This window comes from Xenopus tropicalis, chromosome 4 (genome assembly GCF_000004195.4).
Source record: "Xenopus tropicalis strain Nigerian chromosome 4, UCB_Xtro_10.0, whole genome shotgun sequence".
NCBI classification, from domain to species: Eukaryota; Metazoa; Chordata; class Amphibia; order Anura; family Pipidae; genus Xenopus; species Xenopus tropicalis.
In genome coordinates, this window is record NC_030680.2 from 103,820,509 (window position 1) to 103,964,687 (window position 144,179).

The 144,179-nt window shown below is 40.1% G+C and overlaps 3 protein-coding genes, 1 long non-coding RNA gene and 1 other non-coding gene across 5 annotated transcripts in view; 2 read left to right on the forward strand and 3 right to left on the reverse strand.

The window, feature by feature from the left end:
- Positions 1 to 371: 371 nt before the first annotated feature.
- Positions 372 to 16,305, reverse strand: gclm (glutamate-cysteine ligase, modifier subunit). The gene is made up of 7 exons (NM_001016536.2): positions 16,049 to 16,305; positions 13,108 to 13,173; positions 9,856 to 9,940; positions 8,455 to 8,511; positions 4,669 to 4,871; positions 2,131 to 2,245; positions 372 to 967 (listed from the first exon to the last, which is right to left on the reverse strand). Exons 1-7 carry the CDS (start codon positions 16,172 to 16,174, stop codon positions 795 to 797), a joined length of 825 nt encoding a protein of 274 aa, NP_001016536.1. The 5' UTR covers positions 16,175 to 16,305; the 3' UTR covers positions 372 to 794.
- Positions 16,306 to 16,385: 80 nt separating this feature from the next.
- On the forward strand, positions 16,386 to 81,171 carry LOC100489839 (putative ferric-chelate reductase 1). The gene is made up of 17 exons (XM_018093617.2): positions 16,386 to 16,447; positions 49,961 to 50,060; positions 56,813 to 57,008; positions 57,272 to 57,408; positions 60,382 to 60,473; positions 63,553 to 63,616; positions 66,401 to 66,592; positions 67,600 to 67,701; positions 70,206 to 70,353; positions 71,340 to 71,456; positions 73,394 to 73,506; positions 74,551 to 74,637; positions 75,369 to 75,466; positions 75,646 to 75,704; positions 75,900 to 76,037; positions 78,445 to 78,470; positions 80,739 to 81,171. Exons 3-17 carry the CDS (start codon positions 56,819 to 56,821, stop codon positions 80,826 to 80,828), a joined length of 1,653 nt encoding a protein of 550 aa, XP_017949106.2. The 5' UTR covers positions 16,386 to 16,447; positions 49,961 to 50,060; positions 56,813 to 56,818; the 3' UTR covers positions 80,829 to 81,171.
- On the reverse strand, positions 16,940 to 17,024 carry trnar-ucu. Its single transcript is given in 2 exon segments — positions 16,940 to 16,975; positions 16,988 to 17,024. It is a non-coding gene; the product is annotated as a tRNA-Arg (tRNA).
- Positions 81,172 to 92,717: 11,546 nt separating the features above from the next.
- Positions 92,718 to 120,840, reverse strand: LOC116410431. Its single transcript, XR_004222403.1, has 2 exons — positions 120,519 to 120,840; positions 92,718 to 93,262 (listed from the first exon to the last, which is right to left on the reverse strand). It is a non-coding gene; the product is annotated as an uncharacterized LOC116410431 (long non-coding RNA).
- Positions 120,841 to 121,248: 408 nt separating this feature from the next.
- bcar3 (BCAR3, NSP family adaptor protein) overlaps positions 121,249 to 144,179 on the forward strand; it is a 74,345-nt gene continuing 51,414 nt past the window's right edge. Inside the window, 2 exon segments of the mRNA NM_001097265.1 lie at positions 121,249 to 121,405; positions 134,051 to 134,379. Coding sequence (NP_001090734.1) covers positions 134,063 to 134,379 — 317 coding nt within the window. The 5' untranslated portion in view covers positions 121,249 to 121,405; positions 134,051 to 134,062.

Here is a 144,179-nt window from a genome sequence, read left to right on the forward strand (position 1 = left end):
ATATTTGATTAGGTGAGCCAAAAGTGTGGCGTTTTTACTAAACAATAGGAGGACTATTGGGCAGTATGCTTTTTAAATTTTGACTTGCATTCTCCTTTAAGTGCAGACTCAAGTTCTGCAACCCAGGTCCAGAATGTCCACATATCCTTACTCTAGCTTTGACTACTGAAAGCAAGCCCAATTCATTTGTCTATTTAGCAGGTATCAGAAAGCACTGGCAATGGGAATGTAGCCAGGATTCCATCAATAGTAAATGTGCAACAAGTTTGCAAACTATGTTAATAATATGTTTGTATATCTCATGGCTACAGTTTTGCAACAGATTATGTGCCACAAAGATGCAAATGTTTCTAAGCAAACACATTATACAATTTAGATATCCACAAGGTTATGACCTGGTTTTAGTGTGTTAATTAATCTCCAAAGTTACAAAATGACCTATAAAACAATTTACTGATTACCAGATATATGTGACTCAAAACATCATTCTGTGTTAGGAAAACAAAATGTCTATAGCATATTTTCAGTAGCCTCCAACATAAAACAGCAATTTTATAGACTAGATGTTGGCCCAGTGTAGTACATGTTAAAACAATACACACTTCCTACAATAGCAGAGCATGCTCTCCATACTACAGATTGCAGTTTTGTCATAAATTAGCTCATTTTGTAAACAAATCTCTGTATATATAGATAATACAATTGAACTGACAAACTTGGTCTTGTAAATAAATGCCTCCATTTACGTAAAATAGCTGTGCGTCTGAGAACCAGGTCAGTGTGCTTTATTGGGGCTAAAGGGAACCTTTCCTTTGAGCCTGCAAAATGTATCCTTTTAATTTAATAATTCCTCGTGTTTTCACTATGACAGAGTATCTTAAAATCCAGATAGGTGACCAGGCACTGGAATGACATTCTTGTGCAGATTCTTTCAGGGCTTCTTGAAAGGCTTCTTCAGAAAGGAGCTCTACAACAACAAGAAAACTTATTCTTGAGAAATTAAGAATTTTGTGACATTGTTTGCAGTAGAATTCAGAACATTTTTACCAATGTCCATGCTCATGGATAAATTAGCAAAAGTTTTCTACAGAATAAGCCACACAACCTAAAGGTGGCCATACATTATAAGATTAGCTGGTTTGGTGAAATCATCAAACGAGCAGATTTGATTGGAGCAGTTAGAGCGAGGACCGCATGATTAAGCCGATGCTGACCCTGATGTAACTCAAAAACAAACGTGCCCGATTGACACCTGCCCAATTTTCGGCCACATACTAGTCTGGTATATCCCTTGGGGGTCCCCATACACAGACAGATAAGTTGCTGAATCTGTCTAAAGGACTAGAATCAGCAGCTTAAACCTACCCATGTATGGACACCTTAACTGTAGCAAAAAATAGGTTTAAATGTTTTGGAAACAGACAGACCTGAATGGTGAAATGTATTTGTGCCATAGGGGACACAACTAGGGATGCACACAATTTGGTTCAGGATTCGGCCGAGATTCAAACTGAATCCTTATAATCACGCAACTTTTTGTCATAAACACAGAAGTTGAAATTTTTTCACCGTGTGTTAACCCTTCCACAACCATATTGGCATATGCAAATTAGGATACCGCATTTGCCCAAATCTTTCATGAAGGATTGGGGGTTCGGTGAGATACAAAATAGTGGATTTGGTGCATTCCTAGACACTACAAAAATTGTAGACAGTATGAAAATCAGCCCCCTGCCACCACCAACAGTTACTTTCAAAAGTGCCCATCTCTGTACCGGATATAAATATGCAGAGTGGTGTAGTGGGGTTGGCAGGCACAATCTTGCTTCACTTCAACTGTGAATGGTCCTGCTGTTAAAGGCACTTTTGAAAGTTACACACGATGCATGGAAAAAGTAGGGAGCAGGTCTGGGGTTGGGCTAGGGTTTAATCCATGATAAAATTCTCCACCGCAGTGGTGGAAAAGATGGTCTAATTTACAACAGCATTAGCTCAACAAAAATGTAATGTTTAATGTAAAGTTTAATGAAATGTAGCTTGGATTTGTGGAAAAGGTTCTACCCTTTGTTTGTACCAAATTATTTCTGTATTCCCCATCTTAACTATTACAGTGTTTTTTTATATGCTTACCTTTGGGGTCATTGTGTGTTAGCAGCTGGATGTCAAACTGTTTTGCAAACTCTGTAAGATCAGGTGGCATTATACAGCATGATGCAAGGTTCACTTGATTACTGGCTGGCTTTACCTGCATGAGCATTAAAAAAAAAAAAAAAATATATAAGGTTATCTATTATGAGAAATGTGTACCTTCAGATTTTAATTGGGTATTAATATAATACAGTTACAAGATTACTGCTTTGTGTCTTGGCTGAGCATGGCTTGCATGCAACTTTGTGATAAAAATCTCCTACTAGAGACCCCAAAAGGTTCAGCTGTGAAACTCACTATGTGTATAATGCACCATTTATGATTAATGATTATTACCCATATTACTAGACAGAAAAGGCAAAAGATACTGAACAAAAGACACAATAAGGTTTGATATTATCAAGGCTGGCCCTACAATAGCAAAATACTTCAGTGGCTGTTTAGATAATCTGTCTACAGCTGCTTTCCCTTCAGTGTATACTGAAAAGCTAATATTAGATTTTTGAAGTCTTAAGATTGAAGGACAAAGCCTACTTGGCACCCCACTTGCTTATGCACAACCACACAGTTTGAATACTGCAAAGGCCAAGACACTATTTGTGCAGCTATAAAATGTAGTGGATGCCTGAGGTATACATTCTGGTTGTAGGTATGCTCCTCAATGAAGCTGTATTTGCATAGTACCCTGCTGTAATATGTTTCAAGAACAGCAGGCACATACCTTTGTTAAAGTGGAGAGGATTATGGGGTGAGAATGCGGAGGTATGATTCAAGGTTGTAGGTTTGCACCCCCTAAATTGGGGTTATTTATTAATGAGGGATAAAGAACCAAAATAAAATAAGTGATAGTGGGCATGTCTTCAAATCGCACCACTTACAAGACAAGGTTGCTGATGGTATGCTTAGTTACTCCTTCAAGAATTTGTAATAAAAGCAACTAGAAATAGAATAATTGGCAGTAGGCAAACGCTTGAATCCCATCGCTCAGGTGATTAGGCACCAAACCTATTTAAACCGCCTCCAACAGGTCACACTGAACCCTATATCTCTTGTCACAGTTTAATGCTAGATAAACCCTCAATCCAGGTTCCAAATATTGTACTAACTAATACTGGGCTTCCTGCCAGATACATACTAGCTCTCTCAACACTGTGAATATTGGGAGCAGTAGTTTATGGTACCTAGTATCTAATAAAAGTTAAGCTTTATTTATGAGTGCCCCTTTGCAACAATGTGTCCAAATCCTCCAATGCCTAACTTAATAACTCACACGTGGTGCACCCTAATGGCTAGTTGCCTAGATACTCCCTTTAAAAGGTGTAAAACACAGGCACTTAGCCAGACACAAGTGTCACCTTTATGAGCAAAATTATGCAACCCCCTTAATACTTTTACACTTACATCCAGACCAATAATAAATGAGCCCTTGCATATTTGCAAATATAAACTCAATAATATAAGCGAGAACGGACTTATGGCTTGCCTTAACAGCAACATTCTATAAAAGAACACCACCTAGTGGCTGCTGCATTATAGTGGGGCCTATGTAAAAGGAACATTCATTGTACAGCCTCCATACATTTCTGCCTATTTGGCAATAAATAAATATATGCAAACCCCTATATTATTTTACAGAGCAAATTTACTTCCTTTTATATGAGTTGATGTTAAGCTATGATTATTTATTGAACAGAGGACATTACAAAATACAATTTCATATTTCAGCTGCTGGTGTTTTAGCTTTTAAAGTCCAGCAAACGGATGCACTTTAAACAAATGCTTTCCAGCATAATACTGTCTGGCTGGCTATGACAAGTAAGATAGGCGGCCAGTTGTCTTTAAAGAACCTTGCTTCTTGTGGCATGCTCCTTTAATGCTTTGCCACTCGAGTGTAACTCCTGTCAGATGAAATCTTTCTAAAATGAATGCGAGATGTCAGTGTGATCAAAGTTATCGATCAGACCAAGTTATTTGACCATCTTTGTGTGACCTTACATGATCATACTGCCATAATCAACTTAGATGCGTCTGAATTTCCCTGCATGTACAGGCCAGTTTCACCAGGAAAATTTAATTAATACCGATTTAAAACACACTACCCATTGTAAGCAATGAACTAATGACAAACTAATAATAATAGTGTCCAGTCTTATTGATACCTTTTCTTTCTTTACGAAATCATTTTTTTGGGTGGCTGACTCCTTTAAATCTCTTGTATCACCTTTTTATGAAAATTTGATTAGCTGTGGATGCCTCTCTCCCATATTAAGATGTTAACTAATTTATGCTCTTTTTCTTTGTGTTTTTCTATTTAAACCCTATTTTTAACAAATTATTTTCAATAACTTTTAAACAAGTTAAATAAATCAACGCCCCTTCACTTTTATCAGCTGGAACAGTTTTGTTTAAAAAGGAGAAAAATCATACAATCTAAATATCTACTTGCTTTTTTGTGTATTATTTATAATAATAACTGTATGGTGACTGGTAATTAGTGTTGCAACACAATAAGTGCCTCACCTGGGACCAGAGGTAAAGCTGTTCCAAAAGTGCTTTATCCAAGTCTGATGTCCCTATGGAAACCACTTTTCCATTTCGAACAAGACTTTCAAGCTCTTCCCAGTAAGGCTGTAAATTCTCCAAAGAAAAACTTCTTCCATCTTCCAAAGGAGGTGGAGCAATGATCATTGAATCTATCTGGGCAACTCCAAGGGTTGAACACGCTAAGCAAAAAAATGAAAGGCGTGAAATTATCACATGACTTTAAAATATCTTATACTCATACTTTAAACATATCATTAGTTTTGTTTGTATTACATGTAAAATCTAAAAACACTGATGTAATTGACTAAAATATCCATGTAGCCATGTATCATGAAAGGAAAAGGTAATTTACTTACTCTTGTATGTATGTCAATAGCACACAATGTGATCTGACCACCAAAATGCTCGTAGGAAGGAAGGAAGGAGATAATCTATACTTCGTAACTCGCAAGTTATCGCTTGCCATTAATAAAAAACAAAAACAAAAAAACCCCCAAAAATAGGAATGCCCCAGTGCTTTTTTTTGGCACCCTGCTCTTCTAACATGCCTGCACCTTACTCGCTTTAATTAGAAAGCCATTAGGACTGTGCAGTTTATTTGCAAAAGTGCAAAGTCCTATAGGCTTCTTCTATTACAGTAAGTGTGGTAAGGAAACAAATAGGTTTGCCTTTTTTTTTTCTCCACAAGAACACTAACTTGACAAGCACCCTGCTATTGGCAGATACAAAAATAAGTGTTTCCAAGTATCTACTGTAGTCAGAGCTTTTCCAAATATTATAAATGGTAACCAATAAAAGGTGAAGGCTGGGAGGCTAAAGGACTGTGGCAGACAAAATGCCAGGTGTGCCAAAGACCATAGAAAACATTTTTTGAAAATTGGCAGTCCTGTACTAAACACCTGCCAGGTTGTACGTAACAGGTTCCTTTTGCATGCTACACCTTAATGTTGTGCAAGATGAATTACATGCCAACTGAAGATAATGTATGAACATGTCCATATCCAACCCACATGCTGTCTCTTCCTTTGCATGCAAAGGCTGCGCCCACATACATGCTTTATTTATCAGCGTGGCTGATACTGAGCCACTCAAAGGGTAAATATGAAAATATAACATATGCTTAATCTTTTGGCAACATCAGCAATTTACTGAAGTGCAAGTAGGGCAAGCGTATTAACATCTGATAGTCAGACATTTGTGTCTTTTTATTTTAGGGGAGCAGTCCTGATTCTGTTGCAACTAAAATTCACATAGTATTCTCAAGAGTAATATTAACATTATTGGTACTTAATACAGGAAACCTTGAGGAACAATGTCGCCCTTTTGTGGCAGGATATGGAAATTTGTGCTTTGGTCCTGTAGTAACATTCATTTAATACTCTTTTGTTTACTTAGAGACCATGATTGTTGAAGCCAGCCACTTAATCCACAAAATGACAGTTTATTTCCTACTCAGGCAGTACCATCACTGCCAGCTCTTTTTATATCACTGACTTTTTATAGCAGCTTGTATAAGGACAAATGAGGTCAGGCTAAATAAGATTTCAGATCTAATTTATGCTGTACACTATGAAGTGAAATAACTACATATAATACACAAGAACCATGAATATCATGTAAATTATATCATAATCTGTGCTTACTGATGTACTTTTGTCCCCTGATGTAAAATATGAGGCTACTGCATCCACCTTTAGCACTGTAACTTGAAATGATCATGGAATACCTTGGCGATTTATATTATTCTTATGTTTTTCAACCAGGGGTACATTATTCACTACAAACTGTACAGCATATAACTAAACAAATTATAAGTCTGTATTAATTACAGTGTGTATTTGAAGAATGCCACAACATCTCTTTAAAGAGCAAGTAAAACTAGGTGGTTATATTATGTTGTATTACAGGTAAGCAGGAGAACAGCAATCTAATGATTTGAGAATTGCTGACCCCCATGCTGTTCCCTTACCAGTATTTGACTGTGTTTATGCACAGAACCTGGTCTGAACAAAAGTACAATCATACAGTGGCTTGCAAAAGTATTCGGCCCCCTTGAACTTTTCCACATTTTATCACATTACAGCCACAAACATGAATCAATTTTATTGGAATTCCACGTGAAAGACCAATACAAAGTGGTGTACACGTGAGAAGTGGAACGAAAATCATACATGATTCCAAACATTTTTTACAAATAAATAACTGCAAAGTGGGGTGTGTGTAATTATTCAGCCCCCTTTGGTCTGAGTGCAGTCAGTTGCCCATAGACATTGCCTGATGAGTGCTAATGACTAAATAGAGTGCGCCTGTGTGTAATCTAATGTCAGTACAAATACAGCTGCTCTGTGACGGCCTCAGAGGTTGTCTAAGAGAATATTGGTGAGCAACAACACCATGAAGTCCAAAGAACACACCAGACAGGTCAGGGATAAAGTTATTGAGAAATTTAAAGCAGGAGCACTGTTCAAGCAATCATTCAGAAATGGAAGGAGTATGGCACAACTGTAAACCTACCAAGACAAGGCCGTCCACCTAAACCTCACAGGCCGAACAAGGAGAGCGCTGATCAGAAATGCAGCCAAAAGGCCCATGGTGACTCTGGACGAGCTGCAGAGATCTACAGCTCAGGTGGGGGAATCTGTCCATAGGACAACTATTAGTCGTGCACTGCACAAAGTTGGCCTTTATAAAAGGGTGGCAAGAAGAAAGCCATTCTTAACAGAAAACCATAAGAAGTCCCATTTGCAGTTTGCCACAAGCCATGTGGGGAACACAGCAAACATGTGGAAGAAGGTGCTCTGGTCAGATGAGGCCAAAATGCAAAACGCTATGTCAGAGTTGATGGGAAGATGGATGGAGCCAAATACAGGGCAATCTTGGAAGAAAACCTCTTGGAGTCTGCAAAAGACTTGAGACTGGGGCGGAGGTTCACCTTCCAGCAGGACAACAACCCTAAACATAAAGCCAGGGCAACAATGGAATGGTTTAAAACAAAACATATCCATTTGTTAGAATGGCCCAGTCAAAGTCCAGATCTAAATCCAATCGAGAATCTGTGGCAAGATCTGAAAACTGCTGTTCACAAACGCTGTCCATCTAATCTGACTGAGCTGGAGCTGTTTTGCAAAGAAGAATGGGCAAGGATTTCAGTCTCTATATGTGCAAAGCTGGTAGAGACATACCCTAAAAGCCTGGCAGCTGTAATTGCAGCAAAAGGTGGTTCTACAAAGTATTGACTCAGGGGGCTGAATAATTACGCACACCCCACTTTGCAGTTATTTGTAAAAAATGTTTGGAATCATGTATGATTTTCGATCCACTTCTCATGTGTACACCACTTTGTATTGGTCTTTTACGTGGAATTCCAATAAAATTGATTCATGTTTGTGGCTGTAATGTGACAAAATGTGGAAAAGTTCAAGGGGGCCGAATACTTTTGCAAGCCACTGTATATATCGAAGGGGGTGGACTTAAATATGCATCTCTTAAATAAAAGACTCAGTCCCCTTTAAATTGGACACTTACACTAACCCCTTCTTTAGTAATCAATTCACAGGCATGTAAATCCATATTTTTAAGTAACACAAATTATATAGTATTTTTTATTTTGCTCAAATGTGAATTTGCAAATGATGATTCAGATTTGGTCTGGTATCTGGACCATCAGTGCAACCTGTTCAACTTAGGAAAATGACAGCAAAGACCTGATTGGTTGCTATTTGCAACTGCACTTGTGCAATAAAGTACTGTAAATTAACTTACCCATATCTATGGCCTGCGTGACTGATGAATGACTGGGACTCACAATGAACAGTTTCACTGTTTAAGGAAAACAAACAAAAAGAACTGCTAGCTTGCACATAAGCAGGTATAATACTGTTATCATCACAGTGTCTCTCACAAGCTCAACACAAAGATTAAGCGATACTGACACAAAAAAATGACTTTTCAAAATAATAATGTGCATCAAAAGTTAGCTATAGGTCATGCTGACCATTTTTTGTTTAAACTTTTGCTTTTGCCAGTACCTTGAAGATTGATCCCGACTGTTTTACAGCCCGACTGCCACTTCTTTCCCTGTCTGTTATCTATCTCTTCACTGACATCACATGACATAGGCAGGACCTGCTTTTTTTTCCCCTTACTTCTAGGCAGTCCGTGCATTACCTAAAAAAGTGACCGGTTTCTCCTCACATCTGAACTGTGAGTTTGCGGTCTATTAATCATGCTGTTTATTATCTGCTCGTGCCTGTGCGACCTGTGTTGTCTCCCCGCTCCCACATACTTTAATGCCGGACACAGCCCAGAACAACGTCCTGCACGCTGCTCTGAGAAACCACAGCCTTTAACTCTTTGCTGTAAGAGGTCAATTTTGCGACCTGCTGTAGATATTTGACAGAAAAAAGTCTTGCTTTAAACACCAACCGACTTTTGCAGCACAAACATGGCGGCGCCCTCAGGCAGTTAAATAGGAGATAGTACAGGAAATATAAGTGTAATAGCCAAGTAGTTTTACACTGAAATGAGAAAGCTAATACAATAATATAGCAATGAGAGGTTTAAAAAGCATTATGATTTTTGGTGTCATTATCCCTTTATATACATATAGCTGGCCATACATGTTCAGATTTTACTCTTCTTCTGACTAATGTTTGGATATCGATCATATATTTATACACAACAAGCCAAAATGAGCATTCAGATTATAATTGCAGGATAAAATACTAAAGATAACAAATTTTTCTTCAGGATTTTCTTAACATAAAAAAATTGTCAGACAACAATCATACGAAAATGACCACCCAGAAATGCATTGTAGGTCACCCAAGCTTATGGTCAGATACATAATACATGCATAGACTTAATAATAATAAACTATATAGTTATCTGAATGAAATTTAAGGTTATTGTCTCACAGAGCAAGTTAATCATCCACAATATTTCTCTGCTACAGTGGGTGACTAACCGATTCAAAATGCCTTTCCACCGGCGTCTCCTTTTGTTGCTGTAAAGGCATTTCGGAGTGGTAAGTCGCCCGCGGTTGCAGGAATCTATTGCGGATTACTAACTTGCTCTATGGGACATTAGCCTAAACTACATTTCGTACAACTAAATTGGTGCGTGTATGGCCAGCTTATTAATATAAATACGTATTTTATGTACCTGATACTTTCATTTCTTCTCTTTCATCAAGATTTATGGTTTCCATTGCCTGGGGAACTGTACATTCAAGAGTCTGAGGGATTTCCTAGGAGAATGAGCAAGCAATTTAGGAGAACAATATTGTTTTTCCACGAACAATAGCTGCTTGAGTAAATGGATGGGACAAGAAGGTAACAGCAATGCATATGCAAAAATGCAATTTCAATAACATAAAAATATTTGTTATGAGAAACAAAAAAAACAGCACTAATCTTAGTAATGGTAGGAAAAAAAGGTATACACACAAACACAAGAAATTTGGAGGGTGCAGGGGAACCAATTTAGTCTTCATAATCTACAAATCTTAAAGATAATTAAGCCCTAGGGAAAAAGTGATTTTTGTAGCTGGTGGGGCAGTGCCCAAATACTGGGGGGAAGGTATCAAGTTCTTTCTACAAATTTGAATACAAAATACTGTTGGTCCCAAAATAAATATGTGATGGTTAAGCCTGTTGCTAATGGTTCCTAAGGCTCTGGCTCAAAATTGCCAAACATTTATAAATAAGGCCCAGGCAGACAAACAGCAGTATTATTAATGCTACCAGTGCATTACAACAAAATTCCATAAAACATACATTCCCATAAACCAAATCTAAGGGAAATTCTTTTTCCAAACATGCACTGAGGCATTAAACATGTTTTCCTTACTGTGTAAATGATAGAACATGGTTCAATAATGGTACCAAATTCCCTGTTTGTTTAACCGAAAGAAGCAAGAATGTGTCTGTTCAAACAACTGTCTGGTCTAAGACAAAAGCCCGGTTAAATATGAATTACAATGATGACACTTCGCAATGACAAGCACTGATTTTTTTGGTGTATACACCAAGGACCTTTCATGTTTTTCTCAATTGCAAGAAACAAGCAGCATATATGAGGTAATATGCCTCTAACTAAATATGAGGATATTAGAAGTCACCAGGAATAAAAGCAATAGGGGTACATTGATAAGACTCTGTGGTATAGGGTATGTCAGGGAAAATGGCTAGGGGGACTAAAAGTGCAGGAGCCACGGGGCTGTCCGTACCACAATATCTGCTTAACAAAAAACCCACCAACAACCTTGACAATGCAAACTGATCATAGGATGAAAAACTTACATGATCAAAGGTTACCTTCAGTAAATACCAGACACCACTGGCAAATCCTGGTGTTTTCTTGCAAAATTATACTTTGCCATGCCCATAATGCAATTGATGACCACAAGAGCCAACAAAGAGGCTTGTTTATCAATATATAAAAATATGGCAAGTTTGCTTATACAAATGTATGTCTTATACAGGTCCTTTTCAAAAAATTAGCATATTGTGATAAAGTTCATTATTTTCTGTAATGTACTGATAAACATTAGACTTTCATATATTTTAGATTCATTACACACAACTGAAGTAGTTCAAGCCTTTTCTTGTTTTAATATTGATGATTGTGGCATACAGCTCATGAAAACCCAAAATTCCTATCTCAAAAAATTAGCATATCATGAAAAGGTTCTCTAAATGAGCTATTAACCTAATCATCTGAATCAACAAATTAACTCTAAAAACCTGCAAAAGATTCCTGAGGCTTTTAAAAACTCCCAGCCTGGTTCATTACTCAAAACCGCAATCATGGGTAAGACTGCCGACCTGACTGCTGTCCAGAAGGCCATCATTGACACCCTCAAGCAAGAGGGTAAGACACAGAAAGAAATTTCTGAACAAATAGGCTGTTCCCAGAGTGCTGTATCAAGGCACCTCAGTGGGAAGTCTGTGGGAAGGAAAAAGTGTGGCAGAAAATGCTGCACAACGAGAAGAGGTGACTGGGCCCTGAGGAAGATTGTGGAGAAGGACCGATTCCTGACCTTGGGGGACCTGCGGAAGCAGTGGACTGAGTCTGGAGTAGAAACATCCAGAGCCACCGTGTACAGGCGCGTGCAGGAAATGGGCTACAGGTGCCGCATTCCCCAGGTTAAGCCACTTTTGAACCAGAAACAGCGGCAGAAGCGCCTGACCTGGGCTACAGAGAAGCAGCACTGGACTGTTGCTCAGTGGTCCAAAGTATGCCATTCGGAAATCAAGGTGCCAGAGTCTGGAGGAAGACTGGGGAGAGGGAAATGCCAAAATGCCTGAAGTCCAGTGTCAAGTACCCACAGTCAGTGATGGTCTGGGGTGCCATGTCAGCTGCTGGTGTTGGTCCACTGTGTTTTATCAAGGGCAGGGTCAATGCAGCTAGCTATCAGGAGATTTTGGAGCACTTCATGCTTCCATCTGCTGAAAAGCTTTATGGAGATGAAGATTTCATTTTTCAGCACGACCTGGCACCTGCTCACAGTGCCAAAACCACTGGTAAATGGTTTACTGACCATGGTATTACTGTGCTCAATTGGCCTGCCAACTCTCCTGACCTGAACCCCATAGAGAATCTGTGGGATATTGTGAAGAGAAAGTTGAGAGACACAAGAGCCAACACTCTGGATGAGCTTAAGGCCGCTATTGAAGCATCCTGGGCCTCCATAACACCTGAGCAGTGCCACAGGCTGATTGCCTCCATGCCACGCCGCATTGAAGCAGTCATTTCTGCAAAAGGATTCCCGACCAAGTATTGAGTGCATAACTGAACATAATTATTTGAAGGTTGACTTTTTTTGTATTAAAAACACTTTTTTTTTATTGGGCGGATGAAATATGCTAATTTTTTGAGATAGGAATTTTGGGTTTTCATGAGCTGTATGCCACAATCATCAATATTAAAACAAGAAAAGGCTTGAACTACTTCAGTTGTGTGTAATGAATCTAAAATATATGAAAGTCTAATGTTTATCAGTACATTACAGAAAATAATGAACTTTATCACAATATGCTAATTTTTTTAAAAGGACCTGTATATGCCAAAGCTCTGTGTAATATGTTGGCTCTAAGTGGTTGTTAACATTACACAAGGTATTTGTTTTTAGAACAGAATTGCTAAATTAGCTGTTCTTAGTTCCATATTTTTGTTATTATTACTTTCATTGTATCTGTTTTTGAAGGCTCCCAGTATACAGATAATTTTGATAGCAACAAATCTATTACATCTGATACAGGCACAAGTATTTTTTTATTTATATAACATGCATATAGCACTGTACAGTAAGTTTAATTATTAAAGATAAAAAAAGATTTCAGCTTATTAAAAGTATTACCATTGCAAAACACAAATTAGCAGTTTAAAGAAGGTGCATATTGCAGCGAATACCTTTACAAGTTCTGGACTGAATTTTTGGCTCCATTCATTTAATGTTGTTCTGATGCAATCTTGTAGCTGCAAAACAAAGGCATCTTTTCAAAAAGTTTCAGAGCTCAAGTTAAAATAATACATGATACATATACTCTATTTTTTTCAGTTCGCAACAATATAATCAGTACTCGGATAGATCAATTCACATTCATGCAAAAAGGAAAACTGTTCCACAAACCACTTCTTAATTATCAATGAAAAATGTAATTCCTGCAGACGGGCATACATAAACCAACCAGTAACATACTGGCATGCAGGGCCAGATTTAAAACTTGTGCACCCCTTGGTCCCCCCCTGCTTAATCCCAACTTCTCCCTATTAAAACCCCACACGGATTGTACCTCACACTAACCCCTGGTGGCTTTCATCTATTTCCAGCTGTTTGCAACACAGCAGTCCAGATTTACTGAGTTGTATGAGCCTCATCTACATTAACTTTCCAACAGTGGAATGATTGGTTATTTAGTCCCCACAGCAACATCATTGGGCCCCTATGCTTACACATGTTACTTAACTTATGCAAAAAATACTTTCAAAGAAACCTACGTACAAACTCCACTGGCCCCCAATTAAAAGACTGACTTTTTTTTATGAATTATTACTGACTAGTTACTAGGCCCCTAAACTTAGGCAGTTATGTAAACTTACCCAACTTCTATCTCAAGCAATGACAGTGGAAAGGAGGGCAGGAAGGCATGTAGGGTTTAAACTTAGGACAAACTCCACTGACCCCCAACTGACCGTTAATTAGTACATTAATTAATGGAACTCTTTATGTGAACTACTTACTATAGAGTAGCAACCAAGGGGCATGGCCAGAATGTTGGTATTGTGCATCGTGTTCATGGGGGCGACCAACATAAATAACTTGCACAAGGCCCCAAACTTTCTGATGGCGGACCCGCTATCTGTTGTACTAACTGGACCCATATTGATTTGAGTGCTTGCAACAGCACAAACGGGTATGAACATGTTATACATGACTACTAACTGCATGAATGAGTTAGAACTGAGCTGCCACCAAAGTGCAAGTCTGTGGATGCAAGTGCCATGTAACTCTGCAACAACTTGCATGTGCTTTTTACGTGGCCAGTTAGAAACACCCTTAGCAGCATTGCTATAGCAATAGCTATGGCTAACTATACTTATAGGGGTATATAGGGGTAGTTAATCTTTAAGATACCTTTTAGTATGTTATAGAATGGCCAATTCTAAACAACTTTCCAACTTTCCAATTAGTCTACATTTTTTCTTTTGCCTTCTGCCTCATTCGAGCCTTCATTTGGGGGTCACTAAACCCATACCTCCCAACATTTGAAAAATGAAAAGAGGGACAAAGACTTGACGCATGCAGGACGGCAAATTTCTTTGATAACGCCCATTTATGTGGCCACGCCCCAATTACCACACCCCATTTTTTTTAAAAATACTCCTTTTTGTAGATGAAATGGCGGGATCAGATGCAAATGTGCTGTAACCTCATACTGTACTACCTAAGGAAAACAATATAGAAACTCCTACATATAAATACAAATATAGAGAGAAGGCAGTCAGTTATAAGTGAGTTATAACTATGTATCAGATGTGCCCCCCCATACACATGTGCCCCCCCACACACAGTAGCCCCCAATACACAGTACCCGCCATGCACAGTATCCCCCCCAATACACAGAGCCTCCATACATGCTGCTGCTGCAGCGGCGGCTCCTCTCTATATGCGGCTCCTTGTTCGGCGGAGCCAGGCCCTTTTATAAGGTTGCGCCCGTGTGACGTCAATACGCACGGGCGCAACCTTATAAAAGGGCCTGGCTCCGCCGAACAAGGAGCCGCATATAGAGAGGAGACGCTGCAGAAGAGGAACGCCTGACTACAGCCAGCGCATCCCGCTGTCAGGGATAGTTCCATGAATGTTCCGCATTACGGAAATGCGGGACATTCATGGAACTATCCGGGACAGCGGGATGCGCTACCAAAACCGGGACTGTCCCGCGGAAAGCGGGACAGTTGGGCGGTATGGTACCACTAGAATTTCTTGCCATATTAACAAGGCCTATGGTTCCCAGACTTAAAAGGGCCCCTTTAAAATGTCTGCTATATTTTATGAATGAGCGATACCTCTCCCCCTGCATGCTGTGCTCCCCCTGCATGAGATTCCCAGGAGTGAGAGATATATGTTAGGGGTGGGAAGGTGAAACTGCCCAGCACACAAATAAAGGCAGCAGCCTCTTCTGCCTGATAAAAGACAGAGCCCCCTCAGCCCCTGACCCACTGAGCAGGAGAGGAATGCAGCCAATGCCAATAGTTAACCCTTGCCTGTCACAAATGCTCCTCCCAGGACAATTAAACATCAAGGTAAGGATGTGAGCTTGGGGTAGCAGAGCAGGCACAGCAATCAATTAAATGGCAAAGCTGAAAAGCGGGACATCTAACAGAGAATCCAGGACAGCGGGAAGTGTCATAAATATCGGGAAGTGTCATAAATATCGAGACGGTTGGGAGGTATGCTAAACCCAGCAGCCAAAAACAGTCGCTATGTGAGGCTACAGTTTTATTTTACTTTTTATTACTTATCTTTACATTCAGCCCCCCTCCTATACATATTCCAGTCTCTCATTCAAATCAATGCCTTGTTTCTAGGGTAATTTGGACCCTAGCGACCAGATTGTTGCTGAAATTCCAAACTGGAGAGCTGTAACTTTAATATCTAAATAATTCAGGGGGAACAACTCCTTTAATAACACGGGGCAGTACATGGCACAAAACAGTGGCAGGGCAAGAGATCAAGTACAGGGATTTAGACGCTAAGAAGAGCGCTAACAGCGTCTCAGAGAGAGAAAAGAAAAGCACAGTTTAAACGCACACACAGCCCGAACCCCGTATCAGCCCTGGGCGAGCTCACCTCTTCGCTGGGGGTGCTCGGGCATTTCTTCTTCAGGCATCCCCAGTTTAGCAGGTTACCAGTCTGTATAACGAGTTTGTCCGCCTTGTCCAGCAAGGTGCGAGCAGCAGTGCTGTCTGTCCCCATGTCGCAGTTAAAGTGCGTCCAATGCCGTTTCCTCTCTGAATGTGAAGGCCAGGCGGTCTTATTTGCACAGGACGGTGACTTAGCAGAAATTCGGCCCCGTTATAAAAGTGCTGTGTAACCGTGACTTACGGAAACCTGCGCACACTCCTGCTGCTTGCCTGCTACCGGTGGATAGAGAACCATGTGCAGCTCTCGCAAACATTAAGGTACGCACTATAAAAGGGCCAGAGTAAGGAGAGCGCCATCTAGCGGCCGGAAGTTCTGCGTCTTCAGGTTGTATCATATGATCTGCGTGTGTGTATGTGTGGGTGTGTGCTACTGGGCAATAATAACAATGATGCTGTCCTTTCCCCAAGGTATTTAGAAAATACCCCCAGTTTATTGCTGCTCTCTTGCTGAGGCTACTCATTGCAAATTTACTGTCAAGTATAAAAGCCTGTAAATGTGTAATACCTGCCATGGCCTTGGCTGGTAATGCCAGCCAGGCGGCAACCCTAGCTGTAACATAGATAAACGAGAGCTCATGTGCCGTTCCATTCAGCCAGTCACCTTCCTCTTTCAGTGAAATCCCGCAGGGATGTTTTCATTTACGTCTAGTATGAAATTGCAGACGTGATACCCCATTTGCGCTCATTATAACCTCAGATTAAAGACAGAAGTAATAGGGCTTTTAATATGCCAGGTCAGCATGTTATACGCATGACATTCGATACAGTTAACCGAGATATCCGTACAGCTTGATCTAAAATACGGTATTAAAACAAGCGACTCCGCCGGGACTCGAACCCGGAACCTTTGAATGCCTTCCTCCGCTAGAAGTCCAATGCGCTATCCATTGCGCCACGGAGCCGACACCTGTTGGATTTGAAGCAAAATGCTAACATTACTATTTCATATTACACGTTTAACGTGTAACCATATTAAATAAATGTTGTCTACTGAAGATCGACACTGGACAAAGAAACTTCAGCGTAAGCAGCGAAAATATCTTTCCCATTACTCGTCTCACAGCGTAAAATCTGTTGCGCAATTCACTTGCGCATGCGCCATAAAATCCTCCACCATTCTTCCGCCAAGCCGAATCGAACCGCGCAGGCGCAGTGCCTGAAGGTTTCAGACGTACGTTCTTTGTTACGTCAGACGTTACGCATGCGCTGTACAGTCAGTAAACTAATGGTGTAGGCACGGCTGGAGAGACTGTGGTGAGGCGCGCATGCTCGTGAAGTCATTTGTACGTGAGTTGTTGGTTAAGGTAACTGCCGCTTGGTGGCATTGTGTTGTCATAAAGAAGAGCTGAGTAGTTCGTGATGCGAAATTGAGCAATAACTGAACTAAAGACGTTACAGTATTACAGTATTCATTTGCACGTGTGTTGTATTGGTCTTAGTATTGCAACTCATGCGAATTTTGCTGTGTAATGTTTCAGTTGACTGTTGATGTGATATAAATGGTCGCAAAGGGAGAGAAAAAGCCTAAACAATTTGGGAAATGCTCAATGAAGCAAAACCCACACCAATGTATTTGTATGTACATGAAAATATTAGCGCTGTTATCACAGGGTTAAAGTTTAAGAAGGCGAAGCCTGTGTAGTGATGGGCTTACAGAAGAACCCATGCTCCGAAGAGTTTAGCCAGTTGTTTTTCTCTACTTAGAGGCAGTATACCCCCTAGTTCATACCTCCCAACATTTGATAAATGGAAAGAGGAACAAAAAGAAAGAATCTGGGACTGTGGACCAAGCTGTTAAAAGAGGGACTGTCCTGTGGCTTGGGAGCTTGGGAGCAACCAGTTTCTAGTAGAATTAAGTCTAAAACAACTGGACTTTTCTGAGTTTTTTCTTGAAAATGTTTCACCACTCATCTGAGTGGCTTCTTCAGTTCAAATGACTGGTAGGGAATCCCCCGGTATTTAAACTTTTGATGGTAGTACAGTCACAGACATCAAATCACAATGGTTCCATTGAACTTGTCCAGTTAGTGTTCGCTGAAACTGACAGGTATAAGAAGGTATGATCCAGTCACAATGGTACCATGATTCTCATTGATGAAGGTGTTAATCCTTCAAAGTACATGACTGGACGTGTGAATTGTGAAACTGCCGGGGTAAGGATGTCAAAGCGGCATTGTATGTTGGTGACAAGCGGTGTCTCAGGCCCCCTCCTCTGTTCAGGGATGGTTTTTCCAGGCTGGTTTTAAAAACACAGGAATGCAATGTTTGTTGAAAATTCTCCTAAGTTTTTCTCATGTTCCAGCAACATATGGGTTGTTTCGCCTGCTATGTTCCTCCCTTCTGTTTGTTGGTCTGGTCTTTCTGCTGGTCTTTGATTTGGTTTTGATGAAGGCCCAGTCTGGGTACCCACAAGTTTTCAGAGCTCCTTTTAGATGTTTATATTCCTTCTCCTTAGCCTCTGTATTAGATGCCACAGTTTCAGCCCGATGATGTAGAGTCCTAATGACACCCAGTTTATGTTCCAAAGGGTGGTGGGAATCAAACAGCAAGTACTGGTCTGTGTGGGTGGGTTTCCTGTATACTTCAATAACCAGGTCCCTCCCCTTTTTGATAACTATAGCACAGTCCAAAAAGCCAGTTTGCTGTCTTTCACATCTTCCCTTGTGAACGTGATGTTTTTGTCCACCAAGTTTATGTGTTTGGTGAAGGCTGGAACCTCGCATGCTTTAATTTTGACCCAGGTGTCATCCACATATCTTAACCAATGACTTGGTGTTGTTCCCTTGAAGGTGTCCAGGGCTTTCTTTTCCACTTCTTCCATGTAAAGGTTCGCTAAAATTGGAGACACAGGCGAACCCATGGCACAGCCATGTTTTTGTCTATAGAAAACTTCCTTGTGCTTGAAGTACGTGGTATTGAGACATAGGTCTAGTAAGGAACAAACTTGTTCTGGGGTCAGCTTTGTTCTGCTGCTGAGGGTGGTGTCTTGCTTCAGCTGTTTCCTCACTGTTTCAATTGCCTCGGTAGTGGGTATGCATGTGAACAAAGATGTTACGTCATAGGACACCATTGTATCATCGATCTCCAGCTTTAACTCTGAATGTTCTGAATGTGGTGTACTGTGTTTCCAACTAAGGGGGCTAAGATGTTGGCCACGTATTTAGCAATGTTATAAGTCACAGAGTTAATGCTGCTGACAATTGGCCTCAAAGGGGCTCCTTCTTTGTGTATTTTTGGGAGTCCATATAGGCATGGAGTGGCTTCACCTGGGTAAAGGCGACAGTACAAAGCTGGACTGATGACCTTTTCCTTCTCAAGGTGCTGCAAGCAGTCTATAACCACCCTTTGGAACATAAACTGGGTGTCATTAGGACTATACATCATCGGGCTGAAACTGTGGCATCCAATGCAGAGGCTAAGGAGAAGGAATATAAACATCTAAAAGGAGCTCTGAAAACTTGTGGGTACCCAGACTGGGCCTTCATCAAAACCAAATCAAAGACCAGCAGAAAGACCAGAAGGGGAGAACACAGCAGGCGAAACAATATAGTCATCCCATATGTTGCTGGAACATCAGAAAAACTTGGAATTTTCAACAAACATTGCATTCCTGTGTTTTTCAAACCCAGCAACACTCTGAGACAAAAGCTGGTGCACCCTAAATACCCTACACCAAAGCACATGAAAAGTAATGTGGTCTATGCTGTCCAGTGTAGTGAAGAGTGCTCTGACTTATTGGGGAGACAAAACTACCTCTCTGTAAGAGAATGGCCCAACATAGGCGGGCAAACTCCTCAGGACAAGACTCAGCAGTCTATCTACACCTCAAAGAAAAAGGTCACTCTTTTGAGGACAGTAACGTGCATATCGTGGACCGAGAGGACAGATGGTTCGAAAGAGGTGTGAAAGAGGCCATTTATGCCATCCTGGAAAAAAACCATCCCTGAACAGAGGAGGGAGCCTGCTACACCGCTTGCCACCAACATACAATGCCGCTTTGATGCCGCAGTCATTTGCTCTTTGCTGAAAAACACACTGGGCTGGGGTACTTTTCATACTTTTCTTAAAACAAAAACTATAGTACCGTGTTAGCCAGTGTCAAAAATAAAAAAAAAACACAAATACAAGAGTATTGTAGAAATATTGGCTAACAATAAAAATACATTGCAAGCTTTCGGAGCTCTAAGGTCCCTTCACACTTTTCTTGAGAGACACATTTATTTTTAAAGATTTCCCAGGTAACACATTTGTCAGTCCAGCACCGTTCATTTGCACTGCATATGTTTACCAGAATTGTCGGTACAAACAGTAACGGAACATCAGAAATGTTTAGTTGGTGCGCATGTAGGCAGTTCTGAACTGCCATGAGGGATTTTTAGAGGCGGGGCCTAGAGGTGCTTATTTGTTTGTAAGTTTTTTATTCACAAAATTCAAAAGCAAATTAGCAATTTTTTAAATGCAGCTGTACTTTACCAAATGTTTTTTTTCTTAAAGGAACAGTAACACTAAAAAATGAAAGAGCTTTAAAGTAATAAAAATATAATGCACTGTTGCCCTGCACTGGTAAAACTGGTGTGTTTGCTACAGTAACACTACTATAATTTATATAATAAGCTGCTGTGTAGCCCCGGGGGCAGCCATTCAAGCTGGAAAAAAGGAGAAAAGGCACAGGTTACATAGCAGATAAGGGATAAGCTCTGCAGAATACAATAGTGTTTTATCTGTTATCTGCTATGTGCCTGTGCCTTTTCTCCTTTGAATGGCTGCCTCCATGGCTACATAGCAGCTTATTTATATAAATAAATTATAGTAGGCTTTCTGAAGTAAACACACAACTTTTACCAGTGCCAGGCAGCAGCACATTATATTTTAGTTACTTTTATACACTTTCATTTTTTGGTGTTACTGTTCCTTTAAAAGAGCTGAGAGGTGGTTGCTCAGACATAAAAAATGATCCTAACTTACAGTACAAGCCCATAGCACCTGAGTACATGGCTTTGGCAGTAGTAGTGATTAAAGTGATACTGACTCCAAAAAACTACTCTTCAAAATATTAAGGTACATTAAAATTACCTGTAGGTCATGTTTATTGTTTTTTCTGATAGGGCTAATATTTTAAATAATTGTTACTTGAACTTCCCTTACCTGACTGTTTTGCTAACCTGACTGTCCTTTCTCAAACTGTCAGTTATAGCTTCTAATGCTAATGGACTACTGCTGCCACATATATGGCAGTTTCCTCATATTGGAACATAGGAATCAAATAGGTAATGTAAAAGTACCTGGCAAATACTTTTATGCGAAAATTATAAATAGCAAGGCAATGTAATCATAGATGTAAAAAAAATGTTTTATTTTTGTTGCCAGTGTTCCCACGCGACAGGTTGAGACGTAAGCACAGAGAACAAAAGCCGATTCTTTAGATTGTGCAGTATGACTTATAATTTATTGTATGCTGAGAACATTACTCTTCTGTTTATTTGTACTTATACAAATGTGTAAAAGCTTTGATATATAGCTTGCACATGACTTTGCAACATAATATGTATTAATATTGGCATGCATTGCCATATCTTCTCTTACACATTACAGTTTTGTACTTGTTCGTACACAGCATTCCTCTTCTTTATGTTTGTATTCATATAAATGGGTGGGAGTTTCGCATTACTTTGTAATATAAAGGCTTTTTTTTTTGTACACAGACTAAATGGATAATTGTAATTATGAATATTGGTGTGCATTTTTATATATCTTCCCTTACATATTTAAATTGTATGTTATTGTGTATACACAGCATTCAGCAATCCATAGTCCAGTTTGGTCACAGACAGATTTAGGGTCCAATGATAATTAACCCAGAATAAAAAATAAATGGCATATATATTGCGGAGTACCTTAAAGAGTTCGGCGGAGAGTACCGTCATCTACTAAAAATGCTGATCATATCAGACAGGTAACTAATACAGACAGGTTATTTATGTCCATCATTTCATCCATTGGTTTCACCAAAGTAACCAATGATCTTCTCCTGGCTAAACCTAAGGGCTTTTACACAGGGAAAGATTAGTCACGCTGCGACTAATCTCCCCGAAATGCCATCCCAATGGCTAGAATGTAAATCACTGGTGTGATGGCATACGTGATTTGCCGAAGTCACTGGAGTTGCCTTGAGAGGAAACTTATTCAGTCATTTGGACTACAATACCACCTTTATGACATCCAACTCTGCCTGCCTACTCCTAACCTCTCTCCTTCTGTCCTTTCCCAAGTTACAGACTGCCTGTCTGGTATCTCCTCCTGGATGTCACAGTGCCATCTGAAACTGAATCTTTCTAAAACAGAATTCATTATATTTCCTCTAACATCCTCCCCTGTCCCTTAGGTTTCACTTACAGTCACTGTAAGGGTACCTGGTGGTCTAGTGGGGCGGCGGGGACGCCCGCCGCCTCCTTCGTTGTGGGGACGCCCGCCGGCTCTGCCTAGGGGTGCGCGCGCTCGGCGCAAAGCCCTTTAAACACTGGCACCTATACGCGCGTCCGGCGCATGCGCGTTCTCTTCCTGGTTGTGCACGCATGCGCACTTGCGTCAATCAGCCGGCGCTGCGTGTGATGTCACTATGGCGCCAAATTTGAATATTTAAAGCGTTTTCTGTAGCATAATCGTTGCCCAACGTAGGTCTATCTCCTGTTAGTTCCTGGGTGTGTTATTCTTGTGCTTCTGATCTGTTTTGACCCTTGCCTGTCCTTGACCTGTCCTGTACTGCCGCCTGAACCGACCTTTGCCTGAATTTTGACTACTCTTCTGGATTCTGTTTGGTACTGCGCTGCCTGATTGTTGTTGACCCCGGCTTGACCTCTGACTACTCTTTTGGACTCCGATTTGGTACTGTATTCTCTGAACGTTGCTGACCTCGGCCTGACCTCTGACTGTGTATTCTTGTACCCCTTCTCCCTGCAACACGGTTCTGGTTCCCTTGCCTGCTCAGAACTCTCTCCTTGGGTCTCTCACTGTAAGACCTGGCGGCATCCGAGTAGCGAAGGGCTCCTCCCGACGTGAAAGGCGGCGGTTATAGGCGGAAGCGTGAGCCGAGACCGGGCCCGTGGAGACTGTTCTGAGTTTAGGGATACCAACCGTGACAGTCACCTTTCAATCAAGCACTTAGGCATGCTGCCTAGGAATTATCCTAGACTTCCACCTGTCTTTTACACCACACATCGAATCACTTGCCAAATCTTGTCATATTCACCTGCGCAACATTGCCTGAATAACTTACTCCTTTCAGGCATCCTAACAGATCGTATTTTAAAACTCCAGTCTGTTCTAAACACTGCCTTTCCTTGTCCTTTAATGAGTCCGGCACAGCGAAGTCACTTGGGGGTGCCAAAATGTTAGGCACCCCCAAGTGACTTAAATCGCTTACCTTTTACCCTGGGCTGGTGCCCCTGTTAGGAGAGAACAGCACCAGCCCGGGGTACCTGCAGCGCTTCCTCCTTGCTGCTTCGCTCGCTCACGCATGCGCAGTAGAGTGAAAAGCCGAACTTTAACAGAGAAGTCGGCTTTTCACTCCCGGCAAAATGAAGCAGGAAGGAGGAAGTGCTCGCTGCAGGTACCCCAGGCTGGTGCTGTTTTCTCCTAACAGGGGCACCAGCCCGGGGTACAAGGTAAGCGATTAAAGTCACTTGGGGGTGCCTAACATTTTGGCACCCTCAAGTGACTTAGCCTTTCCTTGTCCTTTAATCTATCTCATTGTTACACATCTGTTGCTCCCCTATGCATATCTCTTCATTGGCTCCAAATCTTCTCTCGAATCGAATTTAAATTACTAGCACTTACATATAAGGCATATATATATATATATATTGAAGCCCCTCCCTACATGTCAGCTCTCAGCTCAAAATACACTCCTTCACGCAACCTACGTTCTGCCTCTGACCTTCACCTTTCTTATCTTGTCATCACTTCTTCCCATTCATGACTGCAAGACTTCTCCGGGCTTCTGCCTGTCTCTGGAACTCTCTGCCTCGACCCATCAGACACTCCACTTCCTTCCAAACTTTCAAACGCTAACTAAAGACCCATCTGTTTAGGAAAGCATACTCATTTTATCTAAACTGATCATACATTTAAATACGTATCAAAAATCAGTATCCACATTCCTTTTGTTTCAATGTACCTCTAACCCCTGTAGATTGTAAGCCCTTGCGAGCAGGGCCCTCCTATTTTTACTCTGTATACTTTCTACTGCAGTTTGCTACAATTTTAGTGCTTTTGGTGCAATGATTCCTATGCACTCCTCTGCGGTTCCTTGCTGTGATCTCTGTACATTAGTGCAGTGGCCATACACGTTTCAACGAGCCGATGCAGCCCCCAATCCGACTAAATCTTTTAACCTGCCCGATCGATATGTGGCCAATTTCAGGCCAGATATCGGTCAGGCGGGCCAGACATTCCTGCCCCTACACGGGCCGTTAAGCTGCTGGATCGATCCAAGGGACCAATAACGGCAGCTACAATTGGCCCAAGTATGGCCACCTTAACTGCGCTAGTATAGGATACAAATAGTATACATCTTAGCAGTGGTCCTGTGCTCAAACAAGGACAGCAAAGCAAACTGGAAACACATGCAATGCAGTCTATTGCCAAATAATTTATTAGATATAAGCCCACTTAAAATTTACATTGTCCACTGTGTTCTTTGAGAGGTCTCACTTCCTCTGAGAAGTCTCCTATATTCTTTTAGGGATCATACCACCTTAATGAAAAAGTTACCATTTAGCATAGGAATTAAATGCTTTTGTAGTCAGGCCCGGATTTGTGGAGAGGCCACAAAGGCCCGGGCCTGGGGCGGCATGCCGCCCCGCCACAAGAAAATTTTTAAATTTGGCTCCCATACGGAGCAGTCGGGACCTCTCCCCACTGCTCTGTATGGGAGTTTAAAGGAGTGCATGCGCACTCGCGGCTGCTGGGTGGGGGTGTGTGGTTGTCACGCGTTCGCACATGCGCACGGGGGGGGGGACTAACAGGGGCGGGCTCGGGGTATGAAATGAGCTTGTACAGCATTGTTGCGGAGAATCTCACCATAACCATTGGATGTGCCAGAAACAAGGAATCTCACTGCTCTGAAGGTGGCCGTTATAGAAAAACTATACCCCCAGAATGAATATTTAACCAACAGATAGTATATATTATGTTAAGTGGCCTATTAAAGAATCTCGCCAAACTGGAATATATATATCATTACATATTGCCCTTTTATATCCTTTCCCTTGATCCACCATTTAGTGATGGGCTGTGTGCTCCCTCAGAGATCCCATGACCAGAAATAATGCAGCTCTAACTGTAACAGGAATTAGTGTGGAAGCAAAAGGCAGAACTCTGTCCATTAATTGGCTGATGGGGCCAAGCATGTATGTGTGCCTTGGCTTGTTTGTGTGCATTGTAAATTCTATGATCCCTGGAGGAGGCCCTTAATTCTTAATTCTATTTAGCAGTATCCAATAGCACATACTACTAATAAAGTATATTTTTATGAAAATGGTTTATTTAGATGAAGCAGGGTTTTACATATGAGCTTGTTTATCAAATACATTTTTGTAGAGACCTACATTGTTTGGGGGGTATAGCTTTCCTTTAAAGCAAGGCCAATGGAATCTTACCATATTATTATTCTTTATTTATGTAGCGCCAACATATTTCACTGCTTTTTTCTGTTGCCTCAGTGTTCTATTTTGACGTGTTTACTTTATGAATGTTCTTTCCCTGCTTCAGGCAGAGTGAACTATATAACCTTCCTTGATTTTTTTTTCTTCACTTTGTGTATAGTACCTGTTCCTTTCCCTCAGTCATGTCCTTAAAAATCATTTAAAAATCCTTATTGTTATATTAAATTTATCTGAACATATACAGTGGTGTGAAAAACTATTTGCCCCCTTCCTGATTTCTTATTCTTTTGCATGTTTGTCACACTTAAATGTTTCTGCTCATCAAAAACCATTAACTATTAGTCAAAGATAACATAATTGAACACAAAATGCAGTTTTTAAATGAAGGTTTACGTTATTAAGGGAGAAAAAAAACTCCAAATCTACATGGCCCTGTGTGAAAAAGTGATTGCCCCCCTTGTTAAAAAATAACTTAACTGTGGTTTATCACACCTGAGTTCAATTTCTGTAGTCACCCCCAGGCCTGATTACTGGCACACCTGTTTCAATCAAGAAATCACTTAAATAGGAGCTACCTGACACAGAGAAGTAGACCAAAAGCACCTCAAAAGCTAGACATCATGCCAAGATCCAAAGAAATTCAGGAACAAATGAGAACAAAAGTAATTGAGATCTATCAGTCTGGTAAAGGTTATAAAGCCATTTCTAAAGCTTTGGGACTCCAGCGAACCACAGTGAGAGCCATTATCCACAAATGGCAAAAACATGGAACAGTGGTGAACCTTCCCAGGAGTGGCCGGCCGACCAAAATTACCCCAAGAGTGCAGAGACAACTCTTTCGAGAAGCCACAAAAGACCCCAGGACAACATCTAAAGAACTGCAGGCCTCACTTGCCTCAATTAAGGTCAGTGTTCACGACTCCACCATAAGAAAGAGACTGGGCAAAAACGGCCTGCATGGCAGATTTCCAAGGCGCAAACCACTTTTAAGCAAAAAGAACATTATGGCTCGTCTCAATTTTGCTAAAAAACATCTCAATGATTGCCAAGACTTTTGGGAAAATACCTTGTGGACCGACGAGACAAAAGTTGAACTTTTGGAAGGTGCGTGTCCCCATTACATCTGGCGTAAAAGTAACACAGCATTTCAGAAAAAGAACATCATACCAACAGTAAAATATGGTGGTGGTAGTGTGATGGTCTGGGGTTGTTTTGCTGCTTCAGGACCTGGAAGGCTTGCTGTGATAGATGGAACCATGAATTCTACTGTCTACCAAAAAATCCTGAAGGAGAATGTCCGGCCATCTGTTCGTCAACTCAAGCTGAAGCAATCTTGGGTGCTGCAGCAGGACAATGACCCAAAACACACCAGCAAATCCACCTCTGAATGGCTGAAGAAAAACAAAATGAAGACTTTGGAGTGGCCTAGTCAAAGTCCTGACCTGAATCCTATTGAGATGTTGGGGCATGACCTTAAAAAGGCGGTTCATGCTAGAAAACCCTCAAATAAAGCTGAATTACAACAATTCTGCAAAGATGAGTGGGCCAAAATTCCTCCAGAGCGCTGTAAAAGACTTGTTGCAAGTTATCGCAAACGCTTGATTGCTATCACGACTAAGCAGGAAACGTCACTGGAAGAAGTCGTTGAGGAAGGACCTCTCCTACACCTCCCACTAAGGAACACAGCCGCTGGGGATGAAACAGGACTGGAGCCAAGTGAAGGAGTGGCAGGAGTGCCGAACCAGGCGTCTAGGCAAAAACGGAAGGCAATCGGATGGTCAGGCAGGCAATAGGTCGGTACAGGCAGCAGGATTCAGAATCGGAAGTCAGGCCGGGTCAAAATAACAAATATCAATCAGGAAACAATGCTTGGCGTCTTTCACAAGGAAAATGATCACTTCGCAGTGATCCTAGGCCTCTGGCGTCTTTTTAAGCGCAAGGCGCATGCGTGGGCGTCAAGACGCACGCCGGCGTCAGAGCGTGCGCGTGCGTCAGAGCGTGCGCCGGCGTCAAGGCGCGCGCCGGCGTCAAGACGCGCGCTGGCGTCAAGACGCACGCCGGCGTCATAGCGTGCGCCAGCGTCAGAGCGCGCCCCCTTGCGACCAGGTGGACGGCCACGACGAGCAGGTACCTTACATTGCCCCCTCCCAAGGCACGGCCTCCGGACGTGCACCGGAGCGGGCTTTCCAGGACATCTCCTATGGAAAGATCGAATCAGCCGAGGAGCATGGACATTTCTTACGGACTCCCAGGAATTATTCTCCGGCGAGTAACCCTTCCATTGGACCAAGTACTGCAAATGCCCTCTATGGAATCTGGAATCAAGGATAGCCTGGACCTCGAATTCCTCCACACCCTGCACAGTTACCGGCTCCGGAGGCATCTCCACACGACCAGGGAATGGATTTCCTACCACCTTCTTTAGTAGCGAGACGTGAAAGACAGGGTGAACCCGAAGATTAGCAGGTAATCTTAATTTGAAGGTAACAGGATTGATCTGTTCAACAATCGAGAAGGGTCCCATGAACTTTTGGCCCAACTTCTTGGTAGGACACGAGAGCTTAAGGTTGCAAGTGGATAACCAGACAAGGTCACCAACCTTAAATTCGGGATTTGGCTTCCGTCTTTTATCAGCATGTCTCTTATAGCTAAGTTGTGCTTCTCGTACAGCTTGTTGAAGAAAGTCAAAATTGTGGTTTAAAAATAAAAGTCTGTCTTGAGCTGCAGGAACCGACACTTCAGATAGACCTGGCAGAGAAGTGAGGTGAAAGCCATAATTGGAGAAAAAGGGAGTCTGTTTGGACGAGGTATGTATAGCATTATTATACGAAAACTCCGCTAGGGGCAAGAGCGTAGACCAATCTTCTTGAGAATAAGAGGAAAAACACCTTAAGTATTGCTCCAAGGTTTGGTTGGTGCGTTCAGTCTGCCCATTCATTTGAGGGTGGAATGCGGAAGACAGAGCGAGGCGAATATGAAGCCCTTGGCACAAAGATCTCCAAAACCGAGAGGTGAACTGTGACCCCCTGTCCGAAACTACCACCTTGGGTAGGCCGTGGAGCCGGAAGATCTCTCTAATGAAAACCTCCGCCGTTGTAGCAGCCGATGGTAAGCCAGACAAGGGTATAAAATGAGCCATCTTAGTCAGCCCGTCAACCACTACCATAATCGTGTTAAACCCAGCAGACTTGGGAAGATCCACAATAAAGTCCATAGAGATCCTTTCCCAAGGTCTTTCAGGAACAGGGAGGGGCTGAAGTAGACCCATTGGGCGTGAATGTGAATTCTTGAACCGGGCACACGTTTGACAGGAAGTAACATACTTAGCACAGTCTCTCATCATCCCAGGCCAAAAAAAATGTCTCTTGGCAAGTTCCTGTGTCTTGTAAACACCCAGATGACCAGACACCGGGTGGTCATGAATAAACTTAAGTACCTCAAGGCGTAAGTCTTCAGGGACAAAAATCTTATTATTTGCTATGAGGTACTTCTCTTGGCGGACAACATCCCCCGGGGGGTTGACGACAGACTCAGAAGCATACTGGATCTTTTGTAGTAGTTCCGCCTGAAGTAGGAGAAAGTTGGAGGCGTGTAGAATCGTGCTGGAAGACGAATTGTTTTCAGGAGCAGGGAACAGGTGAGATAAAGCGTCCGCTTTCCCATTCTTGGAACCAGGTCTGAAGGTTACATGGAAATTAAATCTGGAAAAGAAGAGCGCCCATCTGGCCTGACGAGGCCGAAGTCTCTTTGCAGATCGTAGGTATTCTAAATTCTTATGGTCAGAGAATACTAGGATGGGGTGAGCAGCCCCCTCCAACAGATGGCGCCATTCTTGGAACGCCGATTTAATGGCGAGTAACTCTCTGTCTCCCACATCATAGTTCTGCTCAGAAGAGGATAGTTTCTTGGAGAAAAATGCAATAGGGTGAAGCAGACTCTGTACGTCATTTCTTTGTGACAACACTGCTCCAATGGCATACTCCGAGGCGTCTACCTCTAGAACAAATGGACGAGTGGGGTCAGGATGCTTCAGAATGGGTGCCGAAGTAAAGCGACTCTTGAGATCAGAGAAGGCTTGCTGGGCCTCAGGCGTCCAACAGAATTTCTTTAGCGAGCTGGTAAGGGCGGTAATAGGAGAAATAATCTTAGAAAAGTTCTTGATGAATTTTCGATAAAAATTGGCAAAACCAACAAACCTCTGCACAGCCTTGCGGCTATTTGGTGTGGGCCAATCTAGAACCGCTGAGACCTTACGAGAGTCCATCGACATTCCCTCAGGGGAGATGATAAAACCCAGGAATTCTATAGTTAATCTCTCGAATTCACATTTCTCCAGTTTCGCGAACAGTTTATGGGCTCGCAAACGAGAGAAAACTTGTTTGACATGGCGTCGATGTTCTTCCAAGGAGGACGAAAAGATCAAAATGTCATCTAAGCAGACGATAACAAAAAGATCCAAGAAGTCCCTAAAAATATCATTCACGAAGTGTTGGAACGTTGCTGGAGCGTTACATAGGCCAAAAGGCATAACCAGATATTCAAAGTGTCCGTAACGTGTGCGAAAGGCCGTCTTCCATTCGTCCCCCTGTCGAATACGGACCAGATTATACGCCCCTCGAAGGTCCAGTTTAGTAAATACTCGGGCGGAGCGTAGTCTCAGGAACAATTCCGGTATGAGCGGCAAAGGGTATCGATTCTTAATGGTAATTTTGTTCAAATCTCGATAATCAATACAGGGGCGTAAGGAGTGATCCTTCTTTTCAACAAAGAATATACCTGCTCCGGCAGGTGAGGTGGATGGACGAATGAACCCCTTTTTGAGATTTTCCTCAATATAGTCCTTAAGAACGGTAAGTTCAGGTTCTGATAAAGGGTAGATTCGCCCAAAAGGAATAGCTGCGCCAGGAAGAAGGTCCACAGGGCAGTCGTAAATCCGGTGCGGTGGTAGTACATCCGCTCCTCTCTCATCAAAGACGTCTAGGAACTCGTGATAGGATTCCGGAATGAGCTTAAGCCGAGGATCGGAAGACAGGACCGACAACTCCTTCGAGGCCCAGTCATGACGGGAGCATTGGCCGGAAGGAAATGTTATTTGATTAGAGTCCCAATTGATGAGAGGATTATGTGCCTTCAGCCACGGGAACCCCAAGATGAGGGGACACAATGGGGAGGAAACTACATCAAACGAAAGAGTCTCACTGTGCTTCTGAATCTTAATTAACAAAGGAAAAGTCTCAATCAAAACTGGACCAGAAGAAATATCAGATCCATCTGCCAATTTCACCATCAATGGGCTGGATCTGGGTTTCAAAGGAATACAATGCAATCGGGCGAACTCCCGATCAATAAAGCAACCGCAGGCCCCGGAGTCAATCAGTGCTGGAACCTGGAGCGTCTTTCCGGACCACTGTAAAACAGCAACAACAGACATAAGTGAAAGTCCATTGACCCCTTCTGCACTGAGAAGAACTGGTGCTGAATTCTTACTATTAGGTCGCACAGGACAACTGCGAAGGAGGTGGCCCGAAGCACCACAATAGAGGCATAAGTTCATACGTCGTCTGCGTAGTCTCTCCTCAGGTGTTAATGGAGAGCGGATGAGGCCGATCTGCATGGGTTCAGGCTCCTCAGACAACGAAGAAGCGGCCATGGGAGGTGTTGAGGTAGATTTGGGGAACAGGGGTGCTTTGGGGAGCAACCAGCTTGGTTGCGAGACCCCGGATTTCTCCAGTCTCCTCTCCCTCAAACGCCGATCAATTTGGATCACTGTCCCAACAAGCGATTCTAGTTCGTCAGGAACTCCAACACGAGCTAGCTCATCCTTCAGAACTTCCGACAAGCCAATTCTAAACTGGTGTTTCAGAGCCGCTTGGTTCCATTGGGTGTCTGCAGCGTAGTTGCGGAAATCTGTGATATACTCCTCAACCGGGCGTCTACCCTGGAAGAGGGATCTGAGCGCAGCTTCAGCTGAAGCCTCTCTTTGGGGGTCGTCATACAGTACAGCCATCGCCTGAAAGAAAGCAGTAGAGTCACTGAACAACGGGCTGTCTTGTTCCAGAAGACGGTGGGCCCATGTCTGAGGCTCCCCGGATAGAAGCGAAATGGCAAACCCCACCTTAGACTGTTCAGTCGTATAAGTATAGGGGTTCAAAGTAAATTCCAGCTTGCAGCTATTCATAAAGGCCCGAAACTTCTTGCGGTTCCCAGAAAAGCGCTCTGGCAGAGAAAGCTTGAGCTTGGGCGTCGCTGGCTGAATAGCCCCGGGTGAGGGAGCAGCGGGGATATCAGCGGGATCTCCAGGCAAAGGCTGTAATTGAGCCTGGACAGAATGCAGCCCGGCTTGGAGTTCTTGTACCGCTTAAGTGAGGGCGGTCATTTGCTGAGTCAGCAGTTGCATGGCCGGGATTTCCTCAGCTCCTTCCATACTGGCGAAGTGATACTATCACGACTAAGCAGGAAACGTCACTGGAAGAAGTCGTTGAGGAAGGACCTCTCCTACACCTCCCACTAAGGAACACAGCCGCTGGGGATGAAACAGGACTGGAGCCAAGTGAAGGAGTGGCAGGAGTGCCGAACCAGGCGTCTAGGCAAAAACGGAAGGCAATCGGATGGTCAGGCAGGCAATAGGTCGGTACAGGCAGCAGGATTCAGAATCGGAAGTCAGGCCGGGTCAAAATAACAAATATCAATCAGGAAACAATGCTTGGCGTCTTTCACAAGGAAAATGATCACTTCGCAGTGATCCTAGGCCTCTGGCGTCTTTTTAAGCGCAAGGCGCATGCGTGGGCGTCAAGACGCACGCCGGCGTCAGAGCGTGCGCGTGCGTCAAGGCGCGCGCCGGCGTCAGAGCGTGCGCGTGCGTGGGCGTCAAGACGCACGCCGGCATCAGAGCGTGCGCGTGCGTCAGAGCGTGCGCGTGCGTCAAGGCGCGCGCCGGCGTCAAGACGTGCGCTGGCGTCAAGACGCACGCCGGCGTCATAGCGTGCGTCAGCATCAGAGCGCGCCCCCTTGCGACCAGGTGGACGGCCACGACGAGCAGGTACCTTACAATTGCAGTTATTGCTGTTAAGGGTGGCCCAACCAGTTATTAGGTTCAGGGGGCAATTACTTTTTCACACAGGGCCATGTAGGTTTGGATTTTTTTTCTCCCTAAATAATAAAAAAAAAACTGCATTTTGTGTTTGCTTGTGTTATCTTTGACTAATAGTTAAATGTGTTTGATGATTAGAAACATTTTGTGTGACAAACATGCAAAAGAATAAGAAATCAGGAAGGGGGCAAATAGTTTTTCACACCACTGTAGAGACATTGCTTTGGTCATATGTTACTAAAATCCCCTCATCCCTGAGTGATATTATAGTTACAAAACCGTTTTTGAAAAAGTGTAAAAACGATTTTAATACAGGGTCAAAAGTAAATAAAAAAAACACAAATACAAAAGTATTGTAGAAATTATACCTATATTGGCTAACAATAAAAATACATTGCAAGCTTTCAGAGCTCTAAGGCCACTTCACAAGTTATCTCTATCTATCTATCTGTAACTTCCTAATTTATTGCTTGTGAACACTTCTCTCTGATCTAACAGTATAAATGTTGTGCCATTCCAGTTCTCATTTGTATTTAGCCTGATGAAGGGGCCTTAGAGCTCCGAAAGCTTGCAATGTATTTTTATTGTTAGCCCATATAGGTATCATTTCTACAATACTCTTGTATTTGTGTATTTTTGACACTGGCTAACACGGTACTACAGTTTTTGTTTTGTGATTACAGGGTCATATATTGTAAATTACTCTGCAATAATTAAACATAAACTAGGTTTTGAAGCAGAGATATTAGGGATGCGCCGAATCCAGGTCCTGGTTTCAGTGCATCCCTAATATCTCTGCTTCAAAACTTAAAAATCATGGGACTTTTTGTCAAATAAATACAGAAGTTGAAAACTTTTCACAAGGGGGCTTTTTAGGCATAAGTGTGTTTCCCTTATTGAAGGGAACACTGGAGCTACCACCTGGTTAATAGGCACAGCAGCACTCTGTTCGGAATGGGAGGCAGGAACAGGACAGGACTGAGAGGCACCGAGCATAACGATGCGGAATTGGAAAAAGTGCACTTTGACACAAGTACCTTTACATGCAACTAACTGAAGGGAGAGTGTGGGGACCAAACTGCACTTTCAGTCGTACATAAGCCCTTAAGAGTACTATACTTTTACATCCTTATACAGGAAAGAAATGTACACTGAGCTTTATATACACTTGTGCCAGTTTATACGCAGTATAGTTAATTATATGTCCATTGGGACTATAGAATATGCAACTTTCTGTGATTTTACATTGTTCCACTTTACTATTCCTATCATAATAGCCTAAAAATAAAAGTGTGCCATTACTGCACACCACACAGTAGACTTTGGGAACTAGTACATGGCTTTTGGGTGGAACCCAGGGGTGGTAATTCCTTTGTAATGGGTTTAAAATATCAATATTTGTGTAAATACTACGGTCAAAAAACATCACTCGCCAATGTGATATTTTAAGTATATTTAAGTATATTTAATGTGTGGAAATAAGTTACAGAAAATACATGCAAATGACCAGATATTTAGCCAGTAAAAAACATCTTTGGCAGCTACCAATAAAGGTATATGTAAGCGTTTAATGTATTTAAAGTGTATGCATGTGTGTATCGGGCAGGCCCGGATTTGTGGAGAGGCCACAAATGAAATGTAGGGGCGGCATGCTGCCCCGCCGCAACAGAATTTTTAAATTTTGTTTCCATAAGGAGCAATGGGGACCTCTCCCCACTGCTCCGTATGGGACTTTAAATGTACACGCATGCACGCTCATGGACGCGCACGATGGGCAGGGGTGGCGAGCGGTTGTTTGCTCGTTCGCGCATGTGTGCTGGGGGATGGGATCAACGGGGGCGGCCTAGGGGTGTCCAGAAAACAAATCCAGTACTGGATTAAAGCATGGAATTTCTTGGTGACTTATAATATCCTTATATTTTACAACTGGGTATATATTATTCGCTATACAGTATATATTAACAATATGTATTGTTTTAATGCTAGTATAGGCTTGGAACTTTCTGTAATTTGGATCTTCATACTTTAAAGGACAATGAAAGGTTAATATAAATTAAAAGTAAGTCTAAAGGCTTTTTTTAAGTACTTACTGCATATCTAAATTCCCAGATCCCTGCTTGCTTCTCTGAGATATGGTGTTGGCAGCCTACAGCAGTGTGTCACTGAAATCTCTCTGTCCTTCCTGAAGGCTGCCAGCGGCAGCCTTCCAATTCCTATTCTCTGAGCATGTGTGTAACTTGATCCTGTCTCCTGTTCTGAGTTCTGAGTCTTAGTAAGAATGGGGAAAGCAGTACATAGGAGGTAGAGAAGTAATGGTAGCATGGGTGACCAGCAGTTGTTATACGTATTTTTCTTATTTGTGGCAAATTTTTATACAGGATCACGATGCAACATTTGATAAATATATGTGTTATATGTGAAGATCGAATCAGGTTTTGAGAATTTTGCTGCATACAGAGTTTTTAGAGAGTTGTCTTTTGTAAATTAGTAATTTCATATTTTACAAGTTTTTTTTAGCGTATTTTATTGCATATGTTTAACTTGCATATTAATAAATGTCACCCACAGTTACTTGTATATATAGCAATAGCCCCAGTGGCAGGAGGTATAGTATTCTAAAGCTGGGCCTGGCAGACTTGTACTCTAGTACTACTCTACTCTGCCTCCAGTTCTTTTAACAAAAATTAGTAAAGTCTGGTAAAATCAAAGCTTACTCAGCAAAAAACAATTTTCAGAGAATAATTTCAGAAGTAATACAGAAAATATGTCACCTAAAGGATGCTTCTTCTATGTAACAACCCCCATCTAACCACTTGCTTAACATTTTTTCAATCAAAGAGAACAAACGAATATGAAATTTTCCATCCTATACTGTAAGCACAGGCCAGTTAGAAACCAGTGATACTCAGTCAGGAGTTGGCTAGCATTTAAACAAGTAGCCACAAAGTAATTTATCACATACTGGCTCTCTATAAAAGTGGTTCAGGGCTACAATTAGGGTCCAGTATAAGGATCCATCACTCATGTACAGTTTGGGAGTCCCACAGTTTCATATATATTAAGTTATGTAGCAACAGAAATACTTTGTGAATACTGGACAGTAAGCTCAAATTATGCATTATTAAAGTCAAAAGCACCATTGGGGAACGAAGGCAGTGTCAGACTTGGAACCTGACCTCCAAGGCCCCACTGTCACCAACCACTTCTTCCTACTGAGCCCAACATTCCCACTCACCACTGATGTTGCTCACTCTACAAACACACAGCCCACTGGTATTTCTCTTGGTACCATCGTCAACCAGTCCAATCCCCATCACACCCAAAGTGTATTTATACAGTTATCTACACTGTGGGGCCTATTTATTTTGCTGTGTAAAAAACAAAAAAAAAAACAGTGTTTAGACAGCAAAAGTCAGCATTTATTTTACACAGCTTTTTTACACTGTTTTTTTGGTAAATTTTGTTTTACACAGCATAAAAAATAGGTCCCTGTGTATAGAGTGTCCTGTGTGCAGCTTAAATAAGAGGTAGCTCCTCCTTATATAGAGCGGGAGCTTAAATATGAGGTTTCTACACCTTATATAAAGAGCCAAAGTCTGCTCATAGAAAAATGCTAAGTGGACACCTGAGCCGTACATCACTGTGGGATTTAAAAGGAAGAAGATAATACATGTGTAATGAGTGGAATGCCTTTATAATCACCAGATTACCACAATAATTACCTGATACCAAGCCCAGATTCCACAATCAATGGGAAATACCCAACACAATGTAGATAAACAAGCACTTGGAATGCCCAGAGCACAATGCAAATAAAGACATTAACATTCATGGATAATGCCAAGATTTATTGTACAATGGGATAAGAAAGAAACTTTTATTTCTTTGAAAATAATCATCAGCTCATCCCCAGTACCATTGGGTTATAGGTAAAAACACAGCAGTCATATCCTCCCAGATAAGTGGTCATGAAAGCTGTTGCTAGGTACCCAGGGCACCCAATCATGTACACCTGGGGATACGCAACACCTTTGCTTCTGATGTTATAGAACTTTCAACATTAAGGGGGCCATTTACTACATTTTTGTTTTCTCTTTATCATTCTGATTTCTTATAGTGCTAAAAGTCACAAGATTTACTATGCAACAAACCCGCAACAATTTTTAATCTGGAAATACTCCATCTAAAACTTGTAGAGATCATATAGTAGTCAATGGCAGATGTCCCTTTCCTTGCCTGGAAGAACTTTCTTTGCTTTAGAGGTTTTCAAATTTTTAATGCTTGCATTTGTGTGACAATACGAAAAAGCTGCAGTTATCGCGTGACAAGACAAAAAAGTTGCAGGTTTTGTGACTTTTCTGCATCTTTTTCCCACATGTGCCCTTTCAGTTAAGATTTTTTAATAAATGTCTGGCATTCGTGGGAATGAGTTTATTTGAAGTTTAAAAAAATTAAAAGTGAGAAAAATTTGAGTTATAATAAATCTGCCTCTATGTTTATGAATGCACCAAATCCATCATTTTTTAACTTGTCCAAATACTGGATGCTCAACACATGATGTTGCCATATACAAAACAAAAGCCAAACCCTAATCTACTAATTATGAGCAGAACACATTGCACATAGTGCTGCAGTCACATATAAATGTGCCAATTCTTCCTAAAGAATAACTGCAGTAAGAATAATTTTGTCTTGGAGTGCTCCCACAATCCTCTTTATTATGTATTTCTGTACGGCAAACATCCATGTGATTGTAGCACCCCCACTCTCATCCCTTTAATGGTGGTCTTATTCCTTTAAAATTAATGATGGTCTGGCTATCCTCTCTCCTATAAAAGCTGTAAAAATTTTGGCCAGAGGTAAATAGTTAGGAGCACCATATGAGGTTTACCTTGATGTGGTATGATGGCTTGCCAATTCTGTGATCATAACTTTGTAACTACAAACCCTTATTTTTATAGATATGTGCATATGCATAGATACTAAATTACTAATTAAACAGGGGACAACCGAATGTGCATTGATGATCCAACCAATTTTTTTGTATGTTGTAGTTCATTTCGCCAGATCAGATGCACTGCCATTGTACTTATATTTTGCCTGGGAGTGCTTTTGTGTAATTCTTTTCTCTCTAAAAGGTTTCTACTTCTCCCTCTGTCTCTGTCACTTATGTGGTTCTATTTCCATGGTAAAACCTTCATCTACTGGTAAAAACCTACAAAAAAAAAAATGAAAAGCCTGTAAAGGTAAGAATTCTGACCACTATTACTTACACTGAATAGAGCAAAGCTATATATGCCAGATAAATAAATGGCGGCCAGTTCTTAACAGAGATAAAGGTGTCTGACAGGTGAAAAAAGAAGTAAAGAAACCACCTTCATTACAGAATCATATGGTACATAGTGTGTACATTTAACTGAAGAATAAGAACTGGCAACACCCACAGAGACAAAATAGTGTCCAACTACCCACATGGGCAGAGAGGCATAACATTATAAGGAAATGCAAAACATATTTAGACATTGCCACTGGGTGTGAAATATTTTTACACACTATATGCAATACTAAAGGACTGGTTAATTCTGGGTGTGGTTTGAAATATGTTGGCAAGACTCTAAGAAGATTAGGAGCATGTAGTTTTAGCATCCAGGTGATATTTTGAGAAAATCTGCAAAACCCTCTGGCTCTAATGAATGTGGTTATCCCATTTTCAGTGTTGGGGATTTCAGCAGGTTAATTAACCTAAGAGTCTTAAAGAGGAGGTCCTCTTGACAAAGTATTATTACAAATGATATAGGCCCAATACATTATCCCAGGAAAAAAACACACTGAAAAAATTGGAAATAAAAATTATGAGAAAATAATTTAATAAAATAATAGTTTTTACAAAAGCTGACAGGACTGTGTGCTTACGCAAATACATATCTACTGGCTTCTATATGAGAATGTTTCTTCAGCACGCATTGTGGGGATAACTGCCAGCAGCAGAGCCAGGCCAACAAGGAAGGGCAGCCAAGGCAAGCCCCCCAGCATAATTCAACACACCCATGCCAACATTCTTCTCAATGGTGCTGGATCTGTTGGTTATTCTGGGTTAGAATTTATTCTGATACTTTTAAATGTGAACAGTACTTCTGCCTACTGGAGGCTTGTGCAGCCCTGGCTGTCAGGTCCTGCAGTACAAGGAAGGAGGGTCAGAAAAAAACAAGTATCCCTTGACTGGGGGTTGTGTTAAGGTATATTAAGGGTTATGTAATAAAAGGCACTAAGTTTGCCCAGGGGCAGTAACCCATAGAAACCAATCAGCAGGAAGCATTTACTGGTCACCTGTTTGAAAGAAATCATCTTATTGGTTGCTATATTGTTACTGCTACTGGGCAAACTTAGTGCCTTTTATTACATATAGGGGTAAGTGTTTGTAAAAAGAAATAAAGTTGTGTGGGTTTTTTCATGAAATGTTTCTGACACAATTTCTCTAACTTTAAGGTAGTCTGATAACTACTACATCATACCCCCCAACTGTCCCGCTTTTCGCGGGACAGTCCCGCTTTTCATGGCGCATCGCGCTGTCCCGGATAGTTCCATGAATGTCCCACATTGCGGGACATTCATTGAACTATCCAGCACAGCAGGATGCGCTGGCTGGAGCCAGACGTTCAGACTTCCCCGGTGCTTTGCTCATAATGCGGCTCCTTATACAGTGCAACAGGCCCTTTTATAAGGTTGCGCCTGTGGGTACGTGTGATGTCATTACGCACGGGCACAACCTTATAAAAGGGCCTGTCGCCGCCGCCGCATAAGGAGAGGAGCCGCAGACGAAGGGGGAGCTCCTGTGGGGGGTAATGTGTATGGGGGGCTACTGTGTATGGGGGGCTACTGTGTATAGGGGGCACTGTGTATGGGGGGATACTGTGTATAGGGGGTACTGTGTATAGGGGGCACTGTGTATGGGGGGGCTACTGTGTATGGGGGGGTACTGTGTATGGGGGGGCACTGTGTATGGGGGGGCTACTGTGTATAGGGGGCACTGTGTATGGGGGGCTACTGTGTATAGGGGGTACTGTGTATGGGGGGGCTACTGTGTATAGGGGGTACTGTGTATGGGGGGGCTACTGTGTATAGGGGGTACTGTGCATGGGGGGGCTACTGTGTATAGGGGGCACTGTGTATGGAGGGGCTACTGTGTATAGGGGGTACTGTGTATGGGGGGGCTACTGTGCATAGGGGGTACTGTGTATGGGGGGCTACTGTGTATAGGGGGTACTGTGTATGGGGGGGCTACTGTGTATAGGGGGTACTGTGTATGGGGGGGCTACTGTGTATGGGGGGGCTACTGTGCATAGGGGGTACTGTGTATGGGGGGTACTGTGTATGGGGGGGTACTGTGTATGGGGGGGTACTGTGTATGGGGGGCTACTGTGCATAGGGGGTACTGTGTATGGGGGGGTACTGTGTATGGGGGGCTACTGTGCATAGGGGGTACTGTGTATGGGGGGTACTGTGTATGGGGGGGGCTACTGTGCAAAGGGGGTACTGTGTATAGGGGCACTGTGTATGGGGGGCTACTGTGTATAGGGGCACTGTGTATGGGGGGGCTACTGTGTATAGGGGGTACTGTGTATGGAGGGGCTACTGTGTATAGGGGGCACTGTGTATGGGGGGGCTACTGTGTATAGGGGCACTGTGTATGGGGGGGCTACTGTGTATGGGGGGGCTACTGTGTATAGGGGGTACTTTGTATGGGGGGGCTACTGTGTATAGGGGGCACTGTGTATGGGGTGCAAAACTGGTACATAGTTATAACTCACTTATAACTGACTGCCTTCTCTCTATATTTGTATTTTAATGTAGGAGTTGCTATATTGTTTTCCTTAGGTAGTACAGTATGAGGGTATAGCACATTTGCGTCTGATCCTGCCATTTCATCTATATAAAAGGAGTATTTTAAAAAAAAAATGGGGTGTGGTAATTGGGTGTGGCCACAAAAGTGGGCATGGTCAAAAAATTTGCCGTGCTGCGCGCGCCAAAACTTTTTGTCCCTCTTTTCATTTTTCAAATGTTGGTAGGTATGCTACATTACTGTACATGTCTGGAAAAGCTGAGGATCTTCACATAACATTCTTTGACTGGACTTAAAATGTTGTTGGTACATCACAATATTTATATGTAGATGCCAAATTACCTCTACTTAGCTTCATCTAAGGGCTAAACTCAATGGGAGCTTTTGTCAGATGGTGTCGGATCGGAAAAACGTATCCAACAAGTCAGATGTAGTTGCATGGATCAAAATATAATGGGACTTATAGAAAAATATGATGCGTAAACTACATGAAAGGATTGCAATCCAACACAACACACCTGTTGGAAGAAAACACTGCATGCTGCGTCTTCATCTGACAATAAAATCTGATTGTGCCTGACTTTTTTTCTTATTGAAACACTGTTGGATGTTTATCTGATTTCAACCTATGGAGATAACATTTTGTAGCATCCTACATTTCATGCTGTTGTGTGGTGTTGTGTGCTTTTGCATGACAAGATCTGATAAAATCTGACCCACAAAATCTGATCAAAATCTCTGGCCATAAGATCTACTCACTTGGCGAGGTCGGCAAATGAGCAGATCTTTTTGCCTGATATGCTCCACTAAGGACAGATAACAGAAATACAGGATCAACAGATTCAGTACACAATCCGACGGGAAAAACCTGCCCGATCAACATCTTCCCAATTTTCAGCCAGATATCAGTGGGTTAGGCCTGTGAGAGGGCCACGTAAACAGGCAGATCAGCTCCTGAACTGGTCTGAAGGGGCTAAATTGCCAGCTATTGTTACAGTATACAGTCGCTGGTTCAGAATTTTGAAGTGTCTATATTTAAGGAAGACTATCATCCCAAAATTTTCCTTCTTTCCTAATGACTACTAACTGCACTGCTGGCTAAATATTACACTGTTTTCAGGCACATATACAAACTGTATATTTTGATGACAGTGTCACTTTAAGCATATACGTCTAAGTGGCTCAGTGCTGGGTCATGAGAGAACTTGCAATGTGTACGTCATGGAACCTGTTTGCAGATGCTCTATAGAGGCTGATTTTACCCACAGGCACTGGTTCTTTTTTTTTTTTTTTTTGCTGAGTCACTGTGACCAGCGATTATCTGCTGACGGCACTGTGCAGCAAACATACATACCTTTTGTATCACTGTGCAACTTGGATTTGTATCAGTCTAGCTCAGTGCTGCCTAACATAATATAAGCAATTGTTTGAGGGCTGTATTATAATAAATAATTCATATTGTTATTTATAACGAGTCTATAACGCCCAGTGACAGGTTGGGAACCACAAAAATGCCTGTGGGGATCATACCTAACCCAAAAGGCAACAGTTGCACAGTCTGGAACTAATTATTTCATTACTATATAAAAACAGCAGCCTTAATTTTATTCTTACATGTGTTTTATTATTAAAGATAAATTATGTGTCTTTAGAGCTGTCAGAATTAAAGCACATTTTGCCTACAAACCCCTTGTAGATCCTAGTTCTTTTATATGGGAAACTATGTTCAGTTGTATCTTTAAACATATTTGTTCCTACCTTGTATCTAGATGTGGAAACTTCATTCATTTGGATTCTAGTGATATCAAATCCATCATCCAGCAACCATCAGTATTGCCTAGACATAGCTTTCAAAGTCTATTCAAGAGTAAAATGCTATTCCAAAAGTTATTTGCAACTATACATGCTCCTTTGGACGTTGCAGTTAGTGCCCATGCACCCCTGTTGCATGCATCAATACATGGGATTCCTTGCAGGTTCCTTAGTGGGTTGTATCAATAGCCCTTGCTTTTTCAACAGGTTATCTGCTATGGATGTTTTTGGAGATGATGTATGGGTAATCACATGGCCATCTTGAATACCCATTAAGCACTGTATATACCCATCATTGTATTATTCAGTTGTTCGGAAATTACTTCAAATTTGTACTCAACATTTGTTACTGTGATGACATTACAATTATGGGGGGCCCTATTTATGTTTGTTAAAGCAGCTTTTAAGTGCCCAACTTTTTATTTTTTACAAAAGCCTGCCCAGGGGAAAAAAACCCAAACATGATGACATAATTGGGCCTGAAACTCACTTGAAGTTTCAATAATGAAATGAGCCCAAAGGCTTGAGCAGTCATTAATAGGGTGTGTGTGTTCACTTTGTGGTGAGGTGACTTTGGGTATTTGAGGTCCTTTGCAACTGGACAAAAATCTTAATATGGGTATTAGATTGACATTATATACACATTTAAGTGATATCAATAATTTGGATGTTAAGGTCACAAAGGAGGGTGCCAATATTGTCACTGATCTTTACACCAAAGCAAAAGATCATAATAATTTGTTAAATTATGAAGTACCTCTCCTATTAAAGGAGAAGGAAAGGTTCAATCACTGGGTGGTGCCAAAATATTAGACACCAACCAGTAATTGTTATCACTTACCTAGTGTCGGACTGGGACCCCAGGGGCCCACGAGAAAACCTTGGACCCTAGGCCCACTTTCCAAACTATTTTTCCTCCTTTCCTTGCCCAACCTGTTTATTCACCTAATCTCTTTTATTTACATGCTAGCATCTATTCTTCCATATATTTCTCCTCTTTGTTCCCATTCAGAAATAGGGAATGACCATGAAACAGGCCAAATGGTCCAGAGCAGAAGGGCCCACTGGCACCTGGGCCCACCGGGAGTTTTCCTGGTATCCTGGTGGGCCAGTCCGACACTGCACTTACCCGATACCACAGGCTGGTGCTCCTGTTAGGAGAAAATTGCACCTGCCCGGGTTACCTGTGAGTGAGCGATCCTTTTCCTCAGTCTTGATCAGGCATTACAGCACATATTTATGGAACACTTATGTGAGAGGTAGACATGGGCTATACTTATATGTAATATGTTAGGTTCTTGATGCCAGCATAGGTGGGGCAGTAAGAAAAGAAGGTTAAAAGTAGTTTATGTATATCTTAAAAGGGTAGTTCACCTTGCAAACACTTTGGGGAAAATGGATCACAAACACAGGAACCCAAAAGGATTCTGAGCAGTTCAATCTATTTTGTAAATTATTATAATTTTTTTAATATTACATTTTTCCTGAAAATTAGGAACATTTCTTGACAGTAAAGATCATTTTTAAAAATTGACACAAATTCGGTACCAGAATGTAGTATAGGAAGATAGCACACATGCATTATAGAAGCACTCATTCAAAACCTGACTGCTTTTCATATGCAAAGAGAAATAATTTGGACCATTATTTTCCCCACTGGATTTATTCATTCTAGTGTAGGAAAGACATAGCACACTATCATTAACTTTGTGATAATTGGCACGTAGAGTAACTGCTCATAAAGAATTAACAACAATTAATAAATCGGCCCCTTTGTTCTCTTAAGTTGTCTTCATATCTTAAACCATGTATAATGTCTTTTTACTTCCATTTTTTATCCTCTCTCTGTTTTAAAAATGAATTGCTTCCTGTTGTTTGCTAAATTGGTTAATATATTTCTGAGCAGCATCAGGACAATATCAGCAACTAATGTATTAATGAACCAGTAAAACTCAGGGAACATGCTCAGTGGTAGAGGAAGTTTTTCTAGTTTGGAGATTCCATGGGTTCCCTTTACTTTAAAATGTAATTTTAAACTTGAATCTTAAAAAAATATTGAAAATGAAAAATAGAGCAACTAACAAAAAGGTTATAATATTAGTTTGGAAAGTAAAGTAGCTCTTTAAAGGGTACCTTTCCCTGCCAAAAATATTTAAACAGGATCTGAGGGCTGACCCAGCATGGGGTGCAGACTAAACGCTCTATGTATATTTCCTATGCTGAGTGGAAATCTGTGAAAGGCACATATTCATACTTGCTACGTGTCAGAGCTGAAAAAAAAACCATAATATGTAAATAAAGCCAAACCCCATGAGAATACATATAAATTAATAATGTGTCTTAAAATGACTGGGAATATAGATTCTGGTTTGACTGGTTTAATGTGTACAGATGAGCCCATAGTTATTTTTGTTTAGAATAAGTAGTTAACATTGTGAAATCATATACTTTTAACATAGAGGTAAAAAGGCTGAAGCAACAAAATTCATATATATTTATAGAGATATCTTTATAAATCACAATACCTTATATTCTTATAATACACAAGAGCCAAGAATATCCTGTAAACTATATTCTTATAAATGGTGCTTAGTGATGTCATCAGTTATAACACACTGAAACTTTTGTAGTATAATAAGTAAAGTACCCCCTGGTAAAATATGAGGATATTAGAGCATGTGCAGTGAATCAGCAGAAAAGAAGGGGAATTACTGGGGGAATCTTTGGAGGCACAGTTCTTCCCTATGGTAACTTTGGCCTGGTACAGAAGCCCAAAACATTTTGTGTAACATAAAGGTAGCCATACACAGGCAGATTTGATCTGTGAAATGATATATTGTCTATATACTGTTTATTATAAGCTTGTATAACTGACAGAAGCACAGAGCATGGGCAGTGAATCGGCAGAAAAGAAGATGGGGCACTACTGGGGCATCTTTGGAGGCACAGACCTTCCCTTCTAATGGGCAGAGGTGACCTTGGACTGGTACAGAAACCTAAAACATTTGGTGTAACATGTTAAAGTGGCTATACACATGCAGATTTGTACTGTAAAACCACAGATTTTAGTACAATCCAGTAAAACCATCTGCTTATTGATATATTGATAAGGTGCGACCGATTGCAAAATTTACCATTGTTCTGACTACATCATCTCAACAGTCAATTGGGCAGGTTTAAATATTTTAGTCAGAAAATGATAAAATCTGTCAGTGGATGGGACGGACATATCATCATCGTTAAATGGCCAGTTGCAGCATTAAACCAACAGACATTCCACCCACAGACTCCCCCGACTCGGGTGGATTCTGTTCTCAAGCTAGCCTTAGTTATGCCAACTATCAGGGCCGCCACAAGGGGGGACTGTTGTCCAGGGCCCGGATGATTGTTGCTTTAAAGGGGGCCCGGCCGTGATACAGCTTTTAAGCATGGGCCCCCTTTAAAGAATTACGGGCCCTTGGGTCATTGGTGGTCAGCGGGTAATTCAATTGGCTGCGCCCTGTGTGTATGCGTGACGTCAGTATACATGGGGCGCAACCTTATAAAAACTGGATGCAGCAGCGAGCTGGTGAGCATAAGAAGAGGATGTAGCCAGAGGAAGCGGACGTAGCAGGCGGGTGCTGGGGGGAGCAGGAAGAGCCACAGGAAGCGCCACAGGAAGCACGGGGAAGATGGAGGATGGTAGGGGGTGCTGGAAGATGGTGGGGAGGACGCTGGGGGAAGCTGGATGATGGTAGGTGGGGCTGGACGATGATGGGGAGGACGCTGGGGGAGGATGGTAGGTGGGGCTGGACGATGCTGGGGAGGACGCTGGGGGAGGATGGTAGGTGGGGCTGGAGCATGCTGGGGAGGACGCTGGGGGAGGATGGTAGGTGAGGCTGGAGCATGCTGGGGAGGACGCTGGGGGAAGCTGGAGAATGGTAGGGGGGGCTGGAGGATGCTGGGGAGGGAGCTGGAGGATGTTGGGGAGGATGCTGGGGGAAGCTGGAGGATGGTAAGGGGGGCTGGAGGATGCTGAGGAGGACGCTGGGGGAAGCTGGAGGATGCTGGGGAGGATGCTGGGGGAAGCTTGAGGATGCTGGGAGGGAGCTGGAGGATGTTGGGGAGGATGCTGGGGGAAGCTGGAGGATGTTGGGGAGGATTCTGGGGGAAGCTGGAGGATGGTAAGGGGGGGGCTGGAGGATGCTGAGGAGGACGCTGGGGGAAGCTTTAGGATGCTGGGAGGGAGCTGGAGGATGTTGGGGAGGATGCTGCGGGGAAGCTTGAGGATGCTGGGAGGGAGCTGGAGGATGTTGGGGAGGATGCTGGGGGAAGCTGGAGGATGTTGGGGAGGATTCTGGGGGAAGCTGGAGGATGGTAAGGGGGGGGCTGGAGGATGCTGAGGAGGACGCTGGGGTAAGCTTTAGGATGCTGGGAGGCAGCTGGAGGATGTTGGGGAGGATGCTGCGGGGAAGGTGGAGGATGCTAGGGGGGAGCTGGAGGATGTTGGGGAGGATGCTGCAGCGGGGAGTGGACCATAGTATGAGGACACTGGGGGAGGACCAGCAATGTTTTAGGGGGTCCTGGGCTGGCTAGCAATGTTTTAGGGGGTCCTGGGCTGGCTAGCAATGTTTTAGGGGGTCTCTGCCCTGGCACCAATGCAAAACGTTACCCTGGCTACCAATGTTTTAGGGGGGCCCTGGCTACCAGTGTTTTAGGGTCCCTGGCTACCAATGTCTGTGTCCTTTGTACTGATGGGAGGGGCCATTGGGGAGGGGAGCGGGGTGTGGGAGGCGGGGGGCCCAGAAAATGGGAGGAGGGGGGCCCAGAAAATTCTGTTCTGAGGAGCCCTGTGATTTCTGATGGCGGCCCTGCCAACTATAGTCTTGAAGACAGAATGACCTATTTCAAGTTTCAAGTTTTATTGTCATATACAAATAACTATGAAGCATCATTACTGTATATTTCAATGTGCGTACACTGGTAACGCCTATGCTCACATGTTTCTTATGACAATTGCTTCTGTCACAAAGTCCCTGTGCTGTCTTTGTTCTGTTGTTCTGACTATCTTTTGCTCAGAACCCACGTATGTTTCTAATAAACCTTACATAATTAACTCAAACGACTTTCAGTATCTGAAATTTCCATAACAATACTGTATACCTTGTGGCCATAAAAAATATTAAAATAAATAAATTCATCAGACATTGTCTGCCCTCAAAATGTTACTGTTTGATGAAAATAAACATAGAGGGGATCTCCCCACTTCACTTGCCATGGCGTGCAGGTTTCTTTTGTAACTAGTTTGGAAATGTTGCTAACCTCTGTAACAAGCAGGGGGTTGATTTATTAATGTTTGCACAACAGGACTGGCAAAATCATTTAAAAACAACACAATTGTGTTCCTTATCACAATCGCATGTTTGTAAATTAAGTGCATTTTTCACCATTATTTTTTTATGAAAGTTTTTCAAAAAAAATAAATAGCTGGTCACCTAAAACCTGGTGGGCCTTTTAATTTTGGAAAAACACAGTTAACAAAAGAAAAAAAGATTGTGGGAAAAAAATGTGCTCAATTAAAAAAAAAATGAAAAAAAACAGTCAAGTCTAGATAAGTAGATAGAATTAGATGTTCAGTTTCGCTCCCAGCCATCCTTCCAGATTCACAAGCTCAGCTGCAAGGGCCAGAAGGAATGTAGTTATTACTAGATGTTCCTCATGGTTAGACAAGTTGCTTCACAGACTGAGTAATATCACATGCTATTTTCAGTAAGGATGATGTGGCTAAACTGTGTGACTAATGCTTTTATCGAGAGATTCAATCTAGAGCACCTCTGTTTTATGAGAAAATATATATGTTAGCCATTGTGTAAATGGGTAGGAAACAAGATACTGGTCTGACCAGTTTTTCTGGATTTTTCCTTACTGACCCTAATTTAGTATAAGCATAGCTAATAGAGAATACTGATGTCACATTCCTGCAAAGAATAGGTCAGGGAGTTTAATATTACAAAACCTTTGGCATATTAATACAGGGCGGCACACTTTATTCTTTGTTCACATGCACTACATTTTTCAGCTGTTACTTTGGGAGTATACACCATGATAACTTTTTTAATTTATGGTTAGGTCTTGGGGCAGCAATGTCCACCTTGCAAATCTCACCATCCCCTGTCCTCTACTTTAGGGACAGCTAATGGCACACAGGACATTCTACTGCTGTCCTAAAGCTGCCGTCCTTGGCACTGTCCCACAGGTGCCTATAGGATAGGTGCAGCCCTGCCCGTATTGATTAAGGGTATTAAGACTTTTTGCTCTTGTTCAAGGAGTTTAGTTTGAAGCCCACTAGCAGTTGCTGAATTACACTGCTAAATATACCTGGTCTATGGCATAATGCTGAAAAGAAACTATTGTGGTGTTTACACCCAAAGTGACAGCTGAAAAGGGCTGAATATATATATACAGTAGTATATGTCATCACTCTATACAATAAGAACTGCTCATACTGGAACAGAAGAAAAAAATATGTCCTAAGGCAACTGTTCAAGTGCACATACACATTGCTTGCATACAGAGCACTGGGAATAGGACATGCATCGCGTCCTGTCCCCAGTGCTCAACACACATTCACGATCCGGAGGGGGGAGGGTAATGAGGGTGGCCTTTCACTTCAAATCCAGCGCTGAATGTTGCCCACCCAAGGTGGGCATATCGGAGGAAAGATCCACTCACCTGGTAACCCCATGTCTTTTGGCTGATAACAATCCACTCCTGGATTTCTTAAAAGCGAACTTATCTTTGCTCTGTATGATAAAATTAAATACGGTCTAAAAATAGCTGGAGTACATCATTATCACCCTAATGACATTGGATTACCTCAGTGATCCCCAACCAGTACCTTGTGAGCAACATGTTGCTCCCCAACCCCTTGGATGTTGCTCCCAGTGGCCTCAAAGCAGGTGCTTATTTTTGAATTAAAAATTACTGAATTACTGGCTTGGAGGCAAGTTTTAGTTGCATCAAAACCAGATGTAATGCCAACCAGAGCCTCCTATAGGCTATTAGTCCACATAGGGGCTACCAGTATTCAACCACAGCCCATATTTTGCACCCCTATAAACCTTTTGCATGCTTGTTTTGCTTACCATCTCTTTACATTTGAATGTGGCTCATAAGTAAAAAAGGTTGGGGACCCCTGGAACAACTGATGTCTCTGTATTAACTTACTGCAATCAGCTCTGCATAAATAGCACTATATATAAATAAAGATACACACACACACACACACACATATATACATATATACTCTAGCCATTCCTGCATTCACGATGTATGCACACCTAGAGGATGGAAGGGGAAACTCCCATTGTCATGCACCACGCCCCCCATTCTGAAAAAGGTAAAGAAATTAAGTGCACCGCCCACCACAAAAAGTGCCGCTGTTTGTATTTACAGAGAGCATTATTCTCTCAGCTGTTACTGGATCCATCCTCACCGTGTCTCTCTGGGATTCTTAGAACTGCACATCTCTCTGAAGAACAGGGCAGCAAACCAGGTATGCCATGATATTTTCCTTTCTAACCTAACAGCAAATTCAGTGTAGGAACCGAGGTATATAATGTGTGGGTGCTGCATGCTGGTGGTACTACATACGGTGTGAAATGATACATTTAAGGTTGTTATGCTAGCCAGTTAGTCGCTTTTGTAATAATGGAAAATTTCCTATAACAAGGAACTTTTATTCCTAATCTGTTTCACTGTCACTGTCTGTTAATAAACATGCATCCTGGCAGTAGTGGCTAAACAGGAGCTACAGCTAAACAGGGAGCTACTGCAGGGCTTCAAGTGTTCCTTGCTTTATACGTGGAATGCCTTTTGCCTTTCACAGTGCAAACCACTTTTATTTATACTATAGCTACCATAATATCAAAAGCCATGTTGTATGAGAATGTTTTGAATTTCTTTGTTTTCTTGTGTAATGTGTTTGTCCTCAACATTACATTTTATATATATTTGTGTGTTTTTGTGTGTGTATATATATATATATATATATATATATATACACACTTATTCACTGAGCAGCTCTGGAAAAACTCTGTAATGTTGAGGACAAACACATTATTATATATTTGTGTGTTTTTGTGTGTGTATATATATATATATATTAGTGTGACTCACTTCTAATAAATGGTTAATGGCCCTGGTGCATCCTAGAAAGAATAGGAATCTATATAGCGAGGAGCACTCACAGACCACAAAACCACAAAATGTCTTACAAAATGTTCTTTTGGTAAGAACAGAAATGTTGACTTCTTAATAAACATTTTTTTGTATTTGTATGAATTCCCATGAGTTCTCCTCTCCATACAGGTAGGGGATCCATTATCTGGAAACCTGTTTCTCAGAAATTACAGGAAGGACATCTCCCATAGAGTCCATTTAAAGCAAATCATTTTTGAAAATGATTACTAATAAAACAGTACTTTGTACTTCATCCTAACAGATATAATTAATCCTTACTTGATTTAAAACAATCCAATTGGGTTTATTTAATCTTTAAATGTTTTTTGTAGACCTTAAGTATGGTGATCCAAATTACAGAAAGACCCCTTATGCAGAAAATGCCAGGTCTCAAGCATTCTGGATAGCAGGTCCTATACCAGTATACATATAGATGTTACACAAGAGAGTGTAGATGAGTGCAGTTATAGAAATCTTGTGTGCCACCAGGTACTTTTTATTGCAGCTGGGAGATATTTCTGCAGGTTCAGTTTTTTTTCATGAAATGTATATTATAGAAAGGTTGGTGCACAATAAGCACCCAAGAGGAGTTTAGAAGTAATTTTATTATACATGATACTAAACTATATTTTATCTCTTTATTATCTTTTCTCTTACTACTTGCTACCAGTAAAAGGTTTTCATTAAATTTAGATTAAATAAATATTTGATTGATACCCACAGGCAATTTCACTTGAGGTTGCCATGGGTTACATGCGACCCCTGGCCATAGCATTGCAATGCAAATGTTAACCGATTTCATTCACCTTTTGTATTTGTATCCATGGGAGTGACCCATCAGAGAAAAAAATATAATTTTGTGGTCTCATCCCATGGGTACAGAACCCCAGAACATACTAATATTATCATCCATTTTTTATATAGACTGATATTATCATTCATTTTCTATATAGTGCCAATATATTTTGCAGCACTTTAAAGGGATTATACATTATTTACGTAAGTTCCTGCCCTAGCAAAGCTTATGGTTTAAGGTCCCTATCAAGTTCAGCCACTATGGATGATTTCATCCCATTCTGTCTGCGGGAGGCAACACTCACACAATGGGGAGAACTAACACATTCCTTGCATATAGTGCCCTGCCTGGAATTAATCATTGGACCACAGTAGTGCAATTCTACAGATGTACCACTGTGCTGCTGATTAATAAACACTTATGCTGCCATGCAGTGGAATGCATGTAAATGCACCACATATCAAACTCAGTATTTAGAAAAATAGCATTTCTGTGGCCAGCTGCAGCCTCTTTGCTTTAGGCACATACAACCAGTATGGCCAGTTTCTTTTTCCATGAACTGCCCAGATTGGTTCATACGAGGAACACTTTTTTTTATTGTAGATATGCAATGAAAAGTGTTTCAAGATTAAGAAGTCATCTAAAGTAATTTCTGGTATGGGTTAATTAGATTAATATTCTGTTTTTTAAAGTTTTTAATGATTTAATTTTTTTATCAGCTTTCCAGTTTGGAATTTTAGCAGCTTTCTCATAGCCAGGGTCCATTGTACCCTAGCAACCAGGCAGTGGTTTTAACAACAGACTGGATAATGAACAGAAGAGTGTCTGAATGATAAAGTGGAATTGTTACCTCACATAGAAATAAAATTTTAGTTGCAGTGAGAACCAGACAGCAGTTTTAATGCTTTGCCAAGTCATTGCTTAAAATTTTGATACCTATAAATTATGCTGGCTGCATCAACCATTTTGCTGAGCATACACAGTAATTACCTTCTTGCCAGTGGGATGGCATTTCGGGGAGATTAGTCACCCCCAATAGCAAAGTTATATGATGGGCGACTAATCTCCCCGTGTACCACTGCCCTAAAAATGCATTAAAGCAGTAATCTTGTTAGCTTAAAGTATGAAGTTGCGGGTAACGTTTTAAAACATTTTGCAGTCTGCCTATCAGCCAAACAAGCTGGCAGGCTGGGCTTTGGCCAAACGATCAAACCAGTAACGACACGGACACTCAGAGAGTGGTAAAAGATTTAACATCCCTGGGTTTAATTTTTCCCACAGCAGCTACAGGGGTGAGTACTGAAAGCAGATCCACTTTCCCTTGTCTGCGTACAAAATGCAGGTGGAAGAAAGTGGACAATCCATTATGTGAGTCTTTGTCCTTAATGGTTACTACTAATAATGAAATTCACTTACTTCCCTTTAGCTGGATAACCACAACTGAAATTAGCCCTTCAGCATTGCAGGTCTGTGATTTAAAAAAAAAAAAAAAATATGTCAGATTTTGCAATCCAGATAACCAGGCATGCACACATTTGGTACACACATTTAATCCTTAATTTTTAAAAAAATGATTAGCATAATTCAGGGGGAAAATTGTATGTAATCACTTCTATTAATGACATTCTCAGGCGCACTATCCATTTATTCATTACATCTATAATAGTAAAAGTTACTAAATGTACTTTAACAATAGGATTGGGGCTAGTAATGACAAGTGTTTTCTTCTGCATTCCCCTGTGGTGGCATTCTCCTGCATTCAACCGCAGGTGTGTGCAGTAAGAAACGCACCCCATTCTTCCTGATTGAGCTGTACATACACAGGTGCATTTAAGTGCTGAACGCAGATGGAACACAGCATGTTGCATTTCACCTGCATTTGGCACTTACATGCGTGCATCAATACAGTGCAGTCCCATCAGAACGGATGGGGTGCGCCCTTGCGTTGGAACACAGGAGAAAGTCACTGCTGGGGAGTGCAGGAAATAATGCTCAATAGTATGAGCCCTAAACTATATCCTGTGTGCTTGATAGCGACTGGTTTAAATTGATTCAAGACATTTCACAAGAGCATCTTTTGGCTTTGCTTTGGCAACTGTCGAGGATTGTCTCTGTCATTAAATTTTCTTAACATAGACATCTTAATCAGCTGGCTAGCACCTAAAATCATTTTAAATGAGAACCCCTGTGCAGTGTGGCTTTGGGGAGGGAGGCTGGGAAAGCATTCTGCCCCTGGTAACATTCACAGTGCTATGTATTACAAGTTTAGACAGGCAGAAGGCTGTAATGTACACCATTGTTTGTATCTGTTGCTTATGATGCCTAAATTTAAAATCTTATGTATTATGATCATATAGTTGACGATTAAAAACTTCAGGTCACGCAATATTGGAATGAGGAAAAAATCAGTGTAAATTGATATCACAAAGTCTCTCAGCTGTACACAATGACTTGTAATTCTCACAACACACGAGGCTCACAAATGGAAAGAAAGATGAAGGTTCTATAGATTTCCAGTTTCCCCCACTGGGGCTGCTCCTTTCAGTGCAAATGGTGGTTTTTACCAGGCTGTTCTATACTATAAACAACAAAAAATAAAAGGGGGCACCTTCTCATAGTACAGGGTACATTTGCACCTACTGTTTTGTGGTTGATTATGTGTATATACAGGATATACAGTGGTGTGAAAAACTATTTGCCCCCTTCCTGATTTCTTATTCTTTTGCATGTTTGTCACACTTAAATGTTTCTGCTCATCAAAAACCGTTAACTATTAGTCAAAGATAACATAATTGAACACAAAATGCAGTTTTTTAAATGAAGGTTTACGTTATTAAGGGAGAAAAAAAACTCCAAATCTACATGGCCCTGTGTGAAAAAGTGATTGCCCCCCTTGTTAAAAAATAACTTAACTGTGGTTTATCACACCTGAGTTCAATTCCTGTAGTCACCCCCAGGCCTGATTACTGCCACACCTGTTTCAATCAAGAAATCACTTAAATAGGAGCTACCTGACACAGAGAAGTAGACCAAAAGCACCTCAAAAGCTAGACATCATGCCAAGATCCAAAGAAATTCAGGAACAAATGAGAACAAAAGTAATTGAGATCTATCAGTCTGGTAAAGGTTATAAAGCCATTTCTAAAGCTTTGGGACTCCAGCGAACCACAGTGAGAGCCATTATCCACAAATGGCAAAAACATGGAACAGTGGTGAACCTTCCCAGGAGTGGCCGGCCGACCAAAATTACCCCAAGAGCGCAGAGACAACTCATCCGAGAGGCCACAAAAGACCCCAGGACAACATCTCAAGAACTGCAGGCCTCACTTGCCTCAATTAAGGTCAGTGTTCACGACTCCACCATAAGAAAGAGACTGGGCAAAAATGGCCTGCATGGCAGATTTCCAAGGCGCAAACCACTTTTAAGCAAAAAGAACATTATGGCTTGTCTCAATTTTGCTAAAAAACATCTCAATGATTGCCAAGACTTTTGGGAAAATACCTTGTGGACCGACGAGACAAAAGTTGAACTTTTTGGAAAGTGCGTGTCCTGTTACATCTGGCGTAAAAGTAACACAGCATTTCAGAAAAAGAACATCATACCAACAGTAAAATATGGTGGTGGTAGTGTGATGGTCTGGGGTTGTTTTGCTGCTTCAGGACCTGGAAGGCTTGCTGTGATAGATGGAACCATGAATTCTACTGTCTACCAAAAAATCCTGAAGGAGAATGTCCGGCCATCTGTTCGTCAACTCAAGCTGAAGCTATCTTGGGTGCTGCAGCAGGACAATGACCCAAAACACACCAGCAAATCAACCTCTGAATGGCTGAAGAAAAACAAAATGAAGACTTTGGAGTGGCCTACTCAAAGTCCTGACCTGAATCCTATTGAGATGTTGTGGCATGACCTTAAAAAGGCGGTTCATGCTAGAAAACCCTCAAATAAAGCTGAATTACAACAATTCTGCAAAGATGAGTGGGCCAAAATTCCTCCAGAGCGCTGTAAAAGACTCGTTGCAAGTTATCGCAAATGCTTGATTGCAGTTATTGCTGCTAAGGGTGGCCCAACCAGTTATTAGGTTCAGGGGGCAATTACTTTTTCACACAGGGCCATGTAGGTTTGGATTTTTTTTCTCCCTAAATAATAAAAACCCTCATTTAAAAACTGCATTTTTTGTTTACTTGTGTTATCTTTGACTAATAGTTAAATGTGTTTGATGATCAGAAACATTTTGTGTGACAAACATGCAAAAGAATAAGAAATCAGGAAGGGGGCAAATAGTTTTTCACACCACTGTATGCTCATCACATGGGGAGAAACCTGATCTGGAGTTTTCTGGAACTGTAGCAAAAATGGGTAAATTGTGCACACAACTAAATTTATAAACCATTGGGTGGGGATGCAATTAGGTTGTGGCTACAAAATTCATATAGACAGCAACAAGAGGTCCTCTGCACTCACCCATTTCCAATAAATATTGGACATTAAGACATTAAGTGCAGAGGACCTCTCTTTCTCTCCATACTGTATGTTTTCTGGAACTGACAGTCCATTGAGGTTTACCCACAAATAAGTATTTAAGTCCACTATGTTATTAAGTGCAAAGACTAAGTAGTAGTAAGCGTGTATCATTTATAAAATATTGATATAAAACTCTGAATGCTTTTCTTGAGTCTTGTGTACCCACTTATTCAGGGAAAGTTATATTGATATATTTATATACTTTTACTACTGATAAGTCTTTGCACTTCATATCAGACCTGATTTACATATGTATCCACAACAGTTCCAGAACACTCTAGCTGCAGTTTCTCCCCATGTAAGAAGCATATATGTGTCCACAAAGTTGTAAAATCACTTTTATCTATAATAATAAGCATACAGACATACTATGCTATGAGTACACTCCCACTCTCCAGATATCTGGTTGCTATGGTTCAGTTTACCTTAGAAAACAGGCAGTATTTTGAATGAGAGATTGTAAGGAGAGGGTCTGAAGAGAAAGATAAGTAATTCAAAGAACAAAAGTGTTGTTTCTCTGAGCAATATATTTTTGGCTGCCTGGGTCAGTGACCCCAGTTTGAAATCTGAAAAGTGACAGAAGAAGAAGGCAAAATATTAATAAACGGAAAAGCTGCTAAGAATAGCACTCTGATAGGCCTGCCCAACACTGCTTCCTGTTCCTGTGCATTGAGAGACATGTATAAAGTTGTCCTTGATTATTGACATTCTCCTCTATTTGTTTGTTTGTTTGTTTCTTTCTTTCTAGGTGGAAATGGAAGCACGACTTCTGGTTCTTTTCTCTGGGTATTTTGCATCTGTGTTTAGTTTCCCCTCAGGACAAATAAGTGCCTCCTGCGATACAATGCTTCCACAGCACAGGGGTAGCACCCCCCAGACAACAGCGTCACCCTACTTCATCACAGTGTCTAACACTACATTTAAAAGTGGGGATAGCATAACAGGTACAGTATATATCTGGTGTATGTTTAAAGCATCCTGACTTTGCAATCAGGAATATTAGGATGATTGTTTTAAAGCAATATAATGGGTGCAATAACATTTTATTTATGTTTTTACCCCAAAAGGCCCCTCTGATGCTAGGGGCCCAGGACAAACGCTCTTTCTGTTGTAATGTAAAACCAGCACTGTGTCCATACCCCTGTCTGCGTGAAGCACTGCTTATTAGAACTGATCATTATTAATGATGTGTTTCTGTCTCTTTCAGTTACAATACAGTCCAATTCAGGCAACACTTTTAAAGGATTCCTACTAGAGGCTTTGTCTGTAGGAGGGGATACAGCAACGGGAACTTTCACCATCACAAATGGAGACACTCAGGGACTATCCTGTAGTGCAGGACCAGTAAGTTTCTAATAAGAAGACTATAAAATTTATTTAGACCCAATAAGGAGCAAATGACAGTGATATAATTAATATTAATATTTTGTGTATATTGTGAGAACAAATTACTTGAATGTAGCAAATTCTGTATATGGTACTGTTACTTGATCCTCCACTATATGTTTGTTAATAAATAAAGCAATCTTTTATTTACTGAATAACTGTTTAGTTTTCAGCACACTAAACTCAATAGTTTATTTACATTAACAGTTTATTTTTGACACATAGTTATTGCACTTTGTTTAGCTGTAAATATTTTCTTTCTACTTAGCACCAGGCCTAGGTTTTCTGGTGCCCAAGGACATTTTTAAAGATTAGGGGTATAGGGATTTTTAGGATTTAATGTATAAGACTTATGTGAGAAGTTTTTTTTTAGGGCAACCATTTTACCCTTTAATCTCACAATTACTTAATCTTCCATTATTTCTTCTACAGCTCCTTTTTTTGTCATATCCCAATATTTTCTTTACCTTCTCTTAGTCTGTTCGTATGTATCTAACTCTTTCCAGTAACTTTTTTTGCACCTGTATTTATAAGTAAATACCATACCCTCATTCTTTCCAATGGTCAATTTTCTCCTCCTTTGACCCTATCCACACTTTACATCTTCTTCTCTCTCCTACCCTTTCATGAGCCATTCTCATCTCTGTCCTCCCTGTCTCCATGGGCAGTTCCTTGTGTAGTCCATGTTCTACTTTTCCCTTCCTAACCAGTGTGTAGCACATTCTCTGTGTTGTTTTCCCCTAAAGAGAGCTTTATTCCTTAGGACGGGTTACATACATGGATTAGGCATCTGATTCAAAATCCAAGTTTCCAGTTTCTACAAAGTCTTTAAAGTTGTTTCTGACATAGGAGATCCCAGATGTTCCTTTAACTTAGCGTGGAAAATGATGTTAGCAGTTCCCGTGAGATTCATCCACGTGAGATCTGTCCTATCTTGGGACAGCCGGTTTATATACCTTTATCTGTCCATTACAATCTATTGGAACTATATTTACCCCAAATTACGTATATTTCCCCGCCCTGTCTCGCCAATCATGCTTGATTTACCCTTAGGGCTCTGGCACACGGGGAGATTAGTCGCCCGCGGCAAAACTCCCTGTTCGCGGGCGACTAATCTCCCCGAGTTGCCTACCCCTGCCATATCAGCGGCGAACATGTAAGTCGCCGGCGGGATGGCAGACGCGGCGGCGCGATTTTGCGCAAATCGCCGAAAAAGACTCGCGAGTCTTTTTCGCCGATTTCCTGAAATCGCGCCGCCGCGTCTGCCATCCTGCCGGCGACTTACATGTTCGCCGGTGGGATGGCAGGGGTAGGCAACTCGGGGAGATTAGTCGCCTGCGAACAGGGAGTTTTGCCGCGGGCGACTAATCTCCCCGTGTGCCAGAGCCCTTATAAAGCATTACATTACATCATTCTGTCATGTATGATGTCGCCCGAGACCGTGAAATGGATTTCCTCATAGGCAATACATATACATTACGTTAACATAAGCGTTTCGTTACTCCTGGATATTAAATATATAACTTAAATATAAATTCACAGCACACATAAACGTAAGCTTAATCTAATATAATATATCACAGAGAGAGAGAGATTTCTTGTATTTCAGGTGGATTTTACCTTGAAGGTTTACATTAATTTTATGAAGAACTATAAATCTGTTTTTCTGTGCATCTGTTCCTGTCACTCACACATACATGCTAGCTAGGCAGGTACATGAGATTGAGCTTCTCAAAGGTCATGTTTAAATTCCAATTAAATGTCAGATCTAAATACGACACAGATATGCTCATTTTCCTATATGATCAAGTTCTGATTAACTCTCTATCTGCCTGAAGTTACTTTGATTCAGAGGATTTTACAAAAACCCACTGAGCAGGAAGTTGCTACTATTTCCCACTGCACTGAATGTAATTTCTAATTGTGGGCGGGGAATATGACACCTGGATTTGTGGGAAATAGAATCACTCTGTTGTGAAAATCTCTAGTAATCGCTTTTTAGGAAAAGACAAGCCACTTGTCGCTGGAACTCGCTTTTTAAAAATCACAGTTACTAAATCTCTCCATGGGACATTAGCCTAAGAAGCCAGAGCGATTGTTTCATTTAGACCTAAGGTGGAAATAAGTAAGGACTGATGGAAATTGTCATTGGCCAGGGCCCAACTGGAGATCCTCTGATAGTCTGGCAGGCCAAAACAACCCTGGGCACAGGCACACACTAGTAGCTAAACTGCCTTAATGATCAGATCAGTCACCAAATAGATAAACCAGTTTATACAAATGGAATATGCACAAATTTCATGTTAATTACCATTGGCGTTTGCATGACCAGTAGATACAAGCAGGTGTTAGCCAGTCTGGTTTAACATTGGCCAGTTTGGCTGAAGATGTCTTCTTGTGTGTACGTCATTACGCTGTAGCCATAGCAGGATCCCATAGAACAGTGCCTTTGATGTTGCTTCTAGTGGCCTTAATGCAGGTGCTTTGAATTTTTGACTTTTAGGCAAGTTTTGGAGGCATAAAGACCATGTATACTTCCAAACATGTAGTCTGGCAGTCCATATGAGGCTACCAAATAACCAATAACAGCCCATACTGGGCACACTCTAGGAACTTTTTTTGTTCTTGTGCTGCTCCCCAAATGTTTTAATTTTTTAAGGTAGCTCACAGGTAAAAAAAGGTTGGAGACCTCTGCCATTAGGCAATTTTGTTTGTGTAAGTATCCCAAGTGTTTCATTCTGGCACCATCATAAACCTTTGCTGTGTAGAATAATAAAAGCAAACTTTTATAATTCTACACAGTTGTATGCTAATAGAATGTTTTAATTATAATCCTCAAACTAATCTATTTCAATGCTTTAGACAGAGTCCTCTGCTACCACCCCAGAGTGCGTTTAGTGATTAACCCACTACTGTTCTCTTTATGTGCAGAACTCAGCAGTCAGTCACACAAGTGACAGTTCAAAATCATCTGTTACCACTTCTTGGACTGCCCCTTCTGGAGCAGGACCTGTGCGGTTCAGGTAAGTCTTTGATTTTCTTTCCTGGATTATGGGGCAAAAAACTCACAGGGGATCATTTATAAACACTGGGCAAATCTGCACCTGGGCAGTAACCCCTAGCAACCAATAAGTGGTTAGATTTTTCCAGCCAGCTGCAAGTTGAACACCGAAAGCAATCATCTGATGGTTGTCATAAGTTACTGCCCAGGTGCCAATTTGCCCAGTGTTTATAATAACCCCCACGAGTTACTTAAGCAACAGCCATTTATTTCCATTGGATATGGCAAATAAACCTGATGATACTGACCCATTATGGACTGGAAAAATGTATTGCTTCTTAAGACAAACAGTGGAACATCCCATTTGGAGGTGCCCTATTTAACAACTTTAAGGCCTTTGCAAAAACAGCAACAATCCGGCAGACCTAAACCGGCAATCTGTAGATTCTGACAAATGCTAGATGTCAGATGCCATAGCTAACCACTATTTATTAGCCTGTGGGGGTTGTTTGAATCAATGTGTACTGGAAAATGCCATTTCCTATTTTGAATTTCAATCCGGACGTGCAATCCACTATAATTATTTCAAAGTGGATGGAGGAGCGGGTGTGCTAATAAATATAAGGGTTTCTGTGTAGAATAAACCCATTTTTGAATAGTTTTATTAAAAAAAAAAAAAATTTTGAGCATATGCAAGTATGAGGGCCCCAACACATGAAAGGAACAATTTTTAAAGTCTTTAAAAATGAAGAAAAGACTAAAGCAGAATAGTAGTTTGCAGCGTAATTTATTGCCACAACATGTCTCAAGCTGAACGCTGTCAATGTAATACATACAGTGCACAATTAAGGATTTAAGGATATATAAGGAAGTGAAGTAACAACTTCCCCACCCCCTAGGTAGGATATTGTGGTTGCCATAGTGAGTCCTCGGTTACTATTGAAATAGCAAACCAATAATAAATCCTCTCAATAAGTCCATGGTGAACAAAAATGTCCTTTACATGTCCATTTAATGAATGGCAAGTCTCAAATTGCAAGAACCTGCCTCCAGAATAAATAAAGCCTATGTAAACAAAACTTGTCAAAAGAAACAGGGTTCCGTTACATTTACTCTATATGCAGCTAGTGATAAAGAAAGGAGGCAAGAAAAATAAGTATTTAGGATTTATAGATATGAAATATATACTAGTTTTTTTTAAAAAGAAATGCTTTGACGTAAAGAACATTCCATGCTGTTCTCTCACCAAGGTAAAGTTTACTTAAAGCAGTTATTCACCTTGAAATTAACTTTTAGTGTGATGAAAAGAGAGCTATTCTAAGACAGTTTGGAGTTTTAGCAGCTAGGGTCCAAATTACCCTAGCAACCAGGCAGTGGTTTGAATGAGAAACTAGAATTTAAATAGGAGAGGATCTAAATTGAAAGATAAGTAATAAAAAGTAACAATAACAATTAAATTGTAGCCTCACAGAGCAATAGTTTTTTGGCTGCCAGTGTCAGTGACCTCCAGTTGAAAGCTAGAAATAATTCAAAAATTATAAAAAATGAAGTCCAATTGAAAACTTGCTAAGAATAGGTCATTCTATAACATATTAACCTGTATGTGAACCACCCCTTTATGTGTGAAGACAGACAGGCGATTAGTCTACACGATTTTAAAAATCTAGTCATGGCTAGATTAGTTTTTTTAAAATCGCATCAGCTAATTGTCCATCTGTCAAAATGTTTTGCAGGGTGCTTTGCAGGGCTACAAAAGCATCAAATATCACTTCTAATTCTATAGAGAATTAAACATTAACTATTGGGGTGAGGCAGCGAATAGCCTAAAGATTAGCTAAAGAGTAAAGGTGGCCATACACCCACTGATATTAATGTGCAACACTTAAGTTTGTACGATAATCGATACGTGTATGGTGGGAGGTGAGGCGACCGATATCAGCAAAGGCCTTGGATCTGACCGGATGGAAAATTTTGGTTGTGTGCCTTTGAAGGTGCTCATCTGTGACCAATTTGGTTGACGAAAATTTGGATAACCATAATATCTTTGCATTTATTGCCTATCTGACGATATTCTTCTTTTCCTGATGTGCTGCTGCCAATACTATTGCAAGTGCTATAATTGTTGTCTGTCAATTAATGGCCAGAATATCACCTGATATGTTATTTTTTCGACTTTAATCCTACAATTTAATGCTGAGTGTTAGTTTTGAACATGTATGGCCAGCTTTACAAGCAGCCTTTCACAGTGACCATTCCTGTGATGCAGTCTGCTGCAGCTGTTTCGCAATGTTATGAGCCATAAGCTTCATGTATCCCTTTGATAACAGTGAGAAGTGATCAGCCTTGTATGCTTGCATGTATATGTTTATTTATATAGTGCTATGTAGCATTGTACAGCAGAACAATAAATTAATAGAACAAACAGGCATCATTACAATATTAAATACAAATAAATACAAAGAGCAGTTATATTAAAGATATGTGCTGTTAAAAAGAGAAGATGAAGCAGATTCCTGCCCCATGGAGATTACAATCTAAGCAGTATTTTTCATTGCTTAAAGGAGAAGGAAAGGCTAATAAACAGTTAATCTCAAGCTGCAGGCATACCTTCAGTTGTCTCAATAGTGCCCATTTGTTTTAAAAGTCTCCCCATATTTCTCCTGTTCAGATGATCAGAAGCCTCATAGGAAAAAAAAACAAAGAGCTCTGTAAAGAAATCCCCCATATGCCTTGCTTCTGCACCAAGACCAAGACCGGTGTAAAGACTATGAGGAAGCTTCCTGCTGATTGGCTCAGATCCGCATTCCTGGGGGGGGGAGGGAGTTCTTAGCATTCTTGAGGGAGGGGGGAGCTGTGTGTCACTGGCACAGGAAAATGAAGAGACAACAAATCCTGTTTCTTTTGACAGAGGACTCAGTGCAGCATTACTGTGAATGCTTATGGCTATATTTACATAGACCTTTCTGATAAAGCTTACTTAGTTTTTACCTTTCCTAATAATATCTATGAATCCTCCTGAGTAATGTGGACTGAACACTGATTCTGGCCTAAAACTAAGTATAAAATAGCTCAATTAACACCAGGACTCCCTCTTTTTTCAGAGCAACTGTTCTACAGGGTTTTAGCACTTTCTGGAGCGGAGTGGAGAGTCAAACACTTATGGCAGTAAGTCTGTATCTGTATTATATATCTTCTACCACTGCACATAGCATGGTTATCTAGCAGTCCTGTGCAATTAATTAACTGAGGTGATTAGATACACTTTTTTTTAGAAACTATCATTCTGCTGTAAGTGATTTCACAGAGGTTTATAGGATTTCTTTGTTCTAGCCCCCCTTTGCTGTCATTAAGTGATCTCCTTAGCTCAAAATGAGGTTAGTCAGTCTCCTATATTTACAGGGATATCTAAAAGACTATAAACAATCATTTACTCAGATTTTATTTTCCTAGTATTTGAAAGTACTTACACAGGTAAAGGTGGCCATACACGGGCCGACTATAGCTGCCGATATCGGTCCCTTGGACCGATTCGGCAGCTAATCGGCCCGTGTATGGGGAGAGCAGATCGGCCTGGCCGACCGATATCTGGCCTGAAATTGGCCAGATCTCGATCGGCCAGGTTAGAAAATCTGGTCGGATCGGGGACCGCATCGGCTCGTTGATGCGGTCCCCGATCCGACTGCCCCATTGCCGCCCACATAATCCGATCGTCTGGCCCCAGGGCCAAACGATCGGATTATTATTTTTTTTACCTAAATGGTCCCCGATATCGCCCACCCGTAGGTGGGGATATCGGGGGAAGATCCGCTCGCTTGGCGACATCGCCAAGCGAGCGGATCTGCTCGTGTATGGCCACCTTAAGTCTTTTGTTATACATTATGTATGTAGGACTGCTGGTCAATGTGATCAGTTTAAAGTCTTTCATTAATAGAAGTATGTATCCAGATCTATATGTATCCAGAAGTAAGATAAACAGGTGTAGGTTTTGTTATCTGAAATGCGTGGGACCTGGGGTTTTTGAAAAAAGGGATAATTTGATCTCGATGTCTTAAATCTTTTAAACATTAAATTAACTCAAACATAGAATTGCCTGGCATAAACTAACCCTTCCTACTAAGGATGGGGGACTAGGGCTACCAGATTTATACCTCTACTATTTGGCTAGTCAGCTGATCTACGTTAAATGGTGGTTCAACCCTGATCCCTTTAACCCGAACATGACTCCCCAGGCACTAGCAGTAGAGTCATTGGAGGGCCTTAGACATCTCCTATAAAGAACAGTTACAGGCTATAAAAAAACTCCCTCTGGTAATAACAACTCAGAGCAAAGCCTGGAACTTAGAACTCAAGGTGAACCCATATTCCCCAATTTTATCACCTAACATACCCCTATGGGCAAATTCTTGCCTCCCCCTCTTTTTAATATTGCCCATGCAAGCAGGTTAGGTGTCTGTAGGTTGCACTTGATGGTTCCACACTGGGTACATACGAGTTCTTTAAAGAGAGACTTACAGAACCCTCTCTTTCCCAATTCCAATATTTCCAATTTAGGCAGATATTTCAAGCACAATTTGGCGGAGTTGATATACAAATTTCCCAACCACAATTTGAAATTGCACTTTGGTCTCCCACTTTAACTAAACCTACATCAGTGCTGTATAAAATTCTATTGCAAACAACAACTTCTCCTTTTCAAACGGCCTATCGTAAGTGGTTGTCTAGTATCCCAGACCTTACGGAAGAAGACTGGGAAAAGGCAACAGATAGAGGTTACTACTATTTATACTCAATACAGGATAAACTTCTTCAATTTAAATGGCTGCACCATTTTTACCTCACACCTATACGGTTGAGATCCATGGGGTGAAACCCTGAAGCAAGATGCATTAGATGTAGAACAGAGGAAGAACTTTTTACATATGGCCTGGTCTTGTCCACATGTAGCTAAATTTTGGACTTAGGTTATGAATCTCCTAGCAAACAAACTCAACTTTCCTAGATTATTAACACCCCAGTTGTGTATATTGGCAGTTTTGGATGAACTAATAAATGCCAATTATGCCAGAACTAGATATAGAACACTCCTATATTATAATCCATATTATTTGGTAAATCAAACCTTACCCCTTATCAAACTTACACTGCTAGCCAGAGGTTCCTAAAAGAAAAAATTGGAACCCATGGTGGGCAACAGGCGTAGGTGGACAAGGCTCCTTGACATAAAATGTTATACCCCACAACACACATACTGAAGATTTAAATCTCCTAATTAGACTTTTGATGTAGTGAACACTAATTCCTAATATATATGTACTACGTAAAAGATAGATTTACTATAATTAAACAGATGCTAGTTAAATGACCATGATGGCTGATATACCAACCAAGATATTGTTTTAAACCTATTGTCATTGACCTGTACTTTGTTTTTCTTTTTTTTTTTTATTTCCTTTTTTTTGTTGTTGTTATAAAATAATAAAACATTACCTATAAAAAAAAATTAAATAAACTTTATAGGATTTTTTTGCCACCAATATGGATTTATACAGCTTAGTTTGGATCAAGTACAAGGTAGTGTTTCATTATTATAGAGAAAAAGGAAATGAGTTTTAAAAATTAGAATTATTTGCTTAATGGGGTCTGTGGGAGACGGTCTTCCCATAATTTGGATTTTTCTGGATAACCAGTTTTTGGAAAAGGGATTGCATGCCTGTATCCAGATAAACTGGATGATGATTAAATAGAAATTGCCACCCAGCAAAGCAGCACCCTAAGCAACTACCTTAATTTGCCCATAGCTTGCCTAGCGAGGTTCAATAAATATATATCTAGCATAAGTACTCCTCACTACTAAACAATACTAAAAAGACAGGCTTTAGTATTACATTAATATGACTCTCTTTGTGTTTGTGAACACAAAGCTATAGTTATTAACTATTTTCTTTTTAGTCGCAGATTTCTAATATCACTTGTGGTACTGGCAAGTTCTGCTTCAGTGACCCAGCAAACTGCAACCCTGACAGCAGTGGCTGTCTGTTCATGTCCGTGGTACCGTCCAGTAATGGATATGTGTTTGAAATGAGTGGCCCAGTCTCCACTTTAGAGTATATAGCCGTTGGGTTCTCTGATGATCAGAAAATGGTGAGTTGAAGATAAATATTTTCAAGTGCATAGTTTTACATATACTGTATGGTGGTGCAGCTCACAATAAGCCATACAGTTCTATAGAAATCCGTGTTTCTGGTATGGTTAAATGACTGAAAGGAAAATTTTAAAAACTGGTGTAATTTATCTTCGGAATAGTAACCAATATCAACCAATATGCTTTTAGCTTCTGTTCAACTGCAGCAGGACTAACAAAAGTAAGATTAAAATTTGTGTGCAATTGGTTACATATCCAGGGGGATTTTAGGGCTTTGGTGGGCACTTGGGCAAAGGTCCAATCAGTGGCCTCCCCTCACCCCCACCTCCACTATAATTTGCAGTTATAAATAAAAAGATATTATAAAGAAAGAAAAAACAAAATAAGTTGCAAAAAAATAATTTGACAAATACACTAACATACTTCTGGATAAATGGTTGACTGACAGCTGCAGGCACTGAGAAGTCAGTAAAGACAAACACGGTAAGGGACTGACACCTTCAAATCTCACAATTTTGCTTTGGACTGATGGCTGTTTTGGAGAGTGCTGTTAACAAAAAATTCAGGGAAGCAGATCCATCCCACAACCCCCTGGCCCCCACACAGGACAAAGAGGGTGCACTAGCCTAATTTAGAATACTGAGAGACTGGGAAGGCAAGCATGACTGGTGAGCAAGGCAAGTCAGGTGACAGACTGGGGAAAGCTACAAATTTAATACAACCACGGTGGGCCCTGGGCAAATGCCCCTTTTGTCTATTTATTAAAGCGTATGTGTCCAGACTAAAATTTACACCAGTTATATGGATGTATGTTTTAACTTATGTGACTCAACAAGCAGCTGCTGCTCACTGATATATTCCAAACAATGGCCTGAATTTTTGTATAACAATGCAAGATTTCAAGCGTGCTCTTTAATAGGAGGCAATAATTACTTCTCATCGTTTCACTAACATTTTCACAATAATACATACCATGATGCATAATTAAAAACATTTTGTTTTCCAGGGAAATGATGATGATTACATTTGTGCCACAAATTTATCTGGAAATGTCCAGATTCAAAGAGTTTTCTTAACTGGGAATAACTCTCCTCAATCTAAGAACTTAGTAAGTACCTTGTAATCCATGAGGGATGGTTTAAAATAATAACTGTGGCATGTCATGTCTTACCTCACCTGTGTCAATCTGCCCTAACTAGGTTCAGAGCCCTCCCCCTCTAGGCTCATGCTTCTCCTTCTCACTATGGTCCTCTTGTACTCAGGCTCAAAAGAAACCCCTGTAGCAGATCAACTCTTGGGCCCACATATAAAAAAAAACAATGTCCATTTTTTAGTGCAGGGTACAAAATCATGACATGATCATGGAAAGGGATCAGGGATATCAGGAAAAAAGACCTTGGGTGGAGAGCGATGGGTAATTGCAATAAATCTTTAATGGGTCTATAATTGCTGTTGTAAGATGCTATAGACAGTGACTAGTTATTGTGCCCTTGTGGAGTTGTTGGGGCCTCTATTTCTTGAAAGGGCAAAACCTATTTTCATACCTCCCAACATTTTGACCAGCAAATCTTTTGACCACGCCCATTTTTGCAACCACACCCCCTAAATACAACTCCAATTTGACTAAATTTGGCAGGTTATTAAAAGTGTGAACACATTTCTGGGGGTTTTGGGGTCATGTTTTATATAGTTTGGTTAAAAAAGCTGAAATTGCCCTTTAAGATGCAAATCTCAGTTCCCCCATGAGACCTGTTTAGCGTATTAGTTACAATTGTATCTCAGTGCAGGGGAGGCTTTTTAACTTTCTGGGCTCTCTGCCAAAAGCCCACTTATTTAATTAAATGTGACAAACAATGTATCTAAGTGCAGGTGACGCTCGTTAAGATTTCTGGGCTCTCTGCCAAAAGCTACTTTTTAATTAAATGTGTATGTTTTTTAGCTTCAGTGCAGGAGATCAAAGGAAATGAGGGACTTTTCAGTAAGAATCCAGGACTGCAGGTTGTGCTGTCAAAAGAGAGACTGTCCCACGAAAATCAGGACAGTTGGGAGCTATGTATTTTGAATCTCAGTCCTGACCTGAGTCCTGAAAAAAATGCACTGTGTGAAGAGGAGAGGTTGCAGTTGAATAAAAACATGAATACACACACAGGTGGTGTTCGTAGTGGTAAAAGCACTTAGTCAGGGATAGAGATAAAGGTTGTTGAAATATGTAAGAGTGAGATATGGTAAATATACAGGGCTATCATATATTCCACTGTATTTTAATACTGTATGTGCCCTACCTGCATCTGTGCCTTGATTGGTCAATTTTACTGTCTGTCAAAAAAGCTGTGCTCTGATTGGAGAATCCACAAGAAGAAAGATCCAATCAGAGCACAGCTGATTACAGCAGAACCGGAGCTTGCAGGAACACAATAAGATTTTCTGATGTTAAAGGAAAAGTAACGCTAAAAATTTTTAACTAAAAAATCTATTCTACCCTCCCCCAATAATTGCCCTATGCTGAAAACTATTTGTTATTTTGAATGCTTTAGAAGAAAATACCTGTAAAAAACTTGGCTTCCAGTCATTTGAACAAAGGCAATATGGCGATGCCGGGAAAGTTTCAGGGTAAGCGTTCACTATGCGGCGATCGACTGATCGAGCCTAGCTTTCCTTCTGTATAGGAAGGAGTCAGGCTAGGCTCGATCAATCGATCACCGCATAGTTGATGCTTCACCCGATACTTTCTCCTGCATGGCCATATCAACATTGTTCAAATGACAGGAAGCCAAGTATAACAGGTATTTTCTTCTAAAGCATTCAAAATAACAAATAGTTTCCAGGATAGGGCAATTATTGAGGGAAGGGTAGAATAGATTTTTTAGCTAAAATTTTTTAGCGTTACTGTTCCTTTAAGAGTTTCAGGACAGTGCAGAAATGGGGTGAGTTTTTTTTGGTTTTTTTTAAGGTGCCAAACAGGTTTGGAGTGGCTTAGCCTCCCCCAGCTTTATTGAAAATCCGCCTATGTACTTCACCCCCACTTTTCTGCACCCACTGCTTTTTTTGGCAGCGTTCCAAATCCTTATTAATATATGCTAATTAGGATTTGGAAGGGTTAAATGTCCCTGTGAACACAGAAGTGAAAAAAATTTTGAAAAAAATTAGGATTGGATTCAGTTTGGTATTCAGCCGAATCCCGTGGGATACATTCGGGGGTTCGGCTTAACCCAAAAAATTGGGTTTGGTGCATCCCTAATTTTGTATCACTTCTTTACACACCTGACTTTTCCATCTCTAGTTTATATGTTGTGGCATTCCCAGTCTGAGATTAGAGACTAAATCCTGAGTGACGCCCTTAACCCCTTCCCCCATCTCAATAACAACCTTCTGCCCTCAGATCATAGCTGTATTGGGCATCATATTCTTGCAGCCCCTAGGAGAGTGTTGCCTGAGGCTGTGACACCTATGTATTTTCACGCTGATTCATTAGAAACATTTCAGCACTATAAGACATTTAGCTTATTCATTTTTATAGCAAAAATTTCAAAAAGTATATAAAATTCTATAAGAGAAAATCTGCCATGGGTGTTGGTAACTCTGAGAGATCTTTATATATTTTCTTCTTTCTAGATCTTCTCAGGATCCCCAGTCTGGAATTACGGTAATGGAATTATGAAATGCTGCTTCATTGCCCAGGCCAGTATCTCCACACTGAGTCGAGCCAGTGCATCTTCCACTTACTACATTTTCCTTGCCACTGGCCCCACTGAGGCAAATGGTAGGTGAAGCCTTACAGGCCACAAGTAAGGATCTTCCTTGTCGCCAACCATATGTACTGTGTAAAAGGTTACTTTACAGCCACCGTTATTTAAAGCCCCCAGGCGCATTATATTCTTGTTTCTATTTCACAATGCTAAATAGTTAGAAAATATATATATATATTTAAAATATAGCAAATGGTCATGTTTCATGAGAGTCTATGACTGAGAATTTGTACAAATGTAAAGTGTTCTCTATGGTAGTGAAGACTCTCATAAATGAAAAACATAAAGCTTATATTTATGAAAGAATAAAGTTGATCTAAATTCTACTTGCAAACAGGGAATGCTTCCTGTTAATGGTAGTGGTAGCAACAGCATCTCATCCTGCAATTGACTGTGTTTTCTGTGAAAAATAAAAATTAACCCACATATAATTTATATCCTAGTAAGTCGACATTAGAAAATGTAAATATACATATTAATAAATATATAACTTTACATACATTACCTTGAGCCAACATTTTGTTGGGTTCTGCAAGAAGGTTACAAGAAGTGTAAGAGTAAAAGATGTACATCTCTGCCCTCGGTTTGTGTGTGCCAGCATGGCAGCCTGAGAGGTAGGGGCTTGAGTATGGCACGGTTGTTGTTTTTTTTATTATATGCAAAGCTTTAGGTTTATTCTTAAAAATGAATAATAGATACTTATGTTATCTATATATTTGCAAGTAATATGTCAATTGTCAGTAATATGTCAGGCATAAGATATACTGTAAAGAGAACAGTACATATCTAAATATTTTAATTATAATCTGATGTCAGTTAAAAAGTGCCCCCAGCAGCCGTATTGATACAAATAGCAGAAGTCTTTTAGACTAGGGTGTTAACCCTATTTGTCATTATAATGTGCTCAACTACTTCTGTGTTACTGTTCATTTTTTGAAGTTCTGTTTCATTGCTGTAATGCACATCTAAATTGTGGAGACTAATAATAGCCTTTTAACAGGTCAGATTAAGCAGCACACAAAGATACCACTAATAACAGCTGCCAAAATTGATCTCTCAGCGTTTTCTGGAAACAACAAGGCAGCCAGTGGGGAGAGCACTCTTGTTCTTGGCCATGGTGAGTAAAGGCATTAAGCAATATCCGCATAAATCAAACACACACAGTTTTAGGGCAAGGCACCATGAGGCGGATTGTCAGCCTGCATATAAGCAAAGAGGGAACCCACCTGTATGCTTGAAAAATCACAGCCGATATCCGCCAGCACATGTAGAGTCTCAGGTGGATTCAGTGCTTCTGGATGAAGGCACAGTAAAAAGATTTTTCAAGCATATGAGCAGATTGTCAGCCTGCACTTTAATTCTCTGGTGCACTGGAGTTATTAAAGGCCCATTTATCAAAATACGAATGTGGAATTTTAGATTTTTTTTCTACCATGACTAAATTAATTTTTTTTTTACAAAATGCAAAGACCTTGAATCATGAACTTTACATCACTTAAATAGCACAAATAGCGCCCCAAAAAATATGAAAAAAACCCAATACCTCAAAGTGAAAGGAGTGCAAAAAAATTTCCTAGGACAGCTCCCATTGACTTCTATATGACCTCGACAGCTTTTAGATTTATCAATCACCAAGGAGTTACATGCTATTATACAGGATTTGTAACTCCTAGGTGACTTCCAATATCTAATATGAGGGGTGCATTGTTCATTATTATATACAGTGTAGAATATTTCATATGATAATCGGTGCGTGTATAGTTGGAGACGAGGCAACCAATATCAGTAAAAGCCTTGTATATCGGTTGTCTCGCCAATCTGGCAGGACTGGAAATTTTAATCGGGCGCATTTGAAGGTTCCTGAACATCGTAATGTTAATGGTGAATTGTCAGGGGTAAAGAATTCCTTTGTTTTTACCCTCATATCTGACAATTCAGCTTTAAACCTTAGTAAAGTAGACAGAGCAGAACTGTGGAGAGGGACATAGGAAGGGAGACCAGAGACAGATGGCTGGAATGTGAGTGCGGCAGAGGGAGCAAGACCAGAGAGGGACAGAGGGTGCGTTTGTTGTAACATCGGGTGCAAGCTGCCAATCCCATTGCTGAGGGTCAACTATAACTCACTGATAAACACGCTGCAACCCTCCAATTGCGTGTAGAAAGTGTTTATTGTGCCAATAAACCAGCCTGGTTTGTTGGCACAATAAACACTTTTTACACGGAATCATTGTTGAGAATGATTGAGCACTTTTATTTTGTAGGCTGAGACTAAAAGAGCAGGGTTTTTGGAGCAAAGCAGCAAGCATATAGTGCAAGAGATAAGAGGCACACGTTAAAATAAAGTACTTGTATTTCAGTGCTTTTTTCCTCATCATCATGTATTTTTTTAATTTATACCATGTCGAGTTTATACGACTTTCAATGCCAGAGAAAAACTAGTTTTAGTAAATCAGCACCTGAAAAAATGGCAAGCCATTGCATTATCTTTAACCCAATCATGGATTAAAAAATCACCTCTGCTTCTCAGCAAATCTAGTGCTGACACTATGGGTGACTACAGGAGCCATTGGGCATTTTTAAGCACGAGGAAATGCCCAATATCCCCAATTGTGTAATACTTCCTAATCAGTTGAGTTTAAATGGAGCATTGTTTATGTGTATTCCCACTAAACTACTACATTAATTGTAGGAAGCAGTGGGAATCATTTGTTGCCACCTCTGTTTCCAGTGAAAGTAGGGGCAGCATGTTCCCCTCCTAACATCTTTACTGGGAATAAATTGGAATTCCTTCACTGATATGGAAAATATATGTGGAGAACTTAGGGGTGAACAGAGATCATTGCACATTTTAATATATAAATAACCAAACAATAATCTTTTATAAATTATAGGACACCATTGACACATGATGAATACAGCTGAATATATGTGTTTATTGCCCCTTATGGGAAAATATACGATGAAGGTTCCTTAATTTTGTGAAATAATTTTTTCCACATCTCTTAATGCATCCTTGTCTGATTGGTTTGTTCCTTTGGACTCATCTGTTTACAGGTGCACTAATGCTCATTGCCTGGATGACTACTGGAACTATAGGAATGCTTATGGCTCGCTATATGAAAAATGCAGCTAAAGAGCAATACTTTGGAAAAGGCCTTTGGTTTCTGGTGAGCCTTATTCAACACTATGGGGCTGATTTACTTACCCACGAACGGGTCGATTGGAGTCCGATTGCGTTTTTTTCGTAATGATCGGTACTTTGCGATTTTTTCGTATGTTTTGCGATTTTTTCGGATTCTTTACGAATTTTTCGGATCCAATACGATTTTTGCGTAAAAACGCGAGTTTTCCTATCCATTACGAAAGTTGCGTAAAAAGTTGCGCATTTTGCGTAGCGTTAAAACTTACGCGAAAAATGCGCAACTTTTCGCGTAAGTTTTAACGCTACGAAAAATGCGCAACTTTTTACGCAAATTTCGTACAGAATCCGAAAAAATCGCAAAACATACGAAAAAATCGCAAAGTAATCGCAAAATGTTCGTTTTCAAGTCGGAACTTTTCCAATTCGGGTCGGATTCGTGGGTTAGTAAATCAGCCCCAATAAGTGTATACCTATATTTCAGATATTTCCTTTCTGTTCTTCAAAATCCCTGTTTTCTAACTTTCTCCCTGACCTGCCATGTACAACCTGCCTACACATTTCTGCCCTGGAAAATTTCTGAATATAATATTCTAGATTAGAAATTTTAATCACATGGAATTTACATGAATTATTTTTTCTCTAGATTGTTGTTTCAATTTCATCATATTAGCAGCTTAAAAAATCTGCTGATATTTAGAATGAAACATAGAAGAGCAATTACACATTCATTTATTTTCAGTGTTTTTGTTTCCTTTAAATCTGTGGAATGTTTACTGATAATGACCTACAAGTAACAGCAGCTGACAGTTATGAAATGCAACAAGCGTTGGAGGCCCCAGACTGAGCCTCCTGTTCCAAGGCATGTTCATGGGCCTGTCTGTAATCAGGCAGAATGTTACATTAGAAAAGTAGATTTATGAGGTGTATTCTTGTATATTTATATGTCACACTGAGATGACAGGTTTAGCTTCAACTCCAATACCAAACATATGTAATTTAGACTTTTAAAAATGCTTCTAGGGTTTCATTTCTTAGTGCAACAACTTTGTAATTAAAATGTTTTTTTTAGATGCATGTTTTCCTAATGAGCCTGACTGTGATTCTGACAAGTATTGCATTCATCATGATTTTTGCGGAGGTTTCCGGCTGGAGCTCTGTGAGTATTTTCTCTTTATAGATATGCTTATGCTAATGCAGTTATTGCGTTTAGCATCCATGTTCTTTTTGTTGATGTTAAGCTAAAATAATGACCAATACATTTATATACTGTAGTTTCTGCCAGGTGACTCGGCATGATGCAGAAAGGTCAGCCATGTTTGTGTTGCTAGGCAGATTATGATCCGAGGGCCACTCCTGCCATGAAGCAAGATGTGAACCTTTTTGCCTCAAGCAGCAAGGAGTACCCAGTTACCAGGGGCAGCAAATAGCCATTGCTGGGAAATTTGACTCTGCTAGTAATGCAGCCCCCCCTTTACATTTTTCAATGCTAAAGTTCTAAGTGGGGAGGGGGGGGGGGGGGCAAGATTGGCCAGCAGCAGCACATTATGATCCAGTCCTGGAAATTTTTAAAACATTATTTCAATTAAGGGAGTCCTCCATGCAAAAACATTATTATACATAGTGAAATAAATTGTAATTCTAACCAAGTTTCCAGTTTACATTAATTACACATTTTCTGTTGATTTAATGTAATATGTAAATGTAATTCCTATTAACCTTATCTGTCTGGCTATTTACACTTTCTGTACTCCTGGCTCTGATTACTGAAGCAATATTGCAAGCCAGACAGTTTTAGGGCAGCTTTAGAGCTGGCCATGCATGCTCAGGCAGTTAGGCCAACTTTTAATTTATCTGGATCTGTAACATAGTTTTGTTCTCTTTCCTCAGGATACTGGTGCCCATCCTGTTCTTGGATGTATCGTAATGATTCTCTCATTTCTACAACCATTTGGTGCTATGCTACGTCCAGCTCCCACTCATAAAAGGTACAGGGATCCAGTAAGCTGCGTTGTGCCAATGGGATTTTCTTGGGGGACTTAACAACTGGCTTGGTATAGGAATTCTGATTTGGCTAATGTTAAAGGGATTATTGGGCTGATTACTTGGGGTGTGAGATTTCTGAATCTCTTTCCTGTATAATTTATAGACTGTTGTGAATTTACAGGCGTTTCATCTTCAATTGGGCACATGGTCTGAATGCACTGGTTATCAAGGTGCTGGCAGGTAAGCAGCAGAAAGTCTGTGTTTCTTAATCAGTAGGTTATGCAATGTACATACTGTACATATGAGGTGACATGTAAAAGCTACTAATTTTGTATTTTGCTCATTGTATTTTATTAGCTCATAACAGTTTGGGTTAATGTGAATATTTTAATGAATAGTTGTTTGCAGTTGAAATCCTTTCACTTGTTTCTTTAGTGGCTACCTTATTCCTTGGGCTTCAACTTGTGGACACTTCCACTAACCAGTGGATGCCAAAGGTGATGGGTGGCTTTTATGGCTGGGAAGTTTTATTCTACATCATTCTTGAAGTCAACACACGTTACAATGAAAAAGGTAAGCATTTCTCTAGCTAGATTCTCTAACTATCTAACAAGCTATAAAACCCTATCAGTATTTTTCAGATGTGTCTGACTATATTTGAGAGAAATTTGGGTAGAAATGGGAGACTTCATGGGAGCAATGTAACTTTAGTTACTGGCTTCACTACAGAAGATTTCCTGGTATTTGCAGAGCAAATTACCCTTCTTTCAAAACTTTGTGGTTCTTTGAACTCTAGCGGCTGTACATTGACCAGTCTTTAGGTGTATGGCCATTAAAACTTGGAAGGACAGACTGTTGCTTATAAAACATTCCATGATTGGGAAGTGTCATTAATTAATTAACATGCACCCATATTGTAGTGAATGCTTTTTCACAAATATGTTGTTTTATTCTTTTAAGATATAAATAGTTTATTAATGTTATTCCCTGTATATGATGGAAATAGGTAGTTAACCATTAAAGGACATGTAAGCCCTAAATTTTCCTATCATGTTTATAAGTTGGGCACATCTCCCCCACCCAAACGGCACCATTTGTACTGCAAATATCCCCTCCGTTTGCCAGCACCATCACATTTTCCTAAAGCAAATAGCAGCTTTCACCTGGAAATCATTTTCCCTCTGACAACATCATCAGTGATATTTACATCTGCAAACAGTACGTGTGCACAGTAAAGTTCATGCCATGAAGAATGCAGGTTTACATAGGCAGAACTCACTTTGATACAAAGTCCTGCTTGGACTGAGCACTGTAATGGTTAAGCTGAGCTCAGGGGAGGAAGTTAAGAGAAAAATAGGAGCAGACAGCTAGAGCTGAGTTTCTATTCATTGGCTGCTAGACTGTGTTACTGTGTTGTAACTTGAGTTAATAAGAACTGAGCATGCTCAGTAGCCAACAGCCAAACGTAAATTCCTGAGGCAAGGGGCCGTGTAGGTTAGAAGAAGAGAAGTGATTAAGGGAATGCTGCAGCCTTACTAGAACAACCAGAGTGGCAGGTATTTTAAAGAGGCTGTTCACTGATTAAATGTATTTGTGGGGAGTTTACATGTCTTTTAATTAAACTTTTACTATGTTATAGAATGGTCTAATCTTAGTAACTTTTCAATTTGTCTACATTTGTTATTGTTGTTAATTTGCCTGTCTCTTTTGCCCTTTTCCACCTTACAAAAGGGGATCACTGACCCTGGCAGCCAAAGCTATTGCTCTGTGATTCTATTATTATTATTGATCTCTCTATTCAGCCCCTCTCCTCACCATATTTCAGTCTGTCATTCAAACTAATGCCTGGTTGCAAGGGTAAACAGAACCCTTCCAACCAGATAGCTGCTCAAGAGGGCTACTGAACCCAAAGTTTAGCAATTGAAAAACCACAAAAAATGTAAAAAAAAAAAACCACCAAATGCGAATTGTCTCAGAATATCACTGTCTACATCATACTAATTTTAAGGTGAACTACCCCTTGAATCAACCTAAAAAGAATACAGCAGAAAGTATTTTTTTTATAAAAATTGCTGTTTTTTTCCTTGGGTAAATAACTTGGCCTAAATACTACTTTACCACATACAGGTCACACATAATTATCTGGGCTGTTGTCCCCAGGCTACATTTGTTTCATTGTTGTTAACTTACCTTTATCATTGTAATTCTAGCAATTTATATATTATATGCTTTACATGTCAAATTGTCCACTCCTCTTTACACTATCTTCATTTACTCTCACAAATTGTGACACTGCTGCCATAAAATGCTATGATGTTCTCTTCACTAGTGATGCGGCGCCCCCACCCCTCGACTCCCTACAATTCCTAAAAAGAACAGGGGGACAAGAGGGGGCAGCACTCAGGATGGAACTGAGTGCCAAATCCTTGCTCAGAAATGCTGTACTCACCTTCACAGTCTTACCGTGCCGCATCCACTTCACAGAACAAGCCTAAGGCTAATGTCCCACAGGGAGAAATTACATTCAGTGCAATGGGGAAATCGCAGCTTTTCATCAATTCCAATAGTTTTGAATGACAATGCTTACTGGCGATTTATATTCTTCTTTATGTAGAGACAAAATGAGCGACTTGTCGCTGGAACTCGCTTTTCAAAAATCGCAGCGACAAAATCTCCCTGTGGGACATTAGCCTTACCATGGCCAGGATAAGACACACAGCTCTTCTCCCCACCCATGCTACTTGCATAGGGGATGTGGAGTGGTTCAACAGGATCTGTGATAGGTGCCTGTTTCTGCCTTCTGCTTTATCTTAAATTACTTCTTAAATGGAAAATCCCTTTGTTCCTTTCTTTGCTGAACCTGACAGCTGGCTATACACATTAATATGATTTCTTCATTTTCCCATCCATTGCTTTCCCTACTTGGGACAGCACTTAAAATGTATTAAAATTACAATATCTGCCTTTTTGTGTCTTTCAGAACTGTATGAAGAAGTGAATAATACGGTAAAATATTTTTTTCTACAGTCTGCTATTTTACAATTACTATTTTGTATACTGTGAGGTTGAAATGCACCAAATTATTTAACCTTTATGAAACCATTTAAAGTAAGATTGAAATGCATAAGTGCAAATTGGTGGCATAAATCAAAAGGATATGAGCAACTATAATAATCTAATAGTTGGTCCTACGGATTAGGAATGCCCTCAGAAATGCTGTCATGTAAATATCCACTTGGCATGGCTGCAGTTAACTGATACCAGTGGCACCCATGCCTACATACAGCTGGTTTGGTGCCAGGCAACAAACATGCTAAGAGCCCAAGTATGACAGCAGTGCCTGTGTTGTTGGCTAGACAGTGGTACTGTAGAAATTACACTTTATTTTATTAAGGTAAAATATTTTGATTGATAGAATAAAAGTTCATTTTTTCCCCCTCAGTGAGGAAGATGGCTCAAGGGGTAATACCTCTTCAATAAGAAACCTCACGCAATGTACCCAATACAGTACCAGGGCAGAGGGCTGGGAGTAAAGGCTCCCTATACTGGTGGCTTCTAACTGAGGAGAGTTCCTGCATAGAGAATTAAAGCAGTAATTCATATGTTCAGAAGTTGACTTTTAGTATGTTATAGAATATAATTTTCTTAGCACCTTTTTAACTGGCCTTCATTTTTTTTTTTTTTTATAGTTTTTTTTTTTTTTAATTATTTGCCTTCCTCTTCTGCCTCTTTCCAGGTACCAAGTGGGGGTCACTGACCCCAGCAGCCAAAAAATTGTTCTGTGAAGCTACAATTTTACTGCTTTTTATTAATGATCCTTCTGTTCACACCTTCCCCTATTCATCTCCCAGTCTCTCATTCAAACCACTGCCTGGTTGCTATAGTAAATCGGACCATAGCAACCAGATAGTTGTTGAAATTCTAAAAAGTTAAAAAAAAAGTTAAATAATATAAAAACCTGTAAAAGTATCAAGTTGTCTCAGAATATCACTGTTTGTATCATAAAGTTAATTTATAGGTGAACTACGACTACTCTAACTTTAATTCCTAGATCACTAGACCATCAGTGATCTGGGGTTACCTGCAGGGCCAGGCAGAGAAAATAAAGGCTCTTGAAGCTTTTCTTTTTTCAAGAATGGCTCATTTACATAGATAGGAAAATAGCAGAAGTGATCTGTGCTTTTATTTTAGCATTTAGGGCTCTGGCACACGGGGGAGATTAGTCGCCCGCGATTAACTCCCTGTTCGCGGGCGACTAATCTCCCCGAGTTGCCTACCCCTGCCATCCCACCGGCGAACGTGTAAGTCGCCGGCGGGATGGCAGACGCGGCGGCGCGGTTTCGCGCAAATCGCCCCGCCACGTCTGCCATCCCGCCGGCGACTTACATGTTCGCCGGTGGGATGGCAGGGGTAGGCAACTCGGGGAGATTAGTCACCCGCGAACAGGGAGTTAATCGCGGGCGACTAATCTCCCCCGTGTGCCAGAGCCCTTAGGGTGACGATACGGGGCTACTAGTAGCAGCTACGTGTCACAGCACCGTGTGTCTTCACCCTAAGGGGCACATTTACTAACCCACGAACGGGTCGAAATGAGTCCGATTGCGTTTTTTTCGTAATGATCGGTATTTTGCGATTTTTTCGTATTTTTGCGATTTTTTCGGCGTCTTTACGAATTTTTCGTTACCAATACGATTTTTGCGTAAAAACGCGAGTTTTTCGTAGCCATTACGAAAGTTGCGTAAAATCGCCCGAAAAGACGCCGAAAAAATCGCAAAAAATACGAAAAAGTCGCAAATTGTTCGTTTTCAAGTCGGAACTTTTCCAATTCGGGTCGGATTCGTGGGTTAGTAAATCAGCCCCTAAGTGTTATGACACACAAGTAATATTATGTACCATCAGTCAGAATGGTTGCCCTAATTTTTGTTGTTGTTCAATAAGTATAACTAGAACTATAGTCTTGCAAAATGTTTGGGAACTAGTACTACGGGATGTTTATTTGTTGTGTTTCAAAACAAACCGCACTGCATTCCATTTTAATAGGGCTCAGATATATTCTATAAAACCAGTTACACCAGAATAGCCCTGCATTTACCATAATTTTAAACAGTTTGTGCTGAATAATATTGATTCTGTTCTTGGACACAAATGCACCAGTGCCACCTTGTATGTGTGCAACTTGGCTGACTGTACATCATTATGTATACAGAGATGCTGCATTCTGGTTCTACAGTACTGAAGAAATGACTGGATTTTTTTTTTTAAATTCTATTTCAGATGAAGCGTGAGTCAATTATACTAATAACCTTTGTCTGCGGAAATCTGGCTTTTCTAATATCGCTGTTGGTAGGCATCGGGCAATCCTGATCTCCCATGAAACACGGAATGCTTTCACTCTGACAGCAGTGCAAGATGAGCAGTTTTGTATGTTGGTGCTGCACAGAGAGAGAGAGAGATCTGCTGCAGTGCAGTTAGTTCCGCTGATAGATATGTGGCCCTGAGAATAAACAGAAGATTGGATCAATGCTTGTGTTCTAAAACACATAAGGTGCATCTTCTCTTGGGTTCTTTTTTCTGCAAAGAGAGTTGTAGATTAATTTCTATGTATTTAACCTGTCGATTGTTAAGAACAAATAAATAAATATTTTATAACGCTGTTTTTATTATTGTTAAGCAAGATTCAGTTTCTAATAAAATTAAATTTTTACTTTTGTCTCTCTTGTACTTACTGCCTTGTCTCCCTGTATGGTTTTGTTCCCAGTCCACGACACATTTGGTTCCACAATGATCCTGCTGCCTCCTAGAAGACGTTTATTAACCTCCAGTCCATAGGGTAATGTAATGCCATTATTCCACTTCTGCACACCATCCCCACACACCCTTCACACAGTACATTCATACAACACAAGTATATACCAACTACTAGCATTTATATTGCAGTGTCATCACTGTAACCTGCAGCACTTAATATCCTTCTATTTGTGTCTGCAAGATACCCTTCAATTTAGATTGTAAGCTCTAAGGGGAAGGAATCTCTAGCCTCTTGTCTCTCTGGGGGCTGAGCTGTGGTTCTATAAGAAGGCTTTATTTGGCTTACTGGCTGCCTCCACCCACCATTGGATGTCATCACTTCTGGGTGTTATAACTCTATGATGGCTGTCAGATTGCAGATAAAGCAGTGCTTGGCCAGATCAGGTTGCAGGTTCACACAGGTAAAAATACAGGTTGTGGGTCTAAGTGAGTTAATCTGAGGTTTCTACACTTGCATTTCTCTTAGGCTAATGGCACATAGGCTTGGCTTTCCTCCAGCTGGGTTTGCTACACAGAGGGGGAGAAAAGCAGATGTGCTCCCACCTGCTCCTTACCATATCTGCAAGTATAGGCATGGAGCCGGCCTGTATGCAGAAACACAGTGCAAATTTTAGCACAAAACCATCACTTTTATGTTTCTGCACTGAAATCTACTCCGTGAGGGGCGGGGGGGGAATTCAAAAAAGTGGAGGAAACATTTTTTGGAGTACAAGTAGTGTTAAAACTGGTGTTCTTAACACTTTTACACTTTACACTTTATCAAAGTCCCCAATGCTAAAGACCACATTGATCTCTAAAGCAGGCAGGTAATCTCTTCTCTGAGCGGAAGAATCATTACTACAAGGCATGAGTACAGCGGAGACTCTCCTGATAGCATACTGACGGGATTGGGAAGCGCTAAAGACTAGTGATGAGCGAATCTGTTCCATTTCGCTTCACCGAAAAATTTGCGAATCTTTAAAAAGATCCGCGAAACGGCAAAAAATTCGCAAAACGGCGAAAATGTCGTGCGACCAAAAAAATTTGTCGCCCGCGGCTATTATTTTGTCGCGCAGCTATTGTTTCGTCGCCCGCAGCTATTATTTTGTTGCGTGGCTATTGTTTCATCGCCCGCGGCTATTATTTTGTCGTGCGGCTATTGTTTCGTTGCACGCGGCTATTATTTTGTCGCCCGCGGCTGTTATTTCGTCGCACGGCTATTATTTTGTCGCGCGGCTATTCTTTTGACGCCCGCGACAATTCTTTTTTGACGCCGGCGACAATTTTTGGACGTGCTGCGAATTTTTCCGCGGCAAATTTTTTCATCCGTTTCTGGAAACAATCTGCCAATGGCGAAATGCGGAAATTCGCCGCGAATCCATGCCTGGCCAAACATTTTGCCCATCACTACTAAAGACAAATTAAAAAAATGTGTTGTTAAAATGTCATTGAAAATGTCCTGTGACAGACAAAATCTGAGTGGAGATTGAGGTTTGTGAATATGGCAGGAAATCTGACAACTGTCTTCACTTTTATTTTGTCTTAATATCAACACTTTTGTGAATAACCCCCCCCCCCCCTAACTTTCTGCCCACAGGCCAATGCTGTGCTTACCAGTGTTGATATGGAAGGAGCTTTTCTCTGACTTTGTAGTTAGCCTTTCTGCGCTTGAGTGCTGATAAAGGGGCAAGCAGAGGCCAACAGATCAGCTGATAAACTGAGAATCATCCCTGTGTGGCAATAGCCTAAACCTGTGTCATTCAACCTACAGGCTGAAAACCTTATATAACAGACTGCTGCTGCCAGGAATGATTTTATGTGCAATGCTAGACAAACAGATATAACAAGTATAAATAAAACATTTTTTGTGTCATAGCATTACTGGCTCAAGTGCTTTTTTTTCAACAGGGAGAGGTGTAGAGTTGTGGAATTCTCTCCCTGAGGCAGTTGTACCGGTAGATACATTACTTCAAGGGAGTTAACAGCAATGCTCTTGGTAAATATGTCAGGCAACATCTAAATAAGAATTGCAGGTGGAAATTTTAAAGGTGTAAGACGAACATCAAATGCATTCTCACTGAGAAGGTTAACAAACTCCACACATAACCCCTGTGGGCCCCACCAATAAAAGAAAATCTCATCTATTTAGCGAAGCCACAGTAGAACATGCAAGTAGTGTGCGGTTAAGATGTTTCCAAAAACCATTCCCCTCTCCCATCATCCCAAGAACAACTTGGCATATGAAGGCACACCATGGGGCGTCTCTTTGTTCTGTCTGTGCAGGGGATGTGAATGCTTTACTTATTGCAGTACAAGTGCATTGTACATGTGGAATCTGTGCTTGGGCTAGTATTGTGTACACATTGCTATAGTGGATTTCTCCCTGTAAAAAATACCTACTTAAAGACACTTTAAGCATTTTCTTCATATTGACTATACTGGGAGTAGGTCAAGTAAGTGTGTGTTTCTGAAATGGCTGTGGATGCCTAGCTTTTTAACTGCCTTGCTTCTACCCTTTTGGTATTTGTTTATGTATTTTTGTAGTTGTAAATATATATATAGAATAAACAGGATATAGTGCATAGATTGGAGTGTGCATATATGTTTCCAGAACTTTATACTTTCTTTAATTACACAGGACATTGGTCTATAGAAGTCAGACAGCAGTGTGCGATCCCTGAGAAATCAACTGCTCCTGCACACCAACCATCGCATGGGTAACAAAACCGCTTCTATCCACCAGGGGTCACCAAAGGCTTGCCAAAGTGTCATCTAAGCACCACAAGATGCAGAAATACACATAATGGCTATGTTATTAGGGATGCACCGGATCCAGGATTCTGCCTTTTTCAGCAGGATTCAACTGAATCCAAGTGTCTGGCGAACCGAATCCTTAAAATCATGCAACTTTTGGCTACATGAAAACAGAAGTTAAAAAAATTTAAGCGTGAGCGAAACACAAATTAGGATTCAGATTAACTTCTGTATTTGGCCAAACCCAAAAATAATGGGTTCTGTGCATTCCTATATATTACACTGGGAATAACGCTCCCCACCTTGACCGGGTTAGGAAGTGGGGAGGACATGGAGTGAAGCTGGGCGGTAAAAGGGGTAGCGAGATAGGAATCTCTTGGGAGTGGAGATAAAGGGGTGCAGGGAGTTCTGCTTCCTCCTGCATATTCAGCAGCACAAGACCTTGCTTAAAGGGGAACTATCACCCAGACTGCATTCCCACAGCAGTTATTATTGTTTACTTTATCCTGAAAGCTTTGCCTAACAGCTCTAGATTTTGGCAAAAACTGGTGTGTGAAAAAATATGCACTTTCTTTGACCCTTCTTGCCTGAAGATTTCATGTCCCACCTCATTAACAAACACCCCACGACATTATGAATGATATGCTGGTATGGAATAAAGTGATAGGGAATAGAGAGCTGGCAACCAAAGCACGCCTGGAATGTTGTCTCTTCATTAGAGGAAGAAAGTTTTCTTTTGCAAAAGAAATGTTGCAGAAACAGCACAGCATGACTGTGACTAGCAGTCAATATACATTATATATTTTATGTATATATCTTATATGATCAGACCTTCCTGTCTTAATCTTCACCGTTCTATAAGGGTTTGTTGCACACCAAGCATTTTCATGCTGCTTCTGGATCACAAGTAGCCAAGATCAAAAAAATATTATTGCCATAGTCTACAGAATCATATTATCCAACTGCTTTTGAAACCACACAGTGGGTCACAAAAATACTCACATGCTGACTGAGAAGATGATTTAGTGGCCTGTGGAAGACACATGTTAATGTGGAAAGGGAAATAAAGGAGCCAATAGGCTGCAGGCCACACTGAACTGGCTGGATGTTATAAAATACATATATGTTTTTACAACATATGTAATATATATATATTTACACACACAAAATACATTTTTTTAAGAATCCGCCTTGCATTTGTTGGCAGATATCAGCTACATGTGCCTGCACCCGGGTGGATTCAATACTTTTGGAAGCAGGCACAATTAGAAGATTATGTACAAGCCTGTGCTTATTCGCAGACAATCTGCCCTGTGGGCCTTACACTAAAGACACATATGATAAAATCAGCCCTCCAGTGTGACATTATTGCTTATGGCAAACTTATTATTGGGCTCATTTACATGCACAAGCCATTTTCCCTGGAGTCGGTTGCACATAAAACTACTTTCATTACAGGTACTTGTGTCAAAATGCACTTCTTGCACTTCCATATAGTTGCGCTCAGTGCCGTTCAGTTCTTCCTGCCATCTATTGCAAATCAAATGCTGCTGCTCCTATTAACACAGGGGAACCCTGGAGCTACTGCCACCTCCTGACCAGGTGCTAGCTCCAGGATTCTGTTTGTGCCCAGTGTCAATAGGCGCAGGACACTTGCACCTAAAGATTCCGGCACAGTTGTCACTCACATACTGAACAGCGGAAATGACACCAGGCAGACTTCTGTTCAATTACATTCATTTTGCGATGAACCGCACAAGCAAGTGTGATAATTTTGCAGAATTGGATGCAATTGCAGTAGGCACAGCACAACTGGGCCAAACTGGAATTCAGGGGGGAAAAACGCTGCATTGTGGGAAAAAACCATGGTAATTGCACTTGAAATTGCACTTTGCTCTCTGCACTTGTGGATGTACATGTGCCCTTTTATCTGACAGCTTGAGAGCTGACTTGTCAGCATTTAATCAGCCCCTAACAATGTAGTGTGTGGGCACACATTTGTTGCACTGGATTTACAGCATCAGGGTGTTGCGCATGAGGGTCTGTGTTCACCAGCTGTGCTATATTTTTCCCTATCGCCCTCACTACACTGGGACTGGGAATTGCTAAAGAAGGGCAGATAAATAAAGTTTAGCAAGCTGTCAGCCTGTTGTTATTTGTCTGTACCTAGAACTTATTCAGTAGAAGATAGATGTCTTTTTAGCAGATAAAGATTAATTTGCCTGAATTTAGGCCACGGCGACGGACCAGAAAAGCGTGATCATGGGAACATTTCTAATTAATCTTCCTTTTCTCATCAGCTAATTTAAATTGAACTTTTTTAAAAGATCTATTTTTATGCACTGGCAGAGATAATTGTAGCTTGTATTTTGAAGTTATTACTAAGATAAATGCAGCTGAGGGTTAGACTCATGGCACATGGGGAACTTTGTTGCCCATGGTTAAATATCTCCTTAAATATTTTTCCCCATAAAGTGAAGGAAAACAAACAAAAGGAATTCGCTAGGGAAAAACAAATCTGCCGCTTCTTTCTCCAAGGTTTTCTTGTAGCCCCAAATTTAACCTCACGCAACAAATCTCTTGCCATGAGCCTTATATGTTATTAGTATGTTATTACTGTATTTATTTTGTTACATAGGGCTGCAATTTACATACAGAATTTTACACAAAATGTTTGAAACTCATAGATACGGAATGCCTAATTGGAGGCAAAAATGAATAAGGACAGGGATTTTGTGCACTTTATAACAGTTTTGTTATCAAACAAGTATCATCTTTTAGCATTAAAATGAATTTTGTACCACAAAACAATTTATGAAGCTTGTGCCATAAAAACATGTTGTTCCACAATGAAGACAATTCATTTTCCGTATTTGTAAAACATGATGTTTGCATTTGTATTAAGGATAATAAAGTATCATTCCTGCATCTATTACAGTTGCCTATTAAGTTAAAGGAACAGTAACACCAAAAAATTAAAGTGTATAAAAGTAATTACAATATAATGTACTGTTGCCCTGCATTGCTACAACTGGGGTGTTTGCCTCAGAAAGACTACTATAGTTTATATAAGTAAGCTGCTGTGTAGCCATGGGGGCAGCCATTCAAAGGAGAAAAGGCACAGGCACATAGCAGATAACAGACAAACCCCCATTATATGGGGCTTATCTACTAGTTATCTGCTATGTAACCTGTGCTTTTTCTCCTTTTTTCCAGCTTGAATGGCTGCCCCCGTGGCTACACAGCAGCTTATTTATATAGTAGCTTTTCTGTAGCAAAAACACCAGTTTTTTGCAGAGCAACAGCACATTATATTTTAATTACTTTAAAACACTTTATTTTTTTGATGTTACTGTACCTTTAACAAGAGCAAATCAGTTTTCGACAAAGTGCAAAGTGAAACATACCAAAGCTGCTTTGGGTTTAATCTGGTGATTGAGCTGCTCTTTATTTCCTCTGATTATTAGCAAAATGCCATAATTACCTTAGCTCGCTCTTTCAGGTCCAGTTTTTCCTCCTTTAAGGAGATGTCTGATCCTGATACCCTGGGTAGCGAGTACAGCCACAAAACTGTTTTACACCATTGACTCATTCGCACCCATACAGCCAAACCGTACTCGGGCTCAAAACTCACGCCACTGGCTGAATTCACAAACCAGATTCTTATGCTCCTGTACAAGGTCTGCGGAAATGTGGAGGAAATCCCATACGCAAAGGGACTTTATCCATTATTCAGTAAATTCCTATTGTCATGCCTCGACTCTGCCTTTGCAAAGCAGGAGTACTACAATACTCTTATAAACAATAACAAATCCAACCCACAAACCCCTGTTTTCTTTATTTAATATCCTTCTGCGTCCCTCATCAACAGAATCACTCAGCCTTATGCACTTTCCCCAGGACTTTGTCTGGGGAAGTAGAGTCGAAAAAAGTAGAGTCGATCAGATTTCAACCTCCACTAATACAAACCGGCTTCTCCTTTCTCAGCACCCTTCTTCTTATCTCTTTCAAAAGAGATCATTTTAAAATGTCAAAATGAAATATAAAAAAATTGTTGGGTTTTGAAAAATGGATTTCAATGCAGGATTCTGCTGGAGAAGCTCTATTCACTGACGCGTCTTGAAAAAAATATGTTTTCCCATGACTAGATTCATTTGACAGATGTAACTGAGACTCAAATCTCTAACTGCCTCCTAGCAACCTCTGATTGGAAGAACCAACGCCACCTTAGCTGTCCCCCTAAAAAAATAACCCCAAATTTATTTCTATAATTTTAGTTGAGCAAAATAAACTTCACTTAAACTATATAAATAATATAAATCATGTTTCCTTTCCATTATCATATTTTGCATTTATCTATTGTAATAACCCCCTATTCAGGCGTGTAACTATAGAGGAAGCAGGGGGGCCCAGACTGTGGGGTCAGCCTTTACATGGAAAATGAGAAGAAACATTCTCCCTACCTGCTTGCACACACGCCCACTGCATCTGGCAGGTGTGTCCACAAGTGGGCAGGGAGGAGTCTGTGCTGGGAGCAGACCAGAAGCAGACTGTGCTTGCCTGGCCCCTTCAGGGATTTTCTTTGCGGGGGGGCCCGGCGATAGCTGTTATACCACTGCCCCTGTTTGTTGTATTACTGTATTGTTCTACTGTACAGCACTGCATACATGTATGCTGTATAAATAAAGATATACATACATACTTTATTATTCGTGTATTTTATATGAATTCAGTTGTTATGTTGAATTTGTTATTTTGCATTTCACCATTACAGATGAGGGTTTAGGGACTACTTGTCACAGGATAACCAGTTGGGAATAATTTACCTTATAACAAAAAATGTTGAAACATTCAAAATTTGAAGCACTAAAGTGCTGTAAAGCAAATAATATAAACATCTTCCCCAACAACACTGATTGGTTCTGGAGTAAACATGATGTTCCGATCATTTGCACCTGGTGTACCAGGTTCTTAAACCAAATGCATGTTGCCCAACCTTGGTTCTATAAGCATGCACCACACTGCTTATATATGTCTTACAGCTCTGTAGAGGCACTGTTTTACCTTCTGCAATGTCATATGGAGTAGATACAGAGATACAGAACTGATCTGTGTCCCCTGACGTTACTCCAACCTTGGCAAATTACATTTTCTCTGGAATACACACACACACATGGATTTTTAAAATTATTTTAATTTTTTGGGGGGGAAAATAGAAAACATGCTTTACTTATAATAGAAACATGCTGATCCTCTAAGTGCTCTAGTCCAACTAGGCAAAGCCACAGACCTCAAATCAGACTGTTTCAGATTTGTGCCATTAGGTCAGCACAGAACCCCTTAACCCCTGTGCCCACAGTCACTGATAATGGATTTTACTCAGCTGCATTGCATTATCAGTGTTCAGATTACATAGTTTTTTCCAGAATCCATCAACATGCTGACAATGCTTGGCAACCGCTCACACAATAAGCTTTTCTTTTTTTTTTTTTATTAAACAACATTTAAATCATGTTCATGACAGACTGTTCTACACAAGTAATCTAATATTCGGCTTTGTTTTATGTACCTTTGAAATATGGTAACTGTCAGCCAGATCTGAATCATCTCTGCAAGCTGTCCCAAAGCCACCTGCACACTCTCTGAGGCACAAAGCTGCTTCTGCCGTTGTTCTGCAACAGTCTCTTTGTACTTCCACATGCAGCAGATCCCTATGCCCTTGTACTGTACTATATCATATGCCTGGGAAAAAGCACTGGAAAAGCCTTAAATTGTCAGGGAAGGCTTGGAGGTGTAGTTACATCAGCAGCTGGAGGTTGTCAGATTGGATCTGTCGACCAAATGCAAAAAAAGGTAGAAAAGGGTTGCTTCTAATTCTAATTATTCTAATGTTTTTGTATACAGATGAAAGACAATCTAGGCACAGAATAGGTAAAATGGTGAGCATTAGATAAATGATGCACATGACATGCTTGGGGGCACATTTACTAACCCACGAACGGGTCGAAATGAGTCCAATTGCGTTTTTTTCGTAATGATCGGTATTTTGCGATTTTTTTTCGTATTTTTTGCGATTTTTTTCGGCGTCTTTACGAATTTTTCGTTACCAATACGATTTTTGCGTAAAAACGCGAGTTTTTCGCAGCCATTACGAAAGTTGCGTAAAATCTGGCGATTTTTCGTAGCGTTAAAACTTACACGAAACTTCGCACCTTTTAAGTTTTAACGCTACGAAAAAGGCGCAACTTTTCGCGTAAGTTTTAACGCTACGAAAAAATCGGGCGATTTTACGCAACTTTCGTAATGGCTACGAAAAACTCGCGTTTTTACGCAAAAATCGTATTGGTAACGAAAAATTCGTAAAGACGCCGAAAAAATCGCAAAAAATACGAAAAAGTCGCAAAATGTTCGTTTTCAAGTCGGAACTTTTCCAATTCGGGTCGGATTCGTGGGTTAGTAAATCAGCCCCTTAGTGTATAAACATATACTAACACGAAAAATAAATGGACACCATGTTTTATGTTGGCAAATGGATAAGTAACGTGTATACTCATAATCAGTATAGTAACACAAATCACTGAACAAGTACTGCATATTTACATTTCTGCATTATCCTTGCCTTAGATAAGGTGTTCATTACACAACTGTAGGGGTCATACCATTCATTGCATGACATTCAGTAGCACAAGTAAAGCTGGCCATACACTATAAGATCCACGTGTTTGTCGAAGATCTATCTATAGATTTATCCAGCTAAGGTTGGTGATATCAGGCTAATGTGATGCATAAGGCCAAACAATCAAATTAAAACAACAGGAATAGAGCTGTTGGCGCAAGGACCACATCAATGAACTGATACAGTCCTCAATTTCAACAGGAAAATCAAACCTGCCTGACATATTCCCTGTTTTCTGTTATTCATATAGCACTAACACATTTCTGCAGTGTTTTACGGAGATTAATCATTTACATCAGTTCCTGCCCCAAAGGAGTTTACAATCTAAAGTACCTATTACATATACACATGCTATGGTCAATTTACTCAGAAGCCAATTAAGCTGCCTATATGTTTTTGGAATGTGGGTGGAAACCAGAGTACCTGGGGGAAACCCAAGCAGACACAGGGAGAACACACAAACTCCTTGCAGACAGCACCCTGACCAGGATTGAACTCAGGACCCCTAGCTCTGCAAGGCAGACATCTGCCCAATTTTGATATTTCAAGATATCGGTCGAGTAGGCCTTTTGGAGGGCCCCATAAATGGCCAGATAAGCTACAAAATCAGTCTAAAGGAAAAAACCCCAGTGGGCCCCACCGACCTAGGCCCACTCCCCCAGTCCATTGTGGCCCAATGAGGAAATATGTTATACGCTGGTGGGGGGGAAGGGGAGTGTAGCAGCTCTGGACTGGGGTAGGGGGCCCCCAGGTGACACCCCCAGTGGACCCTGGACATCCCAGTCTGACACTGTAGAGAGCTGCAATGAATGCAGACTGCAACAGGCCCTGTACTTACCACTAGCCCTATGGCAGGGGATAAGGATAGGGTTGGCCTGCACAGCCAGATCCTAGGCAGAAGTACTCTCTGCATGAACACTAAGGGGACTGCTCATTCATCCTTTTGTGCTCTTGTACTTCTACCCAGGGTTGTAGTAATCACCCCTTATAACAACTACATTAAGGTAAAGGGGTTGTTACTACAACTGCTGCTAATAGTTTCAAAATGATGGATTGAAATTCAAAAGATTAAAGTTCCACATAGTTCCTCCATTTCAAAAGAGGAGTTGAGCGTTAAGTGAGTAAAGAGCTTTTCTTTAAGTGTTTAAAAGCTAAAATATAGTCTGATGGGATGGAAATGCCTTGTTTGCCATAAGACTTTGGGTAATTGAAAAACTTCAATAAAATGTTTTAAAAGAAAAAAGAAAGACTTTGGGTAATATATTAACCGGGGTGGAGATGGAGGATAGTGTAGTGTTACTAAGGGCTAAATGCTCCACTCATTCCACAATGTGTTGCTCAACTGCACCTAGCTCCATTACATGCGGTGGCAGTCACCCATGTGGTCTTTGTCTTACAATGTATTTTTCATTTAATTAGAACATCCATGTGTTGCTTGCCTTTCTGTCTGTCTGACTTCACTGTGACCTCAGTTTTCATTTCTGTCTTAGTGCAATATGAAATATGTAATAACTACAAGCTTCATGCTAACATTGTGTGTTACCCAAGAAACCTAGAGTCTAAGCAGATTTAATGGAACATCTGGTCATCAATATGTCAGATGTCAACAAGGGCATGATATCACTTACTCCATGTTGCTTTAACTGCTCACATCTCTCCCACTTTGGAAAAAAGGCTGCCGAGCGTGTATCACTTTGGTAATGCAATATTTCTTGTGTGACATTTTACAGCCGTTATCTGCTTGGGATCCACGTGTGTGGTGAAGCGTGGCTAGACATGGAGCATTAAGCTCTAGCTCCTGGGTACAATATAATTACTGCACACAGGCAATTCAGTAAAAGGTGAAATAATTAGCTTCTTAACATAAGATCATATTCAAACAGACATAGTAAGACATTTTCTTTTTGATGTTACTGGGTATTAACATGTCATTCACTTTACCATCACAGTTATTTTTTATTTTTAATAAATATGTCAGTGGGTCCATTTATTAAGAAGATTTAGCCTTGAAAATCGAGCATACACTAGATCTGCTGTTTTAGACCAAAAAAACGATTTATTGTATATAATGCAAATCACTGGCAGTGAGAAATACATTTAGACCAATATTTCTGCTTTCCTTCTGTTGCATTTTAAGATAAATTTCCTTTAAGCCTTTTAAGGGGTAATAAATGGTCTTAAGTTTGCCACTTGTCTAACAACCCAGAGCAACCAATCAGCAGGTAGCATTTACAGATCCGCTGTTAGAAAACAAATATCTGATTCCAGGGGCATTCCGTCCATGAGGCAGCCTATAGGATGCCGCCCCCCCCCCTCCTCCATGCTAAGGTTTTTCATGTTGGAGGGGGCAGAGAGGAGCCACATTGTAAGTGCAGAGAGCACAGTGGTAGTCTCTGCACTAGCAAAGCCTAAATTCCAATTGCTTTTTGTAGCCGCTTTTAACTTCAGGGTGCTTCTTGGCAAAAGTGCCTCTGTCTGATTCCCTTTGACTTTGGCAAAAACTTCATTGTGATGTGTGTTCTTGTTTTATTGCTGAAGGAGGGTAGAAAAGACCTGGTAACGTGGAGGTCCACAGGGCTGTCTAGAAAACAGAAGTAAGAAGCACAGCTTCAGTTATATGTCTCCATTAATTCCATTGCCAAAATCCATGTCGCAGACTTAGGCAACTACCTAAGGCAGGGATACCCAACCTTTTGTTTTACCAGCAAGCCATATTCAATTGTATAGAGAATTGAAGGGCAACTCAAGCTTGAAAAATGGAGGGTGCCATATAGGTGCTGTGATTAGATATTTGGTAGCCAATTCAGTGCATATAAATCTATATTACCAGCATCCTATAGCATTCATTACCCTATAAGGTATGTTGCACATGATTATTATTATAGGAATGCAGCTTTGCTTGTTAGATTGAAAGATATTTTCCCTCTGACATTTGGGCTTACAAACATGTTTTTGTTGTATTTGAATCCTTTCAGATGTAGGAGTTTGGCTTTGGTTGGTGGCAAGTACTGAATTTCTGTTATTATGCAAAAAGTGATGGCACTTTGAAATACTAGATAAAGGGCCCAGAAACACGGAAATTGTAGTTGACTGGGGGCTGCTGTGCTCAGCAGCAGTGGTGGTACTGGTATTAATGTTTTCTTTTATAGTGTTTTTCTATGTAACTGGAAAAAGAGAAAAGTTTTCTAATGAACATTTCTGTCTCACACAGAAACCTTTTCATTCCAGTGTGAGACTAAAGGTGGCCATACACGGGCCGACTATAGCTGCCGATATCGGTCCCTTGGACCGATTCGGCAGCTAATCGGCCCGTGTATGGGGAGAGCAGAGCGGCCTGGCCGACCGATATCTGGCCTGAAATTGGCCAGATCTCGATCGGCCAGGTTAGAAAATCTGGTCGGATCGGGGACCGCATCGGCTCGTTGATGCGGTCCCCGATCCGACTGCCCCATTGCCGCCCACATAATCCGATCGTCTGGCCCCAGGGCCAAACGATCGGATTACTATTTTTTTTACCTAAATGGTCCCCGATATCGCCCACCCGTAGGTGGGGATATCGGGGGAAGATCCGCTCGCTTGGCGACATCGCCAAGCGAGCGGATCTGCTCGTGTATGGCCACCTTTAAACGTTGAGTAATAAACCTTGCATTTTGCATTTACATTTTTGTTTCACAATTCTTTAAATCCTAGCAGTGCTGTCATTGTTTCAGTTTTAATCATATTTCATTAATAACTAAAATTTATATTTCTTTGATGTGTGATACATGTTAGACATGCCTTCCTTGTGTTTGTCTCAGCAGAAATCACACAGCACAAATTATTAATTTTTTTAATGCAGCTAAAAATATTACAGGTTATAGACAGACTTCCTCTGGAAACTTAGGTGGTACTGAATTTCCATTGTATATGGCATATTTCCTTTTGGAAAAACACATGAACACATGATGAACAAGTCGGTCAGATAACCCTCTGTTGTACAATTTCCACAAACCATACGTTGGTTATCACAGCTGCGGAACTGTTGAGAACAGGGAAAATAACTGACTGGCCTTGTATTTAGAACTCCATAAATGATTTGTATGGTTCTTGGTATGTCCAAGCAAAATTCTACAATTTAAAGGGAGAGCATAATTTGGCTTCCGGGTCAGATCAGTCCCATTCATAGGTTTAAATGCAAACTTGCATATAAATGATGCCTCTAGTGCCAAGTCACCTTTACCAATTTGCTACTTAAATATACAGTCAAATAAAAGTCAATGCAAGTCACATTTTATATATAATTTTGAATTTAAATTAATGAAAAGAAAACACTTCAGACAAGAGATGACTGAACGTTTTGCAATGATTCATATTTTGGCATTATTAAGGAGTAACTACTTTCATATAATTAATTTTGGCTGAAAAAACACAGAAGTCAAGTCAACATCAAGTTCAACCCCTCCAAATGACCCCCCAGGTGCATATATATGTACACATAGCTATACAGACCTATAAATGCACTACCTTCCAGATCAAGTCAGCAGCTCATTGGCCCATGTGTGGGGGCACCAAACAGGCCTGACTGACCAATATCTGGCCAAAAAATAGGTAGATATTTATTGGGCAGGTTTGATTTTTCCATCAGATTGAGGACTGCATCTGAGTGTTGTTGTGGTCAATGTCCTCACTGCCTGCCTAGCAGCAAATATGATCTGAGCCAAACAACTGGATCAGCCAGATATTGCCCATCTCAAGGTGGGCATATCAGCAAAAGATCCACTCATTTGGCAGCCTTACTAAATGAAAAGGATCTTGAAATATATAGCCAGCTCAAGCAACAAGTTTTAGAGGCACACTGAAGTTGAAAAGGTGAATCCACACAGATCTCACATACACAGGGTATAGATGAAAGAGAGGAGCACATTATACTAAATACTTACTGTTTATTTCCCCCAAAACTTGCCAGTCCATAACCTCTCACTTTGTATTTATAGTCCACATTTGTCTGATCTGAAACTGCCCAGAGCCTTCCACGAAAGCTTTGAAAAGCTCTGGATTTTTAATAATATTGTTCCAAATGAAGATATACATACATACACAACATATTAAGATAATATAAGCTATCACAGTCCATTTTGTTTGCAGGAGGGTAATATATCCCTCATCTATACTTTTTAATATTAAGGTAATTAAAGCTAGTAAACTGAAGCTGTTAATGCCAAATATTTGCAGTTCATATTTGTACAACACAATTAGACAAAGGAAGCTGTACTGCAGGTAAAAACATGTTTCAAACCAAATTAATGAAGTTGTTTTTGGGGGGTATAAATGTCCTGGCAAAGCTTGCAGTCATAGCAACTTTAAACCTGCACTTTGCTGTCTGGGTATACTTCATTGTCTCAGTAAAACAGTACTATGATTAAGAGCAATGCACTGTTTCTGCCTACACAGTAATCATGGGTTTCATATGGCTTGAGTTCAGCAAGACCATTAGGCCAGCTTTTATGTAATAGAAGGGTCTGGCATTTTTATAGTGAGCATAGTACCCCATCATGAAACATTCGTCATTCCTATAATATTCTGTGGAGAGTACTTATTACATGAGATGAATGCTAGTTACGCAGTGAAAACAGTTTTCAAACACTGTAATGGCCAGGCCTTTCTAGATTAGAATAGAAAATGAAGCATTTCCCTAGTCCAGAATTGTAAAAGTGTTGTATAGTATTGGAGAACTAGCAAGGCTTTGTAAGCTAGCATACTTCACTGTGTTTGGGTGGATTTTACTATTAAATAATGTAATACACTCTCAGAAAATCAAATACTGCAATCTGGCTTAGTATTAAAACTTCTATCTAGTCACTATAGGTTAAAGTATCCTAGGCATAGGAGCAGTCCTGAAATCAAAATGGAGGACAAATACAGATTGGAAAAAACAATTAAAGGAGAAGGAAAGGTACAAACTAAGTAAGCTTTATGAGAAAGGTCTATGTAAATAGAGCCATAAGCACTCACAGAAAGTCCTCTATCAAAAAAAACACAGGATTTCTTTTCTTCTTTTTTGTAAACATATTGTTCGGGTGTCTGACTTCCTCTCTCATAAAAATCCTTAAAGGACAAGGAAAGGCAAAGTCTTTAATCGCTTACCTGGTGCCCCTGTTAGGAGAAAACAACACCAGCCCGGGGTACCTGCAGCGAGCGCTTCCTCCTCCCTGTTTGTTTTGGAAGGACTAAACGACCGGCGCATGCACAGTAGAGTGAAAAGCCGACTTCTCTGTTAAAGTTCCACTATTCACTCTACTGCGCATGCGCGCGCGAGCAAAGCAGGAAGCGCTGCAGGTACCCCGGGCTGGTCCTGTTCTCTCCGAACAGGGGCACCAGCCGGGGTAAAAGGTAGGCGATTTAAGTCACTTGGGGGTGCCTAACATTTTGGGTAGATATCGGTCGGGCAGGCCCATCGGGAGTGCCCATACACGGGCCGATTAGCTGCCGCATCAGTCCAAAGGGACCAATATCGGCAGCTATTATCGGCCCATGTATGGGGACCTTTACACTGAGCTTTACTCCATTTTGAAAATGTCGGGAAAAAATGTTGTTAAAAACGCCGTTTAAACGACAAATTCACAAAAGTGTCTGTAAACTGTCTTTCTTTCACCAAAAACAGAAAAGTGGCGGTTGAGTCGGAATTTAGGCGGATTTCTGTTTGTGAATCTGGAGAAAGTGTTTTCCACCAGTTTTTCCACCACTTTTACTCCAAAAAAGGGCTACCTCCACTTTTGTGAATTCCCCATGCACTAATGTAATTTATATTTGATGTTTAATTTTAATGGCCACTAACCAGGCAGTGGTTTACATGAAGATGAATCAGAGAGGCCTGAAGAAAAATATGGAAAATAAACACCATTAAGTAGTTATCATGAATTCAGAATGATGGGAAAACAACCCATTTTTTTCAGCACAAAAAAAACAAAAGCAGTTAGAAGAGTTCAACTACTATCCCAAAGGCAGAAGTTAAGCAATACAGGAGACAATGCAATAGAGAAACTAATGCCAATGGGCGTATTGGGTGACGGGGAGGGAATCCAGGTTAAATATTGCAAACCCTGTCAACCTCTAGTTGCACCTTCCACACCAATGATTTACTTTTAGACATAAGAGTATAGTGGCAAAGTTTTATATTTTTTTAAAAGGTTGCTATTTATACTTGCATATGGGAAAGGATCTGTGTCATAGCAATATTACTTTTTCTGTCTCCTTTCCGTCAAAAAAATAAATTGGCAGTCCAGCCATGTTTTATGGCTGAAATTCCTAGTGTGCAAATGACTGTACCACTGTAGCATGTGGAGCGGCTTGAATAGAAAAAAATGTAATTGAGAAAGCGAGAGATAAGAACACGTAAATAATGCAAATACTGGGTGTAAATAGGATTCATAGAATACCTTTAACGCTTTGTAAAACATCAGGTTAACTTGGGCTGTAAGTTAAACACTTGTAGAATGTTGATCCATGGCATTATCTGATTGCCCTCTAGGAGGAACAAAGTATTTCTTTTAAATTCCTGAAGGAAAATGTTACCACTCCAATGGATTTTATTTGGTCATTTTATTCTTTTATTGCCTTCTTTTGTACGAGCAATGCTGCTGAAGGGTGGGGTAGCAGAGGAGGCAGTTGCCTGTTGTATACTTGCCTTTCCCAGCAATAATGGTGCCTTTATTGATGCCCTAATTGTGATATCCTTTGCCTGCTGTGTCCATATTCATAGCTATTAGATACTCCTAATTTGTTTTACAGACATTGTTTTAAACTATTGTTTTATAATAACTGTAAAATGTTTATGACCAGGAACATAATATGCAGGACTGCTTGCCATTCCCTATAGCAGTAATAACCACATCTGGTGGAATTAGATATGCCTTCCCAGCATCAACATGCTACTGGAAATGGGTTTATAAGCACATTGCACTTTGTATGATACAAACAACATAACTCAAATCCTGCCAGGAACCGTCACAAGTGAACGGCATGGCTAACATTTTTGTGGCAGAAAACACAGGTCTATATATCAGCAACTTCTCTAACTGATCATTGCAGATTAAGTTGGCCTTAGCATGACTCTAACCTAAGCATGTAATAGGAATTCTAAACTTTGTGCTGCTATATGACCTACAGAGCTGCTTGTTGGGCCAGATACGCTTAAGGTGGCCACACACGTGGAGATTTTCGATCTTTCGTGCGACCATCGGACCCTCCACAGACATTCAGGGCTGAATCGTCAGATATGGAGGTAGAAACAATAGGATTTCTGCCCATTCAGCCCTGAAGGTAGATTTTGCTCAGGTGCCTTCAATGGCGCCAGATCAAAATCTTTTAACCTGCCCGATCGGCGAGTCGACCGATATCTGCAGCCTTATGCGATATTGGTCACCTCGCCAAGTCACCATACATGCACCGAATATCGTACGAAACGAGGTCACAGACACCTTAAAAGGGTTGTTCACCTTAAAAATTAACTTTTCGGATGACATAGACAGTGATATTCTGATACAATTTGCAATTGGTCTTCATATTTTATCATTTATTGCACCTAATCCAGAATTTGGTTCAGGATTCGGCCAAGATTCAGCCTTTTTCAGCAGAATTCAGATTCAGGCGAACCCACGCTTGTGGCCAAACCGAATCTGAATCCCTAAAATCATATGCCTTTTTGTCAAATAAACATGGATTTGGTTCAGTATTAGGCCACATCTTTTTACAAAGCATTCGGGGTTCGAGCAAATTTAAAAATTTGTTGTTTTGAAATATTTAGCTTTTTGTTCAGCAGCTCACCAGTTTGGAAATTCAGCACATATCTGGTTGCTAGGCTCTAAATTACCTTAGTTACCAGGCAATGGGTTGAATGAGAGGCTGGAATATGAGCATAGAGGACCCGAAAAGAAAAATAAGTAATAAAAAAACAACAACAGCAATACAATCTTAATCTCATAAAACAATCCTTTTTGGCTGCTGGGATCAATGACCCCCTTTTGAAAGCTGGAAAGAATCAGAAGATGAAAGCGTAACTAAAAAACTATACAAAATAAAAAAATAAAGGCAAATTGCAAAGTTGCTAAGAATAGACCATTCTATACCATACAAAAAGTTAACTTAAAGGTGAACTACCCCTTTAATGACCATATAAAAGTCAAGCAACGCCAAGGTGACTTTTACTATGTTTAGCTTTAAATTAAAGGGGTACATTTAAACAAAAGGTACATTTTTTACAAGATTCAGTGAGTCCTGTGACATCATTAAGTACTTTTTATTACATGAAATATTAGGGGTTATCCACGGCTCTAATATCCTTGTGTTTGCAAAAGGGGGGTTAATTTTGAGACATATAACATTACTAAACACTAATAATCATTGATGACACCACTAAGCATGAGTAATAGGGAGATATATATATTACAGGACAGACATGGCTATTGTACATTATTATATATTAATTTATTTGTACCTTGTGGCGCAATGTTTTGTGGTGGGTACATAATTATGCATGACTGCATTTAGGGAGGAGGGTTGTAATCTCTCTTTCATGTGATTTAATGTATATACCATGGAAAAATTAAAACCAGTGAAAGGAGTACATACCCCCCCCCCCCCCCCCCCAAACCATTTGCAGAGTGAGCACTATTTTGTCTTAATACAACTTCCACTATGGGGCTACTGTATATTGTGTGCAACTGCTTCTTCCTGAATGTGTTAGAAATCATATGGGCAGCAGGACTAGGCATTCCCCCACTGACTAGCAAGTGTTGCCTGAGAAACTCCACAATTGCAACAGTAGGGAAGAACTCCAGGGCATTTCTATGGATTGCCACGTAGCCCATAAAAGACAAGTGAAAGGGCTATTAAATAATCAGTTCAGGTACTGCTACTGCAAGGCTTATTAGTAAGCAGTTCAGCTGCAAACACTGACGCTGCATTGAAATAAATGTTATCCAAGCCATACCTACAGCCTGTGTATTTCAGTGGTGTAAAGCACTGATGAAATGGTACAGCTGCCCTAGCAATCACTTTTATAAACAAGACAGGTAAGTAGTAATACATTAACGTTGTTTGTGCTTCAAATTTATTAAAAAGTCTCTTATTGAGAGTTGCAGTTTGCTTATATTAAAACAAAAAAAAAAGGTAATAGAAAAAAGTGCTTAAGGGCTGAGTTTCAGATTCATTGTCTGTCCTGGTGAGTTATGGTAAACTTTATGTACTTGGCTTCATGAAAACCTGCAACGTGTTCAGTCCACCTGTTTTACTAATGAGAAGATGATCAACTGATGCCCAGAAGCTGTTGTGAAATGTAGGAAAAAATCTGAAGAATGTCTAAACCTAGCCATAAAAATGCTATAATTTTACCCATCAGAGAAACCATCCAAGTGCAAAAATGACTCATTTACAAGTGCAAATGCATTATATGAACTTGACTGTAAATGTTTTTTGCAATAAGCATTTTACGGGAAAAGATAGGTATATTACTTTACCAATAAAGAGAACTATTTGCAGAGATCAGCATTTGTTTTTACTAACATCGCTGGTGCCAGCAGCTTATTGGTCTGTGTATGAGGCTCACCGACGGGCCTGCTTGACTGATACAGGCTAATATCAATTAGGTAGGTTTTATTTCCCAGTTTGCCGATTACTATATCTGATAGGCCTCTGTAGGCATCTCTGTATGATCAGATTGTTGGTCCCAGAGCCAAAGATCAAATCAGCCTGATTTGGCCCAGTGTGTGGGTGGCAAAATTTGCAGAGGTCCCAAACAAGTGCATCAGGGCCCAATTTGGCCATATGCAGGGCCAAATTAGTCTGTTCTGATTCTTGGCCCTGGGATTTGGGCACCACCCATGTATGGCCACCTTAGTTTCTGGATCTCATTGGCTGAAGCAAGGTCCTACAATATGTCCTACATTACCTACAATTCCTGAGTTAGACTGGTCCTACCTCATAACTTTTTTGTCATGCACGGCAACTTGAATATATTTTAGGACAGTGTAGGTTCTCCAATGGCCACTTGTCATTGGTATATCAAGCTGCAAACAATCTGGAACAGCACCACTATTTCTTTAAAAAATAAAATGCCTTTATTGTTTGTAGCTGGTCATCATACCTTACCAAGAGACATTCTCCTGACCTAAAGGTGGCCACACACATGGCGATTTTCGATCTTTCGTGCGACCATCGGTAGATGGTAAGTAGATGGAAGTAGATGGTAAGTTTATGTACAAAAACAACCAGTAAACCTTCATTTTATCCTTCATGTGAAGACATCTTTTTTATATATCTATTTTCCTTGACGAAATTTGATGTGCTGGCTCAGGAGCAGTTGAGCTGAGTGCACTTAATCCTTTGGTATATTACATGCTAACTCAGTGCAGCCAACAAAGCTGTATAGGGAAGCCTTGTGCCTAATGTTAGCATAAGGTGGCTTGTAAGTATGTATGTATGTATAACTTTATTTATAAAGCGCCACAAGGGTACGCAGCGCTGTACAATCTTACAAAATACAAAATTTCACACAGGGAGGACAAGTGTTATAATAAATAAATACAATAAATATATATATATAAATACACAGGGAGTAAGTGCCATGTGGTATGAGACACAGTAGGAAAGAGGTCCCTGCCCCATAGAGCTTACAATCTTTAAAATATTGCTACTGATCCACAGTTTCTCAACGCGAAGGGAAATGTAGGTAGAGAAACAGCTTGGTATGACATTCTAGTTTGGCTAAATTAGACATAAGTAGCACTGAAAATCAGTAGATGGAGACAACATAAATGAGAAGGGTTTATGGGACAAGTTAAAACCAGTTGCGGCTAGCTGGGCCTCTCTGAGAACAATAGAGGTGTTAGCCCTGCAAACTGGGATGCAATAAAAGCTCTCTCTTTCTTTTGTGTGAGTTTGCCTGTCTACTATGAGATTCAATTATGCCCCGAGACTGTTATCCCTGGCAAAGCAAACACCAGCCTGGACTCAGTTAAAGTGTGAACGCAAGAGCATTTTTGTGCTGGGTGTTAAAAACCTATCAAGAGAAATGTAAATCTAGGCATTTGGGATTTTCCTTTCTTGGCATACTTGCTGTGGATAAGAAACTTTCCACCGCAAGGCATCATTTTCATTTCTTCCACATATTTTGTTACCGCAGAGTTAGGAATTATTTGTCCGTTTCAACATACAGAGTAATGGTGATATGAAGGCAGCCAGCAGAAATGAATAATAATGTGTGTATTGTGAGATAATTGGGTTTATCAGCATGCCTGGCAGCAATATCTTGCAAGGCCACAGACAGGCACAGTGTTCTTTTCCTGATTTATCTCATTACTTAAATAGCTAGGTTTTACTGCAATTCTGCTCAAACAGCAATCATGTAACTTTTATTTTCCCAAATACAGAAACCACTCATCTGTTGCACTACATACAGTTGCATTTATTTTTATTTGTATCTTATTGCTAGTTATATAGTGTCATATCAAACTGATATGATGGTATTTACTCAGAAATGTCGCAGAATTTCCACAGAATTTCATTATAGGTTATCTTACCATTGCAGCAGGACTATGTTTTTATTATTAGCATACCACTGAAATCTTATCAAAGAGAGCAAAAGTTTTCCCAGAGTCTCACAGCACAGTGCTTCCTGGAAAGCAGAAGCTATGTAAACTGTGGCCATATGAAGGAAAAATGTACTAAAGAAGAGAGGACAGAGAATGCATGCATATTTTAAAGGTGGCCATACACTGAAAGCTCATTTGGCAAAATACCCAATATGCCCATCGTGGGTGGGCGATAACGGATTGATACAATTGCTTGGCCTGAGTGGACATTTTGGGACGAGGAACTCATCAACTAACCAATACTCTCCTCACTCCAATTTGATTTTAAAACCTTCCCAATAGAAATCTGCCCAATTTTCAACCAAATATCGGTTGGACAGGGCCCCATACAAAGGCCGATCATCTGATGACTTTGTCTGTCAGCACCTTTTATCTCCTTATGTATGGCCACCTTTAGACCCAAATACAAATGCTTTTAGACTTTCATTAATCTGTATAAGTTACACATGCAGGTTCTACTGGGACAGGTTCTGTTTTTGTTCCATAATAATGTTAACCACATTTATATTTCCCCCATAATCGTAGGTTGCAATTTAATGCCTGAAATACAACATTAATAATCAATATTCCATCCATGCCTAGGTTATGCTTATTAATGTTTTTTTTCAGGTATTGTCTGCATTTCTTGTACGTTGCCAGACTGTAAGCAGGAAATATAATTACAGTAGATGGATTATGGATGGCGTATTAGCTTGGAAACCTTGTATATTTACCTGGTAATAAGACTTGTGTTACATGTTTGATTGACTCAGTGAACATAATCCATACATCAGTTATTACCTAACAATACACATTCCCCAGGCTAAAATCAAAGCATTCATAAATCATTGAAAATAAAAAAAAAATGTTCTGGCTACTGCTGACAGTAAGTAACCAGATCTGATATGTTGTGGGTCCAAGGTGCTTCTCTAAGCCTGAGGCTTAAAAGTTTACACTGTAATTTAATATCATCAAGCGTTTTAATTCATTCCTCCTAGAATAACTATAAATCATGTATAAAATATATTATCATATTTTTTGGATAATTGCTAAATCCTTTTATCCAGTTTATGTTTCAAACATAAGCAAAAATATGCCTGAAAACAATTTAGCACATTAAAAAATCTTTTCCATTATGAAATATTATTCATTGCTTTAAACAAACATTGCTTAAGTATTTCCTTGTGATCTTTTTCATTGCCTTATAGTATGGCCACCCATGGGTTGCTTTTGGCAGCTACTTTGGACATTTTTGACAAAAGGTGACAAATAATTAGCTAGGCATGGATTCGTGGCAAATTTCCGTGTTTCGGCATTGCCGAATTATTTGGTGGATTATTTCTGTGTCAAAAAAAATTGCATCAAAAAAAAAATGTTGTGTGTGTTGTTTTTTTGTTACAAAAATTGCCATTTTCATAAAAAAAAATGACGAGCGCGACAAATTTTTTTTGACATGCAACATTTTCTCTGTTACGCGGATTTTTCGCCATTCATGCCAAACTTTTCAAAGATAATCTTATTGTCCATTTAACACATGAAACTCTTTTTAGGTAGGACCTTAATGAACTCATGCATTGGATGTGCCCTTATGTATATTAAATGGGAATCAGCGGTGTAACTATAAAGGGAGCATACCCCGTGGTCACAGGGCACCCAAGGAAATAGGGGGCCCAGTCCACAGGGTCAGCTCTCTCTATAAGCACATTTCTTCTGAGAGCATGTGTGCACTCGCTCGGGCAGGCAGTGGGGGCGGACATGTGAGGGAGGAGCGTCGAATTTCAGGCTCTTCCCAAAATTCTTTGCGTGGGGACCCAGCAGCACTTCAGTACACCCCTATTGGGAATACACTGACATTCTGTACATTAAATAACACAAATCATATAACTACACTGTACTATGGAACTACATTGTGCATACCCCCCAACTGTCCCGCTTTCTGTGGGACTGTCCCGGATTTTCTAGCACATCCCGCTGTCCTGGATAGTTAAATGAATGTCCCGCATTTCCGGGACATTCATTGAACTATCAGGGGCAGCGGGATGTGCTGGCTCTTTCTTGTGCGGCTCTTTCTTCTTCTGCGGCGGCGACAGGCCCTTTTATAAGGTTGTACCCCGACGTCACACGTACACACGGGGCGCAACCTTATAAAAGGGCCTGTCGCCGCCACAGAAGAAGCAAGGAGAGCCGGAGAAGAAGAAGACGGAGCAGCGTCTATGGGGGGCACTGTGTATGGGGGCTACTGTCTATGGGAGCACTGTGTATGGGGGGTACTGTCTATAGGGGCAACTGGGGGCACTTTCTATGGGGGCATTGTGTATGGGAGCACTGTGTATGGGAGCTACTGTCTGTGGGGCAATTGGGGGCAGTGTCTATGGTGTCAATTGGGGGCACTTTCTATAGGAGGGTACTGTCTATGGAGGCACTGTCTATGGGGGCAGTTGGGGGCACTTTCTATGGGGGGTACTGTCTATGGGGCAATTGGGGGCATTTTCTATGGGGGGGTACTGTGTATGGGGGCACTGAATATGGGGGGTACTGTCTATGGGGGAACTGTGTATGGGGGGGGCAAAACTGGTACATAGTTATTACTCACTTATAACTGACTGCCTTCTCTCTGTATTTGTATTTCATATGTAGGAGTTGCTATATTGTTTTCCTTAGGTAGTACAGTATGAGGGTATAGCACATTTTGCGTCTGATCCCACCATTTCAACTATATAAAAGGAGTATTTTTTGAAAAAAAATGGGGTGTGGCAATTAGGGCGTGGCCACAAGAGTGGGCAAGGCCAAAAATTGCCGCACTGCGCGTTATAAGTCTTTTTGTCCCTCTTTTCATTTTTCAAATGTTGGGAGGTATGCATTGTACACTGAGCATTATTATGAAAGGGTTATTATGGCAGACTACTGTTTTGCAAGAAAGTGCTTTCACAACTTTGTTAATCCCTCTGCCTCTTAAGGTCCCCATACACAGGCCGATTCTAGCTGCCAATATCGGTCCCTTAGACCGATTCAGCAGCTAATCGGCCCATGTATGGGCACTACTGACGGAACTGCCCGACCAATATCTGGCCTGAAATCGGGCAGATCTCGATCGGGCAAGTTTAAAAATCTAGTCGGATCGGGGACCGCATCGGCTTGTTGATTGTTGATGCGGTCCCTGAACCGACTTTGCCTAAAGCCGTCATTATAATTCGATCGTTTGGCCCCCAGGGTCAAACAATCTAATTAGCCTGGATTCTCCTGATATCGCCCACCCGAAGATCCGCTCGCTTGGCGACATCACAAAGTGAGCAGATCTTAAGGTGTATGGGGACCTTTATGTTGACAGAGACCCTTTATTTATAGTTATTACCCATTCTACTTTCACAGGAGCAGTATACTACACTATACTACAAGCTATTGTGTATTCTGTGTACAAAATACTCCTTTGGTGCTTATTTGAATTTATTGACCACTGAAGATGCTGCTGTGATTGCACTTTTTGGAGAATTTTCAGGTAATTATTCATGTGAGCAATTGGCATCTCTGCAAATATTCAGAGAAAAAAGTTCTGTATATACAATCTCTCTGCAGCCTTTGACATAACTGACCACCCGCATCCGCCTGGATATTCTTTATTCTGCTGCTATTAGGAACACAGAACAGCTGGTAATCCAGCTGACACAGATGTTATAGGCAGATTTCAGCTAAAAAATGCTCAAATGCATGTTTTTGCCAATATCAAGTAAGGGATTTGTTATCTGGAAACCCATTATCCAGAAAGCTTCAAATTACAAGAAGAATGTCTTCAATAGATCAAATAATTCAGATTTTTAAAAATGATTTCCTTTTTCTCTGTAATAATAAAACAGTACCATGTACTTGATCCCAGTTCAATCCTTATTAAAGGCAAAAAAATCCAATTGGGTTTAAATGATGTTTGGTAGACTTAACCTATGGCAGTGATCCCCAACCAGTGGCTCGTGAGAAACATGTTGCTCATCAACCCCTTGGAAGTTGCTCTCAGTGCCCCCAAACCAGGTAGTTATTTTTGAATTCCTGACTTGGTGGCAAGTTTTTGGTTGAATAAAAACAAGATTTACTACCAAATAAAGCCTCCTGTAAGCTGACAGTGTGCATAGGGGCTGCCTAATAGCCAATCTTAGCCCTTATTTGGCACCTCCATGAATTTTTATGATGCTTGTGTTGCTCTTCAAGTCTTTTTACATTTGACTGTGGCTCACGAGTTCTGGATAATGGGTGCCATACCTGTCATTTAGTTTTAAGTAGACAACCATTCTAGTCAATGACAGGATGCTGGTGAAGAAGCCGCCATGTGTGCCATGAGCCTAGGGTAATGAAAAAATGGTGCAAAATTTGCCACGGGTCTAATCACCCATAGCAACTAATCAGCAGGAAGCACTTGTTTAAAGGCAAATATCTTATTGGTTGCTATAGGTTACTGCACCTGGGCAAACTTAGTGCCCTATAATAGATATGGGGGAAAGTCTTTCGCAACTACAATCTGTTTTTAACTCTGCTGCTTTATGCAACTTTAGCATTGATATTTGTTACAGAATAAATAATTAGGGTTAGAGGGCCCTGCTTTCTGCTTTTCAGAATATCAAATGTTGCCTAAATTTCCACCTGTGTTTTTAATATGCCTCTCTTAATGTTTCATGCCACCACTTGTTCAGTTTGAGATGATAAGACCCATTGCTTTCATATGTTACCAAACAAAGCAAACACGTTTTTCTTTGCTTTTTTTTTTTTAAATGATTGGTTGACTGGGAACTTGCTTTTATGCAGAGACCTGGGGCTATTTAGGTTTTTAATTGCTTAAAACAAAATTAGATATTTCATAAACGGTAAACTAATTGACTGACTCAGAGCTGTCATTGCAAAAATATGTTTGTTGTCTAGACTGCCTAAACTGATGAGAATCTTCATGGAAGTGAATTATCCTACAAAAGCCCAACAGTATCTATTGCTTACAGCTTTTATTCCTATATGAAGTGCTAACAAAAGGGAAAAAAGTCTGCAGTAATTACAATGAAACAGAACAGAAAAAATATAATAGGACTCATTTACCAATGGTAGTAGACACGTCAACTCACACAGATTTGTGTCACTCAAATTTAACCACCACTCAATCAGTTACCTACTCTCAGCTATTTGCACCTGCACCCCATGGTGGAATAGTGCATGGTTAGGGGCAGAATGGGCATTGCTAAAACATACTTAATATACAAAGGGTTGGCATCTCTTCACTCTTATTTTGCCCCTGACATGGCAGGTGCAACTTGCAGTCAAACGCAAGCTATTCACAACTACTTACAACTAGCACAAACCTTTATCATCTGGCACAAAGTATTGCACAGGACTGCAGGAGGCACAACTGGCAAATCAGCCAGTAGTTCCCAAACTGGGGGGATAGGCCCTGAAACAGTGGCTTGGAGGGCCCAACCTAAAGATCAGATAGGGTTCGATTTATGGACAATGTCTATGAGCTGCCCTAGATACACTTATATGCAGTTCTAGATTTTTTGGAACTCTGTAACTCTGTTATTAGAGAAGTGAGTAAATCGTAAGTAAATTGTTGTCCAACAAGAAGTCACACTTGGCCTCAGGTTATTAAATAGAACAAACCTGCATGTGTATTTTCAGCAAAGTTTTTGTTGTAACATGTTGTGCAAATGTAAAGGAATTTTTACTAAAATAAAATCTTGATAGACTTCAGCAGTTGAGTAAACTTGTCCTTAAACACATGCTAATTTATTACTTTTACCTGACAACATATTCAGAGGATGATGATTCACACTGTTCAGTTTAAATCTGGTCTTATCTTTCCCAGGACAACTCAGCTGCAGGTGTGTCCATTTCTTGTTTAAGAAATGGAAATCTCACTATTGAATGTTTTGTACTGCCCACCTCTAGAGTGTAAGCTCCTTCTATTTTGGCTACACAACGCAACTAAATATTTTTTAGAAACTGGATGGCAAAAGGAAAAAAGAGAGCCATCTATGTGTCAATTCTCACCTCTGAAAAATATTATTGGTTCAACACACATACTGCTATATTACTGTTTCATGTTATATAGTGAGGCACACAGTTCAATTACCGGATCACTGTTGGTAACTTCCATCTGGCAGCCACAAAATGCCTTGCGCAGTTGTCTGTTATTTAAAAGCAAGCACTAAAAATTATAAAACTTCCTAAAAACTGCACTTCCCAAAGCAACCTATAGAGATACCTTGCAGCATTCAAAGGATTTTACAGCCCTTAAAGGGAACTATGCTACAGTTATACTGATCAAACACTTGCCAGAATAAAATAGGCATCCTTTTATTTCATGTTGATGATTTAACTTGTTACGTGGGCAGGGTGCAGGCTGTGGGTCATGGGTTTGGTGCAGGACTACTTCATTAAACCTGTGCAGGTATCTGTTCTATATAGTAATGTATACTGGAAATGGCACCTGCTTTGTCGCTACATTGATATCCTTCTATTTTAGTCACAACAAAGAACTGTATTTTTTAAATACAAACCACAAAATAATATGGCTTGTTTTTGATAGAATGCATTATTTCAAAGTAAAAAGCATATATCAGAGTCACTTTAACAAATCTGTATCACAAACAGACTTTTTATTACAGATATGTATGTATTTTATCGTTTATGAAGTCCTTAATGGAAAAATACAATTTAGGTTGACATAAAATATTGCGTTGAGGATTATGTAGAAAAGTTGCATCTAAACTTCCAAAAATAAATATGAAATGTGCTGATAAAAAACTGCTGAAAGCGAAAGAACAAAAATCAGTTGTTGATTAGGCAAGTTTAAAAATCCCATCAGGGTGAGGAGCACAATAGCTCGTTGATGCGGTCCTCACTATGGCCTACATCTTGTCAATGTGATTCGTTTGTTTGGTTGGAGGGATGAATCCAATTTCACCAACCTCAAGGTGGGCATATTGGGGAAAGATCCACTCGTATTGCAACCTCACCAAACGAGCAGATCTTTCAGTGGATGGCCACCTTTATGCATCATTTAGACACATTAGTTACAGAACGAACAATGAAGCCCTGAACTCATAGAATGCCCTATGGCTTTGTGCCTCATGCTAGTTTTTTATTCGGCATGGATGCACAGAGCAACCAGAAGCCAGACACTTATTTCTTTTAAACTAGCACCGTGAGGACTTCTTTGTGCTCCTGAGTGCTCTTGTGCCTGCGTCCAGGGCGTCAGTTACCGAGCCCTCCATTGTCTTACTTTGTTTTTAATTGTTGTTTTGTATCTTCTGAATAATGTGTTGGATAATGCTGGAGAAAATGTCATTGCACTTGAACCCATTTCATGTTCTAGAGATATTGTTAAAACAATTAGTGTAACATTATCACTGTTATAATGTTTTATTAGAATGTAAACTGATTATATTGGCCAATGGTAAAGTTGTTGCAGGTCTGAATGAGGAATCTGCCTGTTGTGGGTACAGCACAGATCTTTGATATACCAAAACAATTTTTATGTGCTTTCTTTAAAACTAACTAAAGAATATGTTTAAGGAACAATGTGCTACTTTGCTATGTAAATAGCACCAACTGCCCTGGGAGTCAATACGTATAAAACCCAACCCCCATTTATGCCAAAGCCAAAGGCTGATCTGTGCTTTAATCTGTCCAGGCCTTATCAGTTCACTGAAGAATGTACTACGATTTTGAGGGTTTTTTTCCCTCAAGCAATTTTCATTCAGGCACTAAGGAAGTAAATTAAATCTCTGGACTATGATTGATCAGTGATGTGAGTCCAAAGTAAAAAAAAAGCCCTGAGAGATTTACCACACTCACTGGGGCAGATCTTCTAAAAGATATATAGTCCACTGTGTGAGAGCTGGCTGAGATAAAGTTACTTACCAACAGTCTGGGTGTATGTACTGTACATTTTTATTTATCTATCTATTATGTTTGCAGCATTGTACAGCAGAACAATATTTATTATATAGAACAATAATAAATATACTATAATTCACTTTCTCTGAAAAATACATCTTACCCTTACCTTCCCATTTCCTTTTCCTGACAAAAGTGGTTAAGTTTTTAACACTGGCAATATGGATGCCAAAACATGATTTAAATTTAGTGGTGCTTTTTTTCCCCTATTTCATGTATCGTTTCCTTGTTACAAATGCTGTTGGTTTTTTTTTTGGTTTTTTTAGTTAACTTTACCAACAGGACTTAAGGAGGAAAGGACATACAAAGAGTTCCCCCAAAGTGTAGGGGATTTGAATAGAAGGAATTTTACAATAAATAGTGAATAATGTACCCCCTGCTGTAAAATATAAGAAATAATGGAAGGCTGAATGCTTTTATACAGGTCATAAAACTCTAGGGTGACTTATAATATTTTTTAACAGGGAGTACACTATTTATTATAATATACAAATTTAAGTGAGTCATATGAATGAAATTAAATCACTAAGCACCAATTATAACTGATGACATCACCAAGCACCGTTTATAAAGATATAATTTACCATATATTCAGGGCTTGTGTTGTAGATGCATTATTTTCTTGCTGCATGTGACAGCGGTAGTTGCAATCTTCTGCCAACCAGTGATTCTGCCAATCAGAAAACAGCTTTTCATAAGGGCACATTTACAAGCCTGGGCTGCGCAAGTACAAGAGCACTAAGGGGTACATGACCAAACATCAGAGTATTCCCCTTAGTGATCATGTAACAGAACTTGCACCCCCTTGGCTTGTTGCTCTCTGCACTCTGTGCAGACAGCAGCGTCATGATATGCAGGTAGAAGTACAGGGCTCCGATGCAAGCTGTGTTTCCTTCTGCTCCCTAACTTAAATGTGCAAATGATGAGTTAGGGGATGGTAAGAGGCTTGATGGGGACGAATACATGGCTCCCCCCGCCTCTATTGAATCTAACCTAATGCAGGCCAAACTACATTCAAACAGCAGCCTGCAGGTCTCTACAGCTATACGCACAATGCCTCATACAGTACAGGCACTTGTCTTTAGACATATGAAATAAATTACGCTTAACCCCACACTTTACATGTGCATGAAAATTCTTGGTGTTTTCATTTTTAGGGGGATATATACCTAAGGAAATGCTTGCACATAATATATAGTTGGATAGCTACTTTATTAATTTTTGTTGGATCGGCAAAATCCAATTTGAACTACAAAAAGTAATAAAGCTTTAATATAGTTAGTGAGCATTCCCAAAGTGTATTTACATTGTTTTTTTGGTCTATAGTTCTGTATAATGTTAGGTGTGGAATTATGTTATTATTATTTAATTTTGTATCTAAATTATAAGGAGAATCTTGCCAATGATAGTATTAGGGTAAAGACACATAGAACTACTAGTAGCAGTTACTTGTTGTGGCTACTAAAAAAGACAATACTGATCATTTACTGATAATTGTCTCTACGTGTGTTTTAGCACAGACATTCTCAGTATTGTCTATGGCAGGGTATTTTCTGGAGTTTAGTAGCCTTGAAAAAGTAGCTGCTACTAGTAGCCCAGTGTGTCTTCACCTTTACAGCCTCAAACAAGAAAATAAACAATGGATTAAGGAAATTCATGGCTTGACACCTAAAAGGGAACTGTTGCCATCATAAATACATTCACTAAACTAAAGGTCTCTATCATTAAACTGAAGTAGGTGCTTAGTTAGAAATATAATTGGTTGATTAGTGACTTCCCAACAAAGCTGATCTCTATTTGGGCACCACAAGGCCAGGAAGGACACCATTCTCTCTCCCTCGACTGCTAGCCTGTTGCAACACTATTCAGTTAGAAAACCTTATCTACTGAATGGTAGTGTGTTGGGGGTATCCTTAATGGAGAAGGATCTAGGGGTTTTTGTAGATAACAAATTGTCTAATTCCAGGCAGTGTCATTCTGTGGCTACTAAAGCAAATAAAGTGTTGTCTTGTATAAAAAAGGGCATTGACTCAAGGGATGAGAACATAATTTTGCCCCTTTATAGGTCCCTGGTAAGGCCTCACCTTGAGTATGCAGTGCAGTTTTGGGCTCCAGTCCTTAAGAAGGATATTAATGAGCTGGAGAGAGTGCAGAGACTGCAACTAAACTGGTTAAGGGGATGGAAGATTTAAACTATGAGGTGAGACTGTCGAGGTTGGGGTTGTTTTCTCTGGAAAAGAGGTGCTTGCGAGGGGACATGATTACTCTGTACAAGTACATTAGAGGGGATTATAGGCAGATGGGGGATGTTCTTTTTTTCCCATAAAAACAATCAGCGCACCAGAGGTCACCCCTTTAGATTAGAGGAAAGGAGCTTCCATTTGAAGCAGCGTAGGTGGTTTTTCACGGTGAGGGCAGTGAGGTTGTGGAATGCCCTTCCTAGAGATGTGGTAATGGCAGATTCTGTTAATGCCTTTAAGAGGGGCCTGGATGAGTTCTTGAACAATCAGAATATCCAAGGCTATTGTGATACTAATATCTACAGTTAGTATTAGTGGTTGTATAGGACAACAAGGACAACATGTTTCATGACTTATACAAAGTTGCTATAAAAGAGGATTCCATCAACAAGGGTGATGTGAGTGGCGCAATACTGGTACTGGTCCAATTGCGTCAATGTTGCCTCCAAGTCTGTAGATGATTAAGTGCAGTGATTGAAGTCAGTAAAAATAGCACCGTTAAGAATAATAATAACAAAGATGGCGTCCATAGTAAAGTCTGACATGTACAATATATATGTTGGCCAAACACTCAGGTAACAAGTTTTAGGCCAGTTCCCAAATGAATAGGTAACTTCTAACCACAAGCTATTTATTGATTTATGGTACAGCCTCTGCCACAGAGACTATAGTGCTTCAAGGAATCAGTAGATCTTTATAGGAATGAAAAGGGCATTCTATTGTTTACATTAGTGCTGTAAGATGAAGCATATATGCAATCAGTTTAGCATTTAGGCCCCAGTAGCGTAAGACACAGTTTTATCATTGTTATTTTCATCAGCTAAAAAATACCAAACTGCTCAAAAATAGAACCACTGACAACTTAAATGAAGCCTTGGATATTGGTCGCCTCGTTGATCAGACAGGACTGAAAATTTTGATTGGGCGCCTTTGACAGGTTTCTGAACATCGTAACGTTAATGGTGAATTGTCAGATAGGGGTAAAGAATTCCTTTGTTTTTACCTGTATATCTGACAATTTAGCTCTTAATGTTAGTAGAGTGAACAAACTATCTTTCCTCTGACCAATGGTAGTGGGAAAGATTGTAACTGTAGCCTATATGGCCACCTTAAGCTTTTGTTGTAGAATTATTGTTTATTAGAATATACACAAAGGACAGCAATCAATTAAATAAAGAAAACACTTTATACCAACATTAATTATTTGTTGTGAAACACTTTGGAAACAAAGCTGTGGAGATTTTGTGTGTATGTAAAAAGAAGAAAGGGTTTTACTGACAGTCTGGCTTTATACAACAACAGATGAGTTGGAGAGCTTTGTCTGGGGCCTTGAGACCATGACCTCAATGTGTAAACACCTTCTTTTTATATCAGTGTTAAAGAAAGGCTGTTTATGGAATCTTTGACTCAATATATCTACCTATAGATACAGATAGATAGACAGCCCATTTATGTTGACATGGGGCAGCAGAACAAAAGCGTGCTCATGCACAGGGCACTTCTGCTCCAGGTATGGCTGTGCTCTGCAGGATTAAACAATCTTGTGCAATATGCAAGATGCAACACTGACTGGTGCAGGCCAGCAATAACAAGTAGTAAGCTGCTGTTGCAACCTGCTTCCATTACTGCTCCCTAGCTAGATCTACAAGATTAACCATGAGTTTTCATTACCCCTTTGTACATACAGTGGAGCAACGGTAGAGTGTTGAGTGATGTATGTTACATAGGAACCCTAAAACTCAGACATAGCAGATAATTTTAGTAGGCAAAAAAAATATAAGAATGTTAATCATTTAAACCAGTAGTGGATGATAGGAGATTTGTAATATATAAAGTACTTAGAGAAAACTTTCTGCCTTCTGTCACTGAAAAGTTTTTTTAAAAGTGCAGTTGCAGTGTGCCACCATGACTGAAAATGTGACCCCGGTGCCTAGGTAAGCCATACCTTTGGTTTATCAGTCAAAATCCAGTTTTTTACAAGTACAAAATTAATTTAATCTCTGCTCTCTAGTAACACTGTCATTCCTACCTTCAAGAAATACAGTCTATAATACAAAGCATTGTATTATAAATATTTTTAAAACAACTTTTAAAATAGAACAAGGTTTTGTAATCTTCAATAATTTTTTGCTTCTTTTAAAAGATCATTGCTATAAATCTTAAAAAAAAAATCTGCCAGCTAGTGGAAAGTTTGCTCCTACGAGGCTACCTGTCTCTAGTTCCCCTGCAACAACAGACTTTCTAGACAGTAGAGGCCTGCTTGTCTAAGCAAGCTGAGGAGACATTAATCAAAGCTGGTCTGATGTCTAATTTTGCTTACAAATAAAGGGGATGTTTACCTTAAATTATCTTTTGGATGATGTAGACAAAGACATAAACAGACAATTAAGAGCTGAACTTAAAGCAATACTACGGCAGTAACCAACGGCAACCAAGTAGTGGTTAGCCTTATTTAGCCAGCTGCTGGAAGAATAATGAAAATTTAAATTTGATTGTTAACTTTGATGTATACAGTGGAGGAAATAATTATTTGACCCCTCACTGATTTTGTAAGTTTGTCCAATGACAAAGAAATGAAAAGTCTCAGAACAGTATCATTTCAATGGTAGGTTTATTTTAACAGTGGCAGATAGCACATCAAAAGGAAAATCGAAAAAATAACTTTAAAAAAAAGATAGCAACTGATTTGCATTTCATTGAGTGAAATAAGTTTTTGAACCCCTACCAACCATTAAGAGTTCTGGCTCCCACAGAGTGGTTAGACACTTCTACTCAATTAGTCAACCTCATTAAGGACACCTGTCTTAACTAGTCACCTGTATAAAAGACACCTGTCCACAGAATCAATCAATCAAGCAGACTCCAAACTCTCCAACATGGGAAAGACCAAAGGACAAAGGATGTCAGAGACAAAATTGTAGACCTGCACAAGGCTGGAATGGGCTACAAAACCATTAGCAAGAAGCTGGGAGAGAAGGTGACAACTGTTGGTGCGATTGTTCGAAAATGGAAGGAGCACAAAATGACCATCAATCGACCTCGCTCTGGGGCTCCACGCAAGATCTCACCTCGTGGGGTGTCAATGATTCTGAGAAAGGTGAAAAAGCATCCTAGAACTACACGGGAGGAGTTAGTTAATGACCTCAAATTAGCAGGGACCACAGTCACCAAGAAAACCATTGGAAACACATTACACCGCAATGGATTAAAATCCTGCAGGGCTCGCAAGGTCCCCCTGCTCAAGAAGGCACATGTGCAGGCCCGTCTGAAGTTTGCCAATGAACACCTGAATGATTCTGTGAGTGACTGGGAGAAGGTGCTGTGGTCTGATGAGACCAAAATAGAGCTCTTTGGCATTAACTCAACTCGCTGTGTTTGGAGGAAGAAAAATGCTGCCTATGACCCCCAAAACACCGTCCCCACCGTCAAGCATGGGGGTCGAAACATTTTGCTTTGGGGGTGTTTTTCTGCTAAGGGCACAGGACAACTTATTCGCATTAACGGGAAAATGGACGGAGCCATGTATCGTGAAATCCTGAACGACAACCTCCTTCCCTCTGCCAGGAAACTGAAAATGGGTCGTGGATGGGTGTTCCAGCACGACAATGACCCAAAACATACAGCAAAGGCAACAAAGGAGTGGCTCAAGAAGAAGCACATTAAGGTCATGGAGTGGCCTAGTCAGTCTCCGGACCTTAATCCAATAGAAAACCTATGGAGGGAGCTCAAGCTCAGAGTTGCACAGAGACAGAAACCTTAGGGATTTAGAGATGATCTGCAAAGAGGAGTGGGACCAACATTCCTCCTAAAATGTGCGCAAACTTGGTCATCAATTACAAGAAACGTTTGACCTCTGTGCTTGCAAACAAGGGTTTTTCCACTAAGTATTAAGTCTTTTTTTGTTAGAGGGTTCAAAAACTTATTTCACTCAATGAAATGCAAATCAGTTGTTATCTTTTATTTAAAGTTATTTTTTCGATTTTCCTTTTGATGCGCTATCTGCCACTGTTAAAATAAACCTACCATTGAAATGATACTGTTCTGAGACTTTTCATTTCTTTGTCATTGGACAAACTTACAAAATCAGTGAGGGGTCAAATAATTATTTCCTCCACTGTAGATTCTGAAGGTTTTTCTTCTAGCATGGGGAAATAAATATCCTGCTTCACATGGTTCCTTTCTAGGAAATCTATCTATATTTAAGGCAAGGATTTTAGAGATACTCAGCATCAGAACCACTTTCCCAAAAGACAAAGCACGGTTAAATACCCATTGGCTAATGTCATGCTAAAGCCGCCCCATGTGTGTTTGGTAACAGGCATTACTAGGATCTATCTGTTAATAAGCACACAGGGCTAATTTTGGCCACAAAACCTTTTGTGCATTTTTTGGCTGAAATCTATCCCATGTGTGCAGTGACAGGCAGATCCAATTTATACTTGTAACTATAAACAATGGGTGGCATGGGCAGTGCCAGGCTTACAGGGAAGAACGAGGTCACCAAATGAGTGGATCTTTCACTGATATGGCCACCTTGAGGTGGGCAATATCAGACTGATCTCTTTGTTTGGCCCTCGGGGCAAGTGGTCGGATCACACTGAAGGGATGCAAGCTGCCGGGACAAGGACCAAATCAAAGCACATCTTCCTCATAGACATCTTCCTAGTTTTTTAGACACATACAGTGGTCAGGCCTGTCTGAGGACCCCATACATGGGCCAATAAGCAGTATATAACGGCCCGTTTATGGCCACCTTTACATGGGAGGGAAACATATGAAAATAAGGGTCATATGCCAGTACCCAGTGCTGTCAAGTGACAGGTAAGGAGATGCCAGCGCGGTGCTCAGACAGTTTTTTCTACAGGCTGGTGTGATTCTCTCCAGCCTGAGGAAAAAAACTTACCGATCTATTTCACTGCTGGGGTTGGGTGCCTAACACTTTGGCACCACCCCAGTGAAATAGACTTTACATGTCCTTTAAGAAGGCAGCAATGCGCATCTGGGAGCAATAACTCACTACATTTCACTTTCAAAAAAAAAGTTAACTGGCGACTCCTTGACTGCTACAGCAACTCTGCAACTCTAAGGTCTTGAGTCTTTCAATACAGGGAATTATCTGAAAGGCATTTGTATGTTCTCCCCATGCTTGCATGCTTTCTTCCCCTGCTCAAGCAACACACAGGCTAGTTAATTTGCTTCTGAAGAAATGGACCCTAAAATATAATAGGGGCATTAGACTGTAAGCTCCACTTCAGGGGAGACCAGTAATGTAAAATGTACTGCCCCACATGCTAACTGCAGCACATCTCCTGGCAGCATTGTAGCTGCGATGACGACCTCCGAACAGGGCCTGATGCAGTCAGAAACTAAGTCCCAAAAATGTCCACAAACATAGAGGTCATTACTAGGGTGAGGGCAGGTCCACTGATGAGGAGGGTGGCAGCAGCCCCAGAAAAACCCCTGGGTGAAGGGCCAGGGGCTGTGGCCCCTCTACAATTTGTCTGTGTGGGAACATTGCTGGCAACATTTTCAGTGTGGCTCATGTTGCAAGCTGCACTGAATTGTACCCCCTTCCCGGCCCTTCAGAATGCAATGATCTTCTGTGGCTATCTATATGGAAAACTGTATATGGAAGGCTGACCAGCCACTAATTTATATATAAATTTGATGGTTTCTAAATACCTATACAGGCATGGGACCTGTAATCCAGAATGCTCAGGACCTGGGGCTTTCCAGATACAGGGTCTTTCCATAATTTTGATCTCCATACCTTATAATTTAAACATATAACCCAATAGGATTGTTTTGCCACCAATAAGAATTATTCAAATCTTAGGATCAAGTACAAGGTATTGTTTGATCATAACAGACAAAAAAGATGGCCTTCCTGTAATTCAGAACTTTCTGTTTAAGAGGTTTCTGGATAACGGCTCCCATACCTATATTAAAAGCCTTATTGGAATAGCTTGATAACAGGACTGGCAAACGGCATCAGAACTGTAAATCAAGACTGATCCAGAACATAAGAGACTATGGGCCTGATTCACTTTAGGGGGCGATAAAACGTGCGCTATTTTTATTGTGCGCTAAAATTTTTACCGCGGCTTAATTTTGGGGATTTTTCGCACGATTCACTATAAGCATACTTGCGCTTTTTTACGCGCGATATTGCATGCGTAATTTAACTCGCGAAAGGCTATTTCAATGCGGTATTTGCCGGTACATGCGCTAAATACGCAAATAATCTTATAAATAGTAGCCACTAGTGATGAGCAAATGTGTTCTGGTTATCTTTAGTGAAAAATTAGCAAATCTTTCGAAAGATCCACGAAACGGCAAAAATGTTGTGCGGGCAAAAAAATTGTTGCTGTAACTATTATTTTTTGACACTTGTATCAATTTTTGGATGTGCGGTGAATTTTTGCGTGGCAAATTTTTTCATGCGGTTTGCCATTGGCAGATTGTTTTGAGAAACGCATGAAAAAATCCGCCGTGAAAAAAATTCAACGCACGTCCAAAAATTCACTGCGAATCCATGCCTGGCGAAACATTTCATCACTTGTAGACAAATAGAAATAGTCGCGCAAATGAATGCACGCCATGTTAGCCATACACGCCAATACTTGCAGAAAATTACTGTATTAAAAATGAACATTTCGCTGCAAACTGGCGGCTGCGTCACTCTAGGGGAAACACAGACTTAAATAAATAACACTGTAAGTCCATATTTTATTGCAAAAAATCATTTACTGTACTTTTGTATAATTTTTCGCCTGCCTGTAGTAGGTGTTAATTTTCGCATAGCCGAATGCGATATTTAGCTCGCAAAAGTTATAGTGAATCATGCGATCATATTCTTTTCAGCGTGGAAATTAACGCAAAACGGTAAAACTAGTGCGAGAAATACCGATGCGAAAATGGCAATTTTTCGCACGCGATAATACTATGGTGAATCGCGCGCAAATTATTTTGCGTTTTTTAACAAGAAAAAGCGTGCGATAATTTTTATCGCCCTTTAGTGAATCAGGCCCTATATAGGAAGTGATTTACAAACAAAACCTACCTCAGATAGTGATGATTTGTAGGTTCTTGTAATGCAGCAGCCACAGCTAGCCACGTCCCACAGCCCCTTACTGCACAATAATGCACACTTGCATTGTCACTTAAGGTGGCCATACACGTAAAGATACGCTTGCCTGGAGAGGTCGCCAAGTGAGCGGATCTCCTCCCGATTTCCCCCACCGATTCGGTTGTTTGGCCTTGGGGCCAAATGATCAAATTAGAATGCCAGTAATAGGTGCAATCGGTTCAGGGACCGTATCAATGAGCCGATGTGGTCCCCGATCATAAGTTGGCGAATCGGTCTAAAGGACCGATATCAGCAGCTACAATCGGCCATGTATGGGCACCTTTACACAAACACACACATACATACAATCAGCCTCTCACACACACAGACCACCAAATCCAGCCCTTTCTCCCCAACTCTGAACCAGAGCCATATTCACCCTCTCTCTGTCTCTCTCACACACAGCATCATGTGACCAGGCTGTAAGCCAGTCCGGATAAAAACATGCAATGTAACAAGTTACGGGAGAGAAGTAGCTGGGAGGCAGATCAGCACTGGCAAGAGAAAGGCAGAAAATACTTTTTATTTTTGGAACTTGGGGCACTTGCTCCTAACCTGCTTGAGGGGAAAACTCCAGGGGGGGGCAGCGCCTATGCAGGGGGCGTGGCCGAAAAGTGCTAAAGAAGCTCCCGGCTACTGATTCAGCGAGTACATGCAGCTGCCTAGGGTGGGGACTTGCCTGGGGAGTGGAGTAGCTGCACAGAGCTTGGCATAACCAGGCAACGCTGGAGCAGAGAGCACCAGCTGAACCTGCACTTCTTTGTGCCATCATGCTTGTTGGATAATATAACCTGCAGTGACTGGGAGGAAAGCGCGCAAAGGTAAGTAAATCGCCTATCTATAGGCAGCTGGAGCCAGCAACAACTCTGCCGGGTGTTTCATTCATTACAAAGTTTGCAGCACCGCTCCCAAATACAACTGGCTCCGACTCTGCAGCAACTTAGCAGGAGCAGCTGATCAAGTCTTGGGGAAGACCTGACTTCTGTCACATTGGTTTGAGTCACTAAACAGAAATGGAGGAACAAACCCTGCTTTCAGTTGCAATTACATTTGCTAACAATTTTACCATTCATGTTTTAATGTAGTGGGAAAGTTATTTAGGAGTACTCGTTTTTTTTTATTATGTATATACTTATTAAATATATATTTTTCGTAAAGGGATGGAGTCATAACAAAGCTTGTATGTGGAAAAAATTCAGCTGACTGTAAGCTCTTTGCCCCACAGATGACCTATTTTACATTATTCCCTTGATTATATGTTACAGTGTGAGGACAGGCTTGTACATAAAATACCAGCAATATAAAAACAAATCGTTGCTATTCACATTTTTTAGCTAATAACCTGTTACAGCAGGAAGCATGCCACCTATTTATTTCTTGCATAGGAAGGTTCAGTGCACCCTTTTTCTGCCATTCTGAAGGTGATTAGAGAGGGCAAGAGCTGGAGAAGTCATTACCTTTATGTTGCTGTTGTTTACAAATCAACTCATTACGAAGAAGCAAATTTGCTTTGAAGCAGAATTCCTTTGGTCTTTCACCCCCTCACCCACAAATATATAAGACAAAAAAACATCTGTGGTTTAAAGACTTAAATCAAAGACTTGCGTATACCATTATAATTACAGAACCGGAATAAGGTGTGTTAAGTGTATTAAGTGTCACTGAGAGACTTGGGTTGGATAGGCTTATCTGTCCCACAAATCTTGTTATGCTACTGCATGCAATTGCCAATATTTTGTGGGCTGCTACAAAATCTGTTCCTCTGTGCTGTAATATAAAATTTGATCAGATGTATTTGCTTTTTTTTTTTGTTTGTTTGTTCCTCCAATGTATTTCAGTGAGAAATAAGGCTTTACTTTGTTGGATGAAACTGCAGCATGGCAAATTTGTAGGCTTTTATCCTTGATTCACACTAACCGCCCCCCCCATGATTCACACCCCACTCCCTTCAAACCCCACCCCCCTTTGCGACACACTAATCGCACCTTCTACCACATGTCCCCTTATTGGAGTACCCCTACTTTCACTCCTGATGGCATCCTTCATCCATTTTAATCCTATTGTTGGTCCAGGGGCCAGCCAGTCAGATGATTATCTTTATTTGGTCCAGTGCGTGGCTGAATGCCCAGCTAAAAACTCTCAATTAAACCCTTAGTATGGTGCAAAATGATTGATCCATGTGTATGAAAGCAGTCATGTCCACAGGGACAGATTACTTTTATTATCACAGTAATAATTTTGCAGCAATATTTCTCATCTCCATATTTCTCCATCTCCTATGGGTCCTTCAGGAATGTGAAACCTTATGCTTGTCCTCCCTGTGTATACCGTACTGCGTATGCATGTAGTGCATTATAATTCAAGTTATGCATACAAATATACAGAGCACAACAGCCTGTGTAACAGCATGAACATGCAAGCATTTCTGGGTTGGTGTCCTGCAGTTAAAAGGTGTGTTTATCGCATAGTGGCTGTAGGACTTATACCTTACATTTTAATCATAGCTGCATTTTTACAGAACCAGATGCATGTGCCTAAGCCTGATGCATGCAGCAGCCTTAATGCAGCTGTTCATCATGTCCAGCCAAGATCCGGGCCTTGGTCACAAGATTTCTGCTTCACCCCCACTCTGTAGCTTGGTGGTGACATATAAATAACTGAATAATAAAAATCCACACGGTGACCAGAACAGTTGGTTCCATCCCGTTATCCATAGGTTCCAGCCTGCAGACATGTTAAAAAAAAAAAATAAGATTTTGCAGAACATTACACTGTCAATAACATCATTTCACTAATTAGCTCATTGTCACCTTTTAGTGCCAGTACACAGAGGATCCACTGTTTACTCAGAAAGAAAGCAAGTTGCTGACCCTTCTAACAGCAGAGGGATTTAATATGTGATCAAATGCCCTTTTGTGCTTGAAATGTATTTGAAGTTCTCCTGTTGCGGTCCTTGCTCAGACCATCTGGTTTATTGTTGCTTTTCTGTACTGATAGGGGTTTGAAATGTTTCCCAGTTGGAGGAGGCATGCATTCCGATCACCCTTGCATATTCAGAAAAGCCTAAAGAAGTAGGTTGCATGAGAGGGCCTTGGTAACATTGTTCTCTTCATTGTTGCCCAGAGAATGAATAGTTAGCTGTGTTTTATATTATTCCATGTGGGCTGTTAATAGCTCTCATCTCACACTGCTTGGCAAGATTTCACATTCATTTTGGCATTTTATAGACTCCTCCTGTGCCTTCTATGGGATCAAGTCTACAGAGAAAACGTGTACTTTCAATAAAATCCTTGAACATTGGGGGAAGTGCATTCACCATAAAGGAGGCACTTATTAGCTTACACGCCTGGGGAAAGAACCCAATTACGTGATGTTCATTTTTAGCACAAAGTTCATGTTTTACATTATTGCCAAGTAAGCCATTTGTTTAATTAATAACTAATAATTTTCTTGAAATAACTACCTGTGTAGTATCTTACACAAAATGTAACATTTTGAGCAACATTAAAGCAAAAGTTGTCCACAGGAAATTCTATCACTGTTTAAAAGAAATTGTGTGTGAGTAAGATGTGCAATTTGTGTAAGCTGCTTTAGGGCAGTGACACACGGAGAGATTAGTCGCCGCGCAACAAATCTTCATTTTCGCGGGCGACTAATCTCCCCGCAATGCCATCCCACCGGCTACAATCTAAATTGCCGGTGGCATGGCATAAGCAGTGCCGCGATTTGCCGAAGTTGCCTTGAGTGGAAACTTCGGGCAAATTCGGCAAATCACAACAAGTATGCCATCCCACCAGCAATTTACATTCTAGCCGGTGGGATGGCATTGTGGTGAGATTAGTCGCCCGAGACAACGAAGATTTGTCGCACGGCGACTAATCTCCCCATGTGTCACTGCCCTTACACTGAATTTGATTGGTTGATTCTGAATTTAGCCACACCCTTGATTATTAAAGAATGTGCGTAATAATGCAACCAAGTTTTAGTATGATATGATTTTTGCTTTAACTGCAATTCCCTCCTTTTCCTTGTTTCATTGTGAAGTGATGAATTTTGGGAGGTAATGCCCCTCTGCTTTCCCTAGTGAGTGGTGCACAGATTCTCTGGAAAGCAAAGGGGCTGCAAGTCCTAGACTTCATTATTTTACAATAGAACAAAATAAGGGAAGGGTTGTATTACAGTGAGGGCGTTGGGTAGGTAAATGGCAAACACTAACAATAATCAAATAGACAGACTAGCATGGTTTCCTTTCAATCTGGGGAATTGGGTATGTCTGTGTATATTTACATCTGGAATTTGAATAGAGTTTATGTACCCAGTGCTGGATTTCTTTTTCAACCGCCCCAATTCTCCACCTCCCGCAGGATCGCACACATGTGCATCCTTGCTGAAGATTTTGTGCATCCCGTCCCCAGTGCTCAGTAGTTGAGCAAATTTTACATGCGGCTGGGCGGCAATGTGCCCCAAAATTGATGCCACCCTAGGCCTTGGCCTTTGTGGCCTCGTCATAAATCCGGGCCTGTATGTACCTCTATATAAGCCAAGCTGAATGAGTTCATGTCAAATGGTGGGTGCCTTTAAAGAGGCCCTGTATTCAGCAGTGTTTTACAGAGATTATATGTCCTTTGCATCAGTTCCTGTCCCAGTAGAGCTTATAATCTACACACAATAGAGCCAATTTTTATCAGGATCTGATAAATTTTCCTGTATGTTTTTTAAGTGTGAGAGAAAATCCATGCTGACGCAGGGAGGATTGGGAGAACATAAAAATCATATGCCGGTAGTGTCCATTGGAAACTCAAGGAAACTTTGGGCGACTTTGCAAAATCGTAGCGACGCGTATGCCATCCCACCTGCGATTTACATTCTTGCCAGTGGGATGGTATTGCAGGAGATTAGTCGCCTGCGGCAACGAAGATTTGTTGCAGGACGACTAATCTCCTTGTGTGCCACTGTCCTTATAGAATACCTAATGCTAAGCAGTTTTTCATTTGGCCTTCTTTTTTTCTTTAATCAGTTTTAAATTATTTGCCATCTTCTTTCTACCCTTTCCAGCTTTCAAATGGGGGTCACTGACCCCATGGAAAAACAAATGCTTTGTAAAGCTACAAATTTGTTGTTATTGCTACTTTTTTATTGCTCATCTTTCTATTCAGGCTCCCTCCTATTCATATTCTAGTTTCTTATTCAAACCAGTGCATGGTTGCTAGGGCAAACTGGAGAGCTGCTGAATAAAAAGGTAAATTACTCAAAAACCATAAGTAATAAAAAATGAAAAACAATTGCATATTGTCTCAAAATATCTATACATCATACTATAACATATTTTAAAGGTGAACAACCTCTTTAAACAAAATATCTGTACTTTTATAGTATACAGCTAGGCAATCTAATGTAACTTTTCATATAAGGGTTCAGACACAAATATGTTTCTTTTTAAATACTGTTGTTACAAACCCTTTTAGTGTCAAGAACAGTAAACAGTTGGATAACAGTACTGATAAGGTCCCAGCTCGTCACACTGTTATCCTGTGATCCAAAGTAGCAAAAGTATCTCTTTGCACTGGAAGAAGACATCTACGCATCTCCGACTAATGTCCCACATAGAAATTAGCCACTGGCAATAGATCTCTGCAGCAACTAATCTCTCCGAAATGCTGTTCCACTGGCAGCAAAGGGGATCGAAAGTTAAAAGGCCAAAGTATCGGTTTGGTTTATCGATGTTGCACAAAGTTGCCTAAGGGGGAAACTTCATGCAACTTTGGAAAACCGAAGGACTTGCTGGTGGAAAGTAATTTTAGAGAGATTAGTTGTCCGCAGTAGCAGAGATCTATCTTGGCCGACTAAACTCTATGTGCCTGAAGAGTAAATAAGCTAATCTTCATGGGCAACACAAATTGAAAAGCTTGCACATACACAAAACTTGGGTAGACCTTATTAGTGTTATGTTGTACCTTCAAACTTCCCACTATAAAGATCAAAGCATCATTTTATTTTCCAAGGCCAGTAAACTGGATTTAGCAGTTTGTCAGCAATTGCAGCCATCCCAAAGATGGCCCATGTGTCATTAGCTTAGGTTCTTAAGGAGGCCATACATGTTCAGATTGTAGTCTTCTTCTGACGTAAGTTTAAGATCATTGCATTTAAACCAACATTCAGACTGAAACTGTTGGATAAAGCCCTAAAAATAACAAAGCTGAGGATGTTCTAAACATGGAATAGTTGTCAGACAGCCATCGCACGAAAGTGAATTGCTAGAACTGCATTGTAGGTCTCCCAAGGATATTGTTAGATACACAACAACTACAGGGTAAAGCGTGCATACCTCCCTAATGCTTCAGGTGAAGTTCTTTCACAAGCAGCTCTTTGAACTCTTTTTTTACATACCTACCCCTAGCACTTACAAAGGCAATCAGACACAGCTTGTCATTAAAGTAGATTCAAAAGTACAAATTTATATATAAATATAATGTAGTATTGTACTCTGTATATATGTAATTATTAACCTGTTTATATTTTATTTCAGTTGAGTAGAATCCGCCAATTCATTTCTCACCAGAGCAACAAATTAATTGTCTTAAGCAGGCCATACACGTTCAGATTTTAGTCTTCTTCCAATTAATGTTAGGATATCGATTTGTACGTTTAAATGTAACAATCTGATCTAAAACTAACATTCAGACTGAAGTTGTAGGATAAAGCCTTAAAAAAACAAAAAAAAAAAACAAATTGGAGGATGTTCTGGACATGAAATAGTTGGCCAGCACCAATCATACGAATGTGACTTAGGTTCCCAAGGATATCATCTGATACACAATACATGCACAGATTTATCGTTATCCAACTGACCTTTTCGAACCTGTCCGATCTACTAAACGACAGATCGTCATGTTAAAAAAATTATCGGGAGAATAATTTGGAGCCCACACGCAGTCTGAAAATATTAATAGTGTAATTTCAGTCAGAATTTTATCAGTGCGTCTATGCCAAACAAATTTAAGGGAGTTGTGTTGTTTCATTCAGAATACAGTTTTCAAACTCGCTGATTGACTTTTTTTTTAATTTAGTTCTTTACAGTTGCTGGAATATAGCTTTCTATGGATTTTAGCTATCCACGTGATTTCATGTAATCTACTGTATTATATTTAGCTACATATTTATACTTCTGTTGAATCTACTTTAAGGGTGAAGACACAGATATACTAGTAGCAGCTACTTGTCGTGACTGCTAAAATAGATAATGCTGATCATTTATTGATAATTGTCTCTACGTGTGTTTTAGCCGTCTATGGCAGGGTATTTTCTGGAGTTTAGTAGGCATGAAAAAGTAGCTGCTACAAGTTGCTCTGTGTGTCTTCACCCTAATGGCAAGCTGTGTCTGATTGCCTTTGTAGGTGCTAAGGACAGGATATGTAAAAAAAAGTACAAAGGACTGCTTGTGAAAGAACTTCACCTGAAGCATAAGGGAGTTGTGCACTTACAGATTTTCTTAGCTTTACTCTCTGTGGGAATGAAATGCTGCTTGTGATATGTTTTTACTCATTTCCTTGCAACTTTGTGACCTAGAGCACAATTTAGGATCAAACTGGAAAGTCTGCAACCAAAGCTGAGGGGGGTAATATTTTAAACTTTTAAAATTTTAAAAGTGATATTTGAGCAAGCTTACATTTTTGCCTTTCCTCTTTACAATTTTTTCAGTTTCGATAAAATCTAATGTTATAAAAAAATTTGCATGGTTTTTCCTTTCGTCTAAATTTTTTTGTGACTTGCTAAAAAAACAACACGTTGTTCAGCATACTCTGTTGTTGCACTGACAAAACTGCTCAATACGCATTATGTGTTTATGAGGCATAATTCCCGAGTAACTGCTAATACTAAAGAGGGCATTTACTAATGCTCGATTTATTTCAATTCATGTTTTTTGGCACCAAAATACGATTTTCTTGCAGAAAAAAAGCCCCACAATAAATCCAAAAGCAAAAATCCACCATCTAAAATCTGTCAAGATTTTATAGAAGTCAGTGGCAGATGTCCCTTTTCCAGCTGAAGAATTTTCCTTTGCTTTGTAGTTGTAGAGGTTTTCAGGGATTTTTGGTGCTTATTTTTATAAGTCGCAGTTTTTGTGCAACAATATGAAAAAGTCATGGTATTTTGGGGTTTTTTTTCGGTGTCTCTTTTTTACGTTCCTGCTTTTTCAGTTTTGATAAATGATTGATGTTGTTGGAAATATGTTTAGTTGTGGTTTAAAAAAACTCTAAACCACGAAAATCCAAATGTTGATAAATGCCCCCCCAATATAATAAAGCATATTACTGTAAATGTAGTAATATACCTTTGCCATCTTGTGACATTACTTATGAATTTAAATAAATAATAATCTACCCCAAATTAAAATTCATAGGTTGCATCAAATATTATTTGAATCCTTGAACTGTGTGGTTAAGGTACTGAGCTCCAGATATTTGCCTTGCCTTTTTTCCAGGGTCAGACTGGTGTCCTAGAGCACCAGTAGGCCCAAGTCCTAGTGGGCACCAACTAAGACAATGCTCACCAACCCTTTATTTCCCCATACACCTAAATAACACTTACAGTATATATCAACATACAATTGTTGCGAGAATGCCCCCTGAATGTCAGGTTCTATCCTGTGAGGCCCAGTTGAACACTTCTTGTATAAGGGTTATGGATGTATGTTTTAAGATCTAAAATTCTTGTCAATGGTGAGGTTAATTACTCCACGGTAGTATAAAAATAAAAAAGATAATGCTATATCTGTAGTAGTCTCGCTGTAATTTTCAAGAGCTTCCTTCTATTGCGGTATGTTGCCTTACTCACCATACACCAAAGTATGATCAAACGGCTGATATGGCACACAGTGCTTCTATAGGGGAGTGCAATAGGAAAAAGCACTTTATGCCTAGCTGATTAATGGGTGCAGTTGTGTACCCATTTTTGTACTTAGTGCTTTAGTAAATAAGCCCTGAATGTTTTAAAAAGTTAGCTACTGGTAATTTTCACTGTTTTTCTGCACCTTTTGCGAGTGCTGAGAGGCCAGAAAGTGATTTGTGTAGTGTAGGTGGGGAATTTGCTGTTGAATACAGTGCACTGCTCATACAGCCCCAGCTAGGGTAATGGTTTGCTATGGTTCTAAAACAGCTGTTTACCAAGGCTGATTTATGTCTTTATAGCATTGTTTTTCTCTAAGAATTGGTAGATATGGTAAATATTAAAAAGCATTAAAATAAGAAAAACATTCTGTAAGTTCTCATTAGGGGTATAAGCTACTTGCCATATTCTCCAGCATTAGTACTGTTTAAATCTACAGTTATAAATTCCATTTAAAAGGATCTCACAAACGTGCCGACTTCTTGTGCAAGCACTCATCTCAATGTGAAATTACAGCCCTGCTGTAAAATTCCTGGAATCTAATACTGACGGAACATGTTTCTATGTGAAAGTACATATTTCAAGGATAACTGCCGAATGCCGTGAGTGACAGCAGCACACTTTTTGCCCTAATTTCTGCTGCCCACAGCTGTATGGAACAGAAGTTCATGTTCAAAGGCACAGGGAATTTGCTCTGAAAAGGAGCACACTGTTTAACACTTCCAAAGAGCACAGACATTCTGCCGCTATGTCATCTTTAACAAATGGCAAAATCTATTTTCCTCTAAGCATGATAAAATGTGTCTTTGCTAACAGTAAAAGGAAACTGGTTTCTACGCCAAGGCCCTTCGATCTTGCCACACTGGGTGTTACCAGTAGACTCGCACAGCAGCATAGATCAAAATGAAGCCATAGAATCTACAGCATTGGCACAAATGTGCTTTTATGCCAGCATCATAAAATGGGTTGTAAGCTTGGCTGTAACATGTCAAGACAATGGAAGAAGCATGACATGAGCCACTGAAGCCCCAAATTCAGGATCTATATGGCTGTTTTTTTTTGTAAAGGAAAGAAAATGTAATTCTAAGTTAGCTTATTACTGTGTCCGCAGTATCCAAGGTACTGTCTGAGTGTGTTTTGGTTTTTTTTTCATTTGTTTTGCCATAGCTACAAGTGTTTTGAGAACTGTACTTTGAACTGCTTATCCAGTTAGCTGTGCCAGTATGTGGTTGTGCTGAACTTGCAGTGTACTGTTGTTGCATTTGTCTCCTATTGCCGAGACATGATCTGATTTCACCAGTACTGCTCTGTGTATTTTTAGTAGGGTTGCTTAGTAGAGTTGCCAGATCGTGCCTTATAAAAGAGAAATGAAGAACCACAAATAATTGGCTTACGCAAAACCTTCTCTATAGGAAAGATAAGGGGCACTTCAGGGTCTGCTGCCTCTAAAAGAACTAAACTGAAAAGAACGCACTTTTTTAACTTTTTAGGTTGATAAGTGAGAAATCAGAATCATAAGAGATACAAATAGGCAGTTAGTGTAGTTAAATATTCAGTAAAACTGAATTTCCTTCATGTTTGTATAATTAGAATTTTATCATTTTGATTGTGTCAAAGCGGAGGGAAGATAGTTCCCATTTTGCTCTGTTGGCATCTCTACAACGTTAGTTTCTGACTAATTTGTTAATGTTAATCAGGGCTACATCTTAGTGGTTTACGACAGAGGCAAACTAGGTCAATTACTCACTTGATTGTATAAGTGATCTTGGACACTTCTCATAATTCCATTAAGAAGAAAAGTACATGTATTTGTAAAAGGCTTGCAAAGGTATAGATACTGTACTTTGATTTAAAGGGGACCTGTCATCCAGGCATAAAAAGCTGTATAATAAAAGCCCTGTTCATATTAAGCATGAAATCCAAATTCACTTTTTTTACACATCCATACCCATTATAAAAGCATTTAAAAATTCTAGCTGTCAATCATATATTGCCTGCCCTGCCTCTATGTAGCCTAGGGAAGGGCATCAGGCCCCCCATTCTGGCACATTAACAAGATTTAAACTTGGGCAATTAATCTCCCTATAATATAATATTTATTATAGTGTATGTGTTTTATGTAAAAGCATATGGACTGTCTGACACCCCACCTTTCACCCCTTAGACTGGCCATCCACACACTGAGAAGCAGCCCCATCTGGCATTTGTCTCACACAAAGGAATTGAGCTATATTATTTCTTGCCTCTACATTTTTCATGTGTTTAAATAAATGCAGTTCTTGTGGTGAAGATGCTGATTTTGCCACTTTTGTCTGTAGAAAATCTTGCTGCTAGGTAAGCAGAATTCAAGCTTTCACTCCAGTTCATACAAATACACTGGAATTGGATGTTTTGTCCAAACAAATTTATTATGGAAAATATATACACTTTCTCCATGTGCTTTAAACAGATACATTTGGTAGTGTATATAAAGGCAAAACACGCTTTTCTGTTTGTATTGTTACTGTTATTATATGAAACTTTCTGAGAATACTTAGGTAGGCCTTAAGAGCTTCATATTAGTGCAACTGAGGAGGTGTTTGCAAAGATATGGGCTTTTGTTCATGAAATTTGAAAAGCTTCTACACTGTAATGCTGTAATTGTCTTTTATATGCCCTCAAGTCCTCAGACTAGGTTTATTGTCTTTTTGTAGCTGTCATTGGGTAAAGCTGTAAAAAAGGGGTGTTTTATGTCTCTCTGGGGCATATCTGTGCCTTTTTAAAATGGACAGTAACAGCCTGATATTCTGAGGACATTCCCTGATGTATAAATATATTAAATAGGAAGAGATAAGATGCCGGTAACAACCTTCATCAAATCAGTGTGTGAAAAGGCAAACAAAGTCTAAATGATACCTCACCAGGCACAGACTCTAAATACCTCATCACCTATCATATCCATATTCTAAATATTTACAGAGTGCAGTCTGGTGAGCTTAATGTTCCCTTGCTCCAGTCACAAAGATGAGTTGGATGTGTTGAAATTGGTATGAATACCTATTATGCATTTACCTTGATTCTGTAGACTGTTCTAATTTCTCAAAGTTTATATTTTGAATTCTGAAAGGTATTCTTGGCAACATTGCACAAATCTTTCACATTCTTTGTTAACATGAAATTGCAGTTGACTTGTTTCCACCATTATCACCTAATTTAACAAGCTATAAAGTTGGCTGTTTATGTGCTCAGTGATTGATCACATACTGGCAGATTCATTGGCTCCTACAAAAGTTGACTTTACTGTGTATGAATGTAATCAGGAATTTAAAGAATACACTTAACTGGGACAGTGACTGATTTGAACTATGAACAGGAAAGTGCTGCCTAGCATGTTGGCACTAGATAAATAATGCATAATGATCTGAAGGACAACCAGTATTATTAGTACCAAGGTACTTGCTTGAGCTGTCTGATGGTTAAGGGTAGTGGCACACAGGGAGATTAGGTGCCTACCATTAAATCTTTGCAACTGCTGGCTACTGATCTCCCTGATATGCTTTCACACTGGCAGTAAAGTGCATTGCCGGTGGGAAAGCATACATGTAACAACTATTCTCTGTGTGTCACTGCCCTAAATACCAACCAGGTAGCAACCCTGCTTATGGTGTTTTCTTTTTATCGTAATTTTTACATTGTATAAAATAACCAAAGGTTACCAGTTTATGCATTTCTTATACAAGGTATTTTGGCCACAGATGCAGGTGGAAAACATCAGTAGTCAAAATGCCCCACTCCCCCTGGCAATCCCAGCTGTGGGGGGTTTAAAATCTGACCTCCTATCTTGGGTGACCATTGAAGTAGAAGAATAAAAGTTTGTCCCCACATTGGTTTGGGTGCAATTAAAAAAAAAAAAACATTTAGAGCCCAGTGTGATCCACACCCTATTTGTAAGTGGGATGTGTGGGTAGAGGTGGAACCCATACACCCAGTGTTTTGGTGACTGTCCACTACAACCCCATTCTATGAAATTAAAACTGTTGGCTAAAGAATGCACGTGTGAATGCAACATTCAGAACACATTCCTGCATTTCAGAAGCCTCACAACAAGAATTTAAAAAAAAAAGTTAATAAATAGTTTAAAAAATAACTAGTTGCAGTATAAATTTGAGAATTGCTATTGCCATCATTTAGCAGATAAGTCAGATGTCTGCACTTGACATAATCAAATACTGCTGTGTTTAGCACAGAGGAATTTTTGTCTAGTATCTGCAATACATATTTCTGAAGTTCATTTCACGGCATTTTGACCTTGAGCCAGAATGCAGAACATTCTTAGTGCCAGGATGAGAGAGGATTCATGCAATTAAACAGAAAGCAGTTAGGTTTGGTGGTGATGGAAATTGGCCAAATTAATTTCAGAGCATAGAGACTGTGAACAAAGAGAACTTTTGAATTCAGATTAAAAGATAAGAATCCATAGTTTAGCTGAATTTGATTTCTTTCATTTGATTTTCAGCCTTTAGAGAGGCTCGTGAAAACAAAATACCTTTTGACTCTTCGCCAGTGCAGTGATCAATGTGTATGTGTTTTTTTTTTTCCAGAACCGAAGAATGATGGCTGCTGGGAAATTTGCCAGTTACCATAGAAATGTGCAAATGAACCACCAGTTCCCACTGGTATCATCAATGGACCTTTTGGGTAGCAAATCTGCCCTTGGAGAGAGGCGCTCAGATTCATTTCAGAATGTTTGCATCCACGGCACTCTTCCACGTAAGAAGAAAGAAAGGGTTCCTATTAAGTCCTCTGACGTGTTCTGCCATTTGGGAACATTGCCCCACTCTAAATCACACAGGTTACCTAACCCAGTAATGCAAGATATTAAAGAGGAGTATCCATTTCAGGAGAGGAGAACGGGAATATTTAATATGAGGTAAATGGCCAAAAATTGTACTTACATTTGAGTCATACTGTACATAATTTTTTTGCTACCTGTTTATACATTTCAAAGAGAAAACATGATACATTCATTGCTATAGCAAGCATAGAAAGCATTTCTTCCTGATCACTCTTTTTGAGATGTATCTCAAAGGAGAGAAACTTGCTTTAGGCGGCAGTAAGCAGGTAGTTACCAGGGGCAGCAAAAATCTGTATCTGGTAACAAACAAAAATTTGGCTCTGCTAGTACAGAGAGCGCATTAGCGTTCTCTGTATTAGCGATGTGGATCTGGACCCGCTCCGCTGCTAAAGTCGTAAGCATGGATTGGGAGAGAGTGGGTGGAATCAGGGCTGCTGCCTCAGGCGTCAGCAGACCCAAAATCGCCACTAATCGCTTACTAATCAGTACAGTACTTCTCTAAAGATTTTCCCTCTGTCCCTATTTTTCTTATTCCCATTTCCATCATGATTCATATAAACCACTAGATATTGTAGTACGTCTTCATATTTCCTCAAACTGCATGCTCATTTACTATTGATAATGAACTAAACCTCAACCCTGAAATGGATAATATTTATGAGGACGACAAAAGACCAGCATCCATAAAACACTAAGGTCGTACTCATAAATATTATCCATTTCAGGGTTGAGGTTTAGTTCATTATCAATAGTCCTAAATGAGCATGTAGTTTGAGGAAATATTTTGCAAATGTCTTAAGTATTTAACTTTATTTTAAGTAAATAAATAAATGTTGGAGGTGTGTATATTCATAAAAAAGATCTGTGTGTGGAAGTTTAAACAATTTTAAAGGGTTCCAAAATGTGCCGTGGCAGCTGAACACAAACAATGAGTGTTCATGAAATAATCATCTACTTACATTGTGTTTTGATAGTGTGATATCAGCGAAGTATAACTGAAAACATGGCAGAATGGAATCAGCTTGGCTTGGCTTTCACAGCATAAAGCTTTCTGTATTATAACTAAAAGGGCCACTAGTTCACCTTGGATTATGAAGTTATAAGCTTTCTATAGGTAATAGGACAGGGTTATATGGTGAAATGGCAGTTTTAAGGGTTGAATCTTGTGTTTTAACTTAAGGGGGAAACAATTCTGTTTTTATAGCTTTTATAATAAAAAAATAAGCTTTTATGATTTAAAAACTACACTTCCTTCATCAGGCATAAAATAGTTAGGATAAGATGAATTAGAATTAACTTGAGCAGGCCTTTATATTAATTCTGATAGAACTTGTGTTACAATGCACAAGTAGTAAAAAGTGAACAGCATTTTAAATACGTGCTGTGCAGAATGCCATGGATCTAAACTCATACCCTCCAGGGGTTTGACTGAGAATGCTGGGGGTTGTAACTCATTTAAGCTGGAGTTGTCTAAATTAAATATTGCTGTTACATCATGAACTTGTTTAACATACTAGGTGGCAAGGAATTTTATCTGTATGCCAATTACCTTTTAGTAAACTGGTGTATTCACTGTTAGTGATGTGTACATTATCCTTGTTTAATTGGCCCCTGGCAAGAAGTTGTCTCCCAGAGTGAAAATCCTACCCCTGTGAGGCTTTAGTGCCATTCATCAGTAAGACCCCTATTGACTTTTCATTATAGGATACAGCTTCCCATCAGCTCATTCCTTGACCATCGTGATTAACAGAATAAAAAGAGTGCTCAGTAGGTATTTATGCTAACTGCACCAGAAAAATCCAATACAATGAAATTGTGTGAATTTTCTCTTCATATACACTTTTTTTGTGCATACAGTGTTTTCTTCTAGCTACACAGATTATCTTTATGAATGTATTATGAATTGTTAACTTAGCATCCCTTCCAGTTGCATGTAAGGAGATTCATAAAACTCTGTGTATAGGGTATTTTATTTATGTATTTGTTACTCAAGAACAAGATGGGCATGTGTTCTACCTTGTTTATTAAGATTTTATACATGTTCATTTGAGATGTATAATGGTGCTAAGGGTGCTTTTTTAGCCTGAAAACTATAGGCCTGATAGTTTGACAGTGGTAGGAAAGCTTTTGGAGGGGGTTATGAGAGATAAGATACTTGAATACACAGCAATTCACAATTTGTGCTAGCATGGTTTTATGCATAATAGATCTTGCCAGGCAAATGTAATTGAATGGTGAGGTAGCAAAAGTGTAATGATTGGGGTGGCATTGATGTAATCTAGTAAGATTGTGCTAAAGCATTCGAAACAGTACCACACAGAAGGTTATTGATTAAATTAAGGAATACTGGGTTGGATCATCATTTTTGTACTTGGACAGATAACTAACTGAAGGATATATTACAAAGAGTGATGGTAAACAAAACATTATCTGATTGGACCAGTATTAGGGGAGTACTTTAGCCATTTGGATTTTACCTGTTTTTTTTATGACCTGGAGCTGGGCATTGTACATACTGTATTTGTTTTTGCTGATAATACTAAATTGTTCATAAATATAAGTTCTATGCATGATGCTGTCACTTTGCAAATGAGGTATAGTGTTGATAAATGCAAGGCTATGCAGGAATAACATTAATTAGAGTTATAAGCTAAATGGTGATGTGTTGGGGGCTTAATTGAGTTTTAGATAACTCAGTTGATGCAACTAATCGCGGCGATTTAGCTGTCATAGGTAAAGATACACAACCCATCCTGCGCCGTTTGTGGTGTGACTTTTTTTTTTTTTTTTTTTTTTTTTTTTAAAGTTGTGGCAAATAATCGCTTCATGTGTGGTAGTTTGCATCTGTGATTTTGGGGAAGTGATTCAGCCTCTTACTGTGTGTTTGAATACACTTAGAAGTGGGGCTTAAACAATAAGGAATGTGGAGCATGCAACTGCTTCGATTTTAGTAATCAAAATCATACAGTGGAGTCCTGCAGTATCAGTTAAAGTTGGCTAAACGTCTTGGATTTTAGGTTCCCACAAAAATATTTTGCTGTGGGTCCCTAATGTTTCATTATGCTACCTTTTTTTTTTTTTTTTTTTTTTTTTTTTTTATGCAATCTATTATCCAGAGAGCTCTGAAGAACAGGGCGGTCATCTCTCGTAGACTCCATTTTACTTGAAACAATTTTTTAACAATAAAATTATAAATTTTTGTCTGTGATAATAAAACAGTGCCTTGTACTAGATCCAAAGATATGCATAATAATCCTTGTTGGAGGAAAAAAAATCCTATTGGGTTTAACTAATGTTTAATTAGTAGCTTTAAGATATGGAGATCCAGATTACAGAAAGACCCCTTATCTGAAAAACACCAGGCCCTGAGAATTCTGGAGAACAGGTCCCAAATCTCCTTTTTAATTAATTGTAGTGCCCAGAACAAGTTAATTTGTGTTTCTTTATCTGATCTAAATAACAGGGAAATGACACAGCACCAGAAAACTGTGAATATGTATTTCCCCATCCCACTCATGAGTATTCTCCCCAAAGGTATGTAATGTTTTTGGAGAAGTATGAGTGGGGCTTGAGTCACAAGCTTTAAGCAGATGGAATGCAGGATTTTTAAAGAATTTCATAGATCATAAATATTATCCATGGGGCTGTTGAAATTCACACGAACGTACTACAGATTTTGAAAAAGATAAAAGTATTTACCTTCCTGGAAAAGAAGATTATGAAAGCATAACGGTATATGTACACAAGGAAATCCATGATGGTTACATAGTGGTGCGGACTTGTCATAGTGCAGAATAACTCGTAGGTAGGAATTCTTGATCTTGAATTAGGAGTTTATCATGTTAGTGCTGCTCTTCACTGTATAGTTTCCAGTTGTTGGTTCCTATGCATTAAAGAGTCATTATATGCAGGAAAGTGTCAGGTATATGTCATGGGTATATCTTTGTATTTACTGTGCAACATAATTTTAAATTTGACAAATTGTACCCCATGAGGGGAAGGCACATGAATGCTTAGTACCAGCTGACAAACATGTACCATCAGGGAACTCAAATGAACTGTGCATAAAGTGCGATACTTTGCTCTGTGGGGCTTTTGCAGCCATTTACTAATTTTATAAAGGCCTGAGGCAGGTAAAGTGCACTTACTTTTGTATAGTGTGGGGACCTCTGTGGTGAATTTTTAGCATCTTTAAATTAAAGACATTCTGTCATGATTTTTAGGTTGTACTTTTTATTTCTAAATTACACTTATAACATAGCAAATAATTCACTCTGTCATTTAAAATTTTATTCTTCAACCAACAAATGTATTATTTTTTTTTTAGTTGTAATATTGGTGTGTAGGCGCCATCTCAGTGCATTGTGCCTGAGTCTGAGCTTTAAGAGAACCTATTGTTTCTCCTGCTCAGTGTAGCTGAAGTCCCAAGCCAGACCTGGATATTTTACTATTGAGTGCTATTCTGATATCTGCCACTTTTAGCAATACAGGTGTCTGGGAGCTGCTATATTGCTACTTTCCTATTCTGCTGATCAGCTGCTGGGGGGAAAGGGGGGTGACATAATTTCAACTTGCAGCACAGCAGTAAAGTGTGACTTAAAGTCTAAAGTTTACTAAAGTCACCTGACTGTGGCATCCTGGGAAATGAAGAATATGGCTAGCCCATGTGAAATTTAAAAAAATATATATGTTTGCTCTTTTAAAAGATTAACAGATTTCTATGCAGGATTCTGATGGAGAAGTTCTATTAACTGATGTGTTTTGAAAAAAAAAAACATGTTTTCCCATGACAGTATTCCTTTATAATAACCGATTTGTAATTTCCTACAATACACCCTTCAGTAAGTTAAAGGGGTGGTTTACTTTTCAATACACTTTTAGTATGTTGTAGAATGGTCAGTTAGCAACATTTCAGTTAGTCTTCATATTTAGTTTTTGTAGTTTAATTATTTGCCTTCCTCTTCTGACTCTTTGTAGCTTTCAAATGGGGGACCCCAGAATTTTTACTTATCTACAACATACTAAAAGTAAACAACCCCTTGAAGTTATAACCGCATCTTCACTAACCTCATTATATTTTGTGTTTTTTTCAATTTATGGCTTTTGAGTAGGACACTGTATTTTTTTTTTTACATGTATGAATTACTTAATGTGATTTTTCTCCTGCAGGGTTAATGATGGCAGATCTCATTGAACTAGATTAGAGTGAAATAAGACACTGCAGACTGTTAGCCCTATATTTATCCCAATAACATCAATTTGCAGTAGTGTGCCCTCACCCAAAAAATGGAGAATCCATAGATATCTGAAATACTGATGAGAAAAAAATATTCCAGTGCTTTCAGGGTAGCAACTGTCACAGCTGTTTGTGTGTGTATCACTTGCATAGAGAATCAAAGAATGCAGAGATATGGGTGTGTAGCAGTGACTGTTGGGAGGTCTCACAAGCGCACAGAAACAAATGCAGATTCTTTTGTACAGCTGGGTGGCATGGCATGCACTGAGCTAAGCATTTGTATCTGCAAGAAGTATGCAAAACAGAATAAAAATTCCTTTGTTTCAGTATGCAATATTTTGTTGGTTGATATTAACCATAAGCCTCTGCTCTGCTAGTATTGTTACTGCTATATCATAGCAGTGTAATACCTATGTGCCCATATACCTTCACATAAAAATTACAAAGTGACCTCTTTGGGCATTTTCATGTACTGGCTGCATGTTAGTGAGACGGAGTGGCTGGTTAGTCAGGCCCCTAGTAACAAACCAAGCTAGTGATACTTTGTAAAATTCTGAAAATATATCTGATAAACTAATTATCATTAAAATATTGTAACCTTTTAAATATGTAATTAAAGATACATGGAATAAAACTGGAAAGGAGCGGCATTTCTAGAAAAAAAATTGCCTTTTTTTTTTGTCTGTGACATATTGTAACATATTGAAGTCTTCACTGTGTTAGAGCTTACTTTTCTTAGAAGAAACTTTGAAAATTCTGTGTTAGTCTTTTGGTGGAGGTGCATTGTAATGTCCTGGCAATAAACCTGATGCTTTTGTATTCTGCCTAAGAAAAGCACAAAGCTGCATCTGGTGTCTTACATGTGAAAACTATCCCGGGCCACTTCCCTAGAGGTCCCATAGGAAAACTAAAAGCAGCTAATGCATCATTTGATTCTTGTCTTTGTTCTAGATTGACAAAGTGTTAAATCTTTCCTTACCATTTACATTCATGCACCCACTGCAATTGCTCTGCTGTTTTCTCTCATCTGATACACTTTTCAGTAAGAATGAGGCTTGCTCTGACTGTCTCGGCATGGGAAATTTACCGTAACATTCCCATTAAAGTGTTATCTATAACCCTCTTGTACATTAATATCATACAAAATGTGTTTACACCCTCAGCCTTTATAGGGCTCACTGCAGACATTCTGTGTGGCATAAGGTTTGTTGGCCTTGTATCTTGAGTTATTGATGAATGGATTTGCCTAATGCAACATGTATGTTTAACAAATACTTGTGTGATTGAATGTGGTGTCTCTGTATTTTTTGCTGTATCTTATGACAGTCTTGCATGTCTGACTAGATGCTGTACCAAGGCACAGTCATTTTACCAAGATAGATCACCCTCTGTGTAATTCAGCGGTTCTGCTTCATCAGATCAGGTTGCAAAGGCTGACCTTTTGTAATTGTGATCACAGAATCCAGATTTTCCAAGCATTTGTACCTTTCTCTCTCATATATAGTTAAAAATAAAATATTTAAGGTAATAATAAATATTTAAAACCAGCAAGAATGATATTTGAACTATAAAGGCATTGTATCATTATAGCCAGTGGCTTCTCCCACTCATACAAATGAACACAAATAGGCAGTATAGTATAACCTTTACTGTACCATACCTTTCAGCATTTGAATATTAAAAGCACAGGGCAGTTAGGCCACACCATATCCATGCTGACTATGCCCAATTATAAAAATGGGACTTAGCGATCCTTGTTTTATTACAGCAGCCTTTCTGCATGTTTTGAAAAGGTGTTTGCAGGACTAAACATTCTCTGCATACATTTTCCCAGAAATAAAGGCATAAAAGTCCTTGAGTTTAACCTTTAAAGTTATCAACTATTTATTGTTTTGGTTAACAAACCAAGTCAGCAGACATTTCAGGCAATAAAGGAAGTTGTTGTTCCTTTAGAAAAATCCCTTATCTGTATGAGAGAAGCACTTATTTGGTTGCATCTGGGAGTTTTAAAAGTCCAAATTAGGGCTCTGGTACACGGGGCGATTAGTCGGCCGCGACAAATCTCCCTTCTTGCGGGCGACTAATCTCCCCGATATGACATTCCACCACCGAAATGTAAATAGCCGGTGGGATGGCATATCGGAAATCATCTTCGGTGATCGCGCCGCCGCGTATGCCGGTGGGATGTCATATCGGGGAGATTAGTCGCCCGCAACAGGGGAGATTTGTCTCGGGCGACTAAACTCCCTCGTGTGCCAGAGCCCTTAGAGGTGCCTAGTTACCTTAGAATTAAAGGGATTTTGACATGACTTTTATGGTTTACTCTTTATTTCTAAATTACACTACATAGCATATAATTCACTCTACCAATCAAAATATTATTCTGGAACCAACAAATGTATTTTTTTAGCTGTAATATTGGTGTGCAGCCATCTCAGTGCATTGTGCCTGAGTCTGAGCTTTCAGAAGGAGCCAGTGCTACACATTAGAACTGTTTTCAGGTAACCTATTATTTCTCCTTGTGCTAAGCTAGAGTTTGATTTCTTAAGCTGACTATACACACTGCTATAAACCAGGTTTTGTACGATATTCGGGGATTGTATGGCGGATAGACAAGGCGACTGATATCACAAAGGCTGGAGATATCACACATCTTGTTGATGGGGCGGGTAAAATTATTTTGATCTGGCTCCCCCAGTAATTCCACCTTGCCTTCTCCTTTAATGTGTATTTGTAAATATAGATGCTACTGAAAGCAATATCTGTCTGTCTCTTTCTATTCACTCACCACTAGGAGACCTGTCAAGAAGTGTCATTGGTTAAAGGAGAAGGAAAGCTTTATTGACTGGGGGGTGCCAAATTTTGAGCAGCTCCAGTGATTGCAATCACTTACCTAATACCTTGGGCCGGTGCTCCTGTTAACAGAAAACTGCCCTGGCCCGGGGTACATCTTTCTTTTAAACTTTGTTTAGTTAATATATGTACATTTACATTGTGCATTATAAAATAAACCCATTTGATGTTGATGTATGAGTATGAGTTTAGCTTAGGGAGTCCTCTACAGGCCATCATTAGAATTGCAAAATATATAAATATTGCTTGCTGCTGTACTAGATTCCTGGGACTAAAGTTACAGTGGCCCTAGCATAAACTTTTTAAGGCCCATGCACATCCCAGCAGACCCTGGGGAAAATTTATTTAATTGACACATACACATACTCATGTAACTCAAACCCCCACTGGGCTCCCCAGCACCTGCCGGTATCTGCTTTCTAACACCTTAGAAATGGGCTTTTCAAATGTAAGTTATAGAACAAATATTTCTCGTATATTACCAGCTTGCACAAAGAAGGCTATTTTTCTCCATAACTGTTCACCGACTTGCAAAGTGAGTGACTAGATTTTAACGTTTTGTGGCTATTGCTGTGTTTTGTGTTTTTTGTGTTTTGTTGCATGTTTAGTACAGCCACACTGTTAGCATCTGCATTTTATAAACTGTCAATAATAATTAGTAGCCCTGAAATGACTGGATATACATACATAGTTTTTTTTTTTTTTTTTTTTTAAAAAGTCACTGCATTTATTAACTACATTACTGCTGATAGTAATACTTACCAATACAATATTATAGCCAGAGCAGACCACTGGCCAGGATGAAACCCCTTTGGCTAGAAATTGGTAACAAAATCACCAATGGCTTCTCTGAGAATCATAATTGTGAAGAAAAGGAGCCCTTAAGGTGGCCATACACATAGCAATAACATTATCTTTTGTGCATTGGTCGCAGGAAACATCGTTCCAACCCTTCATTGATGTTCAGGGCTGAATCATCCGATATGGAGGTAGAAAGAATATAAATTCTACTTCCACCTGCCGATTCAGCCCTAAACGTAGATTTTGCTCGGGCTCCGATCAAAATCTTTTAACCTGTCAGATTAACGAGACGACCAACATCCGCAGCCTTTGCAATATCGGTTGTCTCGTCGAGCTGCCATAAACGAGGTTCCATATGATAATATTGGTGCATGTATGGTCGGCTTTAGTTGTGCTGTGTCAACCTCCATTCGTAACCTGAATTCCCCTTTTAATCCGATCAGTTTGTGTAACAGGCACACTGAGGCAAAACAATGAGGCAGGGGCCCCTAATTAATATGTTACTGTGAATGCTCTAGAATGCAAAGCAATGGAACATGGATTTCCTCAGACCATGTCTAGCTATGTGATAATATAGTAAGGGGGTCAGTGCACTAGAGTAATTGGGAAAATTAGTCTATCAGGAATCTTAGCTAAATTAACTAGAAATGCTGCATGGTCAATTATGTTTTTATTGTTCAGTTAGTTGTAACTCTATTTGCCATAGTTTCAGAAATATTGCTTAAAAAATTTTATATGCCATCAAAGGGGTGTTCACTTTCTTTTTATAGAAAAACCCCGGGACGGTGAAAATGTGACCGGGTGATCCTCTTCGTTCACTCGTCTGCCTTCAGAATCGTGCCTCCCCAACACTTACCTTTAAAGGAGAAGGAAAGGTTAAGTCACTTGGGGGTGCCAAAATGTTAGGCACCCCCAAGTGACTTAGAACGCCTACCTTGTACCCCGGGCTGGTGCCACCGTACGGAGAGAACAGCACCAGCCCGGG

What these genes read in the sequence shown, in the direction of transcription:
- gclm (NM_001016536.2), bottom strand. Translation starts at nt 16,174, where the DNA reads ATGGGGACAGACAGCACTGCTGCTCGCACCTTGCTGGACAAGGCGGAC. An exon ending in AGCTTTACCTCTGGTCCCAG is followed by an intron (nt 2,246 to 4,668) that starts GTGAGGCACTTA and finishes ATGCTCATGCAG; the next exon opens with GTAAAGCCAGCCAGTAATCA. An exon ending in AACACACAATGACCCCAAAG is followed by an intron (nt 968 to 2,130) that starts GTAAGCATATAA and finishes TTGTTGTTGTAG; the next exon opens with AGCTCCTTTCTGAAGAAGCC.
- LOC100489839 (XM_018093617.2), top strand. Translation starts at nt 56,819, where the DNA reads ATGGAAGCACGACTTCTGGTTCTTTTCTCTGGGTATTTTGCATCTGTG. An exon ending in AGAGTCAAACACTTATGGCA is followed by an intron (nt 63,617 to 66,400) that starts GTAAGTCTGTAT and finishes TTTTCTTTTTAG; the next exon opens with TCGCAGATTTCTAATATCAC. An exon ending in GAAAAGGCCTTTGGTTTCTG is followed by an intron (nt 73,507 to 74,550) that starts GTGAGCCTTATT and finishes TGTTTTTTTTAG; the next exon opens with ATGCATGTTTTCCTAATGAG.